Below are 140256 nucleotides of genomic sequence, written 5' to 3'. Positions count from 1 at the left end.
CTCAATATTCTCCTGCCTCAGACTCCTGAGTACTGGAATTACAGATGTTCACTACCCCTCCTGGCCTAGTTTTTCCAAGGCAATTTTTGGTCCCAATTTGCTGCCCATAACCAGCCATTCCTCATCCCGCCCTGGAGGCAAACTGGCCTCTATTCATACGGAGACCAGTAGACTCCCGGAGGATCCCCTCACCTAGTGACTCGAAGCAATGAGTATTAACAGCTTTTTGGTTTCTTGTCTCTTAGCCAAGCTGCCCACACCCTGTCACCTCCACTGAGTCCAGGGCTATTGACCTGACCCTCAAATTACCCGAGGCCTCTTGCTGGTGAGTCATGAAATCTCCTACAGATCATTTCCCCGAGCCATTGAAGGTTCTGGTGATCTACCTCCCACTTTGGTCCTCTTGGATCTTAGCCAGAGGGAATCTGGACTCTGCCCCAAGTCAAGACCTTCACTTTTAAGCTTGGGAGAGGAAGAGTGTGGACTTTCTGGCCCCAGGCTTCTCCATCACTTTCCTGTGTCCACACTCACCATTACAACCACCCCTCTCCCCTTGCTGTGTAAGCCTAATCATCTGGCCTCATTAGTTTGGGCATCACCCCTTCCGGAACGTATTCTTCAGCTCTTGAGGCCGGAATAACCTTTCTTTTCCTTAAACTCTATACAAGTGTGTTTCTTACCTGTTACTAACACGTGCTTTTCCTTGTGTATCTCCGTGTATATGATGCGTGTGGACTTTTGTGGGGGTGCATGTTCATGTGTGTGAGTTTGGGCATGCTTGTGACATGGCATGTACGTGGAGACAGAGACAACCTTGGGTGTCAGGCTCACCTCCCACCTTGTTAGAGGCATCTCTGTTGTTCGCTGTTGCATACGCCAGGCTCCCTGGCCTGAAGGTTCCCGGGTACTCTGCTTCCCATCTCACCTAGGAGCACTGGGATTGTAGAACCCCACCACCACACCCAGCTTTACATGAGTTCTGGGGATTCGAACCCAGATCCCCACTGAGCCACCTCCAAATCTACCTATTTCTAACACTGTCAAAGGTCATCTGAGACAGGACGTTTGAGGCCATCCTGGGCTACAGAGTAAGAGTCTGTCTCAAAACAACAAACTAAAATAAACGAAGCCACAAATGTACATAAAGTAACAATAATATTTGGAGAAGAAGAGGTCATGAGTTTGAGAAGGAGCAGGGGAACACAGGAGGAGCTGGGAGGAAGAGGAAGAGGAAGAGGAAGAGGAAGGGTGGGAATGATGTAAACACAGTACTCACCTATGAAATTCTCAAAAACAAATTTTTAAATAAACGAAACAAAATATACAGGGTTTTGAGAGATGGCTCAGCAGCTTAAAGTTCTTGCTGCTCTTTCAAAGGATCCATGTTCAGTTCCCAGCAGTCACATGTCAGCTATCATCTGTAACTCCAGTTCCAGAAGATCTGACGCCCTCTTCTGGCCTGAAAGTGCACTCCATGCATGTGGAATACTATACATGCAGGCAAAACACCCATACACATTAAAAACACAAATAAATAAATCTTTAAGAGAAAAAATAGATAAGAAACAAACAAAATCAAAACCAAAACCAGGGTTTTGAGAGAAGGCTCATCAGTTAAGAGCACTTGCTGCCCTTCCAGAGGACCTGAGTTTGGTTTCCATCACTCATATCAGGTGGCTCTCAACTACCTCTAACTCGGCTCCGGGGAAAGTGATACCTTTTCCTGGCCTCCATGGACACCCATATACATGTGACATGCACTTACACAAACACACACAAATACATCAATGAAAATAAAATACTTAATTTTTTTAATTTGAATTTAATTTTATGTGATGGGTGTCTGCCTGTGCTTATGTCTGTGGAGCACGCGCATGCCTGATGCCTAGCATTGGATTCCCCAAAACTGGAGTTAGAGATGGCTGTGAGCCACCATATGAGTGTTGAGAATTGAACCTGGGTCTTCTGCAAGAGAAATCAGTGCTCTTAGCTACCGTGCCATATTTCCAGTCCCTAAAAAGCACTTAGGAGGCAGAGGCAGGTGGATCTCTGTGAGTTTGAGGCCAGCCTGATCTACATAGTGAGTTCTAGGCCAGCCTGATCTACATGGTGAGTTCTAGGACAGCCAGAGCTGTTATACAGAGAATCCTGTCTTGAAAAACCAAAAAGAAAAGAAAAAAAAGAAAGAAAGAAAGAAAAAGAAAAAACAAACCCCTTTCAAACAAGGGCCAGGATGTAGTTCACTGGAAGTGTGCTTACCTCTCTTGTACATGGCCCTGAACCCCCAATATCATGAAATAAATACATAAATAAATAAGAAAGCCAGGTATTGTGACCCACACATGTCATCTCAGCACTTGGGAAGTAGAGGCATGAGGGTTAGGAACGCATGGGTGGCATCATCCCCAAAGTGAGTTACAGACCAGGCTAAATTATACCAGGTCCTGCTGTGGAATAATCCCTCTGTACACTGTGAATATGTATTACTCTCATTGGCTAATAAAAAAACTGACCGGCCTATACCAAGGCAGAATAAAGCTAGGCAGGAAAGGCAAACTGAGAATGCTGCGGGGAAGAAGGGTGGGATCAGAGAGGCTCGAGCCAGCCACCCAGGAAGCAAGACATGTAGAGGTAAAGCCATGAGCCACGTGGCAATATATAGATTAATAGGAAAGGGTTAATTGAAATGGAAGAGCTAGTTAATAATAAAACTGAGCTATTGGCCGAGCATTTGTAATTAATACAAGCCTCTGTGTGTTTATTTGACACCAGGTGGTCAGGACAGGAAAACTCTGCCTACAAGGTCCTGCCTAAAAATCAATCATAGCTGGGTGGTGGTGACACACGCCTTTAATCCCAGGACTCGGGAGGCAGAGGCTGGAGGACCTGAGTTTGAGGCTAGCCTGGTCTAGAAGATGAGGTCCAGGAATAATCCCTCTGTACACTGTCAGGGCTACACAGAGAAAAAATAAATAAATAAATGAAAGTAGTATTGTATGTCAAATATCTCTGTTCTTCATTTTTTCTCATACTCTTAAATGTTTTAGATTTAATTCAATAAGTATGTGCTGGGACCTTGCTATATGGTAAGTTTTGTGTAGGAATACTGCTGGCCTTCAGTCTTCAGGAGAAAGTGAGAGCCTGGGGCATGCTATTGAGGGTAAGCACAAGGCATTGCCCAGGCACAGGGAACACTTAATCTTAGTGGATGAGGGAGGGAAGGGGAATGCCTGGCATGTGATCCTCATGGTGTGTGTGTGTGTGTGTATGCGTGTGTGTGTGTGTGTGTGTGTGTGTGTGTATGCGTGTGTGTGTGTGTGTGTGTGTGTGTGTGTGTGTGTGTGTGGTGTGTGGTGTGATGTGGTATGTGTGTGTATATGTGGTGTGTGTGTGTGTGTATGTGTGATGTGTATGCGTGTGTGTGCATGTGTGGTGTGTGTGTGTGCGTGTGCATGTGTGGTGTGTGTGTGTGTGTGTGTTGTGTGATGTGATGTGGTATGTGTGTGTATATGTGGTGTGTGTGTGTGTGTGTATGTGTGGTGTGTATGCGTGTGTGTGCATGTGTGGTGTGTGTGTGTGTGTGTGTGTGTGTGTGTGTGTGTGCATGCGCACACCAGTACAAGTGTCTGTACAAAGACCAAAAGTCAGCCTCAGGGATTGTTCCACAGGAGCCATTCATTTGTTTTTTGAGACAGGGCCTTTCATAGGAACCTGGGGCTTACCAATCAGGCTAGAGGGCCAGTGAGCCCCAGGGATTCTCCTGTCTCTGCCTCTGCAGTATTGGAACTACAGGCCAGCCACCTTGCCTGAATTCTTATGAGGGTGTTGGGATGGAATTTAGAGTCTCAAGCTTGCAACGCTAGTTCTTTATCCACTGAGCACTTTGCCCAGCCCACCTCTTGTTTTTCTACCAGGAATAAGGAGATTGCTTGTAAGGCCTCCCTAAAGGATGCTGGAAGTCCCATCTGGACTGGGAGCCGTGAGTGGGGAGAGGAATGTAGAGAATTCATAGTCTACAGAGCATGGGCAGCTGGTGGGTCGAGCTTAGGGCTGGGTCCTCGGAGAGGAGAATGTGTCCCGAACAGCAGACTTGGGGAAAAATTCAGGTGCTGTAGGGAGGGACCTGAGGGATCCCTCAGAGAGGAAGGTAGCATTGGGGGCACACTGCCACCCTTGCTCATTGTACACAGCATCCAGAGAGACCAAAGAGGCCCTAGCTAGTCCTCATCATAGCTCTGCTGCTCAGGCTCACATCCTCATCTGGGCTGTGTGCTCAACTGGGGCCCCTGGAGCCAGTCCCAATCTGTTTCCTTCTATTCTTTGACAGGAAGCTCCTGGAGAGCCAGCCCCCGCCCGCCCCCCATTCCCTCCCAGCGCTCCCTCTCTCTTCTCCATTATGGACAGAGAATACACTGAGACGCCCGCCGGCCTCACGCCCAGCTGATATGGGGGCCAACGGAGCCATGCGGCTCGGTTCAGCAATCCTCGGTTTACTGCTGCTCCAAGGTAAGAGGCACTTGCTACTTTTGTCCAGCACTCCACCCCCCCCCTCATGTTCCCATCCAGGGCTCTGCCTGAAACAGGGAAATTCCAGAACCTTTCCATGAAGCGGATCAGCTGGCCTGGAGGATGGGAAATACCGCCCTGGTAAAACAGATACTGTTAGCTCAGTTATGATGTTTTCTAGGGTCCCCCATAGAGTTTGGCTCCTGAAAGGTGGGAAGTGGCTGGCTCGATGCGTGGCAGAACCTGGAAAATTCCTTCTAAGGGGTACACAGGCAGAAGAAGCCTGTGGCTGTCCTTCCAATAAATAGTCTTGACTGATCCGGTCACCACAGTCACTCTCTGGAAGGCCCTAGCACAAAACGGTCTGCTCCTTGGACTTCACAGGTGACCTTCTCTTCTATCTTTCCTGTGAAGAATTACAACCTGTGAATCTGAAATGCTGACTTCAATCTCAAATCACAGCAAGAGGGCTTCTGGTTAGACACAAAGAACTATTTACCAAGGAGGGTACATACAACTCCGGGACTGGATGAGATGGCCTCCTCCGGCAAGGTGCCTGAAATAAAACCTCTCAGACACGGCTGGTGGTCATGAGTGGGGCCTTTCAGCAGGATCCTCTAATTAGGGAGCCATTGCTGGGAACCATGAGAAGTCCAGGACACTGACTCACAGGGCAGCATTTCCCTTTGTCACGCCCCCAAGCCCAGTCCTTTGTGGTAGACTTACGAGGCTATGCTCCACGCAGTGGAAAGAGGGCCAGCTGCTTAGGTGAAAGGGTCTGTGTTCCAGAAAACGCTGCCTGCTGCCAAAGTGAGACGTTTCTTTAGAAGCCCACGGGCTGGGGTCAACGCTGACACCCCTCTCTGCCCACCAACTCCCACAGGACAGAGCCAGAGGTTAATCCTGGGGACCTCTGAGGAATCCCATAAGCCTGGACTCTCTCTAGCCAGGCCACCCTAACTTGCCCAAGCTCTCCATCCAGGAGCTCACAGCACTTGTCTGCCTCATTTTGGCCACAGAGGAACTGTTTGGAGCAGACTCATGCCGACAGTGGGGATGGACTATGGAAAGAGTCAGCCAGTCTTTAGATTTGGAGAAATCACGAGAATGGGGCAAATTTTAAAATGTGAAGTGCTGACTGGGCAAGGGCTGTCAGGAGCTATGTGTTTCATGTGTATTTTCTCTCCCACCCCAGCAATTTAGGAGGCTCGCTCTGTGTGTGTGTGTGTGTGTGTGTGTGTGTGTGTGTGTGTGTGTGTGTGTGTGTGGTGTGATGCTGAGGAGCCAATTAATTTAGCGCTTACACAGAATTATACCTCTAGCCTCTCACACTTCAGAGAATTCAGATCCAACTCAGACAGTGAGTGAAGGCAGAACTTCAAACCCCCCCCACCCCACTCTTTTTTCCTTTGTGGTGCTGGGGATTGATCCTAGGGTCTCACACAGGCTAGGTTAAGTGCTCTGCCACTGAGCCACATCCCCAGGCCCTGCAAGCCCGTGGTTTTCAACACTCTTGACTCTGCTGCTCAGGAAAACAGGGGCGTGGGCGAGGTCAGACTGGAAGGAAATGAAGCAGGTAGGGATTAGGAAGTGGAGGTCAGGAAAATTAGAGATTCTTGTGACCATGACTCTTCGGATGTCTGGTGTCCCCTGGTCAGAGGCACTGGCCTTACAGGAACACACATTCCTCAAGTCCCTCCTCTGCTCACAGAAGTCTTTTTTTTTTTTTAATATTTATTATTTATGATGTATACAATGTTCTGCCTGCATGACAGAAGAGGGCACTAGATCTCATTACAGATGGTTGTGAGCCACCATGTGGTTGCTGGGAATTGAACTCAAGACCTCTGGAAGAGCAGCGAGTGCTCTTAACCTCTGAGCCATCTCTCCAGCCCCCACAGAAGTCTTTATAGGTGACAAGTTGGGAGGAGCGGGGTAGGAGGCAGAGAGTTTGGACCTTTAAGGCTTGATGCCTGGGCCTTGGGAACGCCTCAAAAACGTGTAGATCATTTCCCAGATAGGTTCAGAAAAACAGGTGCACTCTGACTTCCACTCCTGAGAGGATCCATATGATGTGCGTGAACTGGAAGCAATTGTGTTCAGAGACTTTGGATGGAAAGGGCTCGCCCAGGCTCATCCCTTGCTAGAAAGGATTCCCTCTAGCCTGGGGTTCCTGTAATATTTACTTCCTTCTGGAACCACTACCCACAAAGGAACAGGGATGTAGGAGATCTTGACCTGGAAGAACACATCTCGGGGCTGGGTAAGCTTTGGCTTGGAAGCAATTCCACACTATCCAAGCGATAGCTCCCTGGAGGAAGGTAGTAGCTTAAGGAAAGCAAACAGACCAGCAGGCTGCCATAGCCTGGGGGGGGGGGGGGGGGCCTGGAATCCAGCTGCTTCAGTCTAGCCGGGCCTGGGCCTGATCCTTCCCTCATGATGAGAAGCCAAGAAACAGTGGGGCCGGACCAGCAGCGTCAGTCCCAGCCTGTGTGGAGGGAGCGGCTCCGATGGGCGGTTCCATTTCCCAGTGTTGTTTTCCTTTTTCACATTGTTGAGAGTTTTCAAACATGATTTCATTGTGGAAAGTGAGCAAACACAACCTGACCTTCCAGTCCCGTCCCCGTCCCCCCCCCCCCCCACAAAGCATACACATATCCACTCAGAGGCCCACAGACACACACGTGTACAAACAGAATAGCTAACAAGGGCTCCAACTCTGGCTGCTGGTAACCACCTCCGCCCTGTGTTTGGCCCAGAACCACCGTTTCTTAACGTGCCTCAGAGAATGAACTGGCCCCTCTTGTTAACGCTTCCTCTCCTCCTGGATATACCTCAGAACTTGTTTCCGGTACAGGCCTCTACCTCCGGTGGGGGAGGAGAAAGGGGGAGAGAGAGAGAGACCCCACCCCATTTCATTCACCTTCCCCTCCCCTCCCCTTGGAGTCAAAATGACAGTCTTCACCGGGGAAACCAAGGGGCCCGGAGTGGCATAGCCCGGAGACCTAGGGTTCTGGGTGTTGGTCCAGACAGGTTGTTAGTTTAAATAACTATCCCCTAGCCTTGTGTCAGGTTGGTGGGATGCCTAGAGAGGATCGAGACACAGTAAAAGACTCTAGGACTCTGAACCATGGGTGATGACGAGTGATGTGGCCATGATGGTGACAAGCCATTTTTGTTTAATCCCCTGCCAAGTGTGCTTGCCTTCCAGCAGGGGGGGTCTTAGACAGCCAAAAGACCAAGGTTCCCTCGTGAGCTCCGCTTGGCAGAGTTACCAAGGTTGTCTATATATTTGGTCTGATTTTTCCAGACAGGGTTTCTCTATGTAGCCCTGGCTGTCCTGGAACTCACTATGTAGACCAGGCTGGCCTTGAACTCACAGAGATCTGCCTGCCTCTGCCTCCCGGGTGCTGGGAACAAAGGTGTGGTCACCATGCCCAGTCACAGTCTATGCATTTTTGCTTTCTCTCACAGGCTACAGCTCTCAGCCTACGACAACTCAGACCTCTCAGGGTAAGATTTGTGGGGCCGAATCTAGCGTTTGTGCCTAAGAGCTTAGAAAGGTATTAGAGAGGGAAGCTCTGGTCTCTGTTTTTCTTTTCTTTTTGTTTTTGTTTTTTAAGACAGGGTTTCTTGTGTAGCCCTGGTTGTCCTGGATCTTTCTCTCTGTAGACCAGGCTGGGTCGAACTCAGAGACCCACCCTGCCCCAACAGGGCTGGGACGAAAGGCGTGCACCACCAACCACGTGGCCCAGTCTCTTTTTCACTGAACACAAGTGATGAGATCTTGGGCCACAGGTCTCTGGGGCTCAAGTGGCCTCGTCTAACGTGGCTTGAAGAGGGCAGAGATGACTAGTCAGAGGTGGAAGAGGGGAGAAAAAGACGACAAAACGAAAACATAGCTTCAGAGAAGAGAAGGGCACAGAACCGTTGGGGGACAGAGGTAACAGACCCTCAAATGATGTGTTTCAGGGCTCTTCAGGAGTCCGAGCCCCCAGCCAGTTTCTCTCAGCTCAGGTGAGTGAATGAGTGTAGCTGCTGAGAAACCCACCTCTACCCTCCCATGCCGCCCCCAGCCATTCGGACGTACTTGGGGCTTGGGGGTTCTCAGATGGGCAAAGGGGTACGACATCACCAGACCCACCCCACCTGCTTCCTCTCTCCTTCTGCTTCTGTTCTTGCAGGAGACAAATCTTCCTCAGGGCCCGGCAGCTCAAGGCTTCTCTTCAGCACCACTACCCCAGGTACTCAGCTGCTGAGACTTCAATAGTGCCTACAAGGGCCTAGGAGGAACCGGGCAGTGTTAGTCAGCTCTGCAGGAGAATGTAGACTTGTGGCAGGAGGGACAGGCAAACAGGGCCTCACGCTGGTGATCCCAAAGCAGGGCAGCAGGTGTCACGGGACCCACACAAATGTCAACCCACTTCAGACATCAGTTCCGGGGGGGCCCTCCCCACAGGCAGTGGCCTCGAGAACTGACCTGGGAAGGAGTGAGATGAACAGGTGGAGGCTGTGGGGTGGAAGGTGGAAAAGACGTGTTCCAAGCAGAGCAAACTGCGAAGACCAAGGCTCAGAGGTGAGCCAGAGAATGACTCCTTCAGAAACTGAAAGCAGGGATGAGAAGGAGGCCTGAGGCTATAGCTCGGGCACAGGGCTTGCCTAGTATAAGAGAAGTCTTAGATTTAATCAACACACACACAAAAAAAAAAAAAGAAAAGAAAGAGAAAGAAAGGAGGATATTTTGAACTAAGGAACCCCCCCTGTGCATATTCTGGCTGATGCTTTGAGGGGGTTATGTGTGCTTCCCAATCCACAGAAATTCTACAGAAGGCTTCACAAGGCTCCTTGGTATCCAGTCAGCCTGTAACGCCCAGGTCAAGCACCACGGATCATCACTCCCTTTCCTTGCCCGGCTTGATGTCGTTCCAGCCACAGAAGCACACATTGGGACTTAGTGAGTACCCAGAGCAGGCGGGCAGGAGGTGATGGACCCTAGATATGTCTGGATGGGTTCCTTCTTCCCTTAGCCGGGTGGCCTAAGTACTAGGTGGAGGTTCTTGAGTCTAGAAGCTACACCAGTGGTGCCCTGGTTTGGAAAATTATAAGAAACCACTGGAAAGAAGTAGAAACAGGAATCTGGGCCTGCTCATAGTCAAGGTTGAACAATCCTGAATTTGGGCCTGAGAAAAGAATGGACAGGAGAGGGAAAGGGGAAGGGGACTCCCAAATACAGGGTTGGGAAAGGGCTGGATCCTTCTCAGGGTATGCTGGGAGGGATAGGGACCCTCCATCTTGGCCATTTGCTTCCGGTGCAGGCACAGGGACCCCAGACAGCAGCAGCAGCAGCAGCAGCAGCAGCAGCAGCACTATCAACGACACAGGAGAAGGTATGTCCAGTGTGTGTTCCCAGCAGAGAGCCATATCAATGACCCTTTCTTTCCGATCACGTTTTGATCCTTGCACATTTTAGACTCCAGGCTTAGGCAGGAGGCGAGCAGAGATGAGGGAACAGGACAATAAACAGGTCTGGAGTGTGTGACTTTGGTTTCCTCCTTCCACCACGTAGGTCCTAGGGATTGAATTCAGGCCCCAGCCTTGGTGGCAGCACCTTTACCTGTTAGCCAACCCAGTACCACTGTAAGAGGAGCAGAAACCTACGCCCCTTACCTGGCACCCTGGCTCTCTGGGTCGGTGCCTTCTTTCCTCCCGTCTTCAGTGGTTTGCGGAACATGGATGGCTCTGCTTTGCCCACTCTCTCTTCCCTGCTTCTGCAGCATAAATTATCCTTTCTTCTGGGCACCAAGCGGTGGTGGGAAGCATCTCCTGGAGTCCTCTGAAACCAGTAACGTAAACAGTCAGCAGATCTATCCGTGTAGAGAGGAGAGCTCTTCAGCCTCTGTTTTCAGGGGTCTAGTCGGTGGCAGGAAGTCCTTTTCTATGGGCTGTTAGCCTCTTCAGGCTCTTACCTCAGGGGATCAGGAGAGAGGCTGGCTCCCTTTGCCAGTTCCTGCCAGCGCCCTTCACTGATGCACCCACACCCACTCTATTTCAGAAGGGTCTCTGAATGCTACTCCCAGTTCAGGGACCACAAGCCTGCGGACCGGGGAAGAGGTGACCGTCGTGCCCAGCCCCACATCAGAGTCGGTGCTAACAGTGGCAGCCTTTGGTGAGAGACAGCAGGGAAGATGGGGCGTGAGAGGGGGCTCTACCTCAGGACTGACTTAGGCTCTGGATAGGAACGCGAGTTCAAATCTCATCCATTCATCTTGGGATGGACTTGCTGGTGAGCAAGGCCCTCGTGGAAAGAAGTCTTCAATGACCTTCTGGCCAGTTTTTCTTGGATTTAATGGGCGCCATGCTAGGAGTACCAGTTAATAGACTACTCATTTTCCCCTGAGAAGCAGAATTCACTTGAGAAGCACACACACACACACACACACACACACACACACACACACACACACTCTACTATACTATACTTACCAGGGAAGGAAATTCTAGACTCATCCTTATTGCCCCACCTCTTCCTCCCTGCTCCCACCTCTCCCTCCCCACTCCCACCTCTTCCTCCCTGCTCCCACCTCTTCCTCCCTGCTCCCCTCACCCCCGCCCCGCTCCCCATCTCTTCCCTGCTCAGGTGTTATCAGCTTCATTGTCATCCTGGTGGTTGTGGTGATCGTCCTCGTCAGTGTGGTCAGTCTAAGGTTTAAGTGTCGGAAGAACAAGGAGTCTGAAGGTAATCGTCTCGACGTGCTGGGTTCCCTTGACCCCTGTGCGGATGGAGCCGGAGCAAGGGGCTCAGGCTGATGCCAGTTGGGCTGGGGGCAGGAATGGCAAGAAGCAGCACTTGATGAGATGAGACGGGCTCGGGTGGGCTTTGAGGGGAAGGCTGGGCATCTGAGTTAGAGCATCTGACTCTAACCTGTGCCCTTGGGGAAGGCTGGGCATCTGAGTAAGAGTGTCTGACCCTAACCTGTGCCCTTGGGATTTCACAGATCCACAGAAACCAGGGAGTTCAGGGCTATCTGAAAGGTAAGACTTTAGAAGCCTATGAGAGGACTCTTCTATCTAACCTGAAATCCTCCTCCTGCTTCCCCGCCACATACCACACCCATTCACACCACGTGCAGACATATGCCCCACAATCCTGAGGTCTTCCCTGAAGCTGGGCCAGGTTGGCAGGCTCAGGTTAGCAGAGATAAGGAGGTTCTTCACCACCAGGGCTCAGCTTCTGTTGTCTCTTAATGAAAAGTGCAGGAATGCAGATTCTGATGTAAGATACATCCTCTCTAAGCTCAGGAAACTTTTTGAAAACCTACTGTGAAGCCAGGTGTGGTGGCTCACACCTTTAACCCCAGCACTCAGCAGGCAAAGGCAGGCAGATCTCTGAGTTCTTGGCAGGCTGGTCTACAGGGTGAGTTCCAGGACAGCCAGGGCTACTTAAAGAAACCCTGTATTGAGAAAACAAAATAAAAACAAACCTACTATATACCATATACAATGGCATTCAATTCATGATATTGTCTCAAATCTTTACAGTAATTCTTTTTGTTTGTTTGTTTGTTTTCAAGACAGAGTCTCACTATGTAGCTCTAGCTGTCTGGGAACTCACTATGTAGACCAGGCTGTCCTTGAACTCACAGAGATCCACCTGTCTCTACCTTCCAAGTGCTAGGATCAAAGGTGTGTGCCACTATGCCTGGCTTTTATAGCAATTCTTTAAGGGATGTTTGACCTTATTTTATTATTATTTTTTAATCATTTGTTTAATTTTATTTTGTGTTCATTGGTGTGAGGGTGTCAGATCCCCTAGAACTGAAGTTAGAGACAGTTGTGAGCTGCTATGTGTGAGTGCTGGGAATTGAACTCGGGGCCAATGCTCTTAACTGCTGAGCCATCTCTTCAGCCATCAACTTTATTTTATACATTAAAAAGTCATTGGTGCTGGAGAGATGGTTCAGCAGTTAACAGTATGTACTTACCTTCCAAAGGTTCTAATCTGGGTTCCCAGCACCCACATTGGGCAGCACACAGACTCCTGTAACTCTAGCTCCAGGAAATCCAATGCTTCTGTCCTCCAAGGACACCCATACTCCTGGGTACACCCGCCCCCCAACCCCACTCAACACACACATACACATAAGTTTTAAAAATTTTTAAATTTAATCTTTTTTAAAAATTGGGGCTGGAGGGCTGGAGAGATGGCTCAGAGGTTAAGAGCACCGACTGCTCTTCCAGAGGTCCTGAGTTCAATTCCCAGCAACCACATGGTGGCTCACAACCATCTGTAATGAGATCTGGCGCCCTCTTCTGTATACATAATAAATAAATAAATCTTTAAAAAAAAAAAAAATTGGGGCTGGAGATGTAGCTCAGTTGGTAGAGTGCTTGCCTAGGATACACAAAGCCCTGGGTTCTAGTTCAATTATTGCATAATCCAGACCTGGGGGTACACAGCTGTAATCCCAGTACTTTGGGAAGTGGGAGGCAGGAAGATTGGAGATTCAAGGTCATCAGTGACTACAGATGTAGTTTGAGGCCAGCCTGGGCCATATGAGACCAATCTAAAAATCCAACAGACAAATACCACCCAAATAAAACAAACAAACAAAAAACCTGAAGCATAAGACAGGTTGTAACTTTGTCAAGATCAAACAACCAGTAGAGAGTTAAAATTGTCTTGTTTTGAAAAGAGAGTTTCACAGGGCCGGGGGTGGCTTTGAACTCACTGTGTAGCTGAGGATGGCACCGAGCTCCTCATCTTCCTATCTCTTACCTGCCAAGTGCTGGCTTTATAGTTGTATACCACCAACCCAACTTGAAAAAGAACAAAAACACTTTAAATACAAGTCCCCTGGATTTCAGTGTACATTCTCATTTTACCATGATCCGTCCCTAAACCCAGTTCTGAAACGAAGATTGAAGGTACAGTGGCCCCAAGTTCCCTTTACTCCCCATTGCTCTGTCCCCTCCTCTCTGTAAACTGGATCCCTTCCTGTCTCAGCTGCTCCATGGCCAATGGAGAGAAAGACAGCATCACCCTCATCTCCATGAAGAACATCAACATGAATAATAGCAAAGGCCGCACCTCAGCAGAAAAGGTACAGTTTTAAATTTTTCTTCCTTCCCCAGATTCACCCACCTCCACTCCTCCTCTCCCCTCCCACCCCAACCCTATTTTCAGGTTCTGGTTCCTTACCCAGAAAGGCTAACACCATGATCAAAGACCCAGCCTCTCCCCTCTGCTCTCCTACCTTGCCCCTCCCAAGTTCATCATTCCTCATCGTGTATGTTTTTCAGATTCTTTAAAAGTGACCTTGAGTCGCCATGGGTCCAAGTGTGATGCAGCTGCCCACTGACCATGAGGAAGAAGAGATGAGATTGTTGAAGGCAACAGACCACATATAAATTATTTTGTTTCATGTCTGCTCCCAGCTCTAAAGGATAGCGCATTCCTCTAGATCCAGAAGCAGCTTACCCTATGAGAGACTGTGTCCCACGTGGAAGCCACTCTAGACATTTGGTCTGCTCTCCCTCCTCCTCAGAAACTAAGGAATGAGGAGTCAATAGAGCAAGAGCCAAGTAATAAGGTAGACTGGTCCATTCTACTCACATTAAAATTATTTTTCTGGCCTGGAATCCAATTTCTTTTAAGATCTATGTTGCCCTCTACTTCCTTCCTTCCTTCCTTCCTTCCTTCCTTCCTTCCTTCCTCCCCCCTCCCCCACTCTCTCTCTGAGTATGTGCTTGTGTGTATGTATGTATATGCATTGTGTACATGCAGGAACCCACAGAGGTTAGAAGAAGGCATGGATCCCCTGGAACTGGAATGACAGATGGTTGTGAGCTGCCATGTGGGTGCTGGGAATCAAACCAGGGTCTTCTTTGAGAGCAGTAAATGCTCTTAACTGCTGAGCTATCTCCTCTCTCTCTCTCTCTCTCTCTCTCTCTCTCTCTCTCTCTCTCTCTCCTCTCTCTCTCTCTCTCTCTCTCTCTCTCCTCTCTCTCTCTCTCTCTCTCTCTCTCTCTCTCTCTCTCTCTCTCTCTCTCTCTCTCTCTCTCTCTTTCTCTCGACCCCTATATACATTTCTTAGTAGCATTCTAGCAACTTGGTGTCTTCCCTCCTAGGCCAGACATGCCTGCGTGTTTCTACCTCTGTAGGTAGCTCTGAAAACTTGTGTGGTAGGGGGAGTTTTTGTTAGGTTTGATTGATACCTGTCTTTTCATTTACTAATTTAATTATTTTCCTCTGTGTGTGTGTGTGTGTGTGTGTGTGTGTGTGTGTGTGTGTGTGTGTGTATGTGTGGTAGTTAGGGTTAAAACTCAGCATTCTACTGCTAAGATATATGCTCTGAGATATACTTTATATTTTGAGACAGTCTCACTGAGTTGTCCAGGCTAGCCTTGAACTTACTCTGAGTTAGGTGGGCCTTGAATTTAACAATCTCCAGGTCTTAGCCTCCTGAGTATCTGGGAATACAAACCCTTGCAACCAGGTCCCAGCTTTACTTATCTTATTAGGTAAGGTAGAAGCACTGGGCAACCACCTCAACAGAAGAAGCAGGCTGCAATCGGTGACCAGTTATCCCCAACAGTGAATGGAATCAGCCATAAGATGGCTCTGTGGGTGCGGGTGCCTGTTGTGGGATATCTGTACACTGTGTGAGGATGTATTGCTGTGATTTGGTGTAATCAAAAGTTGAACAGGCAGCCAGGCGGTGGTGGCGCACGCCTTTAATCCCAGCACTCGGGAGGCAGAGGCAGGCGGATCTCTGTGAGTTCGAGGCCAGCCTGGTCTACAAAGCGAGTTCCAGAAAAGGAGCAAAGCTACACAGAGAAACCCTGTCTCGAAAAAACCAAAAAAAAAAAAAAAAAAAAATTTGAACAGGCAATAGGTAGGCAGGAGAGATAGGTGGGACTTCTGGTCAGAGAGAGAACTCTGGGAAGAAGAAGGTGGGGTTGCCAGCCAGACTCGGAGAGGAAACAGGAGGTACAAGATGGAAGCGAGGTAACTCCATGTGGCAGAACATGGACTAACATAAATGGGTTAAGTGATAAGAGCTAGCTGAGACAAGCATAACTAAAGGCCAAGCTTTCATAATTAATAATGTCTCTGTGTCATTATTTGGGGCTTGCTGTCCTGAAGAGAAAGCTTGCTACAGGTGCCTGCCACCAAGATTGGTGGCCTGAGTTTAGCCCCCAGGGCCCACAGGTGGAAAGAGAGAACCACCTCCTGCAGATTGTTCTCTGACTTCCACAAGTACTCACACATGTAAACATGTACATACACTACATGTACATACAACAGAAAAGCAAGAAATCCTTTTTAAATCAATTGTTTAAAAATTAAAATATGGGCTGGAGAGATGGCTTAGAGGTTAAGAGCACCGAGCACCGACTGCTCTTCCAGAGGTCCTGAGTTCAATTCCCAGCACCCACATGGTGGCTCACAACCATCTGTAATGAGATCTGGCGCCCTCTTCTGTATACATAATAAATAAAGAAAAAAAATTAAAATATAGGGGGCTGGAGAGATGGCTCAGAGGTTAAGAACACTGGCTGTCCTTCCAGAGGTCCTGAGTTCAATTCCCAGCACCCACATGGTGGCTCACAACCATCTGTAAGGAGATCTGGCTCCCTCTTCTGGCCTGCAGGCATACATGCAAACAGAACACTGTATACATAATAAATAAATAAATCTTTAAAAAAAAAAGAAAAAGAAAAAAAGAAAAAAATTAAAATATAGGCTGGGTGGTGGTGGCGCACACCTTTAACTCCAGCACTTGGGAGACAGAGGCCAGAGGATCTCTGTGAGATCAAGGCCAGCCTGGTCCACACATTGAGTTCCAGGACAGCCAGGGCTATGTAGAGAGACCCTATATAAAAAAGAAGAAGAAGAAGAAGAAGAAGAAGAAGAAGAAGAAGAAGAAGAAGAAGAAGAAGAAGAAGAAGAAGAAGAAGAAGAAGAAGAAAGAAAGAAAGAAAGAGAAAAAGAAATCTCCAGGAAAAAGAACATGAGAAAGACAGCTCATTTTGACAAAGACAAAATGTCCTTCCTCAGAGTAAGCTGCCATCATTTGGTCCTGGCTATGGGACACTAGAAAGGTTTACAAGGGCAGATAACAGGGCTTCATACACCAAAGACTTACCCGATTTGCTCCGTTCAGCTGATACGTTTGTTTCTTAGAAACAGAATCAAAAGGGTTGGGGATTTAGCTCAGTGGCAGAGCGCTTGCCTAGCAAGTGCAAGGCTCTGGGTTCAGTCCCCAGCTCCAGAAAAAAAAAAAAAAAAGAATCAAGGATCTCAGGTACACTGTGACATCACTTGATTTTTTTAAATTTACTTTTATGTGTATGGGTGTTTTGCCTGCATACATGTCTATGCTCCACTTGTTGCCTGTTCTCAGAGAACAGAAGGTGTCAGATTTCCCCAAACTGGAGTGACAGGTGGTTGAGCACTGCCTTCTGGGTGCTGGGAATCGAACCCAGGTCCTCTGCAAAAGCAGCCAGTGTTCTCTCTCAGTGGCTGAGCCTTCTCTCCAGCTCTGCGGCATCAATTTCTAAAAAGGAGAGGAAAAAAGGAAATATATGTTTTCTTAGGAATAGCTATGCACTACTGTGGTGTTAGTTTGGAAAGAAAAGGGAATAGTTGTGTGTGTGTCTGCAGAGTATATAACTTAGAACCCAAAAATAATATCTGCAAAAACAAATGCCATTTTCTTCTGGCTTAAACTTCACAAAATGGTATGAGAGAGCGAGAACAAAAAATTTCATTCACCCCACCCCCATCTCATTAAAACTATAAAAAATTATTTTTTCTTTCTTTTTAAAATTTATTTTTAGGCCGGGCGGTGGTGGTGCACGCCTTTAATCCCAGCACTCGGGAGGCAGAGGCAGGCAGATCTCTGTGAGTTGGAGGCCAACCTGGTCTACAGAGTGAGATCCAGGAAAGGCACCAAAACTACACAGAGAAAACCTGTCTTGAAAAACCAAAAAAAAAAAAAAATTATTTTTAGATGTCTGGGTGTTGTGTCTACATGTATATCTGCACCATGTGCAGTGCCCACAGAGGTCAGAAGAAGTCAGATCCCCTGGAGTTACATATGGGTGCTGGAACTCAAACGGAGGTCCTCTGGAAGAGCAGCCAGTGCTCTTAGCCACTGAACCATCTCTCCACCTCAACCCCCTCAAAACTATTAAAATGAAAGTTTGGAAAGATTGAGTTTGATTGGAGAGATTAATCCCAGAATTTGGGAGCAGAGGCAGGCAGATCTCTGAGTTCAAGGCCAGTCAGCTCTACATACCTAATTCTAGGCCATCCAGGGCTACATAAAAACTTTATCTCAAAAACAAAAACAAAGAATCCAGGTAGTGGCGACTCATGCCTTTAATCCTAGGACTCGGGAGGCAGAGCAGGAGGATCTCTGAATTCGAGGCCAGTCTGGTCTGCAGAGTGAGTTCCAGGACAGTCGGGGCTACACAGAGAAACCCTGTCTCAAAAAACAAAACAACAACAAACAAACAACCAACAACAATAATGATGATGATTAAGAAAACCAGGTGTGGTGTTTACACTCATAATCTTAACACTCTAAGGGGCTTGGGCAGGAGAATATTAAGTTGGAGGCCAGCCTGGAGCTACATTGTAAGACCATGTCTAAAGAAAAGGGCCAGAAGATATGATTCATCAGTTAAGAATACTTGCTGCTCTTCCAGAAGACTGGAGTTACATTTCCAGCACAAAGGTCATGTGTCCACAACCATCTGTAACTTCAGCTCCAGCAATCTGACCCTCTTTTCTCTGCAAACACACTCGTGTGCACACACCCACACATATCATCTAAAAATTAATCTTAAAAAAATTAAAGACAGGGGGCTGGAGATATGGCTCAGTGGTTAAGAGCACTGGCTGCTCTTCCATGGGTCCCAGGTTCAATTCTCAGCACCTCAGGTGCAGCTCACAACTGTCTGTAACACCAGTTCTAGGGAACCCAACACCCTCACACAGACATACATGCAGACAAAACACCAATGCACACAAAATCAAAATAAATTTAAAAAGATTTAGAGACAGCACACATCTTAATCCCAGTACTCCAGAGGCAGAGGCAGGAGGACCTCTGTGAATTCAAGGCCAACAAGTTCTGGCCAGTCTGGCTGCACAATGAGACACTGTCTAAAAATAATCCTATTCTAAAAAGAAAAGATGAGTAGGAGCCAAAGACAGTCTCAGGTGACTCCAGGCAAGTCTTCAACATTCTGTGGACTTCCTTCTCTTTGTGTATTAGGAGAATGAGCTGTACCATGCCTTATTCACCTCACACTTTACTGGGCAGGAAGAATGGGGAAAGGTACTTGGGAAGCAAGGCTGATCAACAATTGTAGCAGACGGCCTAGGGTACCATCTCCCAGACCACAATTCAGAGCCAAGGCATTTGTTCACAAGCTGTGGGCTGCTGAGGACACGTGGCTGGCTGATGGTTGGCTGGTGGACGGAAGGGCCTCAGTTTTTCTTCTACATGATTGTCTTCCCTTACTTGTTGCAGAAACATTCATTAATAATCATTTGGTATACATACCTCAGTGTCTCAGAGCCCATTTCCTGGAGTACTCTTCATATATATAATATATATACATATATAGTGTGTATATATACTATAAATACTATAGTATTTATTTATTTAATTTTGAAACAGGATCTCCTCTATCCCAGGCTAGCCCAGAATTCACAATGTAGCCAAAGATAACCTTGCCTGCACTCCCAAGCGTAGATATGTACTACCATGCACAGTGTCATGCAGTGCAGGGGATCAAACTCAGGCATTCATGCAAGTTAAACACACTACCAAATGAGTCACTTCTCTAGTCCTAACACTACAGTACTTTTTTTCTTTCTTATGTGTATATGTTATGTGTACTTACATGGGTGAGTGCACATATTTGTGAGTGGGAATGCACATGTGTGCATTTGCATGTAGAGGCCAGAGGTTGACAGGCCATGTCTTCTTCATTCACTCTTCACCCTATGTACTCAGGCAGCGTCTCTCACCCTATATATTCAGGCAGGGTCTCTCACTTGAACCCAGTGCTTCTTGGTATGGCTAGTCTAGCTATCCAGCTCACCTCAGGAAACACCCATCTCCTACTTTGCCAACACTGGGATCACAAGCAGACCCCCATGCCTACCCAGCTTTTATATGGGTGCAGGGGATCCCCAACTCTAGTCCTCAAGCTTATGTGGTAAGTACTTTTACCCACTGAGTCATCTATGACCCCATACTACGTTTTTGGTTTTTGTTGGTTTTTTTTTTAGAATTTTAGATATATTGTATTTAAATTGCACTTCCAAAAGTACATATTTACTATCCAGCTACAGTTCAAAAAAACCTATCACTGGCATAGAACCTTCCAGGTGACCTAACAATGTCTAGAAGTCTTGAGTTCTGTTAGAATTGCTATCATTCTGCCATGGACACTAGGCTCAGCTGCTTAGCATACTGGACTAATCAGGTCAAGGACATGGGTGGATTTCACTCTGGTTAACTCATATGACTTCTTCATTACAAAGCCACAAATTTTCCCCTGACTCTGGATAATGTACTACAAATGTGAGCTGTTAGTCATAAGGTATTTATATATGGGAGGGGGAGGAACGACCTGGTATTAATATCTTTGAGACTGCAAGGCTCTTACTCTGCTGCTGACACTGCAGTACTACACTAGCCGTGATGATGTTCCTGTTGCTAAGTAACAGTACTCTGGGGAGGGGTCCAAGATGAACTCATTTAACACGAAATCCTGCTCTCAGCAAACCATGTTGTGGGGTGAGCTTTTGGTGGGATCCTATTTTGTATGTAAATACAAGAGTCCCGCTCTGACAGGAAATCCGAGTGCAGCCCTCTGCTGCTCCTGTAGCTTCCCTAAGCCTACATCTCTTCCTTGATGTCTAGACAACAGGATGGTGACCATTTACAAGACAACTTCCTCCCTTTTCTTATACAAGACTACACAGTTCTAAAGCAGGAAGTTGGCGCTCTCTCTCTCTCTCTTTCTCTCTCTTGTATGTGTGCATGTGTGTGTGTTAGAATGTCTTATTTCTTTGTTCAACCTATAAGAAAGCAAGCAACACACCAGCTCAGGTACAAAGACCTTAACCAAAAGAAGGAAAATTTACCCAGTATCTTTCTTCTTTCAGGCCTGGATGGGGCAAACCTCACATCAGTATCTCTAAAAACAAATATTTTAAACGTGGTGGATAAAACTGATAGGAAACTGGGAACTGGTTGGAGGCCCCCTTGCTCTTACTCTGGCACATATTTCCTAAAGCCAGGCTAGTCCTACTAAATTCTTAAAAAAAAAAAAAAATGTGGTCCTGATTGCCAGCCACCTGGATTTGTGACTATTCTCCTTTTCCCTGAAACTTTCACACCTATTTCCTCCCTGAGAACTGGCTTGGAGATCCCAGTTCTCTTCCCTTATTTCCCTCCAAGAAGTTCTTTTATTTTTATTTTTTAATTATGTGTATATGTGCATGTGTGAGTGGTTGTGCATGTGAATGCAGGTGCCCATGAAGGCCAGAAGAGGATGTGGGATGCCCTGCAGCTGGAGTTACAAGTGGTGACTTAGGAGCCACCTGACATGGTGCTGGGAACTGACCTCTACAAGAACAGTACATGCTTTCAGCCTCTGAGCTGCTTCTCCGGCCCACCTCTAGGACTACTTTGCTCTCGTTACTGGTTGCTTTCCCTTGGCTCTTCCACCTCATACAAACACAGATGTTGACTGATGGTAATGATTTCTGCTGCTAAGTGATTGGTGAATATAAGCAGCAACTGGCACAGAAGTGTTCCCAGTGTTGGGGTTTGGAGTTCTAAATTTGTCCAAGTGATATAATCAGAAACAGATGAATCCAGAAATGTCAGTAGAGGCATAAAGGAGCCAATGGGTACATTTTCATGGTAATTATCTGAGAAGGTTGCAATGCCACTACCACCCCCTTTCTTCTTTTACTGGGAGGTTTCAGAGAATGGAGCGAGAGTGCTCCTCAGGAAGCCTCAGCTTTCCAATTTTGCCCAACACTCTTAAACCTAGACTCTGAACCCAAGTGATTTCATAATTCATGGTACTTCTCAGTCTAGCCAGAAACTTGTGAGTTGATGGTGCTCAGACATCTGTGATTACGCCGTGCCCTGGGAATCCAAGGCATTACACTATCTCAGCTGGCCATCTTCTAGAAGCAGGCTATCTCCAATCCCCAAAGCAGAAAACCTTTTTATGTATAACCATCTGATACATGCTCCTGATTGGGCCACTAGTGGACCCTTCAGGACAGCCTTCTGTCTTCTTGTTTGTGAGCCTAGCCTTGAACCACTGAGCCATCTCCCCTGCCCAGTTCCAGTCTTCTGTTAACATACTGGTACCTGAAATATATGAGCTGGTCATAGGCCCAGGGCCTCAGAGTTGGAACTTGAGCTTATCTCATGAGTTGGATGCTTTTGTCTTTCAAGTTTAAGAGTATAACATAATCCACCTGGTTGTGATACACAGTCCTTCCCATACTGATTCACTTTGTCATACTTTTTTGTTTGAGACAAGGTCTCATTGTGTATCTCAGGCTGACCTCAAACTAGGATCCTCCTGCTTCAGCCTCCTGGGTGCTGGTACTACAGATGTGTTCTACCACATTTTTTTTTTAAGACAAGGTCTCCTGTATCCCAGATTGCCTTGAAGTCTTGATTCTGCCATTTGGTCTCTTCTGCTGAGATAAACATGTGATTCACTATGCCTGGCTTATCCTTTGATCATTTTTGAAATCAGGAATGGAAAAGATCATTAGCTTTAGTAGCTGGAGCCAGGTGCTAGGACACAGGGGAAATCAGCTTCTTACCCCTTTTTGGTAGTGTTATTCTTTTTTTCCCTATTCGCAGTAATAATAACTGCCAGATATTCAGGCATGGAGACCTAGTTAGACATACTGGAGACTTTATGATGTGCCTAATATGGACTCTGTACTGCTTGGGTTTAGGGCTAGGCATCCCCATGTTCACCTCACTTTCCCAACAGCCTAAGTAGCTGGTGGTTGACAGCAAAATTGAATTAGTTTTCTTGAATATGATCTAAGCGAATTCCAGGTACTTTTTTTTTCAGATAATTTTCTGAAATCCTGATCATTTTGCCCTTTTGTAGACCTGATTTTTGACTTGGTGATTAGATTAGGTTTAGTGATCCTCTGAGGATGAGTACGGGAGTATGGAGACCAGAGATTCCCCGGTGAAACATGTGAAAGAATTGCTTTGATTCTTTGCTGGACTCCGTGGAAAACACAGGAACCGCCCCCCCCCCCCCCCCCCCGCCCCCATTTCCTCTTTACAAACCTCCTAGAGCTGGCCCTTCAGAAAAGAAAGGATTGGGAAAGAGGAGAGAAGCCTCGGAGGCTCATGAGTAGATAGGGCTGAAGTAAAAACAAGGAACGGCCAAGACAGGGCTCTGATGCCAGTTCCCAAACTTACCCTCCCCATAGTGGTCCCTCTGACACCTAAGGAGCTGGGATGGGAGGAACCCAAACTGTCTAACTACATTACATTCACACTACTTTCCTTTCTTTCTTTCTTTCTTTCTTTCTTTTTTTTGCGGCCATTAAACTTCCGAGGGTTGAGTTTAGTCTTCCCCAAACCATCTTTCTATCTCCAGGGCCTAGCATAGATTTTACACAGAATAGGCACTGCTAGATTCTCAAGATGGACATTCCTGAGGGTGTAAATGTCGCCGGTTGGCCTACAGTGCGCGAAGCCGTTGCCCCGTAGGATCTTCGTATGTTGTCAGGATCAGGCAGGCGAGAAGCCACTATCCTCAGCTACAGATGAGTCTGAGGCAGAGCCAGCAGCCCCGCCGCCGAAACCAGCCAACTAAACCCTACAGGCCTCCCTCCGGGGCTCCAGCCTCATCACACCCCTGCATCTCTGCGTCTCTCGCGCGGGCCCCGCTGGGACTTGTAGTCGCGTAGCTCCGCAGCCCACTCGGACTAAACTACAATGACCAGCGTGCCCCGCGCTCGGCGCCCCTTCTCTTTCAGCCTCCGGGACTTGAGAGGCTCCGCCGACCTGCTGACTGAAAACCGATATGGCGGCCACTCTGGGCAGCGGGGAGCGCTGGACCCAAGGTACCAGGTCCCCGACTGAAGGGTGGGACAAGGCAGCATTCGGAGAGATGAGGGATGCGGGGGTCCTCGGATCTTAAGGCTGAGATCCTGGGCCAGATGGAGGCTTGTGGGAAGATGCTAAGCCTGAGTAGGGTTCGGGTAGGGCCCAGGGCAGAGGCCGGGGACGCTGGCTCCGGCTGAGGCTGTGGTCGTCACCCGCTACGACTGGTTTCCTCAGAGCCCCCAGCCCCGCCCCGGCCATGCCCCATCCAGAGCCCGCGGCTGGCGGCCAGTCTTGACCTCCTGTGATTCGAAGGCTCTTAGGATGCTGAGGTCCGTAGCTTACCCGCCCTTTATGGATAACTCCTCTGCGTTAGGCCACCTGACTCTCAGTCCCGGTTTGATCTTGTCCCTCAAGGCCTCATCAGGGCCAGTAGGCTGTCTGTCCTTTTCCATCCTACGGCCAGGCAGAAAGTTTGGATCCCAATACCTATCATATGTCCTGCATTATGCTGATTCTGCAGGGGGAATTTGACAGACGCGGGTCCCCGAGCTCACAGAACTGTCAATCCACTGAGAGAGTTTGAGCGGTTAACAGCCTTTTACAAAACACAGCCAGTAAGTTCCTGGGTTACCACAGCAAGGTTGGGGGTTTGGGTTGCACACTGACAAGGTACCCAAACACAGCTTGGGTGTCAAAAGAAGCTTCGTGGAGAAAAACGTTACATGTAAAGATATGAAGGATACCTTAAAGGAAGAATGTCGAGGGGGTGCCACTGGAGGATCTTAAGTAGGAGAGAAAGATGTTTTTAAAGCCTTTCAGGTCTTCTGACAAGACAGGAGTGGCCTGTCCTCGCTGGCTTGCTCTGTACATTTTGTAGGTGTCAGGACTTCCTGAATCCTCTTGCACTAAACTGTAATGTTTTTGTGGATAGGAATTGGTCTCACCCGTACAGCCCCTGATATGTCTAGCCCAGTGTCTTGGTTCATATTAATTCTACAAGTGTTCCTTTAATTTTTTTAAAAAAAGATTTATTTTATCTTTAATTATGTGTATGTGGGGGAAGGAATATGTGCCTGGGAGTTCAGGTGCCTTTTGAGGCCAGAGGCATCAGATCCACCTGGAGCTGGAGTTACAAGAGGTTTGAGCTGCCATATGGGTGCTGAGAACCAAATTCAGGTCCTCTACAAGAGCTCTTAACTGCTGAGCCATCTCTCCAGCTCCTACAAATGCTAGTTTAAAAGAATTAAACGACTCCATTCCTTTTTGTTTTGTTGTGGTTTTGTTTGTTTGTTTTTGAGACAGCATCTGTCTATGCTTTAAAATTTAAGGTAGGAGACATTGCAAGCAAAGTGTTATTTTATGAGCAATGTCACCTCTGTCCATGCAGCACAAAGAAATGGGCCTCTCTCTACACTGCACTAAAGGTAAGGTATTGGGTAGAGATGCCTCACAAGCCCTTCTTCTGTATCTAAGTTAAGAGCATTTGTTGAACGAGCACTCTAAGTATGGTGAACATTTGGGGCTTTGTGTTTCTGGCATTTAAAATTTGTTCTTGGGTACACCCTGTATTTTCTGTACAGTATCCCAGGGAAGATGTTTGTTGGAGTTTTAAATGGAAACTTTGAAGTCTCCATGATGTCTTTAGTCATCTAAAGACACTACTTCACACTTCTTTGCACTTACCTACAAGCTGCCTCACAGAGAGCTAAGGCAAGTAGCAAAACTGTAGAGCTGGGCATAGCTGCATATGGTTGTAATTCCAACACTGGAGAAGCTGAAGACCAGGGTTCATGGATTTGAGACCAGCCATAGTGAAACCCTGTCTCAAAAAAAGTAAACCACAGTCTAAGTTGGTTTGAACTGGAGGTTGATTGGCTGTTGTTTGGCAGCTTACTTTGATGCGATTAGAAGAAACAAATACCCAGAAGACAGACGACCTGGCAGCCATGATCCCTGTGGTTGCTGTAACTGCATGAAGACACAAAAGGAAAAAAAGGCTGAGAATGAGTGGAATCAGACCCGACAGGGAGAGGGGAGCTCCACTTATACAGAGGAACAGCTGCTTGGGGTACAAAGGTAAGCCTGTAGTCCAGTGGTTCTCAACTTTCCTAATGCTGCAACCCTTTAATACAGTTCCTCAGGCTGTGGTGACCCCCATCATAAAATTATTTCCTTGCTACTTTATAACTAAGTTTGTTACTGTTGTCTGGATATCTGAATCATATGCAGGATATCTGATATGTGACCCCTGTGAAAGGGTCAGTCAAGCTCCAAAGGGGTCACGACCCCACAGGTTGAGAACTGCTGTTGTAGTAGGATTAAATAAGGGATTTTTATATAAAGTGCTTAGTGTCTGTCTCAGGATGGGCTATGTAACTGCTGACCTGTGTCATCACCATTTTTCTTTAGGTTTATTTATTATTTTCTGTGTGTAGATGTTTTCCCTGCATGTATGTCTGTGTACAGGCCTTGGATGCTGGAACAGGAGTTACAGGTAGGCAGTTTTGAGCCTCCATGTGAGTGCTGGGAATCAAACCCGGGTCCTTTGGAAGAGCAGCCAGTGCTCTTAATCACTGATTCATCTCTCCAGCCCTCGTTATCGTATTATTGAAAGACACTAGCTTCTTGACATCAGATGAAAGACTGGGTAAGAATGGAGTATTGGAATATAATGTGAGTTGTGTGGTTTGCTTTAAGAGAAGCCAAGAAAACAAAATAAGAAAGCAGGGGCTGGGAATGTAACTCAGTAGTAGACAGAGCTTTGCCTTGTATGCATGAGGCCCTAGGTTTGATCTCCAGTACATTAAAAAAAATTAAAAAGATGTCTTTTAGTCAGGTGTGATAATCTAGGTTTGAGATCCCAACTACTCAGGAGACTGAGAGCGGAGGTTTGAAAGGTTAAGCCCAGTCTGGACTACAAAGTTAGTTCAAGGCCACACTAGGCAACTAGGAAGACCCAGTCTCAAATAAGAAAGTGAAAAGAGGGCTAGGGATATAGTTCACTGGTGGAATGCCTGCTTAGCATCGCAAGACCCTGGGTCCCCTCCCCAGAACACAAAACAAACAAAAAAGAAACTAGAGGGTAGGCATGGTGGCAGAAGTCTATTGTCACAGAACTGAAGTTGAAGCAGGAATATCTGGGGTTTGAGACCCTTGGCAAAAAAAAAAAAAAAAAAAAAAAAAAAGACCAAAACAACAAAACCCTACATAAGAAGGATAAAGGAACTAATACAAGAGTAGCTATAAATGAAATAGAAAATAGGAAACAGTAGAGAAAAACCAAAAGTTAAATTGACTCTTTAAAATGTCAACAAAATTGATGAAGTTTTAATTACACTGTCCAGGGGGAAAGCAATACTCAGATGACTAAAATCAGGGATAAGGCGTGCCTGGTTGTGCAAACTTATAATCCCAGCACTCTGGAGCAGGAGGAATAGGCAACTTCCAGGGTGGCCAGAGCTCCATAGGGAGCTGTCTGCTCCTCAACACACAGACATACACAAAATCAGGACCGAAAAAAGAGGACAGCACTACCTTTTTTTTTATTATTAATTTTATTTTTATGTGTCTGTGTGTGGATGTGTGCACATGAGTGCAGATACCCACAGAGACCTGAAGAGGGCGTCAGATCCCCTGGAGATGGAGTTATAGGCACCTGTGAGCCACCTGATGTGGGTGCTGGGAATGTGAGTTTGAGGCCAGCTGTCTATATAGCAAGTTCCAGGGCTGCAAGAACTATAGTGTAAGCAGCCCTCTCTCTTTGTTGTTGGTTGTTTGTTTCTATGTGCTGGGATTAAAGGCATGCACCACTATACCCTAGGAGACTTTGTTTTGTTTTTATTTTTGGCTTTTCCAAGACAGAGTTTCTCTGTTTAGCCCTGGCTGTTCTGGAACTCGCTCTGTAGAACAGGCTGGCCTTGAACTCAGAGATTCACCTGCTTCTGCCTCCTGAGTGCTGGGATTAAAGTTATGTGCCACCACTGCTCAGCAGCCCTGGGAGACTCTGTCCAAGAAAAAAAAAAAGGAAGAGAGAGAGGAAAATCACATGGAGATGGAAGGGACCCAGAATAGCCAATACAGTTTTTGAAAGAGGTCAAAGTTGGATGAGTAATGCTTTAAATTTTAAACTTACTTCAAAACTGCAACAATAAAGACCATCTGACAGATGTGAGGATGAGCATGTAGCTCAGTGGAATAGGCTGAGAGTCCAAAAATAACCCTCGTGTTTATGGGCCCTTGATTTTTACTGTTGTTGTGTTTAGATAAGATTTCTCTGTAGACAGACTGGTTCCAGACAGACTTACTCCCAGTAAGTCTTTTGCCTCAGCCTATCAAATGCTAGCAGTGCAGGTGACATGAACCACTGAGCCTAGCTCTGGTTCATTCTTTGTTGACAAAGTGCCCATACATTTTAATGGAGGAAAGAACAGTCCTCAGCAAATGTTTAGACAACTGAATATTCACATGAAAAGGATGAACTTGGACCCTAGCCTCACAGACACAGAAAAACAATTCAGGGCAGATGTGGGGAGTGATGCTATTTTAAATCCAGCACTCAAGAAGCAGGGGTGGGTGGATCTCTGTGAGTTTCAGGACAGCTAGAGCTACACTGTGAGACCCTGTTTCAGAAAGAGAGAGAGGGAGAGGAAGAAAGAAAATGTAATTTTAAAAATCAGATGAAGAGTGAGAAAGGAAAACATCTGATGTTGATCTCTGGTCTGGATACATACATACACACAAGAAGTCATTCTCTACTACATGGAGAGTTGGAGCCCAGCCTGGACTACATGAAATTCTACCTGGAAAAAAATAAAAAAGACCAAGCATAGTGTGCATGCTTTTAATCCCAGCACTTGGGAGAGAGACAGAGGCAATTGGATCTTTATGAGTTGGAGGACAGACTGGTCTACATAGAAAGTTCCAAGACAGCCAGAACTACATGGAAAGACCCAGTCTCAAAGAAAAAAAAAACCCCTCCCCATCTCCCCAAAGTGAGAACCGCATAACAATTTTGAAAGATAGCCATAAGGGCAGATGTGAGAGCACACACCTATAATCTCAACGTCTGTGAGGAGTGGAGGCAGGAGGATTAAGACTTCAAGGCCAGCCTTAGCTACATAGTGAGCTCGAGGCTGCTCTGGGCTGCTTGAGGTGCTGTCTCAAGAAAACCAAATAAGATAGCTAGCTAATTCTTCCGGCTTTGCTGTTCTTTGACTCACTTTCAGGATCTTAGCCTGAACTTTGACATAAAGGCTAACATACTTGTGCCCACTGATACGAATATAGGAGGGGTAGAAGAGTACATCCAGGAGCTGTGTGAAGTACTGAGGTCTGAGTAGGAAGATTTGAACGTTTCATAAATGGGTTCACTATTTCTCTTAGGTTTGTTTTGGGGTTCATAGGTTGGAGAATGTATTGTTTGGCTATTAGTTATACAAATAGAGCCTCTGTAGATATATATACTTTTAACTTTTTTCTTTTCAGAATCAAGAAGTGCAGAAATTACTATGAAATTCTGGGTGTTTCTCGCAATGCCAGTGATGAAGAACTTAAGAAAGCTTACAGGAAGCTTGCCCTGAAGTTTCACCCTGACAAGAACTGTGCTCCTGGAGCAACAGACGCCTTCAAAGGTTTGCCCTTGAACTCATGTCTGTTGCCCTTGTGGTGTTGGTGGTAGCAATTTTGTTTGTTTTCAAATCTTATATTTATTTATCTTAGTAGGGGGCGCATGCGTGGAGGTCAGAGAACAACTTATGAGAATCAGTTCTCTCTTTCCATTCTGTGGGTCCCAGGAATCAAGCTTAAGGTCATCAGGCTTGGCAGCAAGCACCTCTTACCCTCTGTCTTAGTTAGGATTTCTATTCCTATGAAGAGATGCCATGACCATGGCAACTCTTATAAAGGAAAACATTTAATTGGGGTGGATTACAGTTTCACAGGTTCAATCCATTATCATGATGGAGAGCATGGCAGGGTGCAGGCAGACATGGTGTTGGCTACATCTTGATCAAAAGGTAACAGGAAGTGGACTGAGACAGTGGGCAGTATCTTGAGCATATATGAGACCTCAAAGCCCTCCTCCACAGTGACACACTTCCTCCAACAAGGCTACACCTCCTAATAGTGCCACTCCCTATGGGGGCCATTTTCTTTCAAACCACCACATTCCACTCCCTGGCCCCCAAAGGGTTGTAGCCATATCATAATGCAAAAAATGCATTCAGTCCAGTTTTAAAAGTCCCCATAGTCTGTAACAGTCTCAAACTTATTTAAAAGTCTAAAGTTCAAAGTCTCTTCTGAGATTCATGCAATCTCTTAAGTGTAATCCCCTGTAAAATCAAAATAAAAAAAAACAGATCACATACTTCCAACATATAATGGCACAGGATATACATTACTGTTCAAAAACATAGGGAAGGGAGCATAGTGAGGAAATACTGGACCAAAGCAAGACAGAAAACCAGCTGGGTAAACTCCAAATACTGCATCTCCATGTCTGTTGTCAAAATGCTCTTCAGGTCTCCAATTCCTTTCAGTTTTGTTGATTGCAACACACTTCTTTCTCTTGGGCTGGTTCCACTCCCTGTTAGCAGCTTTCCTCAGCAGGTATCCCAAAGCTCTGGCATTTCTAACATCTTGGATTCTCCAAGGCAATCCAGGTTTCACCTTTACATCTTCACACAATAGCCTCTGTAGACATCCATGCAGGGACATCCCTGACACATGCCTAGCCTCAGCGGCTTTCCTTAGTCTCAGAAGCAAATCCCATAACTCCTTTCTTCTATACTTAACTGTAAAGCCAGAACCACATGGCCAAAGCTGCCAGGTTCTGCTGCTTGCTGGGGCTGGAACATGGTCCCTTTGTTCAATTACATCTTCACCAACTTTCTGGTTTTGATTGTTACCTTTACTGCCTAAGCTTGGCTGTCCTTGAACTTGCTCTGTAGACCAGGCTGGCCTCAAATTCAGAGATCTGTCTGCTTCTGCCTCCTGAGTGCTGGGATTAAAGGTATGTACCACCATGCCCAGTTTGATACATTTTTTTTTTTTTTTTTTTTGGTTTTTCAAGACAGGGTTTCTCTGTGTAGCTTTGTGCCTTTCCTGGATCTCGCTCTGTAGATCAGGCTGGCCTCGAACTCACAAAGATCTGCCTGGCTCTGCCTCCCGAGTGCTGGGATTAAAGGCGTGCGCCACCACCGCCCGGCAGTTTGATAGATTCTTATCAACTGATTATTAACACAGTTCCCTCCTGCCTTCATGTACTTACATTTTTTTAAACAAGTTTTGTGCTTTGTTTGTTTGTTTGTTTGTTTGTTTAATAACATCTTTTGTGGGGTGGAGAGTTGGCTCAGCAATTAAGAGTACTTTATTATTTTATGTGTATGAGTGTTTTGCCTGCATGGCTCATCTGATTCCCTTTGAGGCCAGAAAAGGGCATTGGATCTCCTTGGATTTGAGTTACAGATGGTTGTGAGCCACATTGTAGGTGCTGGGGATGGAGCCCAGGTCCATGTCAAAGACATAGGCAAGAGTTGTGTAGAAAACTCCGCCAAGGGCAATGAAGGGTCAGTCCAAGTCGTCCAAGCACTGTGGTCTTTGTCAAGCAGCGACTTCAGGACGCTTGGCATCGCCATCTCCCCTTTTCTTTTAATTTGTGAAGCATGGGATTCAACTGTCAAGGCCTGCAAACCTTTGGTTAGTTGTCTGATGACAACTGGGAATAAGAAAATAAAAGGCAAAATTGTAAGAATGCTGATGCCCAAATTAATAAAAAAGGACCAAGAGTTGGTACATCCCACATGGGAGCATATAGCCAGGAAGAAAGAGTCAGTAATCTCCTCCATGGTGGAGGAAGCAACAGGAGTCTGAGCTGTGTCGGAGATTCTTTGGTGAAGGGAGGCCATATCCATGGATAAAGCAGAATTACTCCAAATACCTTGTAAATGTGCCTGAACTTGACCCCAGTCATGTTCTGTGTCATTATATGGAAGAGGGGTCACACTAATCCATTTAAAAGTAGAGTGACATTGTACGTTAAATCTAACCTGAGTATTGTCTAACTGATTTCCTGTGAAGAGAACAGCTTCCTCCAAGGTGTTGATATGATCCTGAAGGCCCCTATCAATTTGTTTCTGTAGCATAAGTGCCACAGAAAAGTTTGAAAGTTGATCAACATGAGTGACAGTATGACATGCTGAACCAGAGCAGCTGTAGACATTATAACACTGGCCACAGTACCTATTAGAGCTGTGATCCCTAAGATTAAGGCAGCAGCAAAACACTTAGGTCATAGGAGAGCAGAAGAGATCTGATCTAGGATTATCATACCAAGGAGTAGAACCCTTAACAGGCAGAAGGACGTATGGTGGCTGTCTAATTAAAACATAACATCATAGGAAGAAGAAGCAGTAATGCAGTTAGTAATTTTACAACCCAAACAAGAAAGCCTAAAGGAACCATGTCGGCAAGAAGTAAGAGAACCTCGAGGTCCTTGACGAAGGATAGCGGAGGGACCTCCAACAGAAGCACAAATAGATTAGTAATAACCAGGCCCATACAAAGGGTGATACAACAGAACTTTACAAGGAGAGCAAAGAGGAAATAAATCCTTTTGTAAAGGACATTTACAGAGAGGGATGGGAATAAAAGTTGGAGTGGGCCAACCACGGGTATACCAAGTACTAAAAGTTTGAGGGAATAGGGATTGAGGGTCATAAATACATTTTCATTTCTTAGATTCAAAATGTTTTATAATCAAAGCTAGGATTATTAACCGACCAGTCAGTAATGGTAAAAGAGGCATTAAAAGGATGATAATGAGGGCCGGCCGGTGGTAGCACATGCCTTTAATCCCAATACTTGGGAGGCAGAGCCAGGTGGATCTCTGTGAGTTCGAGGCCAGCCTGGTCTACAGAGTGAATTCCAGGACAGGCACCAAAACTACACAGAGAAACCCTGTCTCGGAAAACAAAACAAAACAAACAAACAAACAAACAAAAAGATAATGAACAGAGTTATTTGCAAAGCCACAAGAAAACCATTTAGGAAAAGTTTCCCTGGAGGAACTATGTGTCCATGCATTATCCAATGTGGAAGGATCAGGACAAGCAGGGTATCCAGAAGGCAATGGCAAAGCAGTGGTCTCATATTTACTATCCTTGAGGGCAGGAAGCATAATTTGTAGATCCCAAAGATATATATGTTTGTCAACAGAGGTAATAGTTATTCCACCAGGGGAATCAGCAAATCAAAGCATGTTGGATAAGCAAAAAAATAACCAGTAACTGGGGAAGCAGAATCAGTGTGAAAACAAATGGGCAATGATCCGAAGCACCAGGCATGTAATATTATCACATTCCTGATAGAACAAATACTCACTGCTCTCTCCTCCCATAAGATCCACAGCATCGGCTCTAACTTTAACAGAAGCGAAGTCCCATGTTGTAAAATAAAAAATAGGAGGATCAGGTAAATAAGCCCAGTATGTGGCTGCATCCCAGCCAGGGAGAGTAATAGTACCTCAGTTGTAATTAGAGATACCATAGCAAAAAGCAGACTCTCTGGTGTGCGCAGCAGCGCCTGAGCACGATTGCTGAGCAACTTCAGTTTTCCCCAGGTTGGTACTGGCTGCTACCTGGAAGCGCGGCACAAGTGCCAGGGCTGGAATGCCGATGAAGTTTGTTAAGAGCTGAGCCAAAGATTCAACTGAGCAAGATGGAGGAGGAATGCCTGTTTGCGCAGAAGCAGGGGGAGGATCAGGAGTGTTGTCTGTTGAGTCCAAGTGTGAGAAAGTGGTTGGGGTGGATCAGAGGCAATTCCACAATAAGGCCTGATGAGTGGATCCCAGATCCAGATAAGTGAGTCTGCATTCTGTGGAAAAACACAAGCATACCCTCAACCCAAAGTTGACAATACATTGGCACCTTGCCAGGTTCCTGTGAGCAAATCACGCCATTTTACCAAAGATTTGGGGGAATGGAAGACTCGGGCTCCCAGTGTCTTAAGAACATAGGGGAAGTCCCCACTTCTTCTCTACTGAGATGATTTAGAACAAAAAGAGTGGGTGGGGAGTGGTATTTAAGTTCACCTCTTGTAACCTAAAAACACATGCTTTAAGGGTCTGATGGGCTTTTCCCACAATGGCCTGACCCTGTGGGTTATAGGGAATACCTGTAGTATGTTTTTTATTAAATGTCAAACAAATTTGTAAAGGTCTTACTAGTATAAGCAGGAGCATTGTCTGTTTTTAGCTGTTGTGGCATACCCAAATATGAAAAACAAAAAAATGTTGAACCACAGCTTTTATAGCCTCTCATTGTACAGAGGCGACAATGACGTGGGAGAAGGTATCCACACACACGAACAAAAGAAAGGTTTGCCAAACGGAGGAACATGAGTAACATCCAGAGATTGTTAGGCCCGAGTCCTGGGGATTTACTCCCATAGGCAGAGAATGATGGGTTTCTGGACAAATGGCACATGGACAGACCATTTGCCGGACAGCCTCCCTTGTTAGACCAAATTGATAGCATAAAGCACAGGAGTTTTGATGATGAATTTTATGACTGGCAACAGCTTGTTCTATAGCTGATCAAATATAGGGTCTCATAGCAGGATCAGCCAGCCAATTACCCCCTGTCAGGGACCCAGGCAGATTAGAGTGTGCCAGAAATGACTTACAAAGTATGGGAGGTTCTAGTGTAATAAAGTTTGTAATTTAGATAAAGTGAAGATGTAGTGAATTTGTTTAGAGCCAGAGAAGCAGTTTCAATTGTCAGGAAAAGTTTGACTACATATTGTGAATCAGAGTAAAGATTAAAAGGACAGTTTTGTGATTTAGTGAAAGCAAAAAATTACAACAATTAGTTCTGTCCTTTGTGGAGAAATTTCAGAAGTTTCTTGAGTAAAGATTTCATCATTAATAATGGTCACAGCCTTGCCTTTTGCCGATCTATCAGTAAAGAATAGAGCTGCATTGGGCAAAGGCTCAGTAGAACAGTATGAGGGAAAAATAACCTGTTGGCTTTTTAAGAATTGCTATAAAGAGTGACTAGGTAAGTCATGTAAAATCTGGCCTGTAAAATCAATTAGCACAGTCTGCCAAACTTCTGAATGTAAGAAGCATTCAGTTAGTTGTTCATTATTATAAGGCACTATGATATTAGAAACATCCCTACCTATTATTTCCTTACTGTGCTTGCATCCTTTGGAAATCACAAGGGCCACCAGAGTAACATAGGAGGTAACAGTTTTTCTAGGAGTAACAGGTAGATGGATTCATTCCAAGGGACCATTCTGCCATAGCACACCCATGGGTGTATGAGCAGTAGGCAATACTATTAGATCCCTTAGTTCCCATGGTTCATCCAGTTTTGTTCTCTGTAATGGTATTTATTAGTAGCCTGCTACACAAATGTCAGTGCATTTTTTTCTTCATCAGTTAAGGAATGTGGAGACCTAGGGTTAGAATCACCTTTGAGGATATCGAACAAAGGCTTAAGCTCCTCAGTGGTTAACTTAAGAAAAGGACAAATCCAATTAACTTCTAAAATTTTTTGAAAATCATTTAATGTAGTTATTTGCTTAAATAAAGTTGTAAAGGCTGATGGTCCACAGTATGTGAATAAATAATTCTTCCTAAATGGAAGACAGGTGACTCTACCTGTATTTTCTCAGGAGCAATCGACAGGTCAAAACTGGTGAGTTGACTAACAGTAGTTTGTAAGACATTTTGTAAGAAAGCTTGATCTGTGCATTTTGGGGATCCATGCAGGTCCTTAACATTGTACAGGAGGCTCTTTACTCTCAGAGCTATCTCCCCAGCCCTAAAGTTTTGATTCATAAAATAAAATTGATTCATATACTAAAAAAGAAAGAAAGCTTGATCTGGGTGAGCTAAAAGATTATCATCCATATAATGGACCAGATATTGTAGATGTAACCAACCTTCTTATTAAATAAGAAACACAGAACCAATGCAAAGAAGAAAGCCAAGAGGTCAGAGCTAAGAGCTAAAACCTTACCCTTCCTCCTGCGGTGGTCCTACCTCTCCGAACCAGAGCTACTTTCTGTGTTAAAGTCCTTATATAGAATTTCTGTTCTGCCTTCTCATTGGTTGTAAACCCAACCACATGACCGCCTCCTCACGGCCTGTCTGTATAGACCTTCAGGTTTTCCATGATTGGTATTGAGATTAAAGGCATGTGTATCCAATACTGGCTGTATCCCTGAACACACAGAGACTTACCTAGCTCTGCCTACCAAGTGCTGGGATTACAAACTGGGATTACCACTGCCCTGCTTTCCTATGACTTGCTAATAGCTCTGACCCCGGGCAACTTTATTTATTAACATACAAATAACATTTTAATACAAATAAAATATCACCATAAGATATATGTCTGGATAAGTGAGTCTAACTTTTGTAAGTGCCAAGTCAACAAGTTCTTGGCATAATGTAGGACTATTCTTTATTCCTTGGGGAAGAATTTTCCAATGAAAGTGTCTATAAGGCTGCTTTAAATTTACAGAGGGAAAACTAAAAGCAAATCTTTTTCTATCTACAGAGGCAAGGGGGGGTAGAGAAAAAAAACAATCCTGTAAATCTATAGCTATTATATTATACCCTTTGGGGATCATAGTAGGGGAAGGGAGGCCAGGCTGAAGGACTCCCGTGGTTTCCATAGTTTGACTGATTTTTCTGAGGTCCTGTAATAGTCTCTATTTTCCTGATTTAAAAAAAAAAAAAATTGGTGCCGGGTGGTAGCAGCTTACGCCTTTAATCCCAGCACTTGGGAGGCAGAGGCAGGCAGATCTCTGTGAGTTCGAGGCCGGCCTGGTCGACAGAGTAAGTTCCAGGACAGGCTCCAAAGCTACTCAAAGAAACTCTGTCTAGAAAAACCAAAAAAAAAAAAAAAAATTGTTTTGCAATGACCCCAATTAAAAATTCTAATACCCTAGGCCATGTCTATCCTGTTTATTTTTTGGATATAATTTCTATTGGATATAATCTTCCTTGGCCATTTTTTTCTAATCCCTTTTGGGGGTCATATCCCATTTGTAACATCTGAGAAGAGACAATTTTGTTAGGGCTCACCAAAAGGAGTCCTATTTGTTCCAGAATACCATGTCCCCATAAAGAGAAGGGGAGTGCTGGAATTCAAAGGGAGTAAAGAGAAGGGGAGTGCTGGAATTACAAAGGGAGTAAAAGTCCCTTTATTATCACAGTCTTCCCAGTGTAAGGCTTGTGAGATTTTAGCACCTTGAGGGGCCTGTCCAATTCCATATAAAATGGAAGGGGTAGTTGTAGTAGACCAATTTTGTGGCCAATCCTTTCCTGCTATATAAGAGATATCAGCCACTGTATCCACAAGCCCGTGTATTTCTTTTTCTTGTATTTTTAAGGTTTTAAAAGGCCTTGACCGCTGGGTAGTAGTGGTGCATGCCTTTAATCCCAATACTTGGGAAGCAGAGGCCAGGCAGATCTCTGTGAGTTGGAGGCCTGCATGGTCTACAGAGCAAGATCCAGGACAGGCACCAAAGCAACACAGAGAAACCCTAAAAAAAAAAAAAAAAAAAAAAAAGCCTTGACCTTTTACTTCCTGTAACCAAAATACATGATCCTGTGAGCCAAAACCTTAGTTACCCTGCAGTATATTCAAAGCTGAATGGCCTTAAGAAAAGCAGGATAAGATTAATTAATAATTGAGCAGTTCTCTCACCAGAATGAATCTGTATGGTTTTTATTGATGCTTGAATCCTGACCTTGATCCCAGGAATAACATGGGTCCCTTGAAGTGAAGTTGAATTTCTACCTAGAACTAATCCCACTTGACCACTTGACCAGGGAGTAGAGGTCCATAAACTCCCGTAGGGATGGTTACATTAGGAATGTCTGAGGGTTATATGACTGAGGTGGTGGAACTTAGGTCCAGTCCTGCACTCTCTGGGGTTGTCTGGAGTAGCTGTTGGATTGTCTGGTGTCCTCCTGGAACAGGAAGGATTGATCACTGTTGTCTCATTATTTGAGGGACCTGAGGCTGGCCCCTCTGAAAGTTTCCTGAGAGGAAAGCAGGAGGCTGTGCTAAATTACCTCCCTGAGTTATCATAGGCCCCCAGGGTGGTAAGGGGGTCCCATTTTTATGAAATTTAGATCTATAATCTCTTTGCTAATGAAATCCTTCCTGGCACCAAGGACAGAGGGAATCTGGAGGATTTGTACTTGCTCCAGGCTTCATATTAACAGGAGAGGGCCGGGCGGTGGTGGCGCACGCCTTTAATCCCAGCACTCGGGAGGCAGAGCCAGGCGGATCTCTGTGAGTTCGAGGCCAGCCTGGTCTCCAAAGCGAGTACCAGGAAAGGCGCAAAGCTACACAGAGAAACCCTGTCTCGAAAAACCAAAAAAAAAAAAAAACAGGAGAGGGCCGAACAAGTCCTCCTTGATTTTTATTAGAACACTGTCGCTTGTATGTCCTTTCTGACCACAGGAAAAACAAGCCCCCCCCCCCCATCCCCTGGTGGGGCTGCCTCTGAGGGATTGAGTAGTTGTTTTACCTTGGAGGACAGCAGCAGTAGCTATGCGCTGAGCAAAAGAGGAGCTGAAATCAACAAGCCTTCAGATCTTCTGGAGTAGTTCCCAGTCCTCTAACAGGTTTTAACAATGCCTTGTAGGCATTCTTGGCTTTCTCATAGGTCAGTTGTTTAATAATTATTTCTGTAGCCTGTTCCTGAGATAGGATTTTCATCACAGCATCAGTGAGCCGAGAAATAAATGACTCATAAGGTTCATCCCCTTTTTGTTTTATATTAACCATCCCCTGGGAAGAAATCTCTGAAGTGGGTAAATTTTTCCAAGCAGCAATAACCAAATCAGAAATTAAAAGCAAAACCTTTTTAGGCATTTTTAACTGTTGCCTAGGATCAATCAATCCATTGGCATACTCCCAATAGCATAGAGAGATCTATATCCTCTTCTCTCTTTCTGATACCAACTTCCTTTTTTGCTTCTTACTCATATTCTATCTTCCATAATAAGAAATGTCCTCCTGGTTAGGCACATTTTAGCCAATTGGTGCCAGTCATTAGGAGTCATGCAATAAGTACCCAAATTCTCCAAAAGTGTTATAACCTAAGGTGACGTGGCACCATAGCCGGCAGCTGTCTCCTTTAATTCTTAAAAAGCTTCTAAGGCAGTGGTTCCCATAAAGGTTCAGCATTTTCATCCTCTTTGTCCCCACAAATAACAGGGAAACATCTTAAAAGAGGATCTCCAAATAAAACTGCTCCTTGGGCAGTGTCAGAAATACCTAAGAGTCCTGAGCTATGATGTTTAAGTTCCCCTCTTTTCTTTCTTTTTTTTTTTTTTTTTTAAATATTTATTTATTTATCATGTACACAGCGTTCTGTCTGCATATATTCCTGCAGGCCAGAAGAGGGCACCAGATCTCGTTACAGGTGGTTGTGAGCCACCATGTGGTTGCTGGGAATTGAACTCAGGACCTCTGGAAGAGCAGTCAAGGCGCTTTACCTCTGAGCCATCTCTCCAGCCCCCCCTCTTTTCTTTCTAAGAGGAGGAACAGATGGCTTTTTATAAGGTGGAGGCCAATCTTTATCGTAATGTTTTGTAGCTTCTTCTTTTTCTTTAAAAAAAGATTTATTTATTACATATACAGTGTTCTGCCTGCATGTATCCCTGTAGAGCAGAAGAGGGCACCAGATCTCATTACAGATGGTTGTGAGCCACCATGTGGTTGCTGGGAATTGAACTCGGGACCTCTGGGAGAGCATCCAGTGCTCTTAACCCCTGAGCCATCTCTCTAGCCCCTTGTAGCTTCTTTTAAATCAGAGGCATCATGAGGCTCTAAAAGCTCCTTAGGAGCATCCTCAGGGTCAGATTCCTTTGAATCATTATTTAACAGATCAATTAAATCTCCATGCTTTAATAAAGGAGGCTTAGAAGGAGATTTTATGGGAACAGGAGTCTTAATAGTTCATACCCTGTAACAAGAGAGATTCTTTCGGAACATTGTCAGGGAGATCTGTCTCTTCTGCAGACAGGCTCTGTTTAATAAGTCCCCACAAAGGAAATGCTTGAGTAGGCACCTCTTCAGGGCCATGTTTAGTGTACCAACATCTTATATCTTTTCCAACTTTTTTTCAATGAAAGTCTAAAGTTCCGTGGTCTAGAAACCAAGGACTAGTCTTTTGCACAAACTGTACAAATTCTGACAAACTGTGTTCCTGGACTTTAATACCTTTCTTTTTTAGGGAATATTTAAGGACATCAATATACATTTGTCTCTCAGAGGAGTTAGTCTGTCCCATTTTTTATACTTCTTACTTCTCACTCTTCTTACCCAGCCTTTTCTTATATCAGGGGGTCCTGCAGAGGCCTTAATGAGGTCCTTCTTCACAGCTAGGGGGGATCTTACCCTATCTCCAGATCCTATGTTAGGGTGCCAATTGCCAGAGTCCAGCTCTGGATAAGGGCAGGGTCTGAAGTGGGTAGATGTAAGAGTGGCTACGGAGGCCGGGCGGTGGTGGCGCACGCCTTTAATCCCAGCACTCGGGAGGCAGAGGCAGGCGGATCTTTGTGAGTTCGAGGCCAGCCTGGTCTACAGAGTGAGATCCAGGAAAGGCGCAAAGCTACACAGAGAAACCCTGACTCGAAAAACCAAAAAAAAAAAAAAAAAGAGTGGCTACGGAGAAATCAGACACGGGACATTTCTTAGTTTCATTTTACAGGAGATGGACAGAGAGGAAGCGCATCTCGGTATGGCAAGACCTCCTCTGATAACCTGCATCTCCCACAGGCTTTATTTATACACAAAATCATTTCCTCATAGACTTTAATCATTGATTACAAAGTCTTTTCATGCTGCATGCTTTTCCTAAAGTCTTCCATGATTACATAAGCATATCAAAGTAAAAGAAACAATGAACAAACAGCAAATTTCATGAGAACTAAAATCTAACATCATGATAAAATCAATTCTTTCAACTCAGTATCTTTCCCCTTAAAATTGGTGTCATAAAGCCTTGCAGTTACAGAAATATGAGACAGGCTATCTCTATTTAAGTTTGACTAAGTTAATAGATCAGAAGTTATTTCCTACTACCTGTTATATCAAGCTTCTCCTGTATTACTCTATTAATCTGCTATAATGAATATCTGATCTTTCTACGGAAATCTAATTCCTCGGTTTCTTGTTTAAATCTTTCTTTTATATCTGGCATAAGACCACCATCCTTTCCCTTGACCTCTGAAATACAATGCTCTTCTCTTCCTTCTTCCTACCATCAGAGGAGCCCTGATCTGACAAGGCTGCTCAGGAAACCAGGCCGTTCACTGAGCCAGAATGTTTCTCTTTGTGTCTCGGTCATAACCTCCTGTTTCAGTATGGTCTCTGTCTTTATCACAATCCTGCAAAGAGTCAAAGAACATCAAAATTCCTAGAACTGCTTACTTGGCCTTCAGGCGGGTACCCAGGCTTGTCAAAATCTTTTTCTGTCCATACGCGTTCCGTGTTTCTGAGGTAAAACATGAAAGCCTAATGATTCCGTTATAGTTTGTCAGTTTCTAAAATCTCCCTAAGTTTTTCTTCTTTAATGATTTTTTTCCAAATCCTATGTCCCATGCTTACTAATACCACCTAAGTAATAGGTTCTATAGAAGACTCATTTCTTTCAGCTAATTCTCCTAGGAAACCACCATAAATTTTATTCTTACTAAGATCAGCTTTTATAAGAATTGTTACATTATCCCAGCTCTAGCCTTTGGTGAAGGGCCCTTAACAGCCAAGAATTCAAACATTAAACATGTCAAAGACACAGGCAAGAGTTGTGTAGCAAATTCCACCAAGGGCAGTGAAGGGTCAGTCCAAGTCATCCAAGCACTGTGAGCTTTGTCAAGCAGCACCTTCAAGACTCGTGGCAACCCCAGAGACCCAGTGTCCTCCTCTGACCTTTGCAGGCACTCACACATACATACACATAAATTTTAAAAAAAAAATGTTTTTTAAAGATGACCTTCTAGATATCAGAATGAATGAATCAAGTTGGCGTGTTCCTTGTGAGACTTAGAGGTTTGTAACTGCTTTCACATGAGTTCTAGGCAGTATTTTCAAGCTTCTGTGACTAGGGAACTCCTTGTTCATGTTATTGACGTGCTTATAAGAAAACACCATGCAGCCAGACAGTGGTGGCACACGCCTTTAATCCCAGCACTGGAGAAGCAGAGGCAGGTGGATCTCTGAGTTCAAGATCAGCCTTGTCTACAGAGTGAGTTCCAGGACAAGGCTACAGGGAAAAACTATATTGAAAAAAAAAAAAAACAACAAAAAAGATTTTATTTTTAATTGTGTCTGTAAGTATGAGCACATGCATGTTTGGTGTCTTTGGATGTCAAAAGAAGGTGTTTGGATCCTTGGATCTGGAATTATAGAAAGTGCTCTTAACTGCTGAATTATCTTTTTAGCTGAAGAAATATATTCTTAAAACATATTTTAAGCCTAATATATGAATAAAAATCTTAAGGGCTTCACCCACAGTGAAGTAATTGATGCAAGCAAAATTTATCAATGGATACTAAAACCACCCAATGTGTGATTCTTTGTTGTTACATGATTTTAAAGTATTACCTCACAAAATACTGATCTTTTTTTTCTTTTTTTTTTTTTTTGGTTTTTCGAGACAGGGTTTCTCTGTAGTTTTGCGCCTTTCCTGGAACTCACTTTGTAGACCAGGCTGGCCTCGAACTCACAGAGATCCGCCTGACTCTGCCTCCCGAGTGCTGGGATTAAAGGCGTGCACCACCACCGCCCGGCAAATACTGATCTTTTAAAACACAGTTTGTTTGTGTTTTTTTAAAGACTCATTTATTTATTATGTTCACAGTGTTCTATCTGCATGTCACAAGAGGGCATCAGATCTCATTATAGATGGTGGTGAGCCATGTGGTTGCTGGGAGTTGAACTCAGGACCTCTGGAAGAGCAGCCATTGTTCTTCACCTCTGAGCCATCTCTCCAGCCCCAAAATACTGATTTTTAAAGGGAGCAATCTAGAGCTACGTTCAAATCACTAGTTCTGGAACAACTGATATCATGTGGTGCAGTGCCCATGCATTTGACCTGAATACAATAAGGAAACTTATCAAGATATAGAATATCCTACAAGAATACTGGTTGCCAGGCGGTGGTGGCGCACACCTTTAATCCCAGCACTCGGGAGGCAGAGCCAGGTGGATCTCTGTGAGTTTCGAGGCCAGCCTGGTCTACAGAGCGAGATCCAGGACAGGCACCAAAACTACACAGAGAAACCCTGTCTCGAAAAACCAAAAAAAAAAGAATACTGGTCTAAATCAGGTGGTGGTGACTTGCTCCTTCAATGCCAGCACTTGGGAGGCAAAGGCAGGCAGATCTCTGAGTTAGAGGCCAGCCTGATCTACAGAGTGAGTTCCAGGATAGCCAGGGCTACACAGAGAGACCCTGTCTTGAAAAACAAACTAACAAACAGAAGAATACTAGTCTAATCCTCAAGAAAATCAGTATAATAGCATTTGTATAGGGACAGCTAGTTACCAGCTTTTTGTCTCCTGCTTGGATTATTGAGCTAGGGACTGCCAATGGTGATACCACTAACCTAAATCTCCAGCCCTTAGTTGAGAATAAGTGTAATAAAATGCTAAGAATTAATCAGTTGGGAAGCTCACCACGCTGCCACCCCAGAGCACAGACACTCCAGGAAACAGAGACAACACTGCGGCCCAGTACCCCCTGGGTACTCTGAGACATGAGCGAGTAGGTGTTGGAGTGATGGGAGAGAAAGAAGCAAGCAAATAGGCGGTGGAGAAATGGAGGACGAGCTGTTTGTGTGCTATGAAGTGAGGCAGAACTGGAGACGTGAAGGCAGTTGCTGTTCTTGCTCCTTGAGAAAGGTGAATTACACTGCCCATCAATTGAGCCAGCAACAAACACAAATGCCAGTAAGCCTATGCCTGCTTCCCTTGAGAAAACTGACCACTGTATGAGTCACTGTGAGTCCCAGAGCTGCATCCTAGCCCAGGAGGAAGAGCAGTACCTGCAGAATGAAGACCTACAACTGACTGGACATGTCCTGCTGTGTTTACTTCTCATCATTGGCCTATCTGATCATCTCTATGGCTGTGGTGGCAGTTCAACCTTGAGACTGGACGACTCTATATTGAACTACAGTTTTACCATGCTGTGTCTAACCTTGGCCGGAGACTTATTTCCTTTGGAAGCTTTGGGTTGGACAAACACTTGAAGACACCCAGAGGCCCCACCCACTACAATGCAGGGTGGGCAGGAAGATAACACCTAGAGACCCCACCCAACGTGTGGTCCACCTGCAGCACAACCACTATGATGTGCAAGTATGGGGCAGAGAGATGGGAGAGAAAGAGAAGAAGTGTTTGAGTACTATGAAGAGAGACGGATCTGAAGATGCAAGGTGGAGAGGAACAGCCTAATGTGAGGACCCTTCGAAGCCACTTGAGACCATGGTGAAGTCCTAGCCCATGCTTCTGCTGAGGGCCATGTCTGGGTCCATGGCCATGCAGCAGCAGGGGTCTGTGTTGATGTCCAAGACCCATGTTACCAACAAAGGCTTTGTGAATGTCTCCGGTCTGTACTGCTGCCTGGGACCATGTCGATATCCAAGAGCTGCATAGAGTTGGTCCTGCCCCTCACTGGAGAGCATGCCTTGCACCTCACCTGGGCAACATAGTAGAGCAGACCCTGTTGGCAGGGACAGGGGTGAACCAGCCCTGCCCCTTGCTGCCTGCAGCATTGGATAAGCTAGTCAGGGCAATGCTGGAGAGTTCTCTCTGTTGGTGAGGATGAGGAAGAGCTGCCAACCCAGCTATCACCTGGGCCCAGAAGCAGGGATATGAGTTGGCCCACCCCAACACTCACCTCCATCTGTGATCTGCTGGAGCACGTGAAGGGGCCCAGCCTCCAGATCCAGAGCTGCAGGATCTCCATGACACAGGGCAACAACAAGGAATCCAAGAAGCGTCCCAGTGAGGGCCCAGCATTCATAGTGTAGCAGAAGCCAGAGGCCTCAAGCCAGACCATGACTCATTGCAATGAACACTTGCAAGTAAAGATGTATGGACTAAAGGGTTTGCTGTGTAACTCACTATGACACACTACAGCTTCCATGACAAGATCTTTTTTTTTTAATTTTATTTTATTTTATTTTGGTGGGGAATTGGCAAGGGCAAAAGGCGAATATGAAGGGACGGGGAGGTGAATAGGATTGGGATGCATAATATGAAATCACAAAAAGTCAATAAAAATAAAAAATAAAAAAGAATTAATCAGGGTCTAAGCATGATGGTTCACATATTTAATTCCAGCAGTGGGGAGGTACAGATAGGCAGAACTCTGTGATTTCAAGGTCAGCTTGGTCTGCATAGTGAGTAGTACTAAGCCAGTCAAAGCTAGATCATGAGACCTTTCTCAAAACAAAACAACGGGGTTAGGGATTTAGCTCAGTGGTAGAGCACTTGCCTAGCAAGCACAAGGCCCTGGGTTTGGTCCTCTGCTCCGGAAAAACAAAAAAACAAAAAACAAACAAACAAAACAATTGATCAATCCAGGTAGAGAGCATATAGGTTATTTTTTTTAATATTTATTGCTTCTATTTATGTGCATGTATGTGTATGGGGGGGGGGGATGCCAATGTTTGTGGTTGTCCTTAGAGGCCAGAAGAGGGCATCAGATCCCCTGCAGCCGGAGTTATAGGCAGCTGTGAACCACTGGACCTAAGTCCTGGGAACCTAACACTGCTCCTGGAACAGCGGCAAATGCTCTTTATTGCTGAGCCGTCTCTAGCCCTGGGGTTTGGTTTTTAGACGAAGTTTTATTATGTAGCCCAGTGTTGGGGAATGTTATTTTAAGATGTGTTACTTTTGCTTATGCTGCATTTGTTTAACTCTGTGAAGCTGTGTTACTTTGCCTGTGTAAAACACCTGATGGTCTAATAAAGAGCTGAATGGCCAATAGCAAGGCGGGAGAAAGGATAGGTGGGGCTGGCAGGCAGAGAGAATAAACAGAAGGAGAAATCTGGGGGGAGGGAGCTAGCCGCCAGAGAAGGAGGTGGACTCCAGAGGCCAGCAACCCAGCTACACAACCAGCCACGGAATAAGAGTAAGATTTGCAGAAGTAAGAGAACAGGAAAAGCCCAGAGGCAAAGGTACACGGGATAATTTAAGTTAAGGAAAGCTGGCTAGAAACTAAGCCAGTCTAAGGCTGGGCATTCTTTTTTTTTTTTTTTCAGAGCTGAAGACCAAACCCAGGGCCTTGCACTTGCTAGGCAAGCGCTCTACCACTGAGCTAAATCCCCAACCCCAGGGCATTCTTAATTAAGAATAAGCTTCCATGTGTGATTTACTTGGGAGCTGGGTGGCAGGCCCCCCAAAAAGAGTAAGAAAAACCAACAACAGCCCAGGGGTGGCCTTGAACTCCAGAATCTCCTATCTCAGTCTCCTGGATGCCAGGATTACAATTGTGCACTACCAGGCCCAGCTTATATGTCTTTATTGTACTAAAAAACAAAACCCCATGAACCTTTCTGTATGTCTGATGTTTTGAAAAAGCTTAACTCTTTTACATTTATTTGTGTGGGTGTGAGTGTGTGGGTATATGAAGGCCAGAGGACAATTTGCAGGAGTTTGTTCATTCCATGTGGTTCCATGTAGACCATGTAGGTTCCAAGGATTGAGCTCAGGTCATCAGGCCAGGTGGCAATTGCCTTTACTGAACCATCTTATGAGTACCTGAGAAATTTTTAAGTTATTCTTGGGGCTGGAGAGATAATGTTTAAGAGCTCTGGCTATTCTTGCAGAGGACCAAGGTTCAATTCCCAGAACCCATGTGGTAGGTACCTCACAACTGTCTGTAACTCTAGCTCCTGGCAATTCAGCACCTTCTTCAGGCCCCTGTGGGCACCGCACACATGTGGTACGTATACATATATTCAGTCAAAAGCCCATACACATAAATGGAAATGAATTTTTTGTTTGCTTGAGATGATGACTCTGTGTAGCCCTGGCTAGCCTGGAAGTCACTCTGCAAACTAGGTTGGCCTTAAACTCAGAGAGATCTGTCTGCGTCTGCCTCCCAAGTGCTAGGATTAGTTAAAGGTGTGTGCTACCATACCCAGCTAAAAATAAATCTTTAAAAAAGAAAGAAAAAAGTCCCTGAGTACCGTGAGGCCAGCCTCTCTGTTGTGAATCTAGTTCTCACAGCATTGCTAAGGAAACATGGAGATGATCCACGATCTCTTTATATGCATATGGAAGTCTCAGAAACCAATGCCATTTCTTTGGGAAATCTGTTATATTTCAAGGAGTGTGCATGCTTAAGCAACCCTATTTGGGTGTTTTTGTTTGTTTTTCTGCTTAGCTGGGTTTTCTTATGCAAACATTAATAGAGTTTTATAGAAGAATCATAACAAAGTGCTCCTTCTGACTTCATTGACACCAGCAGGCTCCAAAGCTACACAGAGAACCCCTGTCTTGAAAAACCAAGGAGGAAAAAAAAAAAAAAGACTGTTTCCTAGAATGTGCTGAAATAAGACTTTGGTTAGCCCTTTGGGGTTTTTGATTGGGTTTTTTTTTTGTTTGTTTTTGTGGTTTTTCCAGACAGGGTTTCTCTGTGTAGCCCTGGCTTCTAAGATTAGAGGGATGTACCACCACTGCCCAGCTTGAAACAGTTATTTGTTTGTTTATTTTTTGTTTCCTGAGACAAAGTTTCTATGGAGCTTTGGCTATACTGGAACTCACTCTGTAGACCAGGCTGGCCTCGAACTCAGAGAGATCCACCTGAATGCAGGGATTAAAGGTGTGCACCACCACCGCCTGGCTGAGCACATTTAAAAAAAAATTTTTTTTATGTGTGTGCTTGTCTGCATGTACACTCTGTGTGTACAGGTGTCCACAGAGGCCTGCACAGGGTGTCAAAAACCCCAGAAACTAGCGTTATAGGCAGCTGTAAGTAACTGTGATGCTGAGGACTGAACCTGGGTTCTCTACAAGTGCAGCAAGTGCTCTTTACCTCTGAGCCATCTCTCCAGACCCCCAAATTCCATTTTTGAATAATAGGAACGTTAGGCATTTCTCCAATATGCCTGAAATTATTGGCAGCTTGAGCTGGGGACAGGGTCCCAACTTCAGCATATCTGGGATGACTGGAGAACCCTTAGTTAGGGGCTAATGCTCACTTCAGTAGCAGTTCCTAGTTGTTGGATTCTAGTGTTGTTTCTGTTTTATCACGATTATGAAAAATCTCTGGGGCAAGTCCTGGGGGGACATTGTAGGCCTCTTTGGAATTCTGTGAGGCTGTCTAGCACCGACTCCAGGCTTCTTGCTGCTGCTGCTGCTGCTGCAGTGGTCACCCCCAGCCACAGCCAAGGATGTGCTCATGTGCGGCTTCTTGTTGGTTGCAGCAATAGGAAATGCCTTTGCAGTCCTGAGCAATCCTGACAAGAGACTCCGCTATGATGAGTATGGAGATGAGCAGGTGACTTTCACCGCACCTCGAGCCAGATCTTACCATTATTACAGGGATTTTGAAGCTGACATCTCTCCAGAAGAACTATTCAATGTGTTCTTTGGAGGACATTTTCCTTCAGGTTGGTATCTTTTTGTTTTTTTTTTTTTAAGTTTTGCCTGTATGTATGTCTGTGTACCTTATGTCAGTTAGATACATGACTTTAATCCCAGCACTCGGGAGGCAGAGGCAGGCAGATCTCTGTGAGTTTGAGGCCAGCCTGGTCTACAGAGCGAGATCCAGGACAGCCAGGACTACATAGAGAAATCCTGTCTTGAAAAAACAAAAAACAAAATGAACAAACAAAAACCCACTACCGGCCGGGCGGTGGTGGCGCACGCCTTTAATCCCAGCACTCGGGAGGCAGAGCCAGGCGGATCTCTGTGAGTTCGAGGCCGGCCTGGGCTACCAAGTGAGTCCCAGGAAAGGCGCAAAGCTACACAGAGAAACCCTGTCTCGGAAAACCAAAAAAAAAAAAAAAAACCCACTACCACCACCAACAACAACAAAAAGAAACCCAAAAAGGGTAGCTGGAGTTCAGTGGCTAAGGGTACTGGCTGCTCTTTCAGACGACCCAGGCTTGAGTCCCAGTACTCACATGGTGACTCACAAACATCTGTGACTCCAGTTCCAAGGGATTGACCTCTGCAGGCATGCATGTGGCACACATACATACATACAGACATGTAGATTAAAAACACTCAAGTCCTTTTGGGGGGAGTGGGAGGAGGGGAAACTGTGGTTGGTATGTAAAATAAATGAAAAAAAAGTTAATAAAATTTAAAAAAAACACTCAAGCTCATAAATAAATCTTTTATTTATTTATTTTTTTTAAGACAAGGTCTCTCTGTGTAAGCCTGGTTGTCCTGGAAAGCTCTGTAGATCAGTCTGGCCTCAGACTCAGAGCTCTGCCTGCCTCTGCCTTGAGTGCTGGGATTAAAGGTCTGTGTAACCACACCCAGCAACATAAAATAAATCTCTAAGTGAAGAAACAAAAATACATAAATTTGGGATTTGGAGAGATGACTTAGCAATTACAAACACTTGTCCATATGGAGGACCTGGGTTCAATTTCCAACAGACACAGCAGCTCACTACCATCTGTAACTCCATTTCCAGGTGGATCCTGGTGATGCCTTCTTCTGGCCTCCATGGGCACTATGTGCATATAGTACACAGACTTGCAAGCAGGCAAAACACCCTGTCTTAGTCAGTGTTCTATTGCTGTGAAGAGACATCATGACCAAGGCAGCTCTTATAAAGGAAAATGTTTAATTAGGGGGCTTGCTAATAGTTTCAGAGGATTAGTCTATTATTATCATAATGGGAAGCGGACAGGCACGGTAACGGAGCAGTAGCTGAGAGCTTTACATCTTGATCTATACACAGCAGTCAGAGAGAGAGAAACTGAGCCAGGTGTGGGCTTTTGAAACCTCAAATCCCTCAAATCCACTGACAATCTCCTCCAACAAGACCACAACTACTTAAACAAGGCCACACCTCCTAATCCTTCCCCAAATAGTTCCACTAACTGAGGACTAAACATTCAAATGTATAAACCTGTGGGATCCATTCTCATTCAAACACCACATGCTCATATACATAAAAGGAAATCTTTTTAAAAAATCACAATGAAACCCATTCTCTTTACCATCAATATGTGTAACAAAATAGAGATCCAGAAAGTATATCACAGACAGTTAGCAGTTGAGAAAATTCAGTGCCAAGAAAGGAAGTGGAATTTTTTGTGTTGCTAGGGATGCAACTGGAGCCTCCAGCGTGCTAGGCATGTATCCCATGCTAAGCTACACCCCAGCTACAAATTTGTTTTGTTTTTCAAGACAGGGTTTCTCTGTGTAACAGCCCTGGCTGTCCTGGAACTCACTCTGTAGCCCAGGCTGACCTTGTGCTCACAGAGATCCGCCTGCCTCTGCCTCCCGAGTGCTGGGATTAAAGGCGTGCGCCACCACTGCCCAGCAATAAAGTGAGTTTTATGAGTGGCTATTAAAGATGCTAGTGACTGGGCCAGAGAGATGGCTCAGCACTTAAGAGCACTGACTACTCTCCCAGAGGACCCAGGTTCAATTCCCTACACCCACATAGCAGCTAACAACTGTAACTCCCAAGATCTAACACCCTCATACAGACATGCATGCAGGCAAAACACCAATGCACATAATTTAAAAATAAATAAATTTAATTAAAAAAGATGTTAGTGACTAATACTGGACACAGAAGCAGACATAACTATGTCAGATAGGACTTACGGTCAAAATGCTATCTTCTCGCCTTTTGCAGTTTTCTCCCACAAACGTGCAAAGTCCATGAAGTCAGGAGAGCCTTGCACATGTGTGCCTGGCTGGCCCCCCGGCTCACCTATTGCCTTCTTTTTTGCTGGGTCAGATAAACAGATGCCTGTCTTTAGCCTCCTTGGGAACAAGACTTTGAAAAGGGCCAAAAAGGAATTGCCATCTCATAAACGTTCTCTCTCTCTCCCTCTCTTCCTTTTTCCTTCCCTCTCTAATGTCTGTTTTCCAGGAAATATTCACATGTTCTCAAATGTGACAGATGACAGTCACTATTTTCGCAGGCGACACCGCCATGAGAGGACACAGACACACAAGAGAGAGGAAGAAGATAAAACTCAGGTGCGTGTGCAGCCGAGGTCATGCACATGGGCATACTGAGCCTGCTCCTATGGTATATAATCAGCCCTAGAAGTGCAGTTGAGCTATGTTTGTAAAAATGTACTTTCAGGGGCTGGAAAGGTGGCTCAGTGGTTAAGAACACTGGCTGTTCTTCCAGAGGTCCTGAGTTCAAATCCCAGCAACCACATGGTGGCTCACAACCATCTATAATAAGATTTGATGACCTCTTTCAGCACACAGGCGTACATGCAGAGCACTCATACATAAAATATAAATAAATTAAATTTAAAAAAAAAGAAAAAAATGTACTTTCAGCAATGGTAAGAGCTGGATAAGTGGCCCAGAGGGTCCAAATGTTGGTAATCCTCCATCCTCCATCCCTGATCCTTTTTTGTGTTTTCATAGGATCCTAGTTTCTCTGTAAGGATCTTCTTCCTTCCTTCCTTCCTTCCTTCCTTCCTTCCTTCCTTCCTTCCTTCCTTCCTTTCTTTCTCTCTCTCTTTCTCTCTTTCTTTTTTAAGTTTTTTTGTTTTGTTTTGTATTGTATAGCATGAATCTTAAAGGTCCTTATTAATAAAAACAAACCTGGAGCAAGGTATTGGGGTGAATGCTGGAAGATCAGAGAAGCAGAATAAGCCACAGCTACCTCACCTTGCCAGTTCCTTAGCTGATCCTGTTTCCTCAGACTGGAAGCCTCTGAGTCCTTATCCAAATGGATCTCAGCTGAACTGCTGCTCAAAAGCCTAAAAGCTTAACCAGGCTCTAGTTCCTTGTCCTCATGCCTTAAATACCTTTCTGCTTCCTGCCATCACTTCCTGGGATTAAAGGCTCTTGTTACCATGCCTGGTTGTTTCCAGTGTGGCCTTGAACTCACAGAGATCCAGGCGGATCTCTGCCTCTGAAATGCTAGGATTAAAGGCATGTGCTACCACTGCCTAACCTCTATGTTTAATATTGTGGCTGTTCTGTTCTCTGACCCCAGATAAGTTTATTAGGGTGCACAATATTTTGGGGAACACAATATCACCACAGTTTTGTTTTTGAGACAGGTTCTCTCTGTGTAGCCCTGGCTGTCCTGGAGCTCACTCTGTAGACCAGGCTGGCCTCAAACTCACAGAGATCTGCCTGCCTCTACCTCCCAAGTGCTGGGACTAAAGTCATGTGCCACCATGTCCAGCTTGTGGGGCTGCCTTGATCGAACTTTTCTTTATTGCAGAAAATAAGAATCCCTTTCAAAATATTCAGAACTAAAAAAGGGTGTTAAGTAAGAAACCAGGAGAGGGGGCTGGAGAGATGGCTCAGAGGTTAAGAGCACTGACTGCTCTTTCAGAGGCCCTGAGTTCAATTCCCACCAACCACACGGTGGCTCACAGCCATCTACAGTGAGATCTGGCGCCCTCTTCTGGCCTGCAGGCAGCACAATGCAGGCAGAACACTGTATACATAAAAAACACATAAACGTTAAAGTTGAAAAAAAAAAAAAGAAAGAAAGAAAAAGAAAAAAAAAAAGAGAAAAGAAACCGGGAGAGGCTCATGGAAGCTCAAAAGGCAACAGCATCTCTGGGATGGATCCAGGTTTTCAGGCTTGGTGGCACTTTGACTTCTGAGCTATCGAAGTGGCCTATTCAAAAACAACAAATACTGTGCCTCTGGCTGGTTCGCAGCCCTGAGAGAATGCCTTTTCTCCAAACAGTAGTTAGTAAAGAAGTGTGATGAGCCTCGACCCCACATGGTCCAGGGAGAATGCGGTCGTCTCTGATACAGTTCGATGTCATCAGTTTTGGACAGCTGTGGCAGAGTAAGAGCTGCTTCACACCAGCCACTGCTGGAGCCCCATCCATGTTGGCAGAATTAGAGACACAAGGGGCAGCGGGTCATCGACAGTCCAGGTTGGAGGGGCCTCCTTTACCCTCTCAGCAGAGAGATGAGTTGTTTGGTTTTGAGCCGCTTTCCAGCCTTTTTGGCAAACCTTTGGCTTTGTGGGTGTTCCTGTACCGTGCGTCAATAGTCTGCATTTCCTCTGGGATGTCTGTATTCTCAGACACTTCATTTTTTCTTTTACAGACTCCATATTCCGCATTTGTTCAGCTGCTTCCAGTTCTGGTGATTGTGCTTATTTCTGTCATTACTCAGCTGCTGGCTGCTAACCCCCCATATAGTCTATTCTATAAATCGTAAGTTGAAAATTCCAATTTTTCCTTAGTATCAGTCTGAAAGATGAAAGACTTGGCCAGGTGGTGGTGGTGGTGGTGAACACCTTTAATCCCAGCACTTGGGAAACAGAGGCAGGCGGATCTCTGTCAGTTTGAGGCCAACCTGGTCTACAGAGCAAGATCCAGGACAGCCAGGGCTACACAGAGAAACCCTGTCTTGGGGAAAAAAAAAAATTGAAAAAAAAAAGGAAAAGAAAAAGAAAAAGATGAAAGACTTAAGGTTTTGCTGATTCATGCTGACACTTCATTTCACCTTCCACTGTGGAAAATGCTGACCTTATGCTTCAAGGAATAGCCATTCAAAGTTTCTCTAGTGTTTTCTGTGGAGGTACTAAGTTTAGGTGCTTGAAAACACCTACACTAAACCAAAAGGAGCAGCCAAGCAGTAATAATGTAGACTAAGTGGGTGGCAGCTGCCTGTGCCTAAGGAGTGGTGGTGTTTTGTTACATAGTGACAGCCTCTGGTCAACGGAAAAACAGTCAGGATTGGTTCAGAAGGACCACAGAATGGTTTGAGGATCCTAATAAATCTCTCTCACCGAGGTGAGGTTAGGAAGAACTTCAGGGAAGGCAGGGATGGTGACTCAACCCAGCATGGAGGCAGGGACAAAGGACTGCTTGATTCCAGGCCAGCCCGAGCTACAGTGAGAAAGAGGGACAGGGAAGAGAAGGGAGATGGGCGGGGACAGAGAGAGAAGAGGAGGAAGAAGGGAGGGAGAGAGGGCAGGTTGTGATGAATGTGTTGTGATGACAGATAGTGACTGGAACCTAGTGATTTTTTCCAGTTTTTTTAATTGAAAGGAGAGTGGAGAGATGGTTCAGAGGTAAAGAGCACTAGCTGCTCTTGCAGCAGACCCAGGTTTAATTCCCAGCACTCACATGGTGGGTCACAACCATCCATAATTCCAGTTTCAGGGGATCTGATGCCCTCTTCTGGCCTCTGTGGTCACCACGCATGCAAATGGTTCACAGACATTCAAGCAGGCAAAATGCTCATACACATAAAATTAAGATTAATGAAAATTACAAGGAGGGGTGGCACATGCCTTTAATCCCAGCACTTGGAGATAGGGGGTCTCTGAGTTCAGGGCCAGCATGGTCTACAGAGTAAATTCTAGGACAGCCAGAGCTGTTAGGCAGAGAAACTCTGTCTTGAAGAAAAAAAATTACAAGAAGGGACATTAGTTATTAATAAGGACATAGAGTCAAACTATGCTATTGTGTTTCTTTGCTTTTGCTGAGAACAAAATTTATTATAATTCTTGTTGAGGCATGTAGATTATATATAAATACAGATTAGGAATCTTTCTTAATTTTTCTACTTAAGTGTTTTCAGTTGCTCTGGTCAAAGTTTGGTCCCTAAGTAAGCATCAAGAGCATCAGCTGGCGACACATTTAGACCTGTTAGAGAGTAAACTTGAAGCTGCATGTGGTGCACACTCCTTTAATCTCAGCACCTGGGAGGCAGAAGTGGTGGAGCGCTATAAATTCCAGGTCAGCCTGGGCTACATAGTGAGTTCCAAGACCAAAAGAAAGAAAGAAAGAAAGGAAAGAAAGGAAAGAAAGAAAGGAAGAAAGAAAGAAAGAAAGAAAGAAAGAAAGAAAGAAAGAAAGAAAGAAAGAAAGAAAGAAAGAAAGAAAGAGAGAGAGAGAAGTAAACTTCAGGTTTTTGTTTGTTTGTTTTTTGTTTTTGTTTTTGTTTTTCTTTTCTTTTTTTTTTTTTTTGAGAATCTCTCACTGTGTAGTCCAGCTGGTCTCAGATTCACAGCAGTCTTCCTGCCTCAGCCTCCCAAAGCGGAGATTAAAGTTGTGTGACCACGCCTGGTTTTAGGTTTTTTTCCTTTGGTTTAGTTTACTCTGTTTCTTTGGGGCGTCCATCTTGCTATATAGCTCAGGCTGGTCTCGTATGTTTGGTTCTCTTGCTTCCAGCTTCTGAGTGCTTCGACTACAAGATGTGTCCTAAGATAATTAACGCTCTTGCTGTTTGCATACGTGGATGGTGATCTTTTATGGGACTTCTCCAGGACCCTAACATGTAGTACCAGATCGAAGTGCTAGGACAACATGTGTATACCACTGTATCTGGCTTTTGTTTTTTTAAGTATCCAGGAACTCTTTTGTTTGTTTGTTTGTTTGTTTGTTTGTTTTGTATGTATAGGTGAATGTGAGGCCAGCAAGATGGCTCAGCACATAAAAGTATTTGCTGCCAAGCCTGAGTTTGATGCCCAGGACCCACATTTTAAAAAGAGAGAATGGAGTCTCTCAAGTTGTCCTCTGGCTTTCACATGTGTGCTGGGGTCTGTGCACACCTGCACTCACATACGTACAAAACAAATAAATAAGGCTGGGCCTGGTGGCACATGCTTTTAGTCCCAGCACTCGGGAGGCAGAGGTAGGCCTATCTCTATGTGTTCAAGGCCAGCCTGGTCTACAGAGCAAGTTCCAGGTCAGCCAGAGCTGCAAAGTGAGACCATGTCTCAAAAAACAAAAGCAAAAACAAAAACAAATGTGTGTGGGGTGTGCTAGTGCATGTGTGGTCAGAGGACAGCTTTTGGGAGTTAGTTTATGCCTTCCCCCTTACTAAGGCAGAGGTCTCTTGTTTCTGCCACTGTGTTTCATATTCCAGGTTAGCTGGGCTATGTGCTTCCAGCCAACCCTCGTCTCCTTCCCACCTTGCTGGAGAAGTGCTGAGGTTACAGATGCATGCTACTTTATCTGGCTTTTTACATGGGTTCCAGGTATCAAACTGAGGTCCTCAGGCTTTCTCGGCTAGAACCTTTACCTGAGCCGTTTCCCCAGTGCCACCCCCTCCCCCGAATTAGTTTGTTTGAGACATGGTCTCAGCATGCAAGGCTAGACTTGAACTCACCATGTGCCTCAGGATGACCTTGAACTTCTGATCATCCTGCTTCTACCTCTCAATAACAGGGGTGTGCCACTACTCCTGGTTTGATTGAGTACTAGGGAAATCCCAGGGCTTCATGTAGGCTAGGCAAGCCTTATACCAACTGAGCCACATCCACAACCCTAAAGACAAACTTTCAAAGGATTAGTCATTCTACTTCGCACACAGAAAACCATGTAAGAAAGGTGAGTCTTGGGCTGGAGAGATGCTACAGTAAAAAACTGAGTTCAATTGTCAGCATCCACATGGCGGCTCACAGCCATCTGTAACTGGAGTCCTGTGGGATCAGGTACCCTCTTCTGATACACCTTACCAAAAAAGAACGAAGGAAAGGTGAGTCTTGGAAAGAGTGGACTGTAAGCTACATTGGTAATTGCCAAATTGCTTGTTTGATGCCTATAGTGATGGCTGTGTTCTACTTCACTAATGGACTAACAGATGTTGGGAGATGGTGGCAATTGTATTTAGAGAGCAGCCAAGAGTAAGACTGTCAGGTGGTCTGAGCTGATGGGGGCCACTCTCTGTTTCAGAACCTTGGGCTATACCATCTCTAGAGAAACACAGAACCTGCAGGTGCCTTACTTCGTGGATAAAAACTTTGACAAGGCCTACAGAGGAGCTGCTCTTCGTGACCTGGAGAAAACAATAGAGAAAGATTATATTGATTACATCCAGACAAGCTGTTGGAAGGAGAAACAGCAAAGTAAGTAAGGCCAAGCAGGCTGTCACGAGGTCTCCCCAGCCTCCTGACCCTCTCCTCTGCTGGTGAACAGAGACAGAGGACAGACACACACACACACACACACACACACACACACACACACACCCCTCAGCTACTACTGCAAAGAAGGGACGTTGTTCGACATGCGACCAGGATTGGAAAACTTGGAAACTCGGCACACTGTCTTCTCCTCTTGTACTGTCTTCTCTCTGCCACCTGCCCCCAAGGGACGGGCTTACTACACAGCCCTTGATGACATACTGCCCACTGCATGGGTCACGTTGCTCTCACAGATCTGCCTGGCTCTGCCTCTAGGCTGCTCGTTCGTATGTAGCCCTGGATTTTGATATTCCTGAGGACTTGATTATAGGTATGCCCTGGCTCTGCCCTCTTACTACCTGCCTTTTTTTATTCTTTTAAAGAATTACTTTATTTATTTGTGCAAGAATGTGTACAAATGCCCCAAAGTATGTGTGGCAGTCAGAGGACACTGTGTGGGACTTTGTGCATTTTGACCATTGCTCTTCCTGTCGATGTCCTGAGGTCCCTAACCTCACCAGTCACTGCCCCCATTTTGCATCCCAAACTTCTTCATGAAGTTCTCGGTGCTATCTGCTTTCCTTCACAGTCCCTAAATCCCACATTCCCTAGAGAGAAATCTGATTGAGCCAGCCCCCCTTATTGAGTCAAGTCAGAAGTTTAGATGTTGTAGGCATGAGCCAAACAGTGGTGGTGCACGCCTTTCATTCCAGCACTGCAGAGGCAGAGGCAGGCGGATCTGTGAGTTCAAGGCCAGCCTGGTCTACAGAGTGAGTTCCAGTTCCAGGACAGCCAGGGCTACACAGAGAAACCCTGTCTCAAAAAACAAAAATAAAAACAGAAAAAGAAGAGATGGCTAGCATGGAGTCTGGTGTCCCTTACTTCCTGTTGCTTGTGGGTACAAAGAAGAGTGACCTCCTGGGTCTGGCTTTCCAGTAGATGTGTGTGACAGATCTTTCTTCTTTCTCCCTCACGGGAGACAGTGTCTCCCACTTGGCTTACAGTTCCAGGCGTTACTGGGGAGTACTGTCACCAGTGGTAGCCCTAGTCTCAGCCAATAGGTTCATTTTAAATCCCAAATGAATTTCACACACACACACACACACACACACACACACACACACACACACACACTTGCGAAGTAACTGCATCTTGGCTTTGCAAACTGGACTTTGGTTGATTTTTTTTTTTTCAAAGCAAACTGTAACTCATCTTCTAAGCTTTATTACTGGATGTCTATAAATGTGTACTTGTAAAATTAGCTCTTTGGTCACAGTGCTTCTAAGCTCTTGCTGACCCATCACGTACTCCTACCCCTCACTGAGTTAACCCACCCTTCCTGTGTGTTCTTAAAGCACTTTGCTCTTCCGGCCACCACAGTACTGATCAATAGCATTAGTGATCCATAGGTGCATTCCCTCTGCAGGACTGCTGGCCCTAGGACAGACTGTCTTACTAATTCTGTGTTCTGGGCTGCAGGCACAGTCCTGACTTCAGAACAGGTGCTCAACACATGTTGTTGGAAAAGGTTCTCATACTGGAAAGCTGTGTACTGACGAGGAATGTGAGTAAGGGATCAGTGCTGATGTCTTATCCTCCCTCAGGGACTTTGCCTCTGCCCTCTATTTCTACAGGGCAAAGCCTCGCTACCTTCTCAAATAAGGGGCAGTCAAACAGAAGGGAGTTGCTTTTACCCATCTCATTGTTAAATTAGTTTTGTTTGTTTGTGTTGGTTTTTCTGAGACAGGGTTTCACTATGTAGCTCTGACTGTCCTGGAACTCACTATGTAGACCAGGCTGTTTAAATTGGGTTTCATCTTTTAGAAATCAGGAAAAAGCTGGGTGCACTGGTGTAGGCCTGTGATCCCAGCACTCAGGAGGCAGAGACAGGAAGATTTTGAGTTTAAGGTCAAGGGTAGCCATAGCTTCATAGTAAGACTCTGTCTTGGGAAAAAAAAAATCAGGCTGGTGAGGTGGGTCAGTGGGTAAAGGGATTGACACCAAGCCTGACTTGAGTTCAGTCCAGGACCCAGGAGTAGAAAGAGAGAACTGACTCCCCAAAGTTGTCCTCTGACCACCACATACATGCTGTGATTCATGCATGAGGGTGCACACACTCAAAAATAAAGGGAATTAAAAAAAGAAAGAAAGAAAAAGAAATCAGGAAAGAGTTTGGTGTATAGTCCAGACTGGCCTCAAGCTCACAGAGATTCTCCTGCCTCCACTTCTGAGTGCTGGACTTAAAGATGTTCCCCATCAAGGCCTGCCCCAGGAAAAAATTTAGGAGCAAAAATCTATGTGAATCTAAATCAGGTGAAAGCCACAGTAATGTGTCCTAAGCATCCCCTTTGTATTGGGCACAGGAATGGTTTGAATTTATTGCTTTCTGTAAGAACTACATGAAAATCTGCATTTTTCATTCTTAAGACACACACACACACACACACACACACACACACACACACACACACACACGCTCTCCGTGTACATGCACATGTATCATATTCTACTCTGTGGCATTGAGATGCTGACATTGCAGAAAGGTGAAGGATTTTACCGAAAGTTGTAGAGGTATTTGCTCTGCCCATGACCTTGGGCTACACGGAAGAGTGGTGTCTGAGCTTCTCATCCACATGAGACTTGTTCAGATCTGTGGCCCTCTCCAGGTACAAGTGAAAATTCTATGAGAGCCAGACCTGGTAGAACAGGCCTGTAATCTCATCCTATAATCTCTTGGGAGACTAAGGCAGGAGGATCACAAATTCAGGGACTGCCATGGCTACAGAGTGAGTTCAGGGCTAGCCTGAGCAACTTAATAAGCCCTATCTCAAAATGCTTTGTTTTGTTTTGTTAAGAACTCAGGTTATGGCTTAGTGGTAAAGTTTATGTCTAGCAACGTACATAAAGTCCTAGGATCCACCCTCAGTTAAAACACACACACACACACACACAAATAAACAAATCCATTGAATGAGCCTGACGGGTACAATTCACCAGTTCTGAATGGAGGTTGTCAGCACATACCCTGAAACAAATCTACTCCTAGCATTTAAACACAGTAATTCTGTGGAGCCTCCACACCACCCCAGTGCCATTTGAGAGGCAGCATCTGCCCTCTGAATCCAGCAGCAAGTGCAGCCAGGAAGGTTAAATTTAGCACTTTGAGGTTGTAAAAATAAACTCACTGAGAACAAAGTTCATTCTTGGCAAAACACCAAATGGAAATTTTACCAAGGGTGGCCATTGTCTTTGAAAGTCTTTATTATTCCTTTTATTTGCTCTTCCCTGGAATGCCTAGTATGGGTGACTTTTTTTTTATTATTATGAATATTCCTTTACTGTGGGTGATAATTGTCCTGTGAACTCTTTCATAGATATAACTGCATATTATACATACTGCCGGGAAAGTGCCTCCTAGTCTGGTCCATCAGAGCTGTGTGAGCACTTCTTTCCACGCCCTTGAGCAGGATAGCAGAGTGGGTAGAATCCTAGGCTTTGAAGTGGTAGAAAGAATTCATTTCCTTCTGAGAGGGGGTGTGTGTGTGGGGGGGAGGGGGGCTTAGCGCAGTGCCTGGAACACAGTGAACACCTTATTCCTGGTGATCCATGCTTGAACAGCCTCACACAATAAACTGAAGGGCAGTGTTCCTTGGGACTGGGTTGTGGGTAGTTACAGTTGAAAAGGATATTTTGTTTGTTTTCTTCTCCTGTTTTCTCCCTTTTTGTTTTCTCTGTTTTTTGTTTCTTAGTTTTGTTTTCTCCTTTGTTAGGGAGAAAAGGTATTTTATTGACCCTGCTCCTCCCAAAGACTTTTTTTCTTTCATTTTACTTGTAAGTTATTGAGTACTGGGGCTGGAGAGATGGCTCAGTGGTTAAGAGCACTCACTGTTCTTCAGAGGCTTCCATTCCCAGCACGAATGTAGGGTGACTCCCAACCGTAGTGTAACAAGTTCCAAAGGATCCAGGACCTTTCTCCTCCACAGACTCATGCCTGCCTGTGCATGGTGCATGTATATACACTGTATGAGGCACTCATGCATACACATAATCTTTTTAAAGATTCATTCATTTTATTTTATATGTGAGTGTTTTGTATGCATGTATGTCTGTGTACCACATGTGTGCTTGGTGCCTGCAGAGGTCAGAAAAGGGCATTGGATCCCTTATAACTAGTTATGGATGGTTATGAACCATCATGTGAGTGCTGGTAATTGAACCCAGGTCCTCTGTAAGAGCAACAAGTGTGGGCTGGAAAGATGATCCAGAGGTTAAGAGCACTGGCTGCTCTTCCAGAAGTCCTGAGTTCAATTCCCAGCAACCACATGGTGGCTTACAACCATGTATAGTGAGAATTGGTGCTCCCTTCTGGTGGGCAGGGGCACATGCAGACATAACACTGTATTTATTAATAAAGACATCTTTAAAAAAAAAAAAAAAAAGAGCAACAAATGCTCTTAACCTTTTGTGGGGCGTTTACCCAACCACCCCCACAGTTCCCCAGAGTTTTCTTGAGTGCGAGCAGCAGGAAATATTAGATAGAAGGATTTATTGCGGAGAATATCGCGGAGATAAACAGATAGAAGATAAAGGATAGCCTCGAGAGGGCCTGGAACCTATTCCAACAGGCCCCGACTGTCTCTGCCCCAGGGTTTTTATAGAGACGCCAAGGGGTGGAGCAAAAGACCTCCTCCCCCAGCACAGCCAAGTGCAGACCATCCCAGACACCTGCACTTAGGCCCGTGGTCTAATCATCCTCTATGCGGACCTGCTGGGTAAAGCCACGAGGAACCCGAGAACGGTCTCCCACAACCTTTGAGCCATCTCTCCATCCCCTAAAATATTTTTAAGTTATTGAGTATTAACAGAATTTGTTAAAATATTATATTCTTTGAGTAAACCCTTGGCTTGTGCCTCTTCATTGCTCTGAAGCAATGTTGTCTGACTGGGTTTCAGTGAGCTTTGTGCAGGCAAGCAATCCATGTCTCCTGTGACAGGCATCTTCCTTCAGCTTGTTATAGTGGCTGTCAAGACAGAAAACACTAAGTATCATTAGTCTCTGATGCCTTCAGGATGAGGACTTCAGAGAATGACACATGAAAGTCAGTAACAAAATAGCATAAGAAGCTTGCTCCAGTGAAGAGCAGAGCCACAGAATCTGTTCTGGACACTGGGGTAGCTGTGACTCTAGAGAAACAAGGTGCAGACGGGTTTCACAGAAGTCTCCTACATAGCCTCCCCCCGCCAAAGAAGCCCTAGCCTAGGAAGGGGTGCTGAGCACCTAGTGGGGAGCAGGAGCAAAGACTTAACATTTGGGTGCAGCACACAACCCTCTGCAGAGCCTCATCACCTGCAAGGAGATGGTGCCAAGGCAGGCCCTGGCATGCAGGCACTGTGGGCACCCGCACCAAGGGTAAGAGCACATTGTCCTGCAGCCTGGGAGACCCACTGCCTGCCAAGCCACTGCTGGCTGGAGTCCAGGCCTGCAGTCCCATTGTTCAGGGAGGGTTGTCATGCTTAGCCACCCCTCACCCTGGAGTCCTGCACTTCATCTGCACTTTGGGCCTTCCTTGATGTAAATAGAATCATTGTGAGCAGAAATGCCAGGCAGTGTTTGGTGTTGATAGACATTTATTCAGAGGTCCGTGCCCATTGTTCCTTCTGGCTGAAGGCTAAGGCTAATTCCTGTGTCCTGGTAGTTTGCCGATTCATCAGACAGGTGCGTCTTGTTCCACCAAGAAAAACAAAACCTGTCAGCAAGATGATTAAGAATGGAAGGCATATTTCAAAATGATTAAAATAGAATTTGCACAAGCATGGTCCTTTAACAGCTGCCTGCTGTTGGCAGCTCTCAGAAGCCACCCAAGCATGCCATCCTGTTAATATGTGGCACACATGACATGTCCCCAAAGGTGCATGTCAGGAGTTCCCCCGAGAAGGAGGAACTTAGAAGAGAGTAAAAACTCAGACCAACCACCCTGGAGTTGGGAAACACAGCAGAGATTATATTCCAGTTAAAAATAGCATGGCCTGCTCTATCATGAGGAGAAAATGAAATTTACTTAGTCAAGGACACAGAGGCCACTGGGCCGAGATGATTTCAGTTTAAAAGAGCCGTTTGAGTTGGGGACCTTCTGCGTGGTGAGGGGGTGAAGAAAGCCGCAGCCTGATCCTCTGTAGATGCTCACCTACCAGAGGACCCCATGTCGTGTGTGGCTCAGAGCCTGCAATGCTGGGGAGAGTCAAGCAGCTGTCTCTGTTCAGATGACAGGAACAGGCGATGGGGCTCCAGTCCCCATCATGGTGCAAGGCCATGGCACCCTCCTCTTCCTGCACATGTGCAGGCCTCCCAAGCCTGGGGCTGGGTGTTCTGCTGACAAGAACTAAGCCTGGTGCTCTCAGAACAGCACAGGCTGCAGTCGGGTCACAGGCGGCCTTCACCCTCAGGACCTGGTGCAGTGCCCAGCAGGTTCCTCTAGGGCGGAGGGTAGCAGTGCCCGGATGGAGTAGAACAAAGTGGCGTGAAAGTAAGGTCTTTTGAGTCTAGAACTACTGAAACGAAAGCGCTCAGCCTTAACGAGCCGTCATCCCTGTTGTCTCTTTCAGAGTCGGAGCTGACCAATTTGGCGGGGCTCTATAGAGATGAGCGACTGCGGCAGAAAGCAGAGTCAATGAAACTTGAAAACTGTGACAAACTTTCCAAGCTAATTGGCCTCCGGAGGGGTGGCTGAGAGGACGATGGCCCGGCTCAGGATGGGGTTTCTTACTTGTTACTATTTACATTGCAAATTCCATTTTATAATACAAGTTAGGAAATGATGAACACTTACCATCTGCTAACTTTGTTGGGCAGAGCTGCAGGACATGGAGCCACATTGTCACCAATTCCATCCAGTTCTTCCAGGCCTGGCTCCCAGGGCAGGGACAGTTCATCTAAGTTACATGAATGGTGAAGTTTGGACTCGCTCCTCTGTGAACGTAGATCAGGGCATCCCAGAGAAGACCCACATTTCTTCCTTCATCCTGCCTGCAGCAAAAGCCCACCCGCTGCGCGTTTCTGGGCTCAGCCAAGGCACTTCAGAGTATTGGTGGCGTCTGCCGAGAATGACCCCTCTTCCTGCTAGAGTCACCGTCCCCAGTGTTCAGTTTTCCACTCCCTCAGGAGAGTAGAGAAAGTGAACTGTTCAGCCAATAGTTTGGTGTTGTCCAAGTCTCTGCTGAGGCAGGAGCATTAGCAAACTGCCTGACTTGTGGTTTCTTTTCTTTCTGAGAGAGGTAGCCCAGGCTAGCCTGGAACTCACTATAGAGTCCAAGCTGGCCTTGAATTTGCAATGATCCTCCTGCCTAAGTGCTGGGATTACAGGCCTGAGCTGCCATACCCAGGGAGGTTCCTTTTAATTCTTTAGTCATCTCTTTCAGAGGATCTAGAAAGTAAAATGTGTTGAGCAGGCTGGGCATGGTAGCACACCTTTAATCCTAGCACTCACACAAGCAGAGGCAGGCCAATCTATGAGCGCAAGGCCAGCCTGGGCTACATAGAAAGTTCCAAAGTTACATAATGAGATCTTGTCTCAAAAAAAAATACAGAAACAAAAGCCCTGTTGAGCTGTGACACAGCTGAGTGGGGGACAGTCGGACGGCAGGAAGCAGGGCTAAGGAAGAAGATGGAGTAGTCTTAAGACTGTAGCTCCTCCTTGGCTCAGGCTCCCTGTCCTTTGGAACTAGCGAGCATTCTCTGTCCTTTCCCTTTAAATCGGCACGCAGTATGGTGGGCTGTACATGGAGCACAAGTATGCACAGAAGTGCAGTCGGCAAACCCGAGATGAGGCTCAGGCATGGAGACACAAAGGGAGGGGCCTGTCCCTGCTCATGGAGGCTGATGTTAGCCTTGGCAGTCACTTTGATTGACTCAGTGTCCTGTGCATTTTAGTACAAGTGATCTTTGATTCATTCAGTGTTTATGGAGTGCCTACTCCAAAGCAATGGCTTTCACATGTGGTGTGTTTTGCTTTTGTTTTAAGTTTCCTCACAATTTGTGAAGCTGGTGCATTACCTCTTTTATGAGTCAGAACATGATAAATGGTTGGCCTGGGTCATGTGACTAGGTGAGGAAGTACAAAATGTGAGCAATCATCCTATTTCTCAGGTGATTCTAGCCAGGTTGGCAAAGCAGAGATTTTTCCCTGGGATGCCTCTGTCCTCAGGACACCTCTGTCCCCGCCCCTCAACCCCCTGGACCAGCTTGCATCCTTTCCATGGTAGGTCTGTGTCCCTTCAGGACTGCTTACCCACTGGTCTTTTAGAAGCAGGACCAGGGCTGGAGAGATGGCTCAGTGGTTAAGAAGAGTACTGGCTGCTCTTCCAGAGGACTCAGGTTCAATTCTCAACACCCACATGGCAGATCCCAACATCCTGTAACTCCAATTCCAGAGGATCCAGCTCCCCCTTCTGGCCTTCACAGGCACTGAATGCACATAGTCCACAGACATACTTGTAGGCAAACTACCCATATACATTTTTTAAAAAGCAGGACCCTTTGATACAAAACCTTCAGAGGCAGAAAAAGTAGCTCTTTCTAGAACAAAGGCATTGATTGCTCTGGCTGTGTGATTGTGCGAGATCTGAGTAACTGAGCTGCCCAGATTATCATGAGACTGAATGAGAGGACCAGTAGGCAATTGGTTTATATTCCGTGTCTTTTTTATTTTTGGATAGGGTCTCATGTATCCCAGACTGGCCTCAAAGTTGATATACAGCCAAAAACTTTGAACTTTTTTTCTTTTTTTTTCTAGACAGAGTTTCTCTGTGTAGCCCTGGCTGTCCTGGAACTCACTCTGTAGACCAGGCTGGCCTCTAACTCAGAGATCCTCATGCCTCCACCTCCCAAGTGCTGGGATTAAAGGTGTGTGCCACCACACCCGACCCCTTTGATGATGATGTTTTGTTTATTTCAAGACAGGGTTTCTTTGTGTAGCTTTGGCTATCCTGGAACTTGCTCTGCAGACCAGGCTGGCCCTGAACTCAGAGCCTCTTCCTCCCGTGTGCTGGGATTAAAGATGTGCACCACCACTACTGCCTGAAATCCTCCTGCCTCTACCTCCTGAATGCTAGAGTCACTCCTGGCTTTTGTGGTACTGGGGAAAGAACCCAAGGCTTTGTGTATGCTAGCCTACTAAGCTACATCCCCAGACTTACCTTCTGAATGCTTTGGTGTTGTTTTTTTTTTTTTTTTTTGAGACAGGGTTTCTCTGTGTAGCTTTGCACCTTTCCTGGAACTCACTCTGTAGACCAGGCTGGCCTTGAACTCACAGAGGTCCGCCTGCCTCTGCCTCTCCAGTGCTGGGATTAAAGGTGTGTACCACCAATTGCCTGGCATCTTCTGAATTTTTTGAGAACCTCTTTAACCTATGAGCAACAGGGAATTTACTTTGTTAATGTGGTAGGCATGGTGAAACACACCTTTAAACCCAGCACTCAGGAAGCAGAGGCAGACGGAATACTGTGAGTTCAAGGCCAGCCTGCTCTACATGGCAAGTTCATAGTGAAACCCTGTCTCAAAACAAACAACAGAAATACCCATATGTTGTAAAATGTACCCATGAACCGAACAAGCTTATGGAAAGTTCCTAGACATGGAAAAATGCAAAGTGCTCCTCTCCTAGCCTCTGCCTCAGCTAGAAAGTGGACCATCATGAAACTGGTGTGGCGGGGTACCACCCCCCCAGATGCCCTTGAATAGTGTGTGGATATCATGGCAGTGGTGAATCAGAGTCAATCTAACTCAGCTCCATCAACTGTCACACCAACTGTCTGTCCTTATAGCCTGGTGGTACTGTTTTGTTTATTTCTGATAGGCTACAGTACTCATATCTTATTTCCTCAAAAGAACTATATTTGCTTTGATTGAGGGGTAGTTTAATCTATTTGGCACTCTCTAGAATTGTGTTAAACTCTTAATTCCTTGCTTATAATTTAGATACGTTGTTCACGTGTTGGTAAAGTAAGCTCTGTACTCTTGCCTATGTCTTTTATGAGATTTCCTGGCAGTGTAAACCCTTTAGATATGGCTTTTCTTGCTGTCACTGTGGCTCACAGTTTGAGACTACAGAATAGAGACTGATGGGCGTGAGGTTAAGAAACAGGGCTCACACAGGACCAGAAACTGACATTCACATGAGGTGCTCTCTTTAGTGGAGAAAATCCTGCTCCCTGGAAGGAGCAGTAGAGCTTGAAGGGGCCCATGTCCTCGTTCATCTGCTCAAGCCAGGAACCATGTAAGCTTCACTGATCAGCTCCGGGCCGCACAGCTTGGGAGAAGTGACTGGTAAGCAAATAGTATCACTATGCATGCTTCTGGGAACTGTTGGAAATGACGAGAAACGCCAAAGCCTGCTGGAAACAGGATCCAGCAGGCCGGCCAAGCTGTAGGCCGGCCGAGCTGCAGGCTGTTTTCATTCCCCTCTTCACTCTCCTCAGAACTAGTGCTGCCATGAGCCCCTTGAGACCCCCCATCGTCTCTGCATGCACTGCCCCTCCCAGGAGCTGGCATTTACTTTGTATTCATTTAAGGTATTAGATTGGTGTCCTAATAAATTTATTTGGGAAGGGGCCAAGTTACTCTACATCGTAATATTTGGGCCTGCACTGTTGATACCTCATGCAGTGGTCACCAAGTAACTGTGTACACTGAGTCCACGTTTGCATCACACTCAGTGTTTGGAGGTGGTAGTGTTCTGTGACCAGAGTCAGGAATGATGACACTTGTGAAAATGCTGAAAAATTTGGTCACCTGATCCACTGCATCTAAAATGAGTGTATTTTAACAAGTAAACATTAAACAATTTTATATCCAAAATGCAACCTATGACTTTTCTCTGTTTGTCCTTTGACCACAGTCCTCGTGCTTGGAGCCACTTTGGACTAAAGATGTTACTATGGGATAGTTTGTGTTTAGAATAATACATAGTACTAATGGGATGGATTCCAGATTTTTTTTTTTTTGATGGGGAGTGGTTTTTGAGACAAGGTTTCACTGTGTAGCTCTGACTATCTTAGAACTTGCTCTGTAGACCAGGCTATCCTCAAACTCAGAGATCACCTGCCTCTGCCTCCCAATTGCTGGGATTACAGGTGTGTGCCACCACCGCTTGGCTAAGGATTTTTTGTTTGTTTTAGATTTATCACGTTTTTATGTGTATAGGTGTTTTCCCTGCATGTATGTATGTGCACCATGTGTATGCAGTGCCCTTGGAGGCCAGAAGAAGGTGCCAGTTGTGAGCCATCATGTGGGTGATGGAACAGAACCTAACCTGGGTCCTCTGCAGGAGCAGCAAGTGGATGTTTTGTTTTGGAGGGAGGAGTTTGGCAACAATTTATATATAAAGTTTCAGCAAGAACAATGTAAAATGACAACACTCTTATATTAAGAGTGAAAATGGTGCCTGCCTTTAATCCCAACACTCAGGAGGCAGAAGAAGCAGCCAGTCTTTGTGAGTTTAAAGTCTACAGAGTGAGTTCTAAAACAGCCAGGGCTACACAGAGAAATCTTGTCTTGGAAAAGGAAAAAAGAACCTGTTGATAAAAATCCATTCCTGGGGGCTGGAGAGATAGCTCAGAGATTAAGGGCACTGACTGTTCTTCCAGAGGTCCTGAGTTTGATTCCCAGCAACCACATGGTGGCTCACAACCATCTGTAATGAGATCTGGTGCCCTCTTTTGGTGTGCAGTCATACATGATATATACATAATAAATAAATAAATCTTAAAAAAAAAATCTGTTCCTATCCTGAAATAAATGTATACAACATCGTGATACCCTGAAGCCAAATGCCTAGGAGCGACCTAATCTATTTCTTTTCACTGAAGATAGCAGCGGCAGAGGCTGGGAAAAGCACAGAGGAGAGGAATGAACCCACAGAGAGTGTCTATAGGTGAAGGGTGCAACTTTACCTGAACCAGAGTCACTTCTGCTAAGGATTCCTTCTGTGCTTCAGATAGCAATGGCAGCTACCACAGCCAATCCAAATCAAGACTAGGTTTAGCATCAGAAACATCTGTGTTACGGAGCTCTTTTCTGGCTTTGTTCCCAGTGGCCCATATTTAGCAAAGTCTTGGTTTAAAAATACCATTCATGGTATTTAATATTTCATGGTCCGACAGGGTACATCTCCTACTTGGACCAACATACACATGAAACTCAATTCAGCTAGTCTGAGAACTTCCTGTGTTCTAGGTGGGCTGGGTCAGAGAACAAATGGTACCTACCCCAGAACTCTAGAGCAAATGCCTAGCACAGTAGTTCTCAACCTGTGGGTTGAGCCCCCTTGGGGAGTCACATTTCAGATGTTTACATAGGATTCATAACAATAGCAAAATTACAGTTATGAAGTAGCACGAAACAATTTCACGGTTGGGGGTCCCCACAACACAAGGACTGCATTAAAGGGTCACGGTGTTAGGAAGGTAGAGAACCACTGTCTTACTGGTTTTCATTTTGAAGTTATTTTTAGAAAAGGGGGTCTCAGGAAGCCCAGGCTGGCCTTGAACTCCTCATCTTCTTGCCTGGACATCCCTTGTGCCAGGATTACGGGTGTGTGCTACTCCGCCTTGAAAGTCTGGGTTTTCACTCCAAAGCATCCAAACTTCTGACTCCATTCGACTCACACTCCCAAACCACCGTCCACTCCTACAGTTGCAGCTTCACCCTCTTGCCTAGTATTCAGTAGCTTGTTTCCATCCCCAGCATTAAAATCATCCAAGTTCTAGTCATAGATAACATTTTGTTTTGAAGAGTTTGTTTTTTGTTTTTTGTTTTTTTGTTTTTGACAGGGTTTCTCTGTGTAGCCCTGGCTGTCCTGGATCTCCCTCTGTAGACCAGGCTGGCCTCAAACTCAGAGACCCGCCTGCCTCCGCCTCCTGAGTGCTGAGATTAAAGGCATGCGCCACCACTGCCTGGCTTGAGTGGGGTTGGCCACAGAAGTAGAGGTAGCTGATCCCCTGAAGCTAGAATTGCAGGCAGCTGCTTTGTAAACTGTCTAACGTGAGTTCTGGGAACCAGATGAGCAATTCTTGGTGTCGTCTCTCTAGTGCCACTACCCAGCTGTGTGTGTGTGTGTGTGTGTGTGTGTGTGTGTGTGTGTGTGTGTGTGTGTGTGAGAGAGAGAGAGAGAGAGAGAGAGAGAGAGAGAGAGAGAGAGAGACAGACCGACAGTCTGGGAATTTAATCTAGGTCCTTGTGTGTGCTAAGTAAGTGCCCTGCCACTGAGCTGTGTCCTTCCCTTTTTTTTTTTTTTTTGATATTTGATACAGGGTTTCTCTGTCCTGGAACTCACTCTGTAGCCCAGGCTGGCCTCTAACTCACAAAGATCCGTCTGCCTCTGCCTCCCTAGTGCTAGGATTAAAAACATGCACCACCACTGCCTTTAAAAAATTATTTTTTAGGACTGGAGAGATGGCTCAGAGGTTAAGAACACTGACTGCTCTTCCAAAGGTCCTAAATTCAATTCCCAGCACCCATATGGTGGCTCACAACCATCTGTAATGAGATCTGGCTCCCTCTTCTGGCCTGCAGGGATACATGCAAAACAGAACACTATATGCATAATAAATAAATAAATCTTGAAAAAATTATTTTTTAAAGTTTGAGACAGTCTTGCTAAGTCACCTAACTTGGCCTGAACTCATGGTCTTCCTGCCTCAGCCTCCTGGTGGCTGAGATTATCGGCCTAGAGCAGCAGAACCAGCTCTGTCCGTCCTTTCTGACTAATCTTGTAGTTACTCTGCCGCTGCTACGCTCGCCCCAGGAACTTTACTTCTTTCCAAGGACTGCTTCCCCTTTTGCCAAGAGCTTCCCTGTTACCACAGGCTTCAGCTAGAACATGTCCACACACACGCTGACCAGCTTTGGTGAAGTACCCCTTGAACTCCTTATTTGTCTCTTTCTTTGCACTGTCATAGCTAGACGACTACTAATTATAGTTGATTACTGACACACTCGTCCAGTAGACTAAGTTCTAGTCTGGTTTTGACTGAGATGAGCCTTGAGGTAACATGCCACCTTCCGAAAAGAGCTGCTCTAGGAGAGTCTGATGAGTGGGTGACTCCCAGGAGAGTGTGAATGATGATTGCTGCAAGTTCAAGGCAAGGCTGAGCCACAGTGCAAAGGCAGCAGGAGGGACATATGGAGACGGTCCTAGTTTGCATTTCTGTTGCTGTGAAGAGACACTATGACCACAGCAACTCTTAGAAAGGAAACATTTAATTGGGGCTGGCTTACAGGTTCAGAGGTTCAGTCCATTATCGTGGTGGGAAACATGGTATCATGCAGGCAGACATGGTGCCGGAGAAGGAGCTGAGAGTCCTATATCTTCATCTGCAGGCAGCAGGAGACTGTGTCACACTGGGCACAGCTTGAACATGTAAGACTTCAAAGCCCCGCCCCCATAACACACACACACACAGTGACACACATCCTCCAACAAGGCCACACCTACTCCAAAAAGGTCACACTTCCTAATAGTGCCACTCCCTAAGGGCCAAGCATTCACACACATGAGTCTATGGGGCCAGTTCCTATTCAAACCACCACAGAGACATGTCTAAAACACCACTGTCTACAAAACAAAAGACAACTACAACATAGGTGTGGTGGAACAGGCCTGTAATCCACTTGGGAAGTGGAGACTGGGTCAGGAGTTCAAGGGCAGCCTGGGCTATACAAGACCCTTTCTCAATGAACAGAAGAACCTAAATCCTTTGACACTGTTCCTGTTGAAAAGGGGAGAAGAGCTGGGGAGAGCAGGGAAGGGGTGGAGCTCACTGTCAGAGAAAGTGCTCGCCATGAGTTTGGTCCCCAGCAGTCAAAGAAACCTGGGGGTGGAGTCTGTGTCTCCATCCCCGTAGCCAAAAGAATACAGCAGAAGGCTGGGGTGTACTTTTCTGTAAAAGTTAGACATATTTTTAAATTATTTTTATGTATATGAGAGCTTTGCCTGAATAGATATCTGTGTACCATCTATGTGCTTGGAGCCTGCCAGAGGCTGGAAGAGGGCATCAGATCCCTGAGACTTAAGCTGCATGTGAGTCCTGGGACTCGAACCCTGGTCGAACCAGGGACTGGTTGTCAGAGCCTCCTGCCCTTCAGGTGTTGTCCCAAATACATTCGAGGAAGCCTGTTGAGACTGATGGGGGTGAACATTGAGTGGCGAGGACATGGAGCAACATCTCAGGGGAGATCTGAGAGGGGGGACACACACAATTCATGGAGGCATCCTAGGGATCACTGCCGTGGGGGACGCTGGAGCTTTGTCTGGGGTAACTCAGATGAACAGCCTCATCTACTAGACAAAGTTCTGTGCAAGCTCTGTGTGGAGGCCTCAAACTTCAGGGCACCTTCCACACATACACCTTCCACACATGTTACACAACATATCCATATTACCACTGGCTACATGTAGCTATTGGAATTGTGGGCTGAGGATGTAGCTCAGGAGTACAGCACTTTCCTAAAATGGAAATTCTAACTAAAGTTGTTTTTTTAAACAAGCAAACAAACAAACAAACAAAAAAACCTTTAAAACTGTAAAACTCCTTAGGCAGGGGGCTGGAGAGATGGCTCAATGGTTATGAGCATGCATTGCTCTTCAGAGGACCAGAGTTCAATTCTCAGCACCCACATCAGGTGGCTCACAACCACCTATAACTCCAGTTCTAGGGGATCCAACTCCTCTGGCCTCCATAGGCACCTGCACACATATGCACACACACACACAACAGACACACACACACACACAAATTAACAATTTTTTCAAAAATTAAAAACTTAGCTGGACAGCTGTGGTGCACCCCTTTAATCCCAGCACTCTGGAGGCAGAGGCAGGCAGATCTCTGTGAGTTCAAGGCCAGCCTGAGCTACAGAGTGAGTTCCAGAAAAGGTGCAAAACTACACAGAGAAACCCCATCTTGAAAAACCAAAAACAAACAAACAAACAAACAAAAAAAAAAAAAAACTTAGGCACTTGGGGCTTGGGAGATGGCTCAGAGGTTAAGAGCACTGGCTGCTCTTCCAGAGGACCCACATGGCAGCTCACAACTGTCTGTAACTCTAGTTCCAGGGGATCTGACACCTTCACACCAATGCACATAACATAAATTTAAATAAATGATTTTTGAAAAATTTAGGCACATGACTGGAGAAATGGCTCAGTGGTTAGGAGCACCTGCTCTTTCAGAAGGCCCAGGTTCAGTTCCCAGGGCCCACAAAGTGGCTCACAACCATCCCTGACTTCAGTTCCAGGGAATCTGAGCCCCCACTTCTGAGTCCCCACCGGCACTAGGCACAGACATTGTGCACAGACATACATGCAGACAAAAGACTCACAAAAAATAAATCTCAAAAGATTGTTTTTTGTTTTGTTTTCGAGACAAGGCCTCACTATGTAGCTCTGGCTGTCCTGGAACTCACAGAGGGTTGAGATTAAAGGCATCAGCCATCACGCCCGGCTTGTTTTATTTTTTTTAATATAAGAAACTTTATTGTATTTGTACAAGTGTTTGCCAGCATGTATATCTGTATACCGCCTGCATGCAATGCCTGTGGAAGCCAGAGATGGTAGATCTACTGGGACTGGAGTTGTGGATGGCTGTGAGTGCTATGTAGGTCTGGGAATTGAACCTGGGTCCTCTGGAGGAGCAGTCAGTGCCCTTAACTGCTGAGCCATCTCTCTAGCTCCCCACCCCCACCCCCGGCTTGTATTATAAGATTTTGATTTTCATTTTTTTGGTTTGATTTTGTTTTGGAGACAAGGTAGCCTTGTCCAACCTAGCCTTGAACTTGCTATGTATGAAAAGATGACTGAATTTCTTATTCTCCTGCCTCTACCTCCGAAGTGGGAGGATTACAGGCATTCCATGCATGCTAATTAAAAGCACACACGCTTTCCACTGAGCTTCTGTATTTTTTGTTGTTTTGAGGCAGGCTTTTCTATGTAGGTCAGGCTGGTCTTGAACTCACAATCTTCCAGCCTCCTGAATGCTGAGGTTTCCAGTTTAAGCTACCACGCCCAGTCGTTTGTTGCTGCATTGTTGGGGATGCAATCCAGCCTAGCTCTTCCCGGGCAAGCGCTCCACTCCCTGAGCCACACGCAGGGGAGGCTTTCTTGAAGCCGGTCCACGGTCTTGTTAACAGAGGAAGTCCCCGCCCCCGGTTGCTAGGGTGCTCTGTGGCGTCGTATTCTCATTGGCTGGCGACGGGTAGGGCACGCAGCCGGAGGCCATTTCCAACGAGCTGGCGGGGGCGAAAGATGGCGACGCCCCTTGGGTGGTCGCAGGGGGGCTCCGGATCTGTGTGTCTCGCCTTCGATCAATTGCGGGACGTGATTGAATCTCAGGAGGAACTGATCCACCAACTGAGGAATGTGGTATGCAGCCAGAGCGCGGAGAAAGGCCTCACCGGCAGGGGCGGCACCAGGCCCTCTTTGGAGTAGGGGGCGTGGCTAGAATATATTGCGGAGGGCGTCATCCTGGGGGCGGGGCTCACCTGGCGGCTAGGGATGGAACCAAGAAGAACCCGGTGCCTTGCTGAACTTAACCTAAATCAGACGACGTTCCCCGCTCTGCCCGGTTGCTGAAGGGACTGGTAGATACTCATTGAACCTCAGTGCCGCCGCGTTCAGTGGAGATGACCTCACTGACTCCCCAAGGCCTCCTGAGCACAGAAACCAGATCATCCCTTAAGCCTCACTCCCACCCAGTGTCAAATGCAGTGCAAATACAAATGTGGCGTTTCATGGTGCTGGTTTAAGGGTCTCCAAGCCTTTCGGTGTCCGTTTGTTTCCAGCCTGAGCTAATGGGTGCCAAGCATTGGCGTCACAGGTTGCCTCGCTGCTGGCCAGCAGGAGCTCCTAGTTTTTGTTTTTTCTCTTTTGGTAGCAATGTTGAGATATTTCTCTAGCGCAAAAAATAAAAATAAGAAAAGAGAAAAACTAGCTTCACATCTATTTTTCGCTCTAGGGCTGGAGAGATGGTTCAGCCGCTAAAGGCTAGGCTCACAACCAAAAATATTTTTCACGCTCATGATTTGTAGACAGTGTCTCCCTGCTGAGAAGTTAGATTCGAGGGGGATTATGAGAGGCGTACTCTGCCTATTTCAACAAAATGTATGCGTCTGTGGGCACTCAGTTACCTTCAATTCCCCGATGGCTCCCAGATCTTTCTCTTGGCAGCTCCCTTTGGCATGTCTGTTCCACCATCTGGAACATTCTTTCTCTAGTCATCATATTTAGCAGTCAGATATCAGGATTAATGTCACTTTCTCTGAGAGCAATCCTGATCCTTCCTAAAGCTGGGTCCAGGGGTCCCTCTGTGTACCACAGTCCCTTGGGCTTTCCCCCACGACATACAGCGTTAAGTGCTGGCGTTGAGCCATCTCCATGAGGCTAGTGGCTCCTTGCAGGCAGCACTTAGAGCTGGGCCTCAGTAAATCTGTGGAACTGAGTTCTCATGTCCTAAGGCCTGACTGAAGTCCTGGACATCATTTCATTATTTGTCCTTTGTCCTGGTCCTTAGAGGGCACCCACTCCCACCTTAGTCCCAGTCCTTTCCTGAGCCTGGCTCTGTTGCAGATGGTTCTCCAGGATGAAAATTTTGTCAGTAAAGAAGAGTTCCAGGAAGTAGAGAAGAAACTGGGGGTGAGTAATGGCCTCTGCAGACTCCTAATTTTCTCCCATTTCCCAAGATCCCTGTGTCTGGGCAGAGTCCTTGAGCACTGGCCTTTCAGAACCTCTAGCCCTTGTAGTGCGGTAGAGTTTCCCTGCACCCTGGCTTCCGCATGTACCTCTGAGAAAGGAGGTTAGTTAAGGGATCCTAAGAGACCCAAGGAAGCTTGGGATAAAGAGGGATAAACCTCCCCTGCAGGAAGAGAAAGCTGCTCATGCCAAAACCAAAGCCCTCCTGGCCAAGGAAGAAGAGAAGTTACAGTTTGCCCTGGGAGAGGTGGAGGTGTTGTCCAAGCAGCTGGAGAAAGAGAAGCTGGCCTTTGAGAAAGCGTGAGTGAGTGGGCCGCAGCAAGGGGCGTGGAGGCTGGAGGCTCCTCCTCCTTCTGCCTGCCCACCCTTTCCTTTTCACTTCCCTGCGCAGGCTCTCCAGTATCAAGAACAGAGTCCTGCAGGAGTCTAGCAAGAAGGACCAGCTCATCAGCAAGTGTAATGGTAGGCGGGAGGCACGTGCTGCCCCCCACGTTAACATTCATGGGCTCTTTCCCAACAGCCCAGTGTCTGTGCCAAAATCAGGGTTCTACCCCAACTTCTGCCCCCGGCTGAGGATACAGGCAAGTCCAGGCGGGTCACACCTTCGAAAATGCCTTCAGGGACCAGGCAGGCCACGGAAATGATGGATGAAATCGGTGTGCGGTATTCTTCACAGCCATAAAGAAACGGGCTCGCTCCCATTTTTCTTGAAACATACAACCTTCTTAGTGCACCTTTTGTTTTTTCCCATTTTTGATAAGTGTTAGAAATCGTGTACTCGATTGATAACCTTGCTTCTAGAGGAACCATCTTAGACTCAGGATCAAGGGACTCAGTAGGAATGGGGACTCATGAAAGCCATGCCCCTCCCGTGAGAACAGAGCCTAGGGTCACCAGATCTTTAAAAGAAGAATCTAGAAGCCAGGTGTTGTGGCCCATGCTTCTAATCCCAGCATTCAGGAGGTGGAGGAAGAAAGATTGGGAGTCTGAGGCCATTGTCGGCTGTGTAAGACCTTGTCTCAAAAACAAAAAAGAATTTTCAAGTCGTCTTTAATGGAAACTTCCAAATTGTTAGTGTAGGCAACTCATTTAGGCAATTTGAAAGTGTTTTATTCACCGAGTAAAATATGTCTGGGCCACTGGATTTCAGCTCTGCTGTGTACATGTCTTTGGCCATTTGCTGGTTCTGTAGAGTGCTCTGAGCTGGGCACAGCTGTCCTAGCCTTCAGGAACACCTTTCATTTTCAGAGACTGCTAAACTCTTGTTACTTAGCCTACGAAGCAGCCATACATTCCATGCATGAAATCTGTTCATTCTTGTAGCAGATCTTGAATAGGCCAGAGACCAGCCTGAGCCCAAGATGGTCAAGGTCCCTTCCTGGTGAGGCTCCCCCATGGGGCCCTAGATAGTCCTCAGACACTCACAGCCTTCTGCCACTCCTGGTACACTGCACTCTCTAAGAAATGCCAACAGGCTGCTCTCTTGATCAGGGCAAGCAGGCTGACAGGCGTCATGGGTGTCAAGGCCTTCTGAAGCTTAACAGTCACTGTCTCATACCCACTGGGTCCCTCCACTCCTGGGTCCTTTCCACCTCCCTTAACATCTCCCCTACCCAGACAACTGGAGTTATTTCCTGGTATAGCCAGAGACATCTTTTCTTCTACCAAAATCAGCCCAGGCCCTAGGGTTCTCCATGTGTCATGGGGTCAGGGTCTGGCTGCCTCTCCACAGAATGTCCTGCACCTCTCCCATGGGCTACAAGCCCTTACCTAGCCAGTATGGTGCTGTGAACCTCACTTTAATCAATACTCCTACCTGATCCTTTGTGATTTCAGTTCTGTTTTTATATTTACATAGCTCCTTCCTTCCTTCCTTTCTTTTTCTTTCCTTTTTTGAGACTGACTGTCCTAGAACTTGGTATGTAGACCAGGCTGGCCTTGAACTCACAGAGATCCTCCTACCTCTGCCTCCAAATACTGGAATTAACAGGTGCCACCATGCCCAGCTAGTCACACAAATTTCTAGTTCTTTCCCAAAAGAGTTTTAGGTGTAATTAATCCCAGTTATCCGGATGACCTTGAGGAGCAGGCTCGTGGCCCCTGCTGTCATGCAGTGTGTCCCTCAGTCTCCCACCGGTACCTGTGTCTCTCTCCTGTTTTCTACCCTGTGCCTCTGGGACCAGATTTCCTCTGAAATCTAGATGCAGCAACATTTCTGCATGGCTGGAGCTTGTGTTGGAGTTTCCTCCTTTTCTCCCTCCTTGTGTGTGTACTTATCTGATTGTGTGTGCATGTGTGTGCAAGGTCCAGAGGTCACAGTCAGGCAGCTTCCTCAGTCACTCTCCACATTATCATGTTTTTCTTTTGTTTTATGTATATGTGTGTTTTGCCTGCATGTGTGTATATATCTGCACGGCATGCATGACTGGTGCCCACAGATACCAGAAGAAGGCATCCAATTCCCTGGGACTGTGTGAGCTGCCATATGGGTGATGGGACTTGACAGGGTCCTCTGCAAGAGGAACAGGTGCTCTTAACCACTGAGCTAATTCTTCAACCCCCTGACATATTTTTTTTTAAAGCAGTGGTTTTGTATTACAGTTTCTTGTGTGTTTGTGTGTGGTGTGTATGTGTGCATGTGCATCCCACAGTAAATGTGTGGAGGTGAGGGAAAATTTGGCCTTCACATTTCCATCCACTGTGTGGGTCCTGGAGACTGAATGCATGTCCTCCAGTTGCCAGCCAGAACTTTAACCTGCTGAGCTATCTCACTGGTCCACTGCCCTATTTCTTGTGACAGGGTCTCACACTGAACCTGAAACTTGCCAATTTTGGCTAGACTGCAGTCCATCTAGACCCAGAAAGCCCCAGGAACCCACTGTCTTGACTTCCTCAGCACTAGGATTACAGGGACACGCAGTTGCACCTGGCTGCTTATATGGGTGCTCGGTATCCAAATTGTGGTCCTCACATTTTCTGTACAGCAAGTACTTGAGCAACTGAACCACCTCCTCAGCCCCCATTCCACTTAAGTTGTCTGAGTTCACATATGGAGTGTGTGCACATGCACATAGAAACTAGAAGACAACCTCCAGTATCATCCTGAGGAGTGGTACCCACTTCTTTAGGAAAGGCTCTCTCACTGGCCTGAAGCTTGTAGACGGGTTTCTTTCCCTCCTGCCAGTTCCCAAATAACCAACACAGTTATTTATTATATTAATTATAAATCAATATTAATTATAAATGCTCGGCCAATAGCTCAGGCTTATTACTAACTAGCTCTTACAACTTTATTTAACCCATTTCTATTAATCTACATTCTGCCACATGACGTTACCTCTCTTTTATCTTGCACCTCCTGTTTCTTCTCTGTGTCTCACTGGTGACTCCTCTGACTCTGCCCTTCTTTCCAGTATCCTTAGTCTGGTTTTCCCACCTAACCCTATCTTGTCCAACTATTGGCCAATCAGCTTCTTTATTAAACTAATCACAACATTGCTGTGGAATAATGCTTTTGTACACTGGTTTAATAAAATGCTGATTGGCCAATAGCCAGGCAGGAAGTATAGGCAGGATAAGCAGACCAGGAGAATTCTGGGAAGAGGAAGGCTGAGTCAGGAGACGCCAGCCCACTGTCCAGGGAGCAGCATGTAATGGCACACAGGTAAAGCCACAGAACACGTGGTGACATATAGATTAAGAAAAAATAGGCTGAGTTTAAGTGTAAGAGCTAGTCAGTAGTTAGCCTGAGCTAACAGTCGAGCAGTTTTAATTAATGTAAGCCTCTGTGTGTTTACTTGGGTCTGAGCGGCTGTGGACTTGGCAGGACATAGGAAAACTTTCAGCTACATGCAGACTGGGTGGGACACAAGAAAACTTCAGCTACACAGCATAATTTACACATTGTAGGGAATATTAACTCCACAGCAGAAGCTCACCAATTTGGCTATACTGGCTGGCCAAGAGAAACCCAGGATCCTCCCGCCTCTGCCTCCCCAGCACCAGGATTATGAGCATATGCCACCATAGCCAGCATTTCACATGGATTTGTAGACCTCAGTCAGATTCTCATGCTTGCAAGGCCAGTGTTTTACAGACCAAACCCTTCCCCAATTCTCACTCCCCATTTTTTTTATATTTCTCTAAAATTTTTTTAGGTTTATTCACCTTACTATTTTATATGTATGGGTGTATTTTGTACATGTGCACTCTGTGTGTGCCTGGTGCCGTCAGAGGCCAGAAGAGGGCATCAGATTCCCTGAGATTAAAGTTACAGAAGATTGTTAACTATCATGGGTGTTGGGAATGGAATCCAGGTCCCCTGGAAGAGCAGCCAGTGTTCTTAACCATCTAGTCCATGTTCCAGCCCCCTCGCCCCCTTTTTTGAGAAGGGTTCTCATGCATCCCCGGCTGGCCTCAAACTTGCCATGGAATGACTCTGAGCTCACTCTCCTGCCATCACCTCCTGAGTGCTGGGTTCCCGTCATGTATCACCACACTAGCACTTTTCTTCCTGTCTTTTTCTCTCTTTAATGGTTCTGGGAATCGAACCCAGGGCTTTGCATGCTAAGCATAAGCTTGCACTCTACCGGTGAACTGTAATCCCAGTCCTGTGTGGCCTTTTAGTCAGTGGGATGTTCCCCCTACCCCTGCACCCCATGTGATCAGAATTTTCCAGGGCTCCATCGAAGGAAAGTTATATAAATGAGTGCTCTCAGATCCATATAGGCACCTTGGATTTTTGACCCAAGACACAGAAATGATTGTATCGAATGCGTGCTTTATTAGGAGAGAAGCTTTTCCATCGCTGTGGTCACTGTCCTCTCCATGCTCCCTTGGAAGAGGGACTATTTCCATATGAGTTATAGGCCCTAAAAAGCAGCTAACCCAGCATGCTAACACTACCTCATCAGTGTGAGCCTTCTTGAAGTGTGTGGCCTCATCCTGTTCATTTACTCTTCTGTCTGTCATTAGTTTTTATTTTCCTCTCTCTCTCTCTCTCTCTCTCTCTCTCTCTCTCTCTCTCTCTCTGTGTGTGTGTGTGTGTGTGTGTGTGTGTGTGTGTATACATGTGCACTCACGTGCCTTATACATGCTAGGCAAGTGTTCCAGTTATGAGCTAGCCCTCAACTCCCAAGTCTTTATTTTTATTTGTTTATTTTTTTCTGTTGTGACAGTTAGCCCAGGCTGGCCTCAAACTTGGTAGGGACCTTGGACTCCCAGTACTCTCACCTCTGCCTTCCAAGTGCCGGGATCACTGGTAGGTGCCAACACCCTCAGTGTAGTTTCTGAGTTTTGTTTTTTGAGGATTTTTTATTTTTTTAGATTTACGTGTATGAGTGTTTTGGCTGCATGTATGTATGTGCACCATGTGTGTGCCTAGTGCCTGTGGAGGTGAGAAGAAGATGCCCAGATCCTCAGGAACTAGAGTTAACATAGTGAAGAACCACCATATGGGTGCTGGGAACCAATTCAGGGTCCTCTATTAGGGCAGTCAGTCTTAACCACTGAGCCATCTGTCCAGCCTTTACTTCCTGAGTCCTAACTCTTTTGGGGAATAAGCACATGTCTGATGGGGTCAAGGACCTCATCTCCCCCCAGAGTCCCTGGAGAGCACAGGGCTGGGCATCCAGTCTGTCCCTAATAAGTCTGGTTGAACGTAGGTGGCCAAAGTTGATGTTTCCAATCCCAGAGTCCTTAGGGACGTCTTGTTTATCCACTCCACGGTACACAGATCTCAGGGCCTGGCATGGTTTAGGTCTTAGGGGTAACAGTGAAGAAGACAATAGTCCCTGTCCTTGTGGGCCTTATGTCCTAGTTGTAAAAAGACAAATGAGTGACATATGAGATACATTAGACATGGGCACTAGGAGAAAAGGACAGGAAAGGGCACTAGGAAGGCCAGGGGTTGCAGTTTCTAGAGCAGGGATCTTATCAAGGAAGTGTAAAGACCCAGGGGCAGCAACTAAGGGCCAGGGCTTGGGCCTGCTTCTTTCCCAGGGTTTTGCCTATCCTCATCTGAGTGAGGTCTGTAATAGAGTGGTAAAGTCGCGGACATAATCATGGTCCCTACTCCCAAGACCCCATAAACTTGCTGATACGGCAGAGCCTTGTGGTGAGCACCTTGAGGTAATCCCAGAGCAGAAGGACCAAAAGTTTAAGGCCTACCAAGACTACAGAGTGAGTTTAAGGCTAGCCTGGTCACCTTAATGAGACTCTGCTTCAAAACCAAGTAGAAAGTAGATGGGTGTGGTGGTGTTTGCTAGCTAGCACTTGGAAGGCAGAGGAAGGTGGATCTCTTGCATTCAAGGCCAGCCTGGTCTAGATGGGGCAAGTCCCAGAACATCCAGAGCTACATAATGGAGAGACTCTGCCTCAAAAAAATAAATAAATAATAGAGGGTAGCACACCCTTAATCGCTCCCACTCGGGAGGTAGAGACAGGCGGATCTCTGTGGAGTTAGAGGCCATCCTGGTCTACAGAGTGAGTTTTAGGACAGCTGGGGCTATGTAGAAAGACCATGTCTCACAAAACAAAACAAAACAAAACAAAAACAAACAACCCAGAAAGGATTGGGTATGTAGCTCAGTAGTAGAGCACCTACCTGTCGTGTGTAAGGCCCTTGGTTCAGTCTCCAATACAGAAAGACACTCTTCATACTGAGGTACTGGCAGCTGTTCAAGGATAACCTCTGAGCATCAAGAGCAGAGTTCTGAAAAGCCTCCCAAGGGAAGACCTCAGCTCAGGAGGGGCCTGAGAGATGGGAACCACCCCTCCTCCCTGCCTCTCTCCCCCACAGAAATTGAGTCTCACATTATAAAGCAAGAGGATATACTTAATGGCAAAGAGAATGAGATTAAAGAGTTGCAGCAAGTTATCAGCCAGCAGAAACAGATTTTCAGGTGAGGGTCCGGGCCAGGCTTGGGGGTTGTTGATGGAAGTGGGGAGCCTGACTTCTGGCCCCTCCCCAGGGCCGTCCAGCCTACGACCAGCTGGCTCCGTTGCAGGAATCACGTGTCTGACTTCCGGATCCAGAAGCAACAGGAGAGCTACATGGCCCAGGTGCTGGACCAGAAGCATAAGAAAGCCTCCGGAACACGTCGGGCCCGTAGCCGCCAGTGTCCCAGGGAAAAATAAAATGCTGGTTGTCTTCCTGTTCTCTAGCTGTAATGCCCAACTTCTACCGTCTCTGTTCTGGGGAGACAGCTCTTTCCTTCCACCCCTGTGTGTCCCTTCACCTCTCCAAGAGCAAATCAAGGCACCACAGCTGCATGGGGAACAGGTCTGGGGACTGGCACCACTGTACAGCCTCTTCTGAGCTCAGGAAATGCTGCTCAAGTCTCCTGCCCCTGCTGCTGTACTGCTTTGGGACAGGGTAGAGCTGATGGAAACGGGGTGGGATCTGGGTCTTCCGGGTCTAGCAGGAACTGCTGCTTGCTTTTGGTGGTTAGTCCTTTTCTCTGTACACAGCCTGGGTTAGCCCAGTCACAGCCTACCTGGACTCCAATAAATGTGATTCTCTGGGGTTGGCTATAGGGTTAGGGAAGAATGGAGTGTGTGTGCGCAAGCGCGTGTGTATGTTGGTGTAGCCTGACCAGACACTTTAAAGACTGGGTTCCAGGACCACAGTGAATCTTAGAAACCAGAAGCCACCCAGGTAATAAGAACACGTGTATGAGCCGGGCGGTGGTGGTACACACTTTTAATCCCAGCACTTGGGAAACGGGTCGGCGAATCTCTATGAGTTCCAAGGCCAGCCTGGTCTACAGAGCAAGTTCTAGGACAGCCAAAGCTGCACAGAGAATCCCTGTCTCAACCCCCAAAACAAGTATAAAAGAACAAGTGTATTATACACTAGCCATACAAATCGCTCCTACACCTTCTTACACTTCAGAACAAGAACCTTCACAAAGAGGACGTAAGTTACAAAACTAAAATCAGGGAGGGGACCACAGCCTGCTCAAGTTGCTCAGACAGGCCTTGATAGGATGAAAGGTTAAATCCTTTCAGAAGCCTTCACCGAGTGTGCCCCTCAGTGATGGTGGGGAACGGGGTCCACAAGACTGGCCTGTGCTGGGTCAGTGTGAGGGTGAGTGAAAAGAAGGCAGGTGCTCTGCTGCAGTCTCGGGGCCAGCTGGGGCCTGAGTCCTAGCAGGACCTTCAAGCCAGAAGGTAAGGGCAAGTGGTGTCCCATTGTCATAATGACAGCGGGTGGCTGCTTCCCTACGGGGGAAGGAAGTCATGTTGTGGGGCACTGGAGTAAGAGCCTTGTGAGCCTGGGACCTCTCCAGTGGTTGGTTTGTCTCCCAGGTTCGTTCTGGGTGCTAAGAGGCTTGGTGATATTCCCCACTCCAGCTCTTCCCTATTGGTCTCACTAAGAGCAATGAGTCTAGCTAGTCCTAGCTGAGGAGAGTCATTCTGACTCTCCCTGTCCTACCAAAGGTGATATGTGGGTGTGAGGGAAGTCAAGGAAGCAGATGGATTGTAGCTAAGGAAGCCATGGAGGAGTTTCTTTGTGATGGTAAAGAGTTGGGGGGCTGAGGATATGGAACCTCAAGATTTCACACCCTGAACATCTCAGGTAAGCCCCTTGCAAGGCCAGAGTTTTCCCACCTGTGACAGGTGGAGTTGGGCCTAGCTGCTTGCTCCTTTCCAAATCTAGGCCTGCCTTCCTCTCACCTGCCTGTCAGCCAAAGTCTGGAGGCCCAACCCCGCCTTCCACCTGTGCTGGAGAAAGTTCGGCCAAGGGCTTTCACCCGGTGGGGCCCAGGGCTTAGGTCTCTTTGCTGCCAACGCCGCTAGCTTCGGCGTGGACACTGGCGCTTTAAGACGCTTTGACCCCACGACATCCAGGCGGGGCGGGGACAGTGCAGGCGCCACCAGCGGAGGCACCAGGGGAGGTAGTGCTCTAAGTGTCCGGCCCACCATGCTGACTGCGCTCGCCCCGCCAGCCCTTCCTGGGCTCTCAAGGCGGCTGCCTGCCCCTGCACGGCGTCAGGATTCGTCCAGTTCGTCCGGCTCGTACCACACAGCTCCGGGTTCTCCGGAGCCCCCGGACGTTGGGCCGGACACAGAAGGCCGGGGGACTTGGCTCTGGGTGGCCCCTGGGCGGGGGGCGGGCGCGCAGCCTGTCCTGTCCGTCAGCGCCCAGAATAGCCGCCAGCATCACTGCTCCGGCTCGGGTTTCCCGCGAGGCCCGGGCTCCTCCGGCCCGCAGCCGCCCCGGCCCCAGCTGCGCATGCTGCCGTCGGGGGAGATGGAAGTCATCTTCGGCTCGGGGCCTCTGTTCAGCCGCTCGGACGCGGACGATCTGGAGGAACAAGCGCCCATGGCGCCCGCCTTCAGCAGTGCCCTGCTGCCCCGGTCAGCGTCGCCTGTCTCAGTGTCGCCGCAGCCGCAGGCCCCCGACGGGGGCTCTCGCTGGGCCACCTACCTGGAGCTGCCGCCCCGCGGGCCCAGTCCTGCCGTCTCAGGCCAGTACGAGTGTGTGGAGGTGGCCCTGGAGGAGCGCCCCGCGCCCGTTAGACCCCGCACGGTACCCAAGCGTCAGATCGAGCTGCGTCCGCGGCCTCGGAGTCCCTCGCAGGACAGTCGCGCGCCGCATCCCCGACTGCTCCTGCGCACCGGCTCCCTGGACGAGTCTCTGAGCCGCTTGCAGGCCGCCGCCGGCATCGTGCAGACGGCGCTGGCCAGAAAACTGGGCTCTTCCGTCCCGGCCCCCAGCAATGCCACTTTTAGGTCCACCGGGAAGCCAGAACCCACGACGAACCCTCAGGAAACGGCACGCAGCACTCGTGTGGTCCCGGAAGAGGCCAAGTCTCGGCCACCCCGCGCCCACGATGGTTCTGCCCCCGCCAGAGCCCCGCGGCCTTGGCCCAGCCTCAGAGAGCGAGCGATTCGGCGGGACAAGCCGGCGCCCGGGACCGAACCGCTGGGTCCAGTTAGTTCCAGCATCTTTCTGCAGTCAGAGGAGAAAATTCAGCAGGCTCACGAACAGGAATCTAAGACCCAGTTTCCTCGTGAGACTCCCGGTCGAACCGTACCGAGGGCACGGAGTCCTCCCTTCCATTCTAGAAGCTCCCGGGTGGTTCCCAGTAGGGTTGTGAGGCCTACGAGCCCATCCCCTCCGCGGCAGGCTCCAAACGGGGCGGGGCGGGGTCCTCGCTGCCCGTCCCCCCAGAACCGGTCACAACCTCACAGGACTGTTTGGAGAATGAATAACCTGTCCTTCCCTGAAACATCATCTGAGTGGGAAAAGCGGGATGCGGCCGTCGGGGAGGAAGTCGTCAGCAGAAGGAGCCCTTCCCCTCCACCTCTTTCCCAATGGACTCAGGGTGTCGCTAGAGTTGGGAATCCGTGTCCCGAAACTCCTTCTCAGTGGAGGGTTCGGCATTCGATAGACGGAGATGCAACAGGGCTGAGTAGGGACAGATCTCTGCCAGCCCTGCTCCCACGAGAGCCACCTGATCATCCTATTGAAACGAACAGCCCATCGCCCCGAGAGACATGGGGTCCTAGTGTGCAGGGCTCATCCACGGCATTGTGTCAGGAAGCTATGAATGGTGTAACTCAGGAGCTGGAGCCGCCTACACCATCAGCACCCGGGACCCCAGAACTCACAGAGGCGCAGTGTCTGCTCACACTGGAAAATGAGGATATTGCCTTCAGAGGCAGGCAGCCGTCTCCAGGTATAGATACTCTGGAACCGCCCGGAAGTCATCTCACAAGCATCCTGGACGACGATGTGTGCCCAGAAGCCTTGGCCTCGGGAGAAGCGGCTTCCGGGCGTCCGCGCGTGACCATTCCGCGGCCGCGAGACGTGCGCAAGATGGTTAAGACCACTTACGCGCCAAGCTTCGCTGCGGGAACCCCGGGCTCCGGGCTTCCCGCGCCTCCTGCTGACGCCTGCGGGGAGGAGGGCGATGCATCCAAAGCGCACGAGCTCCCGGCGCTGGAGTCGCCCGCGCCGGCTCATTACACTTCCATCTTTCTCAAGGACTTTCTGCCGGTAGTACCTCATCCTTACGAGTCTCCAGAGCCTTCACTCCACGCAACCTCTAAGGATGTCTCCCACTCCAGCGGGGTCCCGAGGCGGAGGGCAGAGAACAGCACCGCGAAGCCTTTCGCGCGCAGTGAGATCCGCTTGCCTGGCGCTCTAGCCTTGAGCCGTCGTCGGGAGATCACCCCGGGTGTCCAAGGACGCCGTGCTGGGGGAGAAGACCGAGATGCTGAGGCCCAGCGCCTGGTCCCGGACCACGAGGGTCGGACCAGCCCCTTAGGAGGCGCTCGTACCTCAACCCAGAGGTCTCCTTTAGGGTCAGCAGAGACCCGACCTCCTCGCCCCGGCTCCCCGCAGGCATGTCCCAGATCGAGCCTTGGGGCGGCACCCGAGTTGGAGACACCCCTTGTGGCTCCTGCAGCTGCGGTCCAGGCGCCCCTCCCGCGGGAGCCTCAGGCGACGGCGGCCAGGACCGCTGCACGGCTCCCGCGGGCTGCCTCTGCGCCTCCCACGGACCGGCTCCCTCCTGCATCCTCCCAGGGCATGCGGAGGCTTCCAGGAACCGCGCCGCCGGGGAAGGTCCTCGTAGACCCGGAGAGCGGTCGCTGTTACTTTGTGGAGGCTCCGCGGCAGCCGAGGCTGCGGCTACTCTTCGATCCCGAGAGCGGGCAGTACGTGGAAGTGCTGCTGCCGCCCTCGCCCTCTCTCTCCCGGCCGCCACGACCGGCCTATGCCCCGCTGGCCCTAGGGCCCGGCCTCTACCCGCCGGCCTATGGGCCAATCCCTGGCTCACCACTGTCGCCCCCGTCCCCCAACCTGCCGGCCCTCGGCAGTCTCCAGCTACCCTGGGCCCCTGAGACTGGGCCCCTGGAGGGGATGTACTACATGCCCCTGAGCGGGACCCCCAGTCCGGCTCCACCGATGCTCTTCTGTGCCCCGCCCTCCAATTCCGGTCCCATCCAGTCCAGCAAGGGTTCCGTGTTTCCTTTGTGAAGCCTAAGGTCCCGATCCCCATGAAGTTGTGTTCCCTAGAAGGCTTTGGAAGTTCTGATTCCCAGTCTCTTAATTTTTCCTTCTATCAACTCTTTGGCTAGTTCCAGCCAGTGACCAGACCGGAAGTGACCTTAAGAGACCATATCTGCTACCTGGTCTGATAGTGCTGAACATCATTAGCTAATGTTGGGCTGCCTATGTCCCCCGCCAACAAAAATATGTATCCCTTCCCCAAACCTTCCCAGGGTGTGCTGTATGTGTGTATGCAGGCAAGCAAGTGTGTCAAAGTGAGACCACTAAGAGATGTTGGGGTTTCCCAGAATAGCAGGTGTGGGAGTAGCAGGGCCAGGGCCGCCTGTGGTGGTGGTGAGCTGTTGGTATCTCCCTAACACTGGGCCCAGCTGAGTGGAGCAGGACAGTGGGTGTTGCAGAGATGGAGGGGGTGGATGACAGCCATCAAATCGGGATCTGAGCCTTGTCCTGGGAGGTTGTGGGAGACCGCAGTGTGGGCCCAGGCCAGCTTGGGGCGGAGAATGGAAGCCATGAGGAGAGTAAGTGGAGGCAGAGCATGGATGTTGTATAAGGAGATGTGGAGGGTAGGCTTGGAATTGGAGGTGAGAGGACAGCGTGAGATGGCCCAGGATTGCTGTGGTCCCTGTAGAGACAGCCAAAGGGAGAAACCATTCATTGGCAGAAAGGCCTGCAGAAGGGTCTAGGAAATGAGGAAGAGGAGTGCAATTCTTCTTCTTCGGGCTCTCTGTTGGTTGTTGGGGGTGACTAGGGACAAGTGGCGAATTAAAGAATGTCAAGGGATCAGTAAATACTTCTCTTGGCCGGCCGTCACTAAAGATTGACAGGGCAGGGAAATCCAGAAAAACGAATCACTTTAGTTTTGGGAATTGTGGTTGTTTAACCAAAATGGAGGGGCTTTACAAAATGGTGTGACCACAGCTAACAGTCCACAGCATGGAGCCTAGCTCCTCCTCAAGCCCCAGTGTCTGTCTTCTGTAGACCCCGGAGGGAGCTGAGCTAGCTCACCTTGAAGGTATTCCACCCAGGTAGAGAGCAAGTGAGTTGAATCCCCAGGATGACAAGAGGGAGGAAGGGAAGGCTGGGGTGTCATCAAAGGGGGTGTGCTCTCGGTGGCTGGAAGGTGGGTTAGAGCTGGCAAGAGAAAACCAGGTGTGGGGGTGCACACCTTTATCTCAGCACTCGGGAGGCAGGGGCAGGCAGATCTCTATGAGTTCGAAGCCAGCCTGGTCTACAAAAGTGAGTTCCAGAACAGCCAGAGCTATATGCAGAGAAACCCTCTCTCAAAAGACCTGGGGGGACTGGCAGGAGGAAAGATGATCGATCCCATATGGAGAGGAAGGATGTTCCCATATGGAGAGGAAGGATGCTCCCATATGGAGAGGAAGGATGCTCCCATATGGAGAGGAAGGATGCTCCCATATGGAGAGGAAGGATGTTCCCATATGGAGAGGAAGGATGTTCCCATATGGAGAGGAAGGATGTTCCCATATGGAGAGGAAGGATGTTCCCATATGAAGTAAGCCAAGGGCCCTGACACTTTAGCTGATTCCATTCTCCATGCAGAGGGAACAATGTCCACACAGGGACTGGTCCTTCAGGCCATTCACAGTGCAGGGAAGACCCCAAACCCATACTCCACCTGCCCTGAGCTTGAGGTAAACGGAGGGATAGAGTACAACCTCTGTGAGGTGGGAAGTGATTTCTGTAGATTTGAGCCTGAAATGACTGGACCTTGCTGGAGGGGTGGCTGGGGAAGGACAGTCCCCACTAGAAGCAGGGTCAAGGGTGACAATTGATAGCTCTCTGGTTCCAAGGCTGTGCAGCCAAGATCCGTAGGGTCCTCTACTAGCCTTGCCCTGGACTGGAAATCGGTTAAAACACTGAGTCAGAATGACTGGGACACCTCTCCCACAGACGTTGATCCCAATGGCTTAGAGAGACCAGGGCCACCCTGGAGTGGGTCCTCTTGTCCTGGTGCGCAATAAATGGCTGACCATGGGAGCCATGGTGACAGAAATAACAACGAGTGTATGGTCCTTATTTCCTGCTGCCACCCTTTGACAACAAATGAAACAAAACAAACAAAAAAAACCACTTTTTCCTGGAATGGTGATACCTACCTTAAATCCTAGTACTTGGGAGGCAGAGGCAGGTGGATTTCTTTGAGTTCAAGACTAGCTTGATCTACAGAGCAAGTTCCAGGACAGCCAGGGCTGTCTCAAAAAAGTCATATAAATAAATAACCCTTAAAATATGTATTTTTATTTTATGAGTATTCGCCTGCATGTATGTATGTGCACCACATGCATGCCTGAGGCCCATGAAGGCCAGAAGAGGGCATTGAACGCCCTGGAACTGGAGTTACAGATGGTTGTGAACCACCATGTGATTGATGGGAACTGAACCCAGGTCCTCAGCAAAAGGAGCATTTGCTCTTAACTTCTGAGCTTTGTTTCAGCTTGCTGCATCTTCCTCCTCCTCCTCCTCCTCCTCCTCCTCCTCCTCCTCCTCCTCCTCCTCCTCCTCCTCCTCTTTTTTGAGATAGTTTCTCTCTGTAGCCCTGGCTGTCCTGGAACTCACTCTGTAGACCAGGCTGGCCTCGAACTCAGAGATCCACCTGCCTCTGCCCGCCGAGTGCTGGGACTAAAGACGTGCATTACCACGCCGCCCAGCTAGCTTGCTGCCTCATAAACAACCCCCATGAAGCCCTTCCATGCCTGGCTCTACTGAGAGAAGGGGACCCTAGGGTTGGAGAAAGAGACCATGTATGCTCTCACATACTGTGGTCGCCGAGACTCAATGAATTTGCCTCACTGTAGTGAGAGCTCTAGGCTGGCAACCGCAACCATGGCCGCATTCCTCCTGGTGGCTGAGTGACCAACAGGCGCTGGGGACTACTCTCGACATGTCTCCTCTAGCAGGAGGATTTGTCTCTTCTCTCTGAGCTTTCACATTCTAGGCAGTAGAGTTAAGATGACTGTAACCAACCACCTCACCCCACAGGATGTTCTTCAGCACAGTCCCTGTCACTTGATCAGGTCACAGGACGTGAGATGCGTCAGCCCCCCCGTGTCTTTACCCAGCCTCAGAACGACTCTTCCCATCTTCATCCCCTATCTGTGAAACAGAGCTCAGGCGGCTGGAGCCAGGGTCCCGCTGTGGAAACTGCAGACGTGGCATCTCCAGGGCCATGGGGGAAGGGAAGAGGACCAGTGAGGTGTCAGTTCCCTATTGGCCGAAACCACAGATAATTCGAATGCACATCTGCACCCCAACCACAGTGCATGCTCCATGAAGTAACTTCAGAGGCCATGAGGCTGCCCCTGCCATTGCTGCTACTGTTTGGGGGCAAGGCTATCCTGGGAAGCCTTGCGGATAAGCCTTTTCTCTCAGCTACGGCTCCAGTGTTGGATGATGAAGAGAAGTTCGCATCTTACATACCTGCTCACCTGCGCTGTGATGCCTGCCGGGCTGTGGCCTACCAAGTAAGTTCCGCCTGTCCCCAGCAGTCCTTGCTCAGACCGCTTCATCCAAGCCTTTAATCCCTAATCCTCAGTCCCCGAGCAGCAAGCTCCCCATGACATTACCAGCCCCCTTCACTTGAATTACCATGCCTCAGTTTACATATTTGCCTAAGAGCAGACGATCTGAGGTGCCCAAATCTTATCTTGTCACCCCAGGGAATCATTCACCCTCTTAGATTCCTAGTCTGTACGCTTTTTTTGTCTCAACACTCTCCCCAGGCCCTTAAGGTGTTTTTACTTCATGCATGTTGGGTACATGTGTATCTATGTGAACCCACCATACTCCACCCTCTCAAGCATGCCTGTGTGACCGCGTTTCTGTGTGTACACAAGGCAGGTGAATACATATGTTATTAAAGACTGGGCTCTGGTTATTTTATTTGTTTATTATTATTTTCATTATTTTTGGCTTTCCTTGTTCTCGTGGTTTAAAAATAGCATATGCAGCCAGGGCAGTTGTGGCACACGCCTTTAATCCCAGCACTTGGGAGGCAGAGGCAGGAGGATCTTTGTGAGTTTGAGGCCAACCTGGGCTACAGAGTGAGTTCCAGGAAAGGCGCAAAGCTACACAGAAAAACAGTCTTGAAAAACCAAAATAAATAGATAGATAGATAGATAGATAAATAAATAAATAAATAAATAAATAAAAATAGCATATGCTACTGGGCAAGTGTGCTCTAAAAGAGGGACCAGGTCTTTCACACAGCATTTCCTCCCCTGTCCCCAGGAAAGTAGCTGCTGCCTGAACTGGCCCAGCCCAGCTTTGGGGCCTAGAAGGGGGGCCTGCTCACAGGTGTTTCCTCTCAACAGCTCCTTTGCCACCTCATCCTCCCCAGAGACTTGGGTGTCTGTCCTTTCCCGTTCCCATAATTGACAGCAGTTCCCAAAGTCCTGGCTCTCAACACCTCCTCATTCCAGATGGGGCAACATCTGGCAAAAGCAGAGGCTAAATCTCATGCTCCAGACTCCAGTGGACTGCAGGAGCTGAGTGAGTCGATTTACACGGATGTCCTGGACCGGACCTGCTCTCAGAACTGGCAGTCGTGAGTTGCCAACCCAGGCCCCTGCCACTTCCTTAGGGGGGAAGGCTGGTGGGTACAGACCTCCACCCCCCACTGACACCACATGCCCATTCCACAGAGGCTCTGGCCTGAGGGAGGAGGTTGGCTGGGCTGGAATCTGGGCTAGACCTGCTCTTGGGAACAAGTAGGAGAGCCGATGAGCACAGGAAGGTGACTGTGAGCTCTTGGGCCTTGGATTTAACCCTGTCTGAGCTCAGCAAATGCCCAGTATACTTAGACTAGCAGCAAGTCCCTCCCTGGCCAGGCCCCCATGGATCCTATACCCCTTGCTTCCCACCCCTCTCAGCTATGGAGTCCAAGAAGTGAACCGGATGAAACGTCTCATGGGCCCAGGACTTAGCAAGGGGACAGAGCCAAGCATCAGCGTGATGATTACTGGGGGTCCCTGGCCCAACAGGTAATGACAGGGTGGGGGAAAGGACTCCCCGGAGTCCTGGATTGCCCCCCAACTTCCCTGTGGGTAGTAGGTTAGGGTTCAAGGTGCCTAATGCTCCCTTAGGCTCTCCATGACATGTTTCCAGTACCTGGGAGATTTTGGAGAAGACCAGATCTACGAAGCCTACCGCCAAGGTCACGAGACTCTGGAGGCATTGCTGTGTGAGGGTACTCAGGGGTCTTGCTCACAGGAGAACCAGGTCTCAAGAGAAGAGCTTTAGTACAAGCTGAACACCTGTGGATCTTCCCTTTTTTTTTTTTTTTTAATTAATGGTTGTTTGGAGACAGGGTCTCATCAGTAGCACAGGCTAGCCCTGAACTTGCCCTCCTGCCTCAACCTTGAAAATGCTGCAAGGACTGTCCTGGGCCTGTGAGCCTGTCCCTTCTAGCTTTTCAGCAGTGGTGGTGGTGGGGAGATGGCGGTGGGGAAGCCTGGCTCCTGCTGTCAGTGTTCCTCCACCCATCCCTGGGGCACTGGGGCTGGGGACCGGCAAGGCCTTTCTACTTTCAAATAAAGCTCAGTGACCGTGAATCCTCTGTAAAGGAGTTTGGGGATGGGGTAGTGGGACAGACACTGGTGTCTCTGTTGAAGTCCTTCCCACAGAGGGCCAAACACATGTCACTCCACCCACTTAGAAGAGAGCTGGCATGGCTGGAAATGTGAGCAAGCTAGGAAAGGATCTAGTCACAGGGATCCAGTCCAGGACCAAACTGTCCAGGTCTTTAGATCCCTCAGAAGGAAAGGGCAGACAGCCACCTTGTGGCCACCGAGGCATGGACTTCTTGCTATCTGCACCCGTCCAGACGGCAGAGGCTCAATCGAAATGATGGGTGAAAACGAAGACGTGACAGCCCCAAGGTGTGGTTGAGAAGGATTTTATTGTAGATATGCGGGAGAGAACAGCCAGAGGTGTAGAGAAGAATCCAGGCTGAACTGAGTCATGAGAGGAGGTGGGGGGAGTGACAGACACTGAGAGGGACAAGAACGGGGACCAGGAGCCGAGAGCAGAAGACCAAGACAAGCCAAGGACCAAGAGAACGGCATGGCCAAGATGGCAGATTTATATAGGAATGGGAAGCTGGGGGCAGGGCAACGAAGCCCCGCCCCTGGGCTGGGGCGGTGTAGGGCAGGGGGCGGGGTGAGCAGGGCTGGGAGGGGCCAAGGGTGCGGAGTGAGCCCTGGCCCGGTTCCTCTGGGACCTGACAAGCTGCTACATGCGAAGTAAAGTCTGGGCTGGAAGGGGCTTCAGACTTTAAAAGGTAGGAGCAATGTTGGCTGCTGGAGGAATTGGGGTGTCTCAAGTGTGGGGGGCCCAAAACAGCTTGACCACACAGCTGCCATAACAGGCTTAGGGGCCCAGACACAGCTGCTGTGACAGGCTTACTGCCAGGCGACACCCAGATCCCCAGTCAGGGTCCTGAACCCTGGAAATCCCCTCACCTCAACCTCTGCTATGATTAAAAAAAAAAAAAAAAAGAGAGAAAGAAAGGAAAAAACCCTACCCCGCCCGGGCTCGGGGCTCTTTGCTCTCACCTCTGCGTCAGACAGACAGACAGACAGACCAAGAGACCAAGCTCCAACCTTGAAATAAAGGCTCTTTGCTTTTACATACGGGATTCGGTCTCTGTGGTGGTCTTTTGGGGGTCCCTGCGATCTGGGCAAGACATCAAGCATGCCTGACCGTTTAGACCCTGGGTGTTGGTTTCGGCCACAGCGGAGGTCTGCCTCTGCCACCGAAGAAGTTACGTCGTCGGTTGTTATCAGATGCTTTCCACCATCAGTTCAACCCGTGCACCCCCGAAAAGTGCCCCCCAGAGCACAGCTCGCTTTCTTGTCTCCCTTCTTTCCTGTCTTACCCCTCTCTCTTGCCTTTCTTGTCTCTTGTTCCTCTTCCCTATTCTCTGCCTGCCTGCCTCTCTCAGGTCCCCACTTTCACTCTTCCCCTCCCCCAATGAACCTCTTGCACTAACTCAGTCAACCCTGGCCTGTTTGCTTAGCGGCATACCTTGGCAGGGCCTGCCGAAAGGTACCCACTTCGCCTTTCTCTTTTATTTATCATTACGCTGGGTACTGCTCTGGATCCCTAGTATCCCACTGTGTGGATCTGCCAGAAGCCGCAAAGATATGAAGTAGGAATTCCGCTGATACTGGCAAAGCTATTACCTGGAAAAAGTTACAAACTTTTCCAGAGGAAAACCAAGACTTAAGGAGTCTTGGTGATATTGGCTTTTGAATGTATTAGCTGTATCCTGCAATGAATTTCTTGTGTGCTATAATAGTTTCCCCATTCGACTCTTCCAGTGTGATTGATCATTAATTGGGCACAACTTACCCTATACATTTGGGGTAATTGGATGACTTTTCCCAGCTGTGTTTACTCTTCATTAGCAAACCTCTGGCCAGAGTCACTCTCCGAACAAAAGTATAGATAAGAGTTATCTCATCTCACTTACAGATAGAGAAAATAACCACCAACAATTAAATCCTCAACTCTTTACCTTCCTCCCAGGTTATTTAAACAAGACCCTAATTTAAGAGTTTTACTGCTCACACTTCTGGGATGATGTTTTAGCCATCTGCTAGTTACTGAGTTAAGGTAGTTACTTCCCACTGACCCCAGGAGATTGCCGACAAGGCCAGGCAGGCAATAGATAGGTGCCAAGCTTCGTTTCTTGTGCAAATTAAGGTTTTATCCTCTCCTTTTATCTCAGCCTGGCGCTATTCCCAGATTCCCTTCTTAGCAACTACTCAGAGCGAAAGTGCTTTTACTAACCTAATGCTACATGCTATGACGTAGGTTGCCTAGCAACCAAGCATACGTTCCCCCGCCCAACCAGAAAGCAGCGCCTAACAATAAAAGACAGTTTTACTTTACTAGTGACTTATACTGACATATATAGACTCCTAACATTTTACCTAACCACTTCTAGACTATAGTTTGAGCACACAAATTCCTTTTTAGAGTTCCCTAACTGATCTTAGCCTTTAGTTGACCTTACCAGAGAATTCCCCTTTAATCACTCCCCCTTTGGGTTGTAATTGGAGGCTGACATTTATTGCCTTATGTGCGGATCCTTATCATTCTCTCTGCCACCCTGAAAACTTCAAACCTCGCAGTGCTGGGCAAAAGAATTACTGCTTGTGTATATATATACCGGTTCCCCCACAGCTCCTGGGGAATTGATTTAGAAGAACAGAGATGAGGACGGAGATGAGGAAGACCTAAGTTTAGAACAATGAGAGAACAGCGGAAGAAGGGACAGAGAGGAGCTGAGTGTGAGACCGTGAGAACGGGAAAGAAGCTCTGTAGATAGAACTGACTTAGAAGAATAAAGGAATGGACTAAAGAACTCGGTGTGCTAAGATTCATTGAATATCCCTCAGATTAGAATCCTAGCCGCTTGTAGTGTCTGTTCTGGACCCTGGTAGAAAGCTCCTCAGGGCAAGCACCTGTGGAGCATTTGATATGAATTAATTCACTAAGGAATGAAAACACAGCAGCTGCCTCTTGGATTAATTGACCAAGTTTGAGTTCTCCGTCTCCTTGTACCTCTTCCAACTGTCCACAGTCCAGTCTCCGATCTGTCTGCAATCTGTCTGGTGTGTGTGTTTGTGCTTAAACTGTGCCTGTCCCTGACAGAGACCCTGACTCTGTGTTTATTGTTTGTTTCACACAAGTCTCTCTATGAAGCTTTGGTTGTTCTATAACTCGACAAGATCCCCCTGCCTCTGCTTCCCAAGTGCTGGGATTAAAGGCGTGCGCCACCGCCGCCGCCGGCTAACTGCATAGTCTTAAATGACATCATGGGGTAGTGTTAACTTTGCTGTAAGGGTTGCCAGAAGTTCAGTCTATTGGGGATCAAGAAATAGCTTTATAACAATGTGTCACTACACCCTACATCCCATTGATAGCATCTAGGGGTCTTGATCAGGTCTTTTTTCTCTTCCAGTTAAAGAATTAAAAGGTGAGGGGGGGCGGGGAAATCTTGAATGCAACAGGTACAGCAGAGAAATCTGGACCACGGCAAGCTGAAGCAGATAGAATCCACCATTGTAGAAAGGCGTGTTAGGGAGACACATGCAGCAGGCACACGGAGAAGAGTAGCCTCCAGAATGCAGAGGGGCCTTGGGAAGCTGAAAATCCAGTCTTCTTGAGGCTTTTAAGTTTCTGAAGAGTTTTCTTCCCCTAATTTAGAGTTGGTCAGTTTGAAGAGAAAGAAAGGATGGTTGATCAACTCTTGTTTAACACAATTCCAGCATCTACCTTGCTGAGCCAGTTCATCAGCAGGAGGCCTGCTAGCAAGAGAAAACGCCCACAAGGCCTTCGTTTTAAACTGGGATGCTTTTTCTCAGGTCAAAAGGGTAATGGAGCAGTCAGCTATCTTGGAAGTTTAGCATCTTTATTACCTAGGTACGGCCCCTCCCTGCTGTCTGCCTGCTGATAAGTAAAAATCCCCTGGTAGTGAGTAACTCCACCAATGCAGTAAGTCAGATCAGGCCAAATTAATAAATCCAGGTTTAATCTGAGCAAAACATTTCCAGGTGGTGTGGTGATACTTGGTGCTCTAACAAATAAAGCTTGCCTGGAGATCAGAGGGCGGGGCTAGCCATAGAGCCAGGCGGTGGTGGCACGCGCCTTTAATCCCAGCACTTGAGGGAAGGAAGCAGGAAGATCAGGAGTTCAAGGCCACTCTGGGCTACACAAGATTGATTCAGTCTAAAAGAGAAACAGAGCCAGGTAGTGGAGGCTCACACTTTTGATCCCAGCGCTAGGGAGGTGGAGACAGGAAGTGATATGGCTCGGCAAAGAGAGGAATGTAAGGTGGAAGGAGACAAGGGCTCACCCCCTTTTCAGTCTGAGGATTCCTAGAGCTTTCACCCTTACATCTGACTCCGGGTTTTTATTATTAAGACCAATTAGAATTCGAGCTATATCTGGCATCCAACACTGGGGGCATGAATTCATGAAAAAGCCACCTGCCTGTGGCTTTGCAGCCACCCGCACTGAGCTGCACCCGGCCGGAGTCACCACCCCACAGGAGAGGTTTTTGTTGCAGCCTCTCTGCAACAAACTCCACAGGCATGTGGACTCAATATGCTGTCGGAGTTAGCCCCTCACCACCAGCCAGCTCTGCCTTTAGGCAGCTCCCGCCAAATGAGTTTCTTCCCCCACGATCTCCTGTGTGTGTTTTCAGCGGGTTCCCTTTCCCGGTGGGTTGTGGGCTTTCCCTGGACCTTCTCCTCTGGCTGCTGCCAAACTAGGCAGCTGCCTTGGCATCTGCTCGGGCTTCTTACTGCTCTGTACAGCAGCAGTCTGCCTCACACTTCACCTTTATCTGAATCGCCATTGTTGGCAGATTTGGTGAGACAATTGGGAATTCTTAAAGTGAGGAATTAGTTAAAAGAGAGGTTTTTTTTTTTTTTCCCCCATGTTAAAAAATGGGAAACACTATTACAATGGAGGGAGTTAGTTCTCTGTATGATAATACTCTGGACGTTTTGAAAATGGAGCAATTAAATGAGAGGATAAGTTAGATGGGATTTATGTAATGTCAATTATAAACAATATTGGTTTTATCATTATTGTTATATCACTAAAAAAGTTGGTTAATATGAGTACTAAAATACAAGTTTTAGAAAAACTTATTTAAACAGACCATAGAGATATTCAGACCCAGACAGAGGAATTTAAAAGAGAAACAATCTCAGTGTTGTATTATAAGGTTAGAAAGGAAACAGCCACCCTTAATTTATCCAGTGACCTTACAGGAATTGCCAAATGATAGAAATCTTCAAGGCTGTGTAAGAGCTGAATGGACTCCTGTGGAAATGTTAGATTTAAGGAGATTCAAGGAAGGGATAGTCTCACATGGCATGCATTCACCTTTTATGAAGCAGATGTTAAACTTGTGGTTAGCTTATTCTAGAATTATCCCTCAAGACTGGAAACACTTTGTTACAGCAGTCTTGGAGCCTGGTCCTCAATTACAGTGGAGGACCTGGTGGAAAGATGAGGCTAAGATCACTGAACATCAAAGTAGGGCTAGAGATACAGGAATCTCCCAAGATCAACTTCTTGGAGAAAGAGATTATGCTAATGTACAAAGGCAATCTCTATATGATGACCACACCCCGGCTTTATGCCTCACGGCAGCCTTGAATGCTTGGGACAGAATTGAAGAAGTAGGAAAGAAAACTGAGTCATTTACTAAAGCTATACAGGGCCCCAAAGAAACCTTCACTGGTTTCCTATAAAGATTGACGTCATCAGTAAACAGACAGATACGAAATTCAGAAGCTAGACAAATAATTGAATCTCTGGCTTTTAAAAATGCTAATGAACAATGCAAAAGGGTAATTAGGTCCTTAAAGTCAGATCCTCACCGTTGGAGGAATGGATCCAAGATGCAGTCAATATTGAATCTCATGACCATGATGATGCTTGGATAGGAGAGGTGATTCCAAAGGTTTCAAGAAAAATGGAAATGGCAGGTGTTTCAGTTGTGGTAAACAAGGTCACCTAAAAAGGGATTGTAAACAGGGCATTCCTAGAAACAATGTTTTCCTAAAAATAACCCAAACAGAACGCCCTCCCTTCTGGAGTATGCAGAAGGTGTGGCAAAGGCAGACATTGGACTAATGAATGTATGTAGCTGGAAGTTTTCTCGGGTCTCACCCGGCTCCGTGGTCCAGCAGCTGCTTATAAAATAATTGCTCAGAGGATTAATGTTATTTACAAACTGTATGGCCTATGGCAGGCCTCTTGCTAGCTAGCTCTTATATCTTAAATTAACCCATTTCTATTAATCTATGTTTTGCCACATGTTCCATGGCTCTACCAGTCTGCTGGCATGTTGCTCCTTGGGTGGCAGGCTGGCGACTCTCCAGACACTGCCTTTCTCTTTCCTGTCTCTCTCCTCGATTTTCCACCTGCCTCTAAGCTTCCTTGCCATAGGCCAAAGCAGCTTATTTATTAACCAATGGGAACAACATATATTCACAGTGTACAGAAAGACATCCCCCAGCAAATGTAGATCAACAAGGGACAGGCAAGATAACCTTTGCCATCAGGAAACTCTCCAATACAATAAAATTTCATAAATCTTCCCAAAGGTTTGTTTCTGCTGTTCTCTACAGACACATAATGCAAATGGTCTTCTTGTAGTCCCAGTTCAATTAAAAATTAAAGCTGGCTTTGGAGTTGGAGTGTGGCTTTCTCTTTCTCTAAACCCAAGCATGCTTGTTAAAGTAAAATCCAAAATCTCTGTCTCATGTCAGAAGAGCCACCTGATATGGGACAAAAGAAAAACAAAAAATTTAGGGACTATTTTATTGCCACTAATCTCATAATCCTTTGATTTTATTTTGACTCTTTAAAGCTTTTCTTTTCTTTTTTCTTTTTTAAAGATGTATTTATTATATATACAGTGTATGCTTGCATGCCAGAAGAGGGCATCATAATAAATGGTTTTGAGCCACCATGTGGTTGCTAGGAATTGAACTCAGGACCTCTGGAAGAGCAGCCAGTGCTCTTAACCTCTGAGCCATCTCTCCAGCCCAAAGCTTTTCTTAAGGTATAAATATTATCTCAAAATTTATAAGATTAATATATATGTATATTTTAAATTTTTTGTCATGATATTAATGGTCATATAGAGTACTAACTAATTCTAGAAAAAGGCTTCATCTAGCTTCCTGTACGTGATTTCAGGTTTGAGTCTCTATCAGAAAACTAAGGAATTAAATTTTTGTACTCTGGATATACATAACAAATATTGATCCTTAATCTCTTTGAGATCTGCTGCATATGACCTTTAAAATGTTTAAGTTTTCTGCAGTGAACTATGTCCATGCCTAACAGCGACTTTGAAGCCTCCAAAAGGATGATGGGGCCCCACAACGATGATTCCACCAGGACCATGATAATACCACTGAGCTGACAAACACCACCCAAGGATTGGCTTTCAACTACAAACTGCTCAGGGATTTCAAGATGGCTAGCTGAGATGATCCAGCCTCACAGACTACTCTAGCCCTGCACTTTCGCATTATGCAGAGACTGGACAACAAATTACACAGCTACCTCTCCCAGGACTCGACAATTAACCCAACTTTTTCTTTTCAGGATCCCCTAAAGATGCCATCTCCCCCAGACAGCAGGAAGTAATTTTAAGAACACGACGCCCACATTCCTAAGAGGTGGGGTGGGTGGTTTTTGGAGAGAGAAACAAGGCAGAAGAGCTATAGACCTCAGCAGATGATGCAGAGGGAGGCTGGGAAGAGGAAGAGAAGCCACATCTTTGGAGCCCGGGTCTAAAAAGCAGGTAGGTTCCCCAGTGGAGGCTTGCAAGCATTTACAGAGGGGAGAAGGGCTGGCTGAGGATTGATGACAGCAACATGAAAATAGATGCCAACAGTCTTCTCTAGAAGTAGAATTGTTCTTTTTTTTTTTTTTTTTTTTTTTTTTTTTTTTTTTTTTTTTTGGTTTTTCGAGACAGGGTTTCTCTGTGTAGCTTTGCGCCTTTCCTGGGACTCGCTTTGGAGACCAGGCTGGCCTCAAACTCACAGAGATCCGCCTGGCTCTGCCTCCCGAGTGCTGGGATTAAAGGCGTGCGCCACCACCGCCCGGCTTAGAATTGTTCTTTAATCAGAACCGAGGTGCTGCAGTCTTGAGACTGTGCATCTAGTGTGTGGGATCTTGGATTTTTATAGGAGAGTGAAGGGGTGACTGGGGATGGAAGAGTCCATCTGCAGGCCGGCTCCCCTGCAGTCTGGAGGTGGTAGATGCCAGCGATTTTTTTTTTTTTTCCCTGAGACAGGGTTTCTCTGTGGGGCTTTGTGCCTTTTCTGGATCTCGCTCTGGCTGGCCTCGAACTCACAGAGATTCGCCTGGCTCTGCCTCCCGAGTGCTGGGATTAAAGGCGTGCGCTACCACTGCCCTGCTATGATGCCAGCGATTTTGGTGTGCGGGTCTCCTTACCAGAAACTTCCACGTGTGTGACCAGTCAGGTCAACTCTCCTGCCCAGAGCTTCAGTACACCTGAGGCTGGTAGGTAATTAACCCTTCTCAGAGTGTCAGGGAAAGCTCGGGTAGGCTTTCAGCTAGTCTCCAAAATGGGGAGGGGTTATAATGTTCTGAGTGAGGATTCAGAAAAGCAGGCAGGTTCTATGGCAGAGGCCCTGAGAGTGTTCGCACTGAGGAGCTGGCTTCTGGAAAGACCTTGTTTCATGAAGGGGATGATTACTCCTCCATCTTTAGCCTTCCTGAGGGGTGGACTCTTGGCCAAGGGACTGACAGCCACAGCTGGATTAAAGTGTGTCTACCCAGTGTGTGCGCATGTGCACTCATGTGGAAGTTGTGGAATGACTTTCTGGAATCAGCTCCCCCCTTCTACCGTGTGGATGCAGATCAAACCCAGCAGCAAGTGCCCCACCTCCCCAATCAACTTTTTTTTTTTTTTGAGACAGGGTTTCTCTGTGTAGTTTTTGTGCCTTTCCTGGAACTCACTCTGTAGCCCAGGCTGGCCTCGAACTCACAGAGATCCGCCTGCCTCTGCCTCCTGAGTGCTGGGATTAAAGGCGCGCGCCACCACCGCCCGGCTCCAATTAACTTTTTTTTTTTTTCCCAAGACAGGGTTTCTCTGTGTAGCCTTGGCTGTCCTGGAACTCTGTAGACCAGGCTGGACTTGAACTCACAGAGATCCACCTGCCTCTGCCTCCCGAGTGCTGGGATTAAAGGTGTGCGCCACGACCGCCAGGCCTCCAAGGCAACTCTTATAAAAGAAATCATTTAATTGGGGCTTGCTTACAGTTTCAGAGGGTTAGTTCATGTACTGACTGGTTTTGTGTGTCAACTTGACACAATTTAGAGTCATCGGAGGAAGGAGCTTCAGTTGAGGAAATGCCTTAATGAGATCCAGCTGTAAAATATTTTCTCAATTAGTGATCAGTGGGGGAGGGCCCAGCCCATGGTGGGTGGTGCAATTCCTAGGCTGCTGGTCCTGGGTTCTATAAGAAGGTAGGCTGAGCAAGCCAGGAAGCAGCACCCCTCCATGGCCTCTGTGTCAGCTCCTGCTTCCAGAATCCTGCCCTGTTTGAGTACTGTCCTGACTTCCTTCAGTGATGAACAGCAATGTTGAAGTGTAAGCCAAATAAACCCTTTCCTCCGCAACTTGCTTTTTGGTCATGGTGTTTTATCATAGTAATAGTAACCCTAACTAAGACACTCCATTATCATCATGGCAGGAAGCAGGTAGGCATGATGCTGGAGTAGTAGCTGAGAGCTTTACATCCCGATCTGCAGGCAGCAGGCAGAGAGAAACACTGGGCCTCGTGTGGGCTAATGAAAGACTCAAAGCCTCCTCCAACAAAGCCATATCTTCTTAGCCTTAGTGACTGAACACTCAAATATATGAGCCTAGGGGAAGCCATTGATATATAAACCACCAAAGAGAGAGAGGAGAAAGAGAGGGAGGGGGAGAGACAGACAGACAGAGACAGAGACTGGGAAGGTCTGGGAAACCTCAAAGCCCACCCCCAATGACACACCACCTCCGACAAGCCGCACTTCCTAACCCTTCCCAAACAGTTCCATTCCCTGGTCACTAAGCATCCAAACACATGGGCCTATTGTGGGGGGGTGGGGGTGGGGGGGCAGCATTCTCATTTAAACCATCACACAGAGTGTATCAGTCAGGATCTCTAGGGGAACAGAACTTACACAATGATTATCTGTCTGTCTGTCTGTCTGTCTGTCTGTATCTGCCAGAATCCCAAAGGCACTAATGCCAGTGAAGGGGTGAACTTGTCAGTGGGAGCAAAAACGAGCAGAGAGAGGGAGCTTTGTTCTCCATGTCCTTTACATAGGCTGCCAAGAGACAGTACGGTCCAGATTGAAGGGGGATCTTTCCCCTTCAAAAGACTCTGGTTTAAGGGTTGATCTTCTCACTTCAGGAGATCCAGAATAAAAGTGGGTCTTCCTACTTCAAATGATGTAATTAAGAAAAAGCCTTGGGCTGGAGAGATAGTTAAGAGCAGTTAAGAGCACTGACTGCTCTTCCAAAGGACCCGGGTTCAATTCCCAGCACCCACACGGCAGCTCACAACTGTCTGTAACTCCAGTTCCAAGGGATCCAACACCCTCACACAGACATACATGCAGGCCAAACACCAATTCCCATTAGAAAAAAAAAAAGGACAGAAAAACATTCCTCACAGGTGTACTTAGCCACTTGCGGTTAATTCCAGGTGTCGTCAAGTTGACTACTAAGAAGAGCCAGCACACATGGTCTCACTATGTAGCCCTGACTACCCTGCAACTCACTATGTAAACCTTGATCTCACAGAGATCAATCACCACTGCCTTCCGTGTGCTGGGATTAGAGGAATGTGCCACCATGCCAGAAACAATAGGCAATGTTCTAATCCTCGGAGCAGATCAGAATGCCATGTCTGCACCCCAGGCCAAAGGTATTCTATTCTTAAGCAGTAGGCTTAAGGAGCAGTAAGTGACAAGGCTGATTTTTATCTTCCTAGTGTTGCCAGAGAAACAGAAGGCAGGGTCCAAAGCTACCCCAGGGAGGGGTCCATCCTTGACCTCTAAGGTTAGACTACCTAACAGTGTTTTAAAGACTTATCACTGTTGGAGTGTTAATGCCATGGCCCATGCACGGGGACACATTTTCAAGCCTTGTAATGCACATGTCCTGGTGAGGTTTGGGCTGAATTGAGCAATGATTGAAGAAGTGTGTATGTTGGGTGTGTGTGGGGGGGTGGAGGTGGGGTGGGGGAAGGGGCTCCCTTTCTGCCACCTGCAGAGCATTGGGAGGAGGAGTCGCAGAGGCCTAACAGGTCAGACCACTTTGAGAACCTCAGAGCAGGAACCAGGAGAGAGAGGAGTGGACCAACAAACAGAGGAAAAGGCTGGACCTGGACAGGGAATCACACTCTAAACTGCCATGAAGCTACTGCCCAGCTGGAGAGCCGTGCTGCCCATGGGCCCTCGGCCTGGCCTGTGCCCTTGTATCCCAGCCTGGGCACAGCAACCCAGAAGTAGGTAGCCTCTGGGGTGGCTGGGACTAGGGTAACCAGAGGGGAGCAGGTGCCAATCCCAGGCCCAGCTCCTGGCAGCTGAATAGGCCCCTGGATCCTCATGACTGCCTCTGCTAACACTCAGGCTCTAACCTACGCCAGAGAGGAAGAGGGATGGAGACACGGAGTGAACACGGAGGGATGTGCTTAGAAAGGTCTCGTGCTCAGTGTAATGTTCTGTTATTTTCATTTTAACCCCTTTCAGATGGCTGGGTGTTTTGTTGTTGTTTACTTTGTTTAGTTTAGTTTGGTTTGGTTTTTTGAGACAGAGTTTCTTCTAAGTATCCCTGGCTGTCCTGGAACTCACTCTGTAGACCAGGCTGGCTTCTAACTCGTAGAGATTCACCTGCCCTTACCTCCTGAGTATTGAGATTAAAGGTGTGTGCCGCCACCACCCAGCGAGAGAGTTGGGATTTTGTTTGTTTGTTTACTTTTTGTTTTTCTCTATTATTATCTGAGACAGGGTCTTACTATGTAGCCTTGTCCTGGAACTCACTCTGTAGACCGGGCTAGCCTCGAAATCGCAGAAATTCGCTTGCCTCTGTCTCTTCCTACTAAGTGCTGAGTTTTAAAGGCATGAGCTTCCAAGATAGGGTCTTAGGTAGCCAAGGATGTTTGAGGCTGGTCTTGAATTCCCTATCTTCTTGCCTGAACCTCCCTCATGCTGGGATTACAGGTATATGTCATCATACCCAGCTTTTCTGTTATTAAAAAAAAAACAACAATAAATTATATTTGGTGTGTGCGAGCTTGGGCATGTAACGGTGTGTGTGGGGGGAGGGACAACTGGCAGGAGTCAGGTCTCTTCTAGCGTGTGGGTCCTGGGGAGAGGATTGAACTCGGGTCATCAGCAAGTGTCTGTTCCTACTGAGCCATCTTGCCAGCCCCCAACTTTTATTTATTACTAGCGTGTGTGTGTGTGTGTGTGTGTGTGTGTGTGTGTGTGTGTGTGTGTGTGTGTGTTGTCTGAGTTTGGGTGTTTGTGCCAAAGGGGTACAGGTAGAGGTCAGAGGCAAACCATAGAAGTCAGCTCTCTCCCTCCACCGTGTAGGTCCTAGAGGTCAAACTGGGGTCACTGGGCTTGGTGGCAGGTACCTTTACCTAATGAGCCATCTAGTTAGCCCTGAAAGTAACAGAAAGTTACTTTTCAGTCAGGGTTTTGCTATGTTAGGTATTATTTTTTAGTGTATAGTCTGGGCTGGCCCAGATAGAACTCACTATACAGACCAGGCTGGGCTTGAACTCACTGTCATCTGCCTCCCTCAGCCTTTTGAGCACAGGGATTACAGGCATTAGCCACCAGACCCAACAAAATTCTTAACACTTTTGCAACAAGAACCCCCTTCTCATTTTCACAGGGTCCCACAAACTGAGCAGTTCATCCTGGCTAACAGGTGTATGGAGAACCCTCACCCTGACTCTGGGCTTGGGCTACACCGGCCTCTCTGTGGGTGCCTCAGGAACCCTATCTGGTGAAGGCTGGCAGGGCAGGAGACCAAAACTAACCTGAATTTAGCATCAGTTTTCTGAAACCTCACTCACTGGCCTTGGTCATATCACTACTAAGTCTTTTTCCTTCAGCAGTGAAAGAGTTAACACCACACAGCCCCGGAGGGGACATGTGACAGTGCATGTACAAATACAGATATTGGCATTTGATTGTATTCCGGAAAGGAGAACAGTGATGATGATAAGATTAACTTCTATTAATCAACGTAGAGGGCTTGGTGAGGAGGGTGAGGAGTTATGTCCGGCCTTTCCTGTGTCATCCTCCGACTGTGCCCTCTTTACCCGGTAGACTCTGGCCCTCCCTAGGGACACAAGGACAGGCTTTGTGCCAGGCTTGGATGCGGGTAGGACAGAGAACACTCAGAAGGTAAACGTGCCCTGTGCTTAGGTGGCCTTTACCACTGGAGCCAGAGTTAATACCTTACCTCTGCCTGAGTCTCCCTTTCGCAATCTGGAGCTGGGGACCTAGTTACAGATTGACTTCGAACAATGTCTGCTGTGTGGAGTAAAGTCCTCCTTGGCCTTGGTAAAGCCTTCCTCTTTTCTCCTCAGAAGTTCCTCAAACCTGTGTCTCAGAGATGAGAGCTCAGGAGGACCCCAGGAGCCCAACACAGGTGCTGGGGGAAGTGGGGAGCCGGGCAGGGACATGGCAGGTGGGGGATGGCCCTCTGCTGGCCTTTCCGGGAAGGCAGAGACAAAATTTCTAATGCAAGAAGAGACAGTCCTGAGCTGCAAGTGGAACTGGGGGAATGGGGTGGAGGGAGAGGTGAGGGAGCCTTTAGTTTGGGGGCTTGCTGCCTTGGGCTTAGGGGGTGGTGAGGGCTGGGCCTCCTCCTCGTGTGGCATCTTTAAGGACCTCCAAGAGGTAGAGGTGGGACAGATGGGGCTTATCCAAAGCCTTTTGGTCTGGTACTTGCCACTCTTCTGACTTAGGGCCTCACTAGAAACCCTAAAGATTCCTCTAGAAGCCAGGACGTGTGGGAAGGACTGGTGACCCCCAGCTGGGGAGGGCGGCCGATCCAGCCCATCTCTCACTGAATTGCTGGGCGGCCATTGTGGCTCCCTTAGTCCAGCCAGCATAGGCTTTGCCTGTTCATCACTCTGCCCTGAGCCTCGCGGCTCTCTCTCACCCCAGCATGAGTCCCTGGGTTCGGCAGAGACTTCCACCAGGGACCAGCAGACACCCTTGACCATGGAGCCCAAGTTTGACATGTTGTACAAGATTGAGGATGTGCCGCCATGGTACCTGTGCATCCTGCTGGGCTTCCAGGTAGGTTGGTTTCCCCAAGGCCTCCCCCGCCCTACACGGTGTCCTCCCCCGCCCTACACGGTGTCCTCCCCAGATATCCCAAACCCTCCCTGGACAAAAGGTCATTTCAGGCTAGAGACAGACACAAGGTCAGCACAATGACTGTCACCTAGCAGCTGTGACAACGAAGGTTAAGTGACCTGGGAAGACTGTGGATGGCACATGACAGACAGGAAGGGCCCATCCACAGAAGCCATAGGAATAACCCGAGGGAGACTGGGGCCCCTGAATGGTGAGCAGTGGCTCTCTGGTAACCTCTAGGGGGTAATGCCATTTGAGTAAGCACCCTGTCAGTGTGGCCCAGGTCCGGGGTGTGGACCTGGGGCGCACACCTCCACGTGCGTGTGGTGGGGCCACCTCTTGCTCTCCTCTCACCTCAGCACTACCTGACATGCTTCAGCGGCACGATCGCCGTGCCCTTCCTCCTGGCTGAGGCGCTGTGTGTGGGCCGCGACCAGCACATGGTCAGTCAGCTCATCGGCACCATCTTCACCTGCGTGGGGATCACCACTCTCATCCAGACTACAGTGGGCATCCGGTGAGCTGCCCCTCGTGAGCATGCACGTGAGCGCACGTGAGCACGCACGCACGCACGCACGCACGCACGCGCTTGCCTGCTTGCACGCGGCAGAGCAGGTGTCCGCTCCGAGCGCGTCTGGTTTCTTCCCTGTCTGCTGCACCATCTACCTGGCCAGCCTTAGCGCTAGGGAGCTGGGCTCCTAGGCAGCCCAGGGTTGAGGGCGTCTCCTTCCCTCGGTCTCTACTCCAAAAGTCTAGGGGCACAGCTTCCCCGCCCCACTGCGCATCCCTGTGAGCAGGCTTCCAGCACCTCTGTGGACACGGGGCATTCCTAGTCCCGGATGAGCAGTTCTAATCGGTTGGCTCAGTGGTGGTGGATGAGAACAGGAGCTAGCATCCCTCCGATGTAGAAATGGAAGGGTCCACTCTTGAGCACGTGGCTCTCCCGGGGGCTGAGATGGAGGGCTGATGACGAAGCGGAGGGTGTGAACTGACGGGAGTCCCCCTGAGGCCTCAGTGCCTTCCCTCTCTCTGACCATTCCTCCAAACCTCCGGTTTTCTATCCCTTTTCCTAACCTGCTCCACCACCCACCGCTGCTACTCTGTGCCACCGTCTAGGCTGCCACTGTTCCAGGCCAGTGCCTTTGCATTTCTGGTTCCAGCCAAAGCTATCCTGGCCTTGGAGAGGTGGAAGTGTCCCCCAGAAGGTGAGTACAGTTTTGATGTCTGCGCTGGAGGAGAGAGGTCTTGGAGGTCTGGGCAGCTGCCCAGAGTCTAGATACCAGGGTGTAATTCATGGCACTGGGTTTTCTCCGACTCTGTCCCCAGAGGAGATCTATGGTAACTGGAGTATGCCCCTGAATACCTCTCATATCTGGCATCCTCGGATTCGAGAGGTGGGTAGAGATTGGGCTTGGGGGAGGGGGGCAGGCTAGATAGGTGGTTTGTATATACTGCTGAGTTGATTCAAGGAGGTGGTTGAGAAATTTGAACATTCTGCTAGTGACCTGATTCAAGGAGGTGGTTGAGAAATTTGAATTCTGCTAGTGACCGGGTCAAGGTTGACTTACAGCCAATTTTGCCTTTTTAGGTCCAGGGTGCAATCATGGTGTCCAGCATGGTAGAGGTGGTGATTGGGCTGATGGGGCTGCCTGGGGCCCTGCTCAGCTACATTGGGCCTCTCACAGTCACCCCTACTGTCTCCCTCATTGGTCTCTCTGTTTTCCAAGCTGCTGGTGACCGAGCTGGCTCCCATTGGGGCATTTCAGCTTGGTGAGCAGGCAATGGGACTATTTCTGCCCAATCCTAGGCCCTGCCCCCAACCCCTTCATTCCTGCCCCGTTTCCAGGTGCCAGCCTGGCCTCCAGCTATTCCCTTCCTGTCTCTGCTCCCAGCTCCATTCTACTGATCGTCCTGTTCTCCCAGTACCTACGCAACCTCACCTTCCTGCTGCCCATCTACCGATGGGGCAAGGGTCTCACCCTCTTCCGCATCCAGATCTTTAAGATGTTTCCGGTGAGGAGCTGGCAGACGCTGGGACTAGGAAAGGGGAAGACCTGAGCCAGGACAAGGCTGGGGCACGGACAGGGGCTCCGGGCAGAGGCTGAGTGTCAGCCAGGGTTCTGGGGCTGGTGCTGCCACAGGAGCTGGTTAGTCTGCTCCAGGTCTCTCTCCAGTGCCTGCAGCACCCCCTCGCCCCACCTGCTCCAGATCGTCCTGGCCATCATGACCGTGTGGCTGCTCTGCTACGTGCTGACCCTGACGGATGTGCTGCCTGCAGATCCCACAGCCTATGGCTTCCAGGCACGAACGGATGCCCGAGGGGACATCATGGCTATCTCACCCTGGATCCGCATCCCCTACCCATGTAAGCAAGCCCACTCGGGTCCCTTCTGCTTCCAACTGAACCCCCTGTGAGATACCTCGTGACCCCAGTTCAGCAGACAACGCAGCTAGCATTAGCCCTGTTTGTGGGTGCCACGTGGTGGTTTACCCCCCCAAACCTTATTCCAGAGCTGTGTTTCAGTGAGACCTCCCTACCAGCCCCTCTCCCTTTCAAATAACCCCATCGATTCCCAACCCACCATAGCCTCCTCAAGAACCTATTCTGTTGTCTCCAACCCAGGTCAGTGGGGCCTACCCACAGTGACGGTGGCCGCAGTTCTGGGAATGTTCAGTGCCACCCTGGCAGGCATCATCGAGTCCATTGGTGATTACTATGCTTGTGCCCGGCTGGCTGGTGCACCGCCCCCTCCAGTACATGCTATCAACAGGTATGCCCACCTCGATGTTGTCGGAACGTGAGCGGCCACTACGAAAGCAAGTGTAGGATAGGACTGGGTCCCACGGTTAGAGGCTCGGGCAGGAAAGTCACTCTTACCTCTGGACCTCATTTTCTTGAGTATGGAATGGGGAATTACTCACTCTAGAACTGCTGAGAGTCCCAGGGAAACCAGTTAGTTACCCACAACTGTGTACCCAGTTTAGGTGCATTCTTTGCGATGGCTAACCCTGCTATGGGGTAGGGACCCTCATTATCTTCATGGTACAGATGAGAAACTGAGGCTCAGCACTGTCCAAGGGAGTAAGTACTGGGGCACAGTGCTGGTACTGACTCCTGGCTTCCAAAGTGGAATGCTATAGATGATGCCAGTCTGCACAGTCCCAGAGGGGCAGGCAGTGGGCCCAGGTGACAGGACAGACCGGCGATGAGGCTGGACCAACACCCCACTCACCATTTCTTCACAGGGGAATTTTCACTGAAGGCATCTGCTGCATTATCGCCGGGCTACTGGGCACAGGCAACGGGTCCACCTCATCCAGCCCCAACATTGGGGTCCTAGGGATTACTAAGGTGCCATGCCAGCAGCCAAAGCAGCACGTTCCTTTTCTAAGCAGTCTTGGCTTTGGCCTAGCCCCACCCTGTGAGAGCATTCCACTTTCATCCTACTCCCCCAGTGCTGGAGTCCGTTTATAGGCCTAACACCCTGCCCCCTGGAACTGGCCCTGCTTCTGGCTCTAGCCGGCCCCTGGCTTCCCACAGGTGGGCAGCCGCCGAGTTGTGCAGTATGGTGCAGGCATCATGCTAATCCTGGGTGCCATTGGCAAGTTCACAGCCCTCTTCGCCTCACTCCCAGACCCCATCCTGGGAGGAATGTTCTGCACCCTTTTTGGTGAGTGTTTGCTATCTGCCCAGTGGGAGTGGCAGGCCCCATCTAGCCAGGCTGCATCTCTAGTCTAGTGGTTCTGCTGTGGCAGGTATGATCACCGCCGTGGGACTGTCCAATCTGCAGTTTGTGGACATGAACTCCTCCCGCAACCTCTTTGTGTTGGGGTTCTCTATGTTCTTTGGCCTCACGCTGCCCAATTACCTGGATTCCAACCCAGGTGCTATCAACACAGGTACCTTTTGTTCTCTACTGTCTTGAGAGATGGGGGAAAGTGGGGTGGTCTCTCAAAGTTCTTACACATGGGTTGGAAACCAATTAAAGGGTACAGCACTTCCCTAGCACCTGTAATGAGGCTGGATTGCAAACATGAGCCTAGCTGTTTATCAAGTTTTATATGTGCTCATTTATTTTTCCCAATGGTTCCACAAAATTCTATTATTACCTCTGTTTTTCAGAGGAACATGAGTTCACAGGGGCTAAGTGTTGTGCTAAGTCAGTAACTAGCAGCTGACGGAAGACTGTCCCCAAAGATGAGAGACAGAGGTACAGACAGGCTTGAAGGTCAGGGCTCTGGAACATTCCACGGCCACCATCGCCTCTAAGTCAGTGGACTACATAGGCGGGAAGTCCCTTGAGCACAGCCTTCTAGAAAAGGACACTAGCCCATCAGCCCCCGACTTATTCCGCAGGCATTCCTGAACTGGATCAGATCCTAACTGTGCTGCTGACCACGGAGATGTTTGTTGGCGGGTGCCTTGCTTTCATACTGGACAACACAGTGCCAGGTATTGGGCCAGTGCTGGGAGGGAAGCACAGAACCAGGCTAGACTCTTCCGTACAACAGATGGCTTGGTTCCTGAGGAGAGATGGCCAGGCCTGATGCCACGCAGGCCAGCAAGCAGCAGGAACAGATGGGCTGGCGGAGTGTCCACTGGCTGGAGGGAAGAACTTGAGGCATGACATATTCCCCGGGTTGTGAGAAGGTCTGGAGAGTTCCTCACCCATTCTTTATAGCCACCAGGCTGAAAGCATCTTTATCTTTGCAGAGTTGGACAGGTAAACATGCAGCATTGGTTTGTGGGAAAAAAATCTGCCAAGTATGTAAGCAGCCTGCTACACAAACAGAGAAGGAGCCCCCAAAGTGAACCTCTGCTGCCCAAGTTTTTACAGGGCATGTGGAAATGTGACAGCCTACACCTAGCGAATATATTTTAAAAACTTACTGCCATGAGATCTAAACGGCAGCCAGCATCCACTATGAGTCAGGCATAGTCTCACACCATCCTCAAAACCTGACAGGCCGGGCTGTATCAGCGGTGTTGAAATAACAATGACCACAGTCATAAAGTAACATTAAACTGCAACCCGACAGTCAACAGCTTCTTTCCCAGCCTCTGGACCACACAACCTCTGCAGACAGGTTTTGGGAACTGAACGGGGCAAAGCTCAATAAAGACAGTGGTCATTAACCATGTTTTTTGAGACAAGGCAGTTCAGACTGGCTTAAACTTGCCATTCTCTTGTCTTTATCTGCCCAGTGTTGACATTTTAGGTATTGATCACCATACCTGACTTATACCTCATGGGGAGAGTCAAACACAGTTCAGAAAAAGCTGGTGGAATTTACCAGCTTGGCCCTGAGTCCAACTGAGGATGATGTGCAAAACAGTTTGTTTTGAAGAGTTCCTGCCACAAAATGGGACATAAAACTGGGTTGAAATAACAAGCTGCTGAGATTAAGCCAGGGTCATCTGTAGATAGGCCAGCTCCATCCAGGAGGAACATGAGAACAGGACAAGGCTGTGAGCAAGAAGGCACCCTGCAGAGCTAGGCAGGCTTTCACTCTGGCGGTGGAAGAGAGGCCAATGGGACCTTGGGACCACCGTCACGTGCACACAGACAGCTCTCCCCTTTCCACTCTGGCCAACGGATCTTGAGGCAGCCTTTCCTGGGGCCTCTAGCCCTCCCTGCTGAGAGCCTGAGATTCACTGGACTGACTAGAGCAGCTCTAGGCTATTCTTAGCTCTGGCTGCCCTCACTCCGCCCACTAAACTGAACTATTTGTCTGTCAGCCCCAGCCCTTCTGAGAAGCTGCAATCTCTGGACTCCTCCCCATAGGCACACCCTTACCCCATCGAAGATCCCTGCTTAGCTTGGTTTTCATTCATACCATAGAAAGGTTTATTTCCCAAATTTAGAATCATAGTCCTAATACGTCCTTGGGCTGGCAGGATGACTCAGCAGGAAAGGTACTTGCTGAACCTGATGATCTGAGTTCAATCCCCAGGGCACACATGATGGAGCAAGAGAACCTACTTCCTGTGCTTACTTATCCTTTGAGCTCTGCACTCTCATGGCTACAAGATAATAAATGTGATAAAAAGTTAAAAAACTATGTCCTTACTCCAGCATACACTAGCCCTATATTCAGACACAGAGTAAAATAAAATGTAAGGTGCCTTGGCTGTCCTGGAACTCTCTGTACACTAGACTGGCCTCAAACTCAGATATCCACCTGCTTCTGCTGGGATTAAAGGCACACGCCACCACTGCCCCGGCTCAGACAGAGTAAAATGACTTAGCCTCTCTCTTCTCAAATTTTGTGCAACAGTGCCTACATACCTCCCAGGGGTGTTCTGAAATAATGACATTATTTAGCACAGAGGCAATGCTATAGTTACAGTATTAATCTTTTTTTTAAATTTTTTATTGCATTTGCAATATTGCACATTTTATGTGCATTGGTGTCTTGCCTGCATGTCTGTATGTGTGAGGGTGTCAGATCTTGGAATTACAGACAGGTGTGAGCTGCTATGTGGGTGCTGGGAATTGAACCCGGGTCCTCTGGAAGAGTAGTCAGTGCTCTTAACCACTGAGCCATTTCTCCAGCCCCATGTATTAATCTTTTAAGAGTTTTTCAGAGGATTAATCTTTCAGGGTTTCTCAGAGCTCTGGCAAGTAAGGCATGCAGGGGTAGAGTGCTTTTCTAGCATGCAAAACCGCTCTGGGCTCCATTCTAGCAATGCCAATCACCCATGCTGGATTCTAGAAGTCTGCCTTAGGACCGTCTGTGTGAAGGGGAAGTAACACAGGGTTGTCATCCTCCTAAATGACCCCATTGTCCTCTTGCAGGGAGCCCAGAGGAAAGAGGCCTGATACAGTGGAAAGCTGGAGCCCATGCCAACAGTGACACGTCAGCCAGTCTGAAGAGCTATGATTTCCCCTTTGGGATGGGCATGGTCAAAAGGACTGCCTTTTTCAGATACATTCCTATCTGCCCAGTCTTCAGAGGGTTTTCTAAACAGTCAAAAACTCAGCCTCCAGTTCTGGAACACACTCCAAACGCCACAGAAACTGGGTCTGTGTGCACCAAGGTCTGAGACCAACCAGGAAAGGTAGGATGTGTTACTGCTCTTGTAGGGGGTGGATAATCAAACACCTGTTTCAACAAAAAGTAAAACTGAATTACTTTCATTTTTGTAATCTGTTTCAAATTTCCTCAAGGGGAGAGAGTAGGCTGGATAAAAAGTCCTATGTGGATTTTGGGTGGAATTCCTTAGCCACGGTATAGTGAGAGCAGACATTCCCAACTGTCGGGGCCACCAATGGGTACAAGTTGAAATATTAACCCCACCAGATACAGGCAGCACCCAGGCCGACTAGAGTCTGTAAGCAGTCACTGCCAGCCTGTATCTTTGAATTCTTGTATACTATATGTAGTTTTTCAGTCTCTCAAAAGTACTGGCATAAGCCAGTACTTACATTTTCAAAATGTAAGAATTAAAAAAAAACTTTTGTAAGGTAATTCGTTTTATGTACATGAGTGTTTTGCCCGCACATATGTCTGAATACCATGCACTTGTCTGGTGCCTGCAGAGGTCAGAAGCACTGGATCCCCAGAACTGGAGTTATGGACAGTTGTGAGCCACCATGTGGGTGCTGGGAATCAAACCTGGGGTCTCTTGTCAGAAGGCCAAATGCTCTTATCCTTTGAGCCGTGTCTCCAGCTTCTCAAATGCAGGAATTTTACAGGTGTGCATACTACACTTAAATTATATTTGGCATGGAAAAGGTTGTGACACTAAACAGGAAGAATCCTTCCACATGTACTATTGTTTCAGTGTTAGCAGCCACAAAACTAAAACTATTTTCTTTTCTTTTTTTTTTTTTTTTTGGTTTTTTGAGACAGGGTTTCTCTGTGTAGCTTTGCGCCTTTCCTGGAACTCACTTTGGAGACCAGGCTGGCCTCGAACTCACAGAGATCCGCCTGGCTCTGCCTCCCGAGTGCTGGGATTAAAGGCGTGCGCCACCACCGCCCGGCTCTTTTTGTTTTTTGAGACAGGGTTTCTCTGTGTAGTTTTGGTGCCTGTTCTGGATCTTGCTCTGTAGACCAGGCTGGCCTCTCGAACTCACAGAGATCCACCTGGCTCTGCCTCCCGAGTGCTGGGATTAAAGGCATACACTACTACCATCCGGCCTAAAAACATTTTCAATTGCTTCAGTTACCATAAATCTGGAGTATAAGCCCATAAGGGAGTGGTCATTTATCTTTAGGGCTTCAAAATGTGTGGACAGTTCTGAATCCTAATTTTGCCTAAAATGCAGACACCTGGCTCTGGTTATTTCAAATGCTTTCTCCTTCAAACAAGCAGCATTCCAATGAAGGTTATGAGTGGTGCTTATGCCTGCTATGTGGGCCGTTAGAGGAGGCACATGAGACTGAGGCTGGCCTGAGTGTGGTGCCCCAAGTGGGACACGTGGTTCTGAGCAGTCAGAAAAAAAAGGGGTTATGGCCTCCTCAAGAGCAAGTGTCAGACCTGACTGTCTTTTCCAGCTGTTTGAAGACCCCACGTGCTGCCAGGTGTGATGGTGCACACATTTAATCCCAGCACTTGGAAGGCAGAGAGAGGCAAGCAGATTTCTGAAGCCAGCCTGTCTACACTGTGAGCTCCAAGATAACCAGGGCTACATAATGAGACCTTGTCTCAAAAACAGAAACAACAAAACCAACAACAAAAACCAACAATCACCTTCTCTTCCAGAGGACCCTGGTTCAATTCCTGGTACCCACAAAGCAGCTCACAACTGGCTGTAACTCCAGTTCCACAAGCTCTGATGCCCTCTTCTGGCCCCTATGGTCACCAGGCTTGAAAGTGCTACAGATACACCAGCAGGCAAAACTCACACACATTAAAAAAAAAAGTGGGGAGTGGGGTTTGGAGAGATGACTCAGAGGTTAAGAGCACTGGATGCTCTTCCAGAGTTCCTGAGCTCAGTTCCTGGCAACTGCATGGTGGCTCACAACCATCTATAATGAGATCTGGTGCCCTCCTCTGGTGGGCAGGGGTACATGCAGACAGAACACTGTATACATAATAAACAAATTTAAAAAAAAAAATGGGGGCTTTTTAAGAGATGGCTTAGTGGTTAAGAGCCCAGGCTGCTCTTCTAGAGGTCCTGAGTTCAATTCCCAGCATGCAGACAAAATATCCATCGACATTAAATATGTAAATAAACAAAGGCAACATCTGTATTCTCAAAATGCCAGCATTAAAGGGAAAAAAAAAAAGAAAGAAAATTAAAGCCAGGCTTCACAAAGTGAATTCTAGGACAGCCAAGGCTACACAGAGAAACTGTGTCTCGGAAAAAACTAAAAAGACCACTTGGGAGGCAGAGCCAGGTGGATCTCTGTGAGTTTGAGGCCAGCCTGGTCTACAGAGCGAGATCCAGGACAGGCACCAAAACTACACAGAGAAACCCTGTCTCGGAAAAACAGAAAAGACTACATGGCCTGTTTTAGTCTTTAGCCATATATATATATATATATATATATATATATATATATATATATATATATATATATATATAAAACCCACGTTGTTACACAAGCTAAGCTTCTACCACTAACTCACATCCCCAGCACAGCCCTAGTTTTACACCATGGCTGTCTAAGGTTTTGGACACGGCAGTCTCGGGCACGTCAAATTCCTGGAAAGAGACTTGACGGCTACTGTGTTCCAGCAGATCCTCCTCTCTGAGCATGCGCACCCACAGGGTGACCCGAGGCTCGGGGCCACACTAGGTACCAACACTGCAGTCTGTAGTCTGAACCAATAAACACAAGCATCAGCTCAGTTCTACTATTATTTATTTTTTTAAATATTTTTGAAAAAATATAATTTTTTTACAATATTTTCAACTTAAAACACTATTCACACTGAACACGTATGGCAGCTTAACCTACCCGAATATGAAGTTTAAGAAGCCAAAACTGTTCTAGCTTTGTTAGAAGAAAACCTGTGCTGCAGACTATGGTCACGATGGTTAACAAACAAGGAAGAGCACCACTCGATTCATGCTACCACCTTTTTAGTACTTCAATTGGATTATGGGCTGGTGTTGGTCCTGTGTTCGACTTCACACATGTATGGCTATGACACAATCGATCCTGAGAAGATGCAACCTCCAATCCTATTTCCTCAAGTTCACACTGGGAGAACCCAGTTTCCTAACATGATAATGCACCAGGCAGAAGCCAGAGCGGCTCTTATCTGCCCACCACCGCAACCTCCGCCAGACATTCTCTCATAATCTACTTCTAGTTAACAGACTTTCTTCAGAAAAGGTTATTTTCGATGGACAAATGCAACTGAGAAATCTGCTTAACAATTCAGAACCTAATTTAAACTTACTCATTTACTTATTTTTTTACAAAGTGCAGACATTAGAAAGTGTCAATCAATCCTTAGGGACCAGTTTAGCCTCAAAGACAGACAATTCGGTGAGAGTTGGAGGTTATTTAATTTGGTTCTTTGTCACAGCTGACTGGTGCGCTTCTTCCGGTGCTGTCTTTACAATCAGCCATGGGGCCAATGCTACTTTCAGTAACTGTGTGACGGCTTCTTACTTAGTAACAGTCTCAGCACTTTTATTAAGCATGCAAGACTAACAAAAACTTTGGCAATGCATAAGTGTAACACAGTGACGAGAGCTTTTACAATGAAGTCTTCTAATACTGCCTCCACAGTGTGGAAATTGTGCTACATCCACCAAAAGAGGACCCGTCTACTCAAATATGTTAGTACTTCACCCCAGGAACAAACTCCTTTGCATTTGGATTCAGATTGCTCTTGACCTGGAAAATAAGTACATAAGAAAAAAAAGAAAGAAAAAAAAAAAAAGCAAATTCATTACAGTTGGCTGTGGATTCTCAGAAGCATTCAGCCTAGATCCTTATGTAAAAAATATCTCAGAAAAATAAGATTGGACTACAGTTACACCTAACCCCAAAAACCTATGGCAGAGAAAGAATGTGATATAAGTTCTATATCCTTTTTTTTTTTTTTTTTTTAAAATATAGGTCAGTCTCTATGTAGTCCTGGCTGGCCTTGAACTCAAGAGATCCACAAGCCTGTGCTTCCCAAGTGCTGGGACTGAAGGTGCGTGTCACCACACGAGGCCTCTATATCCTATTATATTAACTTCTAAAGTAGGAGCTACAATTAAGTATAAAAAAAACAAAACAAAACCAAAACCCAAACCCACATAACTTCATAAAAAAAACTTCACATAAACTATAAAGAATAGCATGGAACAAAGAATTATGTCAACTGTACTTGATACTCTGAAAATACTTCCAAATACTAAACACATGGTCACAGTTTGATTAGCTGGGGCACAGTGAACAGACAACAATGGAATTTTACTTATGACTGTCACTAAAACTTGGGAGTTATCTTTCTACAACTGCTACCTTCTAATTCCCACAGGTGACACTGGATGTAACAGGAAAAGAAAACTACACAGGACACAGAAGACCTGAGTTGGAAATCTCAACTCTGCCTGTTCCAAATTTCCATGTAAGCTTGGACAAATCAGCCTCTCCAAGACTCCATTTCCACATCAGCTTAGAAAACAACGGAAGAGTAAGGCCACATTCTCTAAGCACTCTGGAGACTCATACCAGCATTATTCTGTTCCTCACTTCTACTTTCCTAAGCATACATGTCAATGTAAAGGAAAAAGAGCTAGAAATTCTCTACATTTGACTTGCGAGTTGATAAAAAAGAAACCAGAAGATTCCAGGGGTAAATGTAGACATGCAGGTAGGCTCTTTTTTTTTTTTTTTTTTAAATTGAATTTAATTCCAATGTCATGTATTTTAAGACCAAAACATAATACTATATAACACATTGGACCAATAAGTTAGATAAATTGAGATAAATAGTCTCTATTCCCACAGGGGAAATAAATTTACATTTTAATTAAAGAATGTTCTAGGCCTGGGCTTGACCTTCAGCATTACATACATACAAACAAAAACCCTTAAGAGGAAGATGAGCGAGCATGGTTTAATTGTACAACCCAGAAGCCTTGACTATATAAGCTCCTGGCAGCTAGAGAAGTCTAAGAATGAATTAATCTCAAATAGTCTGAGTTAAACAAATCAGTTTCTGTGTTACAGATTTACGCAAAATCTAGGTTATATATTAAGCCTAGCAAAGCCTTTATTCATCAGTATTATTTGACACAACTAATGTAGCCATAAGCAAATATGCTGAGATCAGATTGAGATTATATACCTGTTCAGCTGGGTTACTGTTATTTACTGCAACAAAGATTATACCACAATGTAAATTTCAAGGCTTTCTGTATTGTCCTTTAGCTGCAGAATGGTTTCCAAAAGCCTGATGGGGAGGATGACTCTAAAATATCTCCTTGGGATGCTTAAAACCTGATTCTTCAGGTTTGGGTGATTATAATGAACAGCTTAGTAAATGAATGCACAGTGAACAGACAACAATGGAGAAATTCCAGACAATTCTCTTGGCCAGAAAAACCAGAAAAAAATTGTAATTTCTAAATCTTGTGGCGCATGGTGGCTCATGCTCATAATTCCAGGTCTTGGTAGACTGGGGCATGAGGACTGCTTTAAGTTTGAGGCTAGTCAGGGCTAAGCATTGCGTTTCAGGTTGGATTGTGCTAGAGTAAAACCCTGTTTCAACCACCCACCCACCTCACGAAACAAGAAAATCTTTTATCTTAATTTTAGTAAAAGACTCATCAGGTTCTACTTTGGTGACGATGAGAACTTTATTGCAGGCACATCACCAGTGACAACACTGAGGATAAGTAAGAATACGAATCTAGCTTTGCATTCTTTATCTGCCAAGAGCTTGTAAAAATATCTCAAAGAAATCCAATCAAGAGATCTTAGAAATTTTATCAGATAAAAATTTCCAAATTTTACCAAATATTTAGGTAACAAAGAGCAAAACTTTCCATCAAGATATAATCAAGTCATATGGTAATACTGTAAGTTACTGGACTACTCCAAGATATTTAAATACTCCAAAGGCAACATTAAGTTTAATGCAACATCAATGTTGGAAGCAACAATGAGTTATCCTATATAAATGAGACTAGGGGGCCTCTACTTCCACTCTTAAAAAAAGTGGGAAAATCTTCAAAGGGAAAGAGATGTGGAACTCTTCTTAAATAAGAGTGTAGCTGGATTTTCCGCTTATGGGAAGGATGAGGTAGGGTCTATAAAGATGAGAAATGACTTTTTACCACAAGATCTTCCAGAGAAGAGCCATCACTGATAACAAGGTCATTAAACTGGTCTTGGATTTGGTCCATAGTTTGTGGGAGATCTCGAGCTGGAATAAACCATTCATGTTCTTCTTCCTCTTCCAGCATTTCTTGGAAACAACGTTCAATAAATTCTTCTTCCCACAACTCCTCTTCTATCTAGAGTCACAATAAAATGGGATAATTATAGCATAACTAGTAAGACATCCCTAAATATGGCTTAAAATATCTTAAACTAAGCCATCTGAAAACATACTGTGAGGGCAAGGTATATATGCCTTTAATCCCAGCACTCTGGAGGCAGGCAAGCAGATACCTGAGTTTGAGGCCAGCCTCTTCTACATAGCCAGTTACAGGCCAGCCAAGGCTATCCAGTGAGACCCTGTCTCAACAGAACAGAGCAGAACCAAATCATATCATGATGTGGCTGGCTGTGAGGTTTACAACTATCATCTCGGCATCATAGCAAGGAAAAAGTAAAGGACAGAGCCAGGTGGCGGCGGCACACACCTTTAATTCCAGCACTTGGGAGGCAGAGGCAGGCAAATCTCTGTGAGTTGCAGGCCACCCTGGTCTACGAGTTCCAGGACAGCCAGAAAGACACAGAGAAATCCCATCTCAAAAAACAAAACAAAACAAAAACCCCAAAAGATAAAAATGAAAAATAAAGGAGTGATCTCTTTGAGAATATTGATCAAAATTACTCATGAAGCCTTAAAATACCAAGACCCTAATCCAACCTGCATAAAGACTATAGGAAAATCTCTAGAAAGTAGAGATTTAAAATAGCAGCAAAGGGGGCTGGAGAGATGGCTCAGAGGTTAAGGGCACTGACTGCTCTTCCAAAGGTCCTGAGTTCAATTCCCAGCAACCACATGGTAGCTCACAACCATCTATAATGATCTGGTGCCCTCTTCTGGCCTGCAGACATACATGCAGGCAGAACACAGTATACATAATAAATCTTTTAAAAACAAACAAACCCCCCCCAGCCCTAGAAAAAAAGTAGGTGGTGGCGCGCGCGCGCACGCGCACACACACACACACACACACACACACACACTCCCTGCACTTGAGAGGCAAGTGGATCTCTATGAGTTCAAGGCCAGCCAGAGCAAGTTCCAGGACAGGAAAGGCTACACAGAGAACCCTCCCGCCCCTAATAAAAAGGTGGGGAGGCTGGAAGAAAGGACTGAGTGGTAAGGAGCACTTGCTATTCTTGTAGAGGATATTGTAGAGGACTCATTCCCAATATCCATGTTGGATAGCTCACAAACTCCAGCACCAGGGGATCCAGCACCCTCTTCTGGCCCACTCTCTGCACTCACACACACATGGCTATTAATGACTAGCCTCACAATCACAAAAGTAAAAATAAATCTTAAAGCCAGGCCCGATGGTTCATGCCTTTAATCCCAGCACTTGGGAGGCGTAGGTGTGTGACTTTGAGGGCAGCCAGGTTTATGGGGTGAAATACCTTGCCTTAAAAACAAACAACAAAGCCAGGCGGTGGTGGCACACGCCTTTGATCCATCGAGGCCAGCCTGGGCTACGGAGTGAGTTCCAGGAAAGGCGCAAAGCTACACAGAGAACCCTGTCTCGAAAAACCAACCAACCAAACAAAAACAAAACAAAAAAACAAAAACAAAAAACCAACCAAACAACAAAACAACCCTTTTCTCCCCCAACACTCCTCCTCCCCCACCATAACTGATTCTTACTGAAATGAGACTGAACTGTTTACACTGCAATGGCCATCACCAGATACAGGGAAATTAGGCTGACTACTGATTCCCAAAACCCAAACCAGAACAGATAGTAGAAATGGGGATAAAAGATGACATTTATTAGTGTACCAGCATTCTCTAAAGAGTAGTAGTAGAAGCAGCACATTTTCAGGCTGATTGAGACTGAAAATTCTCAAGTGAAACATAGATCAGTTTTGCACCAGGACAGTTTACTCCAGTTTCCTAAATTCTCTTGGATTTGCACTGTAATACAGAGATCTATCTGGGAGCTTTTTCCCGTGTCCCAGGCTCCACCCTATCCTTCTTTATCCATCTCTAGGGTGGGACCCTGAAATAAGCAGCCCAAGTAATTTCAATGAGCAGTTAAACCTGACAGCAACTGGCAGCCAAATAAAATAGGAGTGGTGGCACATAAACCCTTACCCTACATATAAAGGACTACACACACACTCACACTCTCTTTCTCCCTCTCCCCCCCACACTCTCCAGGACCAAGAACATATTTGAAAGATATGAAGCTACAAAAGGAACATGTTTGTACACAAAACTAACTTGTCTGTTGAATTCCTCTTCGTTTTCCATCCACATGTACTCTGCAAATGGATTATCATCTTCATGAGAATGACCGTTAATAATCACATCTTCATTGATGATGCTTGGGCTAGTACTGCTGCGACTTGGATCTTTCATGGCTGGTGTTCGTTGTCGTTTTTAACCTTTAAAGTAGAATACAAACATTCTTTTGGTTCTTAATGAGCACACTTGCTATTATTACCAGCCACCAAGGTGTTAGAGGCACATGCTACATTAGTTGGAAAGCTTTCTTTCCCAAAATGACTAAGAAATTGCTGAGGGCAGGGCTCAAGATATAGAAGTAGAAAATTCTTTTTTTTTTGGTTTTCCGAGACAGGGTTTCTCTGTGTAGTTTTGGTGCCTGTCCTGGATCTCGCTCTGCAGACCTCTTCTGTCTTGTTGAGGCAGTGTCACTGCACAACAACACTCCAGGATCTGAGCTTTATGGATTCTCATGTCTTTATGATTGCCATTGGTTGTTCTGACCTCCACAAGCACACAGTGATTTATACACTGTGACACACCCTAGAAAGTGCAATGACTACATTTGAAAGTCATCATCCAGTTTACTGTCAGCACAATGTATTCTCTTCATTGAGTTTGGCAAATCTATTAGCTGTGTAACTTTAGTTGAGGTTAGAGGTGGTAGGTATTATATGCATTATAGTGTCAAATATAACATCTAACACCCAAGCACGTTCACTAACCTGTTAGGGCTTTATATTATCAGTAGCTCCTTTATTCCAAAACCAAAGATAGTCATTTGCTCATATTCGATACAGTTTCACAATCTACTCAACAGCCAATAACTTATTGTAATCGAATTCATTACCTATAAAAATTAGGCTAGTCAGGTTGGTGGCATATCTTTAATTCTAGCACTCTGTATGAAGAGACAGGAGGATCTGAGTTTGAGGCTAAAAATTAAAACATGGAATTTCACATTCTTTACTATTTTACTAGTTAAAGATTGAAATTGCTAAAGAGATGCAGAACAATAGTGACCTGTACACAAATTTAGGCAATTGTACGACCTAACAAAGAAACAACAGAATTAAAAAAACCAAAAAGCTGAGGGATCTGTAAGGATGGCTTTAGGTTTATAAACTGCTTACCAAGCAAATATGAAGACCAGTGTGTTCAGGTCAACAAAAGTCTTATGTACTATTCATGTAGTACATGTCTGTAATCCCCGTACTGGGGAGGTGTAGACAGGTGGATCCCTGGAGCTCATCTGGCTAGCCAGTCTGGCCAAGTTAATGAGCTCCAGGTTAAGTGAGAGATCCTGTTCCAAAAAATAAGATGCAGAAAGGCTAGAGACGGCCCGGGGAGTAAGCACTTGCTGCTCTTGCAGACGAGCGATGTTTATATTCCAACACCTACATGGTGACACACAACTATCCTTAACTTCAGCTCCAAGGGACACAACAATCTCTTCTGACCTCCATGGGCACCAGACATGCATATGGTGCACATGCAGGGAAAACACTCATACATACACATAAAAGATGTAAAAATTTAAACAACAAAAAAGCCAAACACACAAAGAGCAGCACAAAAAGGTGGAGTGTGATTGAGGAAGACACCGCAGGTAACTTCTAGCCTCCACACCTCTACGTCCGCACCCATGAACACATAATGCACCTTGTACACACACAGAAGAGCCTCAAGAGCCAGGTGTGGTGACACAGGCCTGTAGTTCCAGCACTAGGAGAACTGATGGGAGTCTGAGGCTAACCTGACAATGTCAAGTTCCAGTGTAGCCTGAGCAATCAGCTATAGAGCTGACCCTGCATAATAAACAAAAACAAGCCCACCTCCCCCAAACCCCGTTGATGCCTATTATTCTGGCTATCACAACCAATTAAAATATCAAAACTGGGGGCTGGAGAGATGGCTCAGAGGTTAAGAGCACTGCTTGTTCTTCCAAAGGTCCTGAGTTCAATTCCCAGCAACCACATGGTGGCTTACAACCATCTGTAATGAGATCTGGTGCCCTCTTCTGGCCTGCAGGGATATGTGCAGGCAGAACACTGTATCCATAATAAATAAATCTTTAAAAAAAAATATCAAAACTAAAATCTGTTAAATTCTTTTATGGGAGTGAATAAAATAAATATATAATGTATAAAATATATATAAAATGTATAAAATTCTCAAATAAAAATATATTAAAATCTTTCACTTGGGTAAGGTTCAGGGGACAGAGCTGCTCTATGGGTTGCCAGACTCCTTAAAATTAATTCTATGTATTTACCTTTGAAAGATTACTTATTATTTGTGTGTGGCTTAAATAAGAATGGCCCCATAGGCTCATATTGACATCCTCAGCCAACAGGGAGTGATACTATCTGAAAGGATTAAAAAGATTAGGAAGTGTGGCCTTGTTGAAGTGTGTCACTAGGGGTGGGCACTGAGGTTTCAAAAGCCTAAGCCAAGCCCCGAGTCTATCTACTTATGGATCAGAATGTCGCTCTCAGATACTGCTCCAGCATCTGCCTGCCTGCCTGCCTAACACCATTCTCCCCACCATGATGCAAATGGACTAAGCCTCTGTGGTCATGGTATCTCTTTGCAGCCACAGAACAGTGACTAAAACAGTGTGCCTGCTTGGGTTTATGTGCACATGTGTTCATGTGCCTTTGGAGGCCAGAGGACAATGGATCTCCTGGAACTGGGGTTAGAGGCAGTTGTGAGCTGCTCAATACTGATGCTGAAAACTAGACATTCTGAAGAGCAGTAAATGCCTGTAACTGCTGGGCCATCTCTCCAAGACCCAACTATGGCCTTACTTTTAAGTGCATATAAGTGTAACAAAATCCCACAGCTGTTCATGTAATACAAATTTAGTCTCTAATCCAGGGTAGAGCTCAGGCAGGGATCCAATCCCACGTAGCACACATGTATTTTCTCAATACTGAATACCAATGACACCATTATGAAGTTTAAAATTGATTTTTTTCCCCCTGAGATAGGGTTTCTTCGTGTAACAGCCCTGGCTGTCCTAGAACTCACTTTGCAGACTAGGCTGGCCTCAAACTCACAGAGATCTGCCTGCTTCTCTGCCTCTGCCTCCCAAGTGCTATGATTAAAGACATGCACCACCACACCTGGCTGGAGAAAAAGTTTTAAGAGATTCTCAACTAATCATGCTTGGTTGGCACACACCTATAATCCAACACTTGGCAGGTGGAGGCAGGATGATCAGGGGTTCAAAGCCAATCTCAGGTATATGGGGCCCCATTTTTTCTTTCTTCTTCTGGTTTTTTGAGACAGGCTTTCTCTGTGTAGCTTTGGAACCTGTCCTGGATCTCACTCTGTAGACCACGCTAGCCTTGAACTCACAGAGATCCACCTGCCTCTGCCTCCAGAATGCTAGAATTAAAGGCTTGTTGAAAACCATGTTCTAAAGAGGAAAAAAAGGAGGCAGCAAAATCAGATCCTGCAAGATTATCAGTCCACAGGACTCTCACAGCAAGATAAAATGAGGAACAGCCAAAGAAAAAAAGGGGAAAAAAAGGTTAACCATTAAAAAAAAAAAAGTTGATCATAATGGCTTCCACCTGCAATCCTAGCATTTGGTAGCTGAGCCAGGATTACTGTGAATTGCAGTCAGAGCCATACAGTCAGACCCTGTCTCAAACAAACAAAAAAGAAGTGTTAATAAAAAAGACAACCCAATTTAAAAATAGACAAAGAAATTCAGGTTGGACATTTAGCTGATGCTGTCTTTCATGAAAACAATTATGTTTGGGGCTCAGCAGTTCAGACTGACAAAGGTGTGGAGTTTTATTGATACAGGCAAGTGTTGGGGAATATTATTTAAAAAAAAAAACTTATTTATTTATTATGCATATCTGCCTGCATGTATGCCTGCAGGCCAGAAGAGGCCACTGGAATGCATTATAGATGGTTGCTGGGAATTGAACTTAGGACCTCTGGAAGAGCAGCCAGGACTCTTAACCTCTGAGGCATCTCTCCAGCCCTGGGGAATATTATTTTAAGGTGTGATGTTATTTTTGTTTATGTTGCATTTGTTTAATTCTGTGAAGCTGTGTTACTGTGCCTGTGTAAAACACCTGATGGTCTAATAAAGAACTGAACGGCCAAAAGAGAGGCAGGAGAAAGGATAGGAGGGGCTGGCAGGCAGAGAATATATAGGAGAAATCTGGAGGAGAGAAGTAGCCAGAAGGAGGACTCCAGGGGCCAGCTACACAGCCAGCCATGAAGTAAGATTTATAGAAGAGAACAGGAAAAGCCCAAAGGCAAAAGATAGATGGGTTAATTTAAAGTTAAGTTGGCAAGAAACAAGTCATGCTAAGGCTGGGCATTCTTAAAAGAATAAGCCTCCATGAGGTGAGTGTTTTATTTGGGAGTTGGGTGGTGGGCCTCCCAAAAGAGCAAAAAACAAACAGATGTTTGCTGTAAGTTTACCAAATCAAGAGTTTTAGCCTAGCATGGTAGCATACACCTTTTACTCTCAGTGCTCAGGAGGCAGAGGCAGGTGGATCTCTGTTTAAAAAAAAAAAAAAGCCCCCACCTCTAGAAAGTGTCCACTCCCATATATCAAATAAAGAGAGATGCTGGGAATCCTCAGCAACTTCATGAAATACACTGTTTACTGCATAAAAAGTACAAAGACATCTACATTGAAAAAGGACACGAGAGCCGGGCGGTGGTGGCGCACGCCTTTAATCCCAGCACTCGGGAGGCAGAGCCAGGCGGATCTCTGTGAGTTCGAGGCCAGCCTGGTCTCCAAAGCAAGTTCCAGGAAAGGCGCAAAGCTACACAGAGAAACCCTGTCTCGAAAAACCAAAAAAAAAAAAAAAAAAAAAAAAGGAAAAAGGACACGAGAAAGATGCTTGGACTAGAAAAAACACACATGCCTCACTTCACAAGCATATCCTGTGAATGAAAGCACAATCTGGAAGAATCAAGATCTTGAAGCTGCCACAAAGACTTCCAAGAACATGCTAGACAGGCACAGCGTCACACACATAATTGGAGGTTGAGCTGGGAGATCAGAATTTCAAGACCATCCTAAGCTACAAATAAGTTTGATGCCAGCCTGGGCTACATAAGACTCTTATCCTAAACACTTTTGGGCTGCCTGGAGATACTTCATGATAAGAATACTAATATCGAGTAAAAAAACCAACTCATCAAAATATATTTTAGCCCCCTCTCAAAAATAGGCAAAGGAGGGCTGGAGAGATGGCCCAGCGGTTAAGAGCACTGGCTGCTCTTCCAGAGGACCCGGGTTCAATTCCCAGCACCCACATGGCAGCTCACAACTGTCTGTAATTCCAATTCCAGGGGATCTGACACCTTTACACCAATGCACATAAAGTTTAAAAAAAAAAATAAAAAAATAGACAAAGGAGTTGAATAAAGTTACATAGCTATATAAAAGACACACAGATGGCTTATAAAAACAGGGTTCCCACCTTTGACTCCGGTACTTAGGAATCAAAGGCAGAAAGATCTCTGTTGAGTCCAGGCCAACCACAGCTATACAGTCCTTGTGTTTTAAAAAAAAAAAAAATCCTATAAATACAGTTTAAAAAAATGTAACATTAGGGGGCTGGAGAGATGGCTCAGAGGTTAAGAACACTGGCTGTTCTTCTAGAGGCCCTGAGTTCAATTCCCAGCACCCATATGGTGGCTCACAACCATCTGTAATGAGATCTGGCTCCCTCTTCCGGCCTGCAGGGATACATGCAAACAGAACACTGTATACATAATAAATAAATAAATCTCTCTTAAAAAAAAAAAAAAAAACATTAACCGGGTGTTGATGGCGACCAACCCCAGCACTCAGAGGCAGATGCAGGTGGATCGATGTGAATTTGAGGGCAGCCTGGTCTACAAAGTGAGTTTTGGGACAGCCAGGGCTGTTACACAGAGAAACCTTGTCTCGAAAAACAAATAAAAAAAAAACCCCCAAAACTAACCAATCAACCAAACAAAAAAACCCAAATAAACAAAAAAAATCTAAAATTATCCATCAGAGAAATACAAACCAAAGTCACAATGATACCAGACCATACCCTCTAAGACAGCTACAGTAAAAATGACATGTCTAGCCAGGCGGTGGTGGCACACGCCTTTGACCCCAGCACTCGGGAGGCACAGGCAGGTGGATCTCTGTGAGTTCCAGGCCAGCTCGGGCTACAGAGTGAGTCCCAGGATAGGTTCTAAAGCTACACAGAGAAACCCTGTCTTGAAAAACCAAAGACACATCTAAGAACATGAAGAATTCAGAACTATTATTCATCAATGGTGGGAAATTATGCCAGGTGTTTTATAAAACATGGCAGCCTCTTAGTAGATTAAACAAGGACATATCTTTTGGCCCAGTAACTGTATCTCCTAGTTATATACTTAAGGAATTAAAAGTGTATGTGTACATATGTTGGAACACAGTCCAGGAATGGAGTCACGAGAGGAAATTCTGAGCACTTGTGAGAACACTCCATGAATCAAGAGTCCTGCAACCTCAGTTTCTTTAAAGCACGGAATTGTTCTTGGAATGTGTGTTCATGCTTCTTCCCAGGTGTAGCAGATAGGAGTGGATTGACTTCAGATTACTCATTATTTGCTTGCTGCTGTTTGTTATTCAATTAAATGTTTAAACGATCCTTTATATTCCTCTGTGGAAAACACTTATTTGCCAGCTGGGGCTTGTTCTTGTGATTATATACAGCTTGAACTCATGAGAACTTTACCCAGGTGACCTTTTTAACCCTCAAGAATATAAACTGTCTGAGGCTCTGCATGAGACTTAGTACACCTTATCTATTGGCCCCATTCTCCCAGGTCCCACAGCCTCTAGAGCTGTGACATACATGGGGAAGGTACAGTGCAGCAAGCCTGAAATCCTGGTGAGAGAGAGCCAAGTGAAGCATCAGTCTGGGGCTAGCCTGAGCTAACGGAGCAAGATATTGACTGAAAACAAATGAAATAATTTCAACACTTGGGAAGGGGAGGGGGCGGGGCGTGCGCGCAACTCTAAATTCAAAGCCAGCCTGGATTACATAGCAAGTGCCAGGCTAGCCACAGTTATATAGCAAGACCCCGACACAAACAAACCTCAAAAAACCAAACCAATCCAAACCAAAAACAAATCAGAAACCAAAAAACTAGTCCGGTGCTTAGCATGGAAGCATGAGCACCTGAACTCCATTCTCAGCACCCAAATAAAGAGCTAAAAGTGGTAGCATATGCTGGGAAAGCCAGCACTGGGGAGGTGAATCCCTGTGGCTTGTCAGCCAGCCTAGGCTAGGCATAAAGTTCCAGGTCCTGGTGAGAGATCTTGTTTAAAAACAAAAACCAAACAGGCGGGTATGGTGGCAATAGCCTTTAATCCCAGCATTCGGGTGGCAGAGGCAGACGGATCTCTCTGGGTTCCAGGCAAGCCAGGGCTACAAAGAAAAACCCTGTCTTGAATGCACTCTCCCCACCCCAAACAAAAAACGATGAGCAGGATGTTGACTGTGTCTCTCCTTTCCACTAAGGAGGCTGACATAAAAAACAAACAAACAACAACAACAAAAAAAACCAACCAACCCACCTCCTCCCAACAAAAAGAAAACCACAAAACACTCTTGCATTCAAATGCTCCGACCTGCATTATTCTCAAAAGGAAAGGGTACAGACAATACCAACTACAATGCATTATCTACATAATGGATTATTCAGCAATAAAAAGACATACTTCATTTGTGGCATAGACAAATCTTTGAAAATATGTGAAGTTAAAGAAGCCAATAATAAGGCAGGCAGTGTGATGTACGCCTTTAATTCCAGTACTCAGGAGGTAGGGGAGGTGATTCTCTGAGTTTGAGGCCAGCCTAGTCTACATAGTGAATTCCAGGAGAGCCAGAGATAGACACACAGAGAAACCTTTCTGAAAAGGAATTGGCGACAGGAGAGTTGGTTGCCATCATGTGGCTGCTGGAAACCAAACCCAGGTCCTCTGCAAGAGCAGTAAGCACACTGAGTTACCTCTCTAGCCCCAGGCCTCTTTTTGAGAAGTCTTACTATGTGAATCAGGCTGGTCCTGAACTAGAGACTCTCTTCCCTGGGCTTCACAAGTAACCGACTTTACAAGCTTCACCATGCTGGACAACCATCCTTTTTTCTTTTTTTCTTTTTTTTTTTTTTGGTTTTTCGAGACAGGGTTTCTCTGTGTAGCTTTGCGCCTCTCCTGGAACTCACTTGGTAGCCCAGGCTGGCCTCGAACTCACAGAGATCCGCCTGGCTCTGCCTCCCGAGTGCTGGGATTAAAGGCGTGCGCCACCACCGCCCGGCTCCTTTTTTCTTATATTGTCTTCTCTTGACACATTTGAGTTTTATTAATTTAGTCCGCATGAATTTGTCATCCATACCTCACAGAAAAAGGAATGAGAGGAATGGGTCACAGATGTGTACGCGCACACACCCTCTGAAGTTTGTGTATGCCATCCTATTTACATGGAGGTTCAGGAAATCCCAAATCCTAGCTACTGCACTTGCCCCTCTGGAGCAATGGAGCAGCAGCACTTTCTGCAGGAGCTGCCAGCAGTAATCAGGACCCATTCCTAATGCACAGGAAGCTGGACTTAAGAAAAAGACGACGCAGGGCTCTTGGAAGGTAAATTTGATTTTATGTATATATAAGTTTCGTCTGAGTATATGGCTGTGCAGCATATTCATGTCCAGTGCCTGCAGAAGCCAGAGGCATTGGATCCCCTGAAACTGAAGTTACAGATAGTTGTGAGCTATGATGTGTGTGCTAGAAATCAACCCTGGTTACTCTTGAAGAGCAGCTAGTGCTCTTCATCACAATCATCTTTCCAACTCTCTGGTTGCTTTAACTTAAATTTAAGAGGATTTCTTTCTAAAGGTTGCCTGGAATTATGCATTTCCAAACCACTACATACATGTTCAAAAATATCTGTTGCTTTCATATTTGAATAGCTTTAGTTTGGATCAAGTTTTGAGATTTTTGTGTTTCTAGTCAATAATCCACATTGAATTATTTCAAATTTCACCTTATGCCGTAATCTCAGTGATGCAGGAGAGGCTGAGGCAAGAAAATCAGATTGTCAACTGTAGCCTGCCTAGGCTGCAGCATGAGTTCAAGGCCAGCCTGCACAACGCATTAGGGCCATTGGGCTGGAAATACAGCACTGACAGAGGGTTTGCTATTTGTGGGGCTCAAAAGTAAATCCTCAACACCACAAGGTAAGTAGCAAACCCCCAAGATGGCTGGGGGCTACCTGGGGATTTAGAGCACTTACTATCATGTTACACAGGCTCGATCCTCAGTAGGAGAGGCAGGGGAGGGGAAGATGGCTATGTTTTAAAACTTAGATTCCTAAATTTTACTAGATTTTTGCTGGTAATTTTTTCCCCATTAATGCTGCTTAGAAATCAGCGAATCACCTTGATTTAGGAGTTTGTTTTCACTAGGTCATGCACGTCCTTTATCTCTTTGTTCCTACCTGAAATTCCTCACATATTGGTTTCCAGCAGTGTCACTACATCACTATTAAAATTTTAAGTATGGTTTTACCATCTTTCTCTAGTTTCACATCTTAAGAATTCTCATTAAACCAGGAGGGCGGTGGTGAAGCACGCCTTTAATCTCAGTGTTAGGGAGGCAGAGGCTATGCAGAGAAAACCTGTCTCGAAAAACAAACCCCAAAAGAATTCTCAGTAAAATTCAAATAGAATTACCTTCTGGTTCTTTCATTAATTTGCGTTCACAGGCATTAATTTTTTCTTCTCAGAACTATACTCTAAACTACCGTGACTTCTTAGCTTAGCTGTACTATTACTTTATTACACACACACACACACACACACACACACACACACACACACACACACACGCACACATATTAGTCTACCAGTCTCTTAAGCTGTTAAGCAAAACTAAATATCCACCAGACATGGCAATGCCTATCTGTAATTCTAGCACTCAAGGGGTGAAGCAGAAAAGAGCGCCCTGAGTCTGAGGCCTCCCTAGACCACATATTAAGTTCTAAGCTAGCCTGATAAGACCTTGTCTCAAAAATAAAACAAAACTCACAAAAGAGGAAAGTATTTCCATCAGTCCTTTTCCACACAGAAGTTTTCAGGAAGCAGTACGTTTGTCTTCATGTTTGGCACTACAAGGTAATGACAAACAGAGAAGCACACCTGGAATCTCAGCACTTGGGGCTGAGGCGGGAGGAGCTGGAGTTTAGGGTCAGGCTGTACTATGTGCATAAAAGACTTATTTTCAAAAGGGGGGAAAAAGAGTAGCTACAGGCTAGGGAGTGTTGGGTGTGCATGCCTTTAATCCCAGCACTCAACAGACAGATCTCTTGAGTTCCACAGCAGCCAGGGTTATATAGTGAGCTCTTATCTTAAAAATAAAATAAATTAAAAACAAAACAAAAAACTAGCTATCACCAGTCTGTTTTATTCTTCTTAGCTGTGTAATGGATAAGTCAGTTATTTAACCCAAGTCTCACCATCCTCACATGTAAAATGGGTACTAAGGAAGAAAGTACCTAGGCTGGAGAGGCGGTTCAGCAGTTGAGAGCACTTGCTGAAGAGGAGCCAGGGTTCAGTTCCCAGCACCCATATGTAGCTCACAACCATTTTTAGCTCTGGTTCCATGGGATCCCACTCTACCCTCTGATCTCTGCAAGTACCAGGCATGCGGATAGCACACATTCATACATGCAGAAAAAAACACTCATAGACATAAAATAAAACTAGCAATATTTTTAAAGATTCAAATTATATGTTTTGCCTGCACATACGTATGCGCACCAACCACATGTATGCCTGGTGCTTGAGAGGTCAGAAGAGGGCAACAGATACTCTGGAACTGAAACCTGGGTCCTATGTAAGGGCAACAAGCACTTTTCTTAACTGCTGGGCCACCTCTCCAGCTCCACCCCCTTTCTTTTTGAGACAAGGTCTTAGAAGTCCTGATGCTTCTGCCTTCACCTCCTGAGTGCTGGGATTACAGTCACCCAGCACTGGCATTTACTCACTTATAGACAGGGTCTCACTATGTGGATCTGGCTGGCCTGTAACTTACAGACCAGTCTGGTCTCAATCTCACAGAATCCACCTGCCTCTGCCTCCTATATTTATTTATATTTTTGAGACTGTCCACAATGTAACATAGGCTAGCCTCTATCTCCTAAATGCTAGGATTATAAGCCAGACCTAACCACAACCAGTTAATCATTTAGAAAAATCAAGCATCTAAAGCAAGGTACAAGTTAAAAAAAAATCACAGGTCTTATATCTGTAGAAGTGAAACAATGCCACAGAAAATTCCTAATCAAAGGCTAGAACCTGCCAGTGTGGTGGCACAGGCAAGAAATCCTAGCCACTTGGGAAGCAGAGAGGAAGGTAGTCTGGTCAATTTATCAATGCTCTGCTTCAAGGGGCTGGAGATGTTGGTTGTTGCACTACAGACAAAAAGCAAACCCAAGCCTATGCTGTTAACACTAATCTCTAGAGTTATAAGGGCATTTGGTAAGAGAAGGATGGCTCACCATTCTCCATCATAGGGGAAAAGTTCAAATATATCAGAAACACTGCTCTAATTTATTCAACCAGGTATTAAAATGTAAGACATAATTCAAACCCTTCAGGCAGCTGATCATCCACAATGGTATCAATTAAAGGCATTTTAATTTAAATTTACTTTTCCAGTTCTTTAGTTGTACCTGCCATATTTCAAGTTGTCCCCTCCACTCCCCACAAAACTGGATTTCACTATGTAGCCATGGTTGGTCTTGAACTCAAGAGATCTGCCTCTGCTTTTTGACTGTGGTAATTAAAGACATTGGCCACCATATCGGGCCTTATATTCCAAGTTTTCAATAGCTACAGGAATGCTGGGCTTCAGAGTCCAACCACCACATCTAGTTTAAATAATCAATACTCAGGAAAGTACTTAGAACAAGGAAGGCCTGGCATAATTAAATGATATCTACTATACCAAATAACCTGCCAAGCCCCTGTTTTCTCAACTTTAAAATAGGTAAGAAAAAAACTTGCTCTATTTCACGTCATGATGAATATGAAAATATTTATAAATTACAAAAAGTTGTGAAAGTGCAAAAGGTTATTAAATACTACCTTCATTCTTCCACAATACTTATTAAATTGCTCTAATAGTGGACATTTTATAACCCTCACTAAAATGAAGGTATTACTATCTAGGGTCATAAATTGATAAACCTGAATAAGATTTGCTATTTGAAGGAAAACACCACTGTAAACTTACTCTGTCCCAGAGGGTAGAAATTACCTACCTCAGTTTGAGTTCTCAAGGACCAATATGCACAGCCTTTAACCATTACAGTGAATCGCCATTCCCCCCATCCCCTAAAGAAAGATAAATAGGGTATAATTTTTTTTGAAAGTTACCTATCTTTGTGATACATACTTGTGAGAATGGTTTTGTTCAAGGTCATTAACACAGAGACTGTGCTCAATCCTGTCATTCACAAACCAAAGACAGAACCACAGAACAGCAAGTACTGGATCTCACTAAAGTGCAGTTTCTCTTCCTAGTTGAGAAGGCCTACAGCTGAAATTTCAGAGGTTACTTAACATCTACCAACTACTAAATGAAACGTGTGAAAAACGTGCCACCGTGATAAAGAAATGCTCAGCCAGCACACGCAAAACGAGCATTTACAGAAACAAGCGTGAAAGGTTCTCAGTAAACTGAAAACCAAATTATTTCTAAGGGTTGGGGCTGCAAAATTAGGGAAAGCAAACCTAGCACCTATCAGAACATTACTGCGGGCTACTGCAACACGTTTTTAAAAGTTAACTTCACTAGAAGCCCTGCGACCCCCTTCCCTTCGTTGAGGTACTAGTAGTGGGGAGTAAACATGTATTACCGAAAGCTAAGAGGGCTAGTATCCTATGAACCAAATAATATGAACCGAATGGGCCCTTTTAAGTTTATCTAACGCCTTGCCGGTGTTAAGGGTTTCCAGCACCCCCAAACAAAGGCCCTATCTGGAGCACGTGATAAAGCTTAAAATAAAGGGGTAGACGTGGTGAAGAAACGTAAGAGGTTGAAAGATACAAGCCGTTCGACCGTTACAGAATGCTCCCCTGGGACACCGCCAGCCTGCCAGTCCCTCGGCCCCTTTCCTCCCCAAACCCCAGCCTGGGCCGAAGCGCGCAGGCGCAGCAGTAGGGGCTGCGCGTGGCGACGCGCAGGCGTAAAGTGGATAGAAACAATGAGCTTTGTTGCCCAAGCGGCGAGGAGGGGGGCGGTGGGCGCAGGGAAAAGGTGCAGGACAGGTTATAAAAAGGCTGAGGAACGCAAGAAAGTGCTACCCCGGCAACACTCGCGCGCCACGAAAGACCCGGACGGAGGGCTGTGCGATCGAAATCATTAATAATGAAATGAGAAAAATAAGCTACGGCCATTTCGGAGAGATAGATGGAGCCTGCCCCAGCTTATCCCTCAGGCTCGGCGGAAATGGGCCAGGAACAACCGAGGTCAAACCGGGCTCGGTGGCCCACGGCCTGAGCGGCCCTTTTGCCCGCCTCGGCCTTGGCCAGGTGCGGCCTCTCGACCGCTGGCCCGTCGCGCCCTCACAACGCTCGGCCCGAGGGGACCCCTCACCCAGTGCACGGCAGCGGGGACGGCAGCCAACGAATCCTGTCGGCCTCCGCGGATCTCCACAGGCAGCGCCGCTCCCCCGCTCGACGTGCGCTTCGCCCGCCGCCTCCCTTCTCCAGTCCAAACAAACACCCCAGCCCGGAAGTGACTTCACTTCCGTCGCCGCCGGCCCCGCCCACTCGTTCTGTCTTCGCTTCCCGGCTAGGCCACTAGAGTGCACAAGAGAGAAGGAAACGCCAGAGATCTGGTCCGAGTTGTGCTTCTATTGAGGAGCAAAGGCCTTCCCGGTGCCCAGCAGACCCACCTAGGGTTTTTCTAGTTCCGTTGATCTCTCGTGAGACAGGTATGAATCCTTATTCGCCCGCCCGACCAGAACGATGGGATTCTGTGGCTATGGGAGCTGGGAACTAAGGTATGCATATGTGGACTGAAGTATATATATTAAAGAGGGTCATCCAAATAATCTACTCCGATATACATACTAAAAGTAATTCACTGTCACGCTAAGGACACGCACTTATGTCATACTGAGATCCGGACATAAGCAAAAAGCAAAATCAGAGGCACATATCTGATCCACAAGCACTCATTCTCACACACTTTAAAGACAGACCTTCACAACCTCTTAAAATACAAGCAGGTGGTTCTCATGCAGGGTGCAGAGCCTCTTTGAAACTAAGACAGGAAACTAGCGCGAACTAAGACAAAACTAAGGAAGGCTCAAAAATTTCCACAACAGTAATTCTAGCACTTAGAAGATGTAATAAGCAGGAACACAGGATCATCCTTTGCATATAAGACCTTATCCAAAGGAAAAGAAAAAAGGCCAGCAAGGTGTCTTCGTAGTTAAACACTAGCAGTGTGAGCTTTGTGACCCAAGTTCCATCCCTAAGACCCACATTAAGGTAGAAGAAAAGCACCAGCTTCACAAACTTGTCTCTGACCACCACAGGTGCCATAGAAAACAAAACCAACCCCCAAACCTTTGAAGCTTAAAACCACCTTTAGTGTAGCGGCCTCTATGTTCTTAGTCACATGTCCTTGCTTTCATCATCAGCAAGCAAAGATCTATGTCAATGACACCAAGATAAAGATGTGTGAAAAGCTGGGTATGATTTGAAAGACATATAAGCCCCATTAAATGTCATTCCTCTGATATAGGAAAAATGAACTTGGAAATATTTGAATCCAACCCCCCCCCAAAAAAAACCCCAATGCTTGTATAATCTGCATTCTTCTGGAGTTTTTTGTTTTCTTGCAAACAGCTGCAACCAGCTCCATGGTTTCATCTCTTTCTATAGTATTCAAAGGTCTTGGCATCAGTGACATTCCCTTTGCCTTAAGAATGCAGTAGGAGGGGCTGGAGAGATAGCTCAGAGGTTAAGAGCACTGACTGCTCTCCCAGAGGTCCTGAGTTCAATTCCCAGCAACCACATGGTGGCTCACAACCATCTGTAATGAGATCTGGTGCCCTCTTCTGGCCTGCAGTCATACATGCTGTATACTAAATAAATAAATAAATCTTTAAAAAAAAAAAAAAAAAAAAAAAAAGAATGCAGTAGGAGCCGGGCGGTGGTGGCACACGCCTTTAATCCCAGCACTTGGGAGGCAGAGGCAGGCGGATCTTTGTGAGTTTGAGGCCAGCCTGGGCTACAGAGTGAGTTCCAGGAAAAGCGCAAAGATGCACAGAGAAACCATGTGTCGGGAAAAAAAAAATGCAGTAGGCCATTTGTCTTTCCCTCAGGTAGCATTTTTACCCTGGGCCAATTGTGGTGACAAGCAGGGTTACTATTTCTGGCCAGTTCAAAGCCCCAAAGAAAACAACATGGGTGGTCTAGGATGGTTCAATTACTTCACCTACATTTACAGAACTGTATACAAAACTTTTTATAGTGGCCTCTCATCTGCAAGGCAAGTGCACAAACCACTAAGCTGAAGCCCCACAATTATAGCCAACTGGAAGGGAAGGTTTGACTTTGCTGCTGCTGAGCAAGCATACAGCTATTAAGAGGAAAGAGACTGATTATGATTTATCCAAAGGATGATGATAGCCAGTTGGAGTGATGTACAACTGTAACCTTGGCCCTCGGGAAACAAGCCTGTTTGTTGTACATCTGAGCCTCAAAACCAAACAGTATTGGTGAGGAACCTGGAAAATAGTCCAAGGTAGGAACAAAGGCAATCAAGACTTGTTTACATATCCTGTAATTGACCTCAGCACTTGAAAAGATTTCTAATTAGTGTACATGCACGTCTATATGTATGCCATGTGTGTGGGTGCCTGAGCCTTTGAGCTAGATTAAAAGGTGGCTGTGAGCCTCCACGTGAATGCTGGGAAACTGATTGTAGATCCTCTGCCAAAAGCAGTACATACTGTTACCCTCTGAGCCATCTCTCTAGTCCCACCCCCAAAAGACAGGGTTTCACCCTGTAGCTCATGCTCATTTTGAACTCTTAGCAACCCTTCTGTCTCAGTATCCATAGTGTGAGATTACAGAAAAGAGGCACTACACATTTGGCCAACCCAATGGCACATGTCTGGTATCCCAGCTACTCAGGAGACTAAATAATTTGCCAGGCGGTGGTGGTATACACCTTTAATCCCAGCAGGCAGGCGGATCATGTGAGATGGAGGCCAACCTGGTTTCCAGAGTAAATTTCAGGACAGCTGAAACAAAGAAACCCTTCCCTGAAAAACTAACTAAATAAATAAGGTCTACTTGGGCTATACTGAGATTGCAGGGCCAACTCTGACAATTTAAAGACCCTGCCCCAAAATAAAAAGCAAAAGAGGTATGGGTATACAGAGTGTATCCTTAGCACACGTGAGGCCCTGATTTCAGTATCTAATACTGGGGTGAGGAGGAAGCGTAGGTAGGATGATTCCAACTTCAAGGCCTACTTGGCAATTCAGTATGACCTGTCTCAAAGCAAAAACAAAGGCAAGGAGTATAGTGGCAGAATGTATAGCCTAAGACATGAAAGGGCCTACCTAGGTTAAATCCCCACTATTTCACAAAACCCCTAATCTGAGCATGCCAGTCTAGAATCCCAGCACTCAGAAGCAGGGGTACATGACAGACTCCACCTTGGGGGGGGGGGGGGGCTTGAGGATGTAGCTTAGTTGAGTGTCTGTCTACCATGCTCTAAACCTTGAGTTTGATCCATAGCACTAAATAAGAACTGGGCACGGTGGCACACACAAACATGTGGAGGGTAGAAGCAGGAAGATCAGTAGTTCAGATCAGTCATAAGCCACACAACCCCCACTCCCCCCTCCTTTAAAAAAATCCATCACGGTGTCAACTTATCTTTAATTCCAGTACACAGGAGACAGAAACAGGCAGGTCTGAGTTGAAGCCAGCCTAGTCTACATATCAAACTCCAGACCAGTCAAGGACACATAATTGGAACCTGTCTCAAAACTAAACACCCCATACAAAAATCTTGTTTCCAAAAGGGCAAGTCTGCACAAGATCATGACTAACTTATTTTGTATCTTGTGAAAGTTAATGATAGAACCTATCATTGAAGTAAAC

At 46.6% G+C, this 140256-nt stretch overlaps 7 protein-coding genes across 9 annotated transcripts; 6 read left to right on the top strand and 1 right to left on the bottom strand.

Moving 5' to 3' along the window:
* Positions 1–4396: 4396 nt before the first annotated feature.
* Ecscr (endothelial cell surface expressed chemotaxis and apoptosis regulator) lies at positions 4397–14145 on the top strand. Its single transcript, XM_052741438.1, is given in 12 exon segments — positions 4397–4420; positions 4422–4506; positions 7981–8019; positions 8479–8523; positions 8691–8750; positions 9323–9460; positions 9822–9893; positions 10559–10672; positions 11144–11242; positions 11502–11538; positions 13511–13607; positions 13807–14145. Coding segments are annotated over 12 exon segments (819 nt in total). The 3' UTR covers positions 13816–14145.
* A 9386-nt stretch (positions 14146–23531) lies between these two features.
* Dnajc18 (DnaJ heat shock protein family (Hsp40) member C18) lies at positions 23532–67607 on the top strand. 2 transcript variants are annotated; one of them, XM_052741889.1, is made up of 9 exons: positions 23557–23665; positions 24169–24262; positions 25538–25724; positions 29133–29278; positions 48121–48306; positions 50763–50872; positions 52937–53046; positions 56521–56693; positions 63354–67607. In XM_052741889.1, the coding sequence occupies exons 3-9, from the start codon at positions 25621–25623 to the stop codon at positions 63476–63478; spliced, it is 954 nt and encodes a 317-aa protein (XP_052597849.1). In that variant the 5' UTR covers positions 23557–23665; positions 24169–24262; positions 25538–25620; the 3' UTR covers positions 63479–67607. The 2 variants fall into 2 exon arrangements, with proteins under 2 accessions (XP_052597848.1, XP_052597849.1); XM_052741888.1 differs by lacking the exon at positions 24169–24262 and having other exon boundaries at positions 23532–23665.
* A 6375-nt stretch (positions 67608–73982) lies between these two features.
* Spata24 (spermatogenesis associated 24) lies at positions 73983–82660 on the top strand. 2 transcript variants are annotated; one of them, XM_052741887.1, is made up of 6 exons: positions 73983–74164; positions 75368–75433; positions 75660–75790; positions 75882–75952; positions 82290–82392; positions 82498–82660. In XM_052741887.1, exons 1-6 carry the CDS (start codon positions 74048–74050, stop codon positions 82625–82627), a joined length of 618 nt encoding a protein of 205 aa, XP_052597847.1. In that variant the 5' UTR covers positions 73983–74047; the 3' UTR covers positions 82628–82660. The 2 variants fall into 2 exon arrangements, with proteins under 2 accessions (XP_052597847.1, XP_052597846.1); XM_052741886.1 differs by having other exon boundaries at positions 82462–82660.
* Positions 82661–83196: 536 nt separating this feature from the next.
* On the top strand, positions 83197–89719 carry Prob1 (proline rich basic protein 1). The gene has a single exon (XM_052741885.1). The coding sequence runs from the start codon at positions 84417–84419 to the stop codon at positions 87480–87482; it is 3066 nt and encodes a 1021-aa protein (XP_052597845.1). The 5' UTR covers positions 83197–84416; the 3' UTR covers positions 87483–89719.
* Positions 89720–90539: 820 nt separating this feature from the next.
* Mzb1 (marginal zone B and B1 cell specific protein) lies at positions 90540–93554 on the top strand. The gene is made up of 4 exons (XM_052741437.1): positions 90540–91000; positions 91958–92082; positions 92408–92518; positions 92621–93554. Exons 1-4 carry the CDS (start codon positions 90800–90802, stop codon positions 92775–92777), a joined length of 594 nt encoding a protein of 197 aa, XP_052597397.1. The 5' UTR covers positions 90540–90799; the 3' UTR covers positions 92778–93554.
* Positions 93555–106333: 12779 nt separating this feature from the next.
* On the top strand, positions 106334–120721 carry Slc23a1 (solute carrier family 23 member 1). The gene is made up of 16 exons (XM_052741883.1): positions 106334–106523; positions 106709–106770; positions 107292–107426; positions 107846–108003; positions 108603–108691; positions 108813–108880; positions 109075–109256; positions 109379–109499; positions 109695–109851; positions 110110–110257; positions 110733–110838; positions 111028–111157; positions 111243–111386; positions 111844–111939; positions 114287–114549; positions 118924–120721. Exons 2-15 carry the CDS (start codon positions 106735–106737, stop codon positions 114532–114534), a joined length of 1818 nt encoding a protein of 605 aa, XP_052597843.1. The 5' UTR covers positions 106334–106523; positions 106709–106734; the 3' UTR covers positions 114535–114549; positions 118924–120721.
* On the bottom strand, positions 117286–136853 carry Paip2 (poly(A) binding protein interacting protein 2). Its single transcript, XM_052741882.1, has 4 exons — positions 136721–136853; positions 123049–123212; positions 120728–120907; positions 117286–118289 (listed from the first exon to the last, which is right to left on the bottom strand). Exons 2-4 carry the CDS (start codon positions 123184–123186, stop codon positions 118233–118235), a joined length of 375 nt encoding a protein of 124 aa, XP_052597842.1. The 5' UTR covers positions 123187–123212; positions 136721–136853; the 3' UTR covers positions 117286–118232.
* Positions 136854–140256: the final 3403 nt, after the last annotated feature.

This window comes from Peromyscus californicus, unplaced genomic scaffold (assembly GCF_007827085.1).
Source record: "Peromyscus californicus insignis strain IS unplaced genomic scaffold, ASM782708v3 Scaffold_17__1_contigs__length_78620276, whole genome shotgun sequence".
NCBI classification, from domain to species: domain Eukaryota; kingdom Metazoa; phylum Chordata; class Mammalia; order Rodentia; family Cricetidae; genus Peromyscus; species Peromyscus californicus.
The sequence above is the reverse complement of the archived record's forward strand: the minus strand, read 5'-3'. Positions and strand labels throughout refer to the sequence as shown.

Coding starts and splice junctions, on each gene's coding strand:
- Paip2 (XM_052741882.1), bottom strand. CDS start 123,186: ATGAAAGATCCAAGTCGCAGCAGTACTAGCCCAAGCATCATCAATGAA. Junction 120,908..123,048: donor AAGAGGAATTCAACAGACAA/GTTAGTTTTGTG, acceptor TTGTGACTCTAG/ATAGAAGAGGAGTTGTGGGA. Junction 118,290..120,727: donor CTTCTCTGGAAGATCTTGTG/GTAAAAAGTCAT, acceptor CTTATTTTCCAG/GTCAAGAGCAATCTGAATCC.
- Slc23a1 (XM_052741883.1), top strand. CDS start 106,735: ATGAGAGCTCAGGAGGACCCCAGGAGCCCAACACAG. Junction 106,771..107,291: donor ACCCCAGGAGCCCAACACAG/GTGCTGGGGGAA, acceptor CTCTCACCCCAG/CATGAGTCCCTGGGTTCGGC. Junction 108,004..108,602: donor CAGACTACAGTGGGCATCCG/GTGAGCTGCCCC, acceptor GCCACCGTCTAG/GCTGCCACTGTTCCAGGCCA.
- Prob1 (XM_052741885.1), top strand. CDS start 84,417: ATGCTGACTGCGCTCGCCCCGCCAGCCCTTCCTGGGCTCTCAAGGCGG.
- Spata24 (XM_052741886.1), top strand. CDS start 74,048: ATGGCGACGCCCCTTGGGTGGTCGCAGGGGGGCTCCGGATCTGTGTGT. Junction 75,791..75,881: donor AAGCTGGCCTTTGAGAAAGC/GTGAGTGAGTGG, acceptor TTCCCTGCGCAG/GCTCTCCAGTATCAAGAACA. Junction 75,953..82,289: donor GCTCATCAGCAAGTGTAATG/GTAGGCGGGAGG, acceptor TCTCCCCCACAG/AAATTGAGTCTCACATTATA.
- Mzb1 (XM_052741437.1), top strand. CDS start 90,800: ATGCTCCATGAAGTAACTTCAGAGGCCATGAGGCTGCCCCTGCCATTG. Junction 91,001..91,957: donor GCCGGGCTGTGGCCTACCAA/GTAAGTTCCGCC, acceptor TCCTCATTCCAG/ATGGGGCAACATCTGGCAAA. Junction 92,083..92,407: donor TGCTCTCAGAACTGGCAGTC/GTGAGTTGCCAA, acceptor CACCCCTCTCAG/CTATGGAGTCCAAGAAGTGA.
- Dnajc18 (XM_052741888.1), top strand. CDS start 23,626: ATGGCGGCCACTCTGGGCAGCGGGGAGCGCTGGACCCAAG. Junction 23,666..25,537: donor CGGGGAGCGCTGGACCCAAG/GTACCAGGTCCC, acceptor GTTGTTTGGCAG/CTTACTTTGATGCGATTAGA. Junction 48,307..50,762: donor TGGAGGACATTTTCCTTCAG/GTTGGTATCTTT, acceptor TCTGTTTTCCAG/GAAATATTCACATGTTCTCA.